Genomic DNA, 144179 nt, shown 5'->3' with positions numbered 1-144179 from the left:
ATAATAATTTAATTAAATCTTACAAGTCTTTTTAAAATACCTTCTATGTGATAATAGATCAAAAATATAAACAAGAGACTTCATTCTGCTCAAGGAGATTATGTCCAATGTAAAAGACTGATTTTAAATACTGATAAGCATAGGGAACATACTCTAATAAGGAGCATAGGCTCTGAAGCCTAATTGAAATCCCTACTTCATCATTTGCCAGCTCTGTGACCTTAGAAATACTCCTTAACCTTTCTCTGCCTCTATTTTCTCATCTGTGAAATGGGTATATTAAAAATATATGAATAGATGTGTTACACGGTTTATTTAAGTTATTAACTTATTTAGTTGATACTTTCAAAGGTCTTAGAAGAATGGGTGCAGATAATACATATCATAAAATTAAACAAATTATAAAATGAATACACGTCAGCATTTGAGAAGTATTGTAGCAAAAGTAATAGAGAAGGGTAACAGAAACAGAAGATGGAACTATACGTATTCTGGAAGAAAACACATGATATAAAGATAGATCATTTGAGTCCCCAGAATTTAACAAATTTTTACTATCAAGTATATTATTAATATTTTAATAGTATAAAGGGACATATAATTAAGAAGGTATCAGAACACTGTATTTTATTTAGCATGAGTTCTAAAATGCAGTAACATGAGTTTGGAGATAAACCACTTGCCATTTTCTACTTTGTGACCTTGACCAAGATACTAAAACTCTGTTTTTCTGTTTCCTTGGTTGCAAAAATGGAATAATGATACCCGTCTAAAAGGAATGTTGAGAGGATTAGGTACATTAATTCGTGCAAAGTGCTTAGAAGAAGACCTGGTGTATGGTAAATATTCAGTAAATGTTATTAAAGGGTATATTTTCATGCACCATTACAGAATTGTATACAAATCACTGCAACCACAGCTTTCAGTTCAATTAATTAGCATCTGTCAACCCATAATATGATCTAATTAGTATAAACTCACTATCTTGCCATTATCTACGCTCTTCCCAATAAAAACCTCAGTGATCCCAAAAGGTAAGCTACAATTTACAAGGTGAGGAAATCTGGAAAAGTTTTATTGTAAAAACTAAAATGCATACTGTAAAAAAAGAAAAAAAAATATTAGAACTTTCTTGACCTGCCCTTCAGCAAGACAGAGAGTAAGAGAGGCATCTATATTTTCTCACTAAATTAGCTGTAGTTGGAATTGAAGAAATTGTGTCACCATTTTAAAATACTGAGGAAATAATAAGGTACAGTGTGCTTTCTGACAGAATTTTGATGTGTCCTTATTCCACAAATATTTTTCAGCATAGGAAGGGTTTCAAGAGTCCTTAACATACCCTTCTACGTTATATATCTTCCCAACTTACAAAGAAGAAAAGCATCAGTATAATAACCATCCTAAAATTTCATTTCTCATTTTTTCTTCTCACACTTTTCCCACTTAGTATTTCAGCACTTTAAAAGAACTGTAAGTGTAGTTTTTTTTTTTTTAGGAAGATTCCATTATCCTATTTAATAGTTCTATTAATTTTAATTTAAACTTACTGATACCCTACTTATGTCAGACACTAACTAAATGGTCATTGAGTATGGGAGGTGTGTAGCTTGGCATAAACTTCTCAGTGGAGATAATATCTGAGTCTTAAATAATGGGACGAATTTTGAGACAATGTGTAAGGCAATGAACTGGCATGTTAATAAAGAGCAAATAGTTCAATATGACCAAACTGCAAGGAAAAGAAGAGTAGTTGAGATAATTTAAGTGATTAACATGATCCAGGTCACATGTGCCCTATATGTCTGCTAAAGAACTTACTCTTTACTCAGTAAGAGACAGGGAGTCATGGTAACAATGAAATTGAACTGGAGTAAGAGTGAAGGTCAGATATATATGTTAGAGAGAGATCACTTTGTTACAAGAGTGGAGGATAGATAGGGGATGGGGGAAAACCATAAGAGCAGATAATACTTCCTAGTAGCAATAGATCGTGTAAAAGATGAGCATCTTAACTGATGACGTGGCACTAAGGATGGAAAGAAGGGGACTGTTGGGGAGAATGTTTGTAGAGGCAAGACTTGATGCACTGTTGGTGGGAATGCAAATTGGTGCAGCCACTGTGGAAAACAGGTTCCTCAAAAAGCTAAAAATAGAACTACCATAGGACCCAGCAGTTCCACTCCTGGGTATAGATCCAAAAAAAAAACAACAACAACACTAATTCAAAAAGATACATGCACCCCAATGGTCATAGCAGCATTATTTACAATTGCCAAGATATGGAAGCAATCTAAGTGTCCATCAGCAGAAAAATGGATAAAGAAGATGTGAGATACACACACACATATATACATACTACATACAATGGAATACTACTCAGTCATAAAAAAGAACAAAATTTTACCATTTGCAGCAACATGGGTGGACTTGGAGGACATTACGCTAAGGGAAATAAATCAGATGGAGAAAAGACAAATTCTGTATAATATCACTTATACGTGGAATCTAAAAACTACAACAAACTTGTGAATATAACAAAAAAGAAGCAGACACAGATCTAGAGAGCAAACTAGTGGTTACCCGCGGGGAGAGGGAATAGGGGAGGGGCAATGTAGAGGTAGGGAAAAAGCAATACAAACTATTAGGTATAAAATGAGCTACAATTACATATTGTATAACAGGAGGAATATAGCCAATATTGTATAATAGCTATAAGTGGAGTATAACCTTTAAAAATTGTGAACCACTATACTGTACATCTGTAACTTATATAATATTGTACAGTAACTCTACTTTAATTTAAATAAATAAAGTTTTTAAAGACTAAAAAAAAAAGACAAAGGACAAGGGGGTGTGGAGAAGATTCACAGAATCTGGACTTGGGAGGGTGACATGAATCTTTGTACCAGCTTCAGAGATAGGATACAAAGCGAGAAAAGCACCTCTGGAGGGAAAGTGAGTTCAGATGATGGACATGGGATGTCTAAGGAGTCTGTTTAAAAATCCAGTGGAGACGTCCACTCAGTGGTTAGATATCTGAATCTGGAAGTCAGAACGGGTGCTTGTGCTATCAGCATTACTGGGTATAGATAAGCTCTAAGAGTGTGACTAGAATATGAGAAGAAGAAAATGATTAAAAATGTTAAAGTGATGGCCAGAAAAATAAAATCCAACAAAGGAGGTCAGGAAGCAATGGGTAAGGAGGAAGGGGTAGAGCCAGGTGAATAACCATGTTGTCAGAGAAGCCAGGAGAAGGAAAGATGTCAAGAAGAAGGGAAAAATCCACAATGACAACACAGCAAAGCATCTGAGCAAGAAATAAGTGTTTATCAGATTGAACAGTTTGTAGTTTATGGGTGATAACAGCAAGAAAAGCTAAAGTGGAATGATGATGGTAATTAGAAGAGTAAATGGCAGGTGAGAAAATCACATGGAACAAGAGAGTGGCCACTAATCACTGAAAAGATATGGAAGGTAGAGAAAAAAAAAGTTGGTAACTAGAGGACTAGAGGATTGTTTAGGGAGTATGGGATAGCTAAGCATTATTATAGCTGATACGGTGACCCAATAGGCAAAAAAAGAGTTTTAAAAGGTTAGAAAAAGTTGAGATAACTTGTCACACTAAAAATCATGCTGGACAAAGTTAAACAGGCAGGAAAGACTCTCTTCAAGGCTGTTACAATAGGGGAAAGACCAGAACTCACTCTGAGCTCAACTCCACTGAAACAAAGGACTGGAAAACTTTGAAGATCTGGGGAAAGGGGATCATAGGCCATTTGATCATGGGATTTACTCCAAAGAAAAGTAAACTTTCTCATATTTCATCACAGGAGGTAGGTGTACAACTTGGAGCAAGTCTCCTACCCTCCCACAGAAACTGGGAGATGGGCCAGTTTTCCGTGACAACCACCTTTCAAAGGGATGGCTCTCAAATCCTTGAGAAAGATATTCCCAGGTTGTAAAACTAGCAAGATGCTTTAAAAGGATTTCCATCGTGGAGGGGCAAAGTGTTTACAATGATGAGTTTCATAAAGTAGATCCTCTAAGAAAATGGAGGTCAGTGGCCTAAAGTCAGGAAGGAGCCTTTCTAGAGGTTCATCATGGGGAGGGGAACATTAGGGCCATCTTGGTCAATCTAAAGACAGAGTCCTTGTAGAAGATGGAAAAGAATGAGATCAAGGGTGTTGATGGAGCAGCTGAAACTAAAACCAGAGAGCATCCCCCATCAGGTGAACCTGTAGTATTGGAAGTAAGGCTGGGGTGGATAAAAGTAAGTGGATGGATAGTGTGGGGTGGATAGTGGCGGGGCAGGCAGTTGAGAGCATTCAAGCCTGGGACTCTCAATTTTCTCAACAAGGTAGGTCAGAGAAATAAAATGACTTTGGAAAGCATGGGACTGGGCAAGTCGATGCAGCTAATGTTTGGGAAATGGGGGAAGCGAACGTCAAGAAAGCCTACTGAAGGCGTGGAGGAGGGAGCTGATCAAACCTTGTCCCCTTGAAATATAAAAAAAATTTATAGAAAGAGAAAGACAATGTTCTCCCCACAAAGGCATTGTCCATGCCCCCAGCAGCATTTACAAAGGGCCCACTGAGTTTCCCAACTGTCATTTTTTTTTTGTCTCCCACTTAAAAGGGTGAGTCTGCCACACAATTATATTTTTTCCTTTTTTTTTTTTTTGCTAATGATGTTTTCCAGTTCATCAGATTTTTTTAAGTCTTCTGTGTCAAAGCTACTATAAAGATTTCTCTCGACTGTTTCCTCTGAGTATAGAGTATGAAAAAGAGGCATTAAATTTTCTTACCAACTTTTTGAAATTTCTAAACTTTGGTTATTACAGCGATGCTGGGTCTGTGCATTTCCCTGCTCCTTTTCACAGTACATTAACTTTAAAATAACATCTAAGTCCCTATCTAGCTGTTTTCACATTTTATTTTCTTCTATTGCCAGCCAATGAATTGTTCAACTTCCCAGTCTCTCTCTTGGGATTCTACTTTCATTGAAAATAAGAGTTATTAAGATCTGTGTAGTTGATTTTTATCCTCATTTAGATCTGTTTCTATCTCTAGGGTAACTTTTTCTGTGCACAACTCCAGTTACTTTATTTCTGTACTGTCCTTACGTTGTACCAGAATTTGATTTTGTTCATTCTTATTCTCATATAATGGATGCTTGGACTCCTTTTTATTCTCTTGTCATGGTTACTCACTGATGTTTTTTAAGGTTTTTATGGCCTGAGATTAAAATCTATTTGAAAGTTTTAAATACATATTCCATTTCTGGAGAAATTTGGGGTGCTTTGTTTTGTTTTGTTTTTCCACCTTGGAAATGTCCATCACAGCTATTCTTTGGATAATGCTTTTACTCACATATAAAACTGTACTCCATAAACATATTTAGAATTTTATAGCCTTCTTTATATAAATATTTCAATGATAATGTTTTAATCTTTCTTCTTTCAATTACTTTTTTTTTTAACATGAGGAAGAGATTGGATTAGGTAATTCACAAGGCCCTTCAGGTCTTAAAAAGTTCTGTTATAAAAATGTTTCTCAACTTTATCTTGATATTTAGATTTAGCCTCTTTTTCTGAGTTAGGCCTCAGGAAAGTAATCAGTGTCCAATCGGCTATGATTTGAAGGCTTCCCTGCACTGACCTGCCTTGATGCCCCCTCTCCCTAAAATTGGCATGAAATTCTAATTATGACTGTGATTCCTTGGATGTAAAATGTAACTTCATATCTCTGAAACTCCTGGAGCTATAAAAGGCAAGTTCCTAGGCCAGGAGTGAAAGGTCAGATAGTCATGTCTTCCAGTAGCAATCAAAGCCTATGGGTGGCAGGGGTGTGGATAGGAAGATACTGAAGGAAAAGAGGTTTTTTTTTTAAAAGGGACCAATTGGGGCAAGTGTTAAGGTCAGTCTAGAGTTAGTCCCACTCCTATGTTACGGATATGAATATTTATTATAATGTTAAATTCAATATTCTTTTGGTTGTTAACTTATCAGCCTAATACCATGACATGTGAAAACAGATTGTCTTTTTCGGGAAGTTAAATCATTTTCCACTGAGAACAAAAGACAAGTATATTTAGCTCTTCTTTTTAAATAGCACTTGAACAGACTAGTGAAAGGTGTTCTTAAATGTGCTAAGTTTTTATAAGAACATTTGCCCTCACTTTAATAACAGGGCTACTACCTCAATGTAAAAAGAAATAAGGGCATTGCATTTCCCTTAGCAAATCAATGAGCATATTAAAAAAAAAAAAAAAGACAGCCACTTTCATGTTCAACAGCAGTGAAATTTGTACACCCTCCCAAAAAACTTCTGAATATTGAAAGCCACTAATTATCGCACTGCAAAAGATAAACATTTCTACCTAAACACATGTAGAAGATTCCAGACAATAAGACAGTCCTAAAAGGAGGAAATAAATAGCAATTGAACTATAGAAAGGAAGGTAGGTTATCACAGTAGTTAAATAATTTTTTTGTCCTGCAAGTGCTAATTAATCAGATATTTAGATCATTAAAATCAATATTTAGTTGTTAAAACACCAGCCATGAAATATCTGTTGTCCAGATCTGATCCTTAAACAATGGAAAACATTTATTGTACCTCAGGCTTAAGATTTATAATTTAAAATAAATAATAATAATATCAAGTATTTGTGTATTTTGATTCCTATGGAATTCCCAATATTCCCCAGTGCATTCATGTGTTGTACACAAGACACTTTTGTTTGACATAAAAACTGACTGAGGGCATAACTGTCCACATATGTTTAAAGTAAATCAAGATCAATTTCTTCTTTTTTTATATTAAAAAAATACACATTCTAATGTTTTCTTTCCCTACTCCAATGGGCCATCTAGCACTCACCCAGAGGTCCAGCTACATTCTGAGTATGTGAGATAATAAAAGTCTTATTTTGACATCTATTATTGTGTGAAGGAATAGTCTTTGGTGGCAATTTTACCACATATGCAATAGTAATGTAAAGGTGTGTAAGCATTTCACACGATACTATCAAAATGCACAAACTTATGTGCACAATGCTCTTCTTATGAAGGGTGGCACTGTTTGCTTGAGTGTCACTCACAAATGGTGGCATGTTTTAAAAGTCCTCTTTCCCTTGTCCAGTGAAATATGTAGGCTTACCAAATGGCGCTCACGTTATCTAAAGGTGATATTCTAAAGTCAGTGCATAAGATGAAAATTATATCTGGACAAAATGTCCCTTAAAAATAGCTTATAAAGTGGTTAAATTAGAGAATGGTATACCTTGTTAGTCACAATAAGGTGAAATGATTTACAGTAGTTGGCCTGTTTTTAGGAAAGTTGCTGTAAGAGTGTACAGTAAGTCCCCTACATAAGAACAAGTTCCGTTCTGAGAGCGCGTTCGTAAGTCCAATTTGTTGGTAAGTCCAACAAAGTTAGCCTAGGTACCCAACTAACACAATCAGCTATATAGTACTGTACTGTAATAGGTTTATAACACTTTTCACACAAATAATACATAAAAAACAAACAAAAAATAAAATATGTTTAATATTATACTACAGTACCTTGAAAAGTACAGTAGTACAGTACAACAGCTGGCATACAGGGGCTGGCATCGAGTGAACAGGCAAGAAATAAAGGTACTGTACTACTGTACTCTATATAGTACTGTAAAGTACACAAAAGCACAACCACTTGTAGAGGATGCACAGACGTGACAATGTACGCCAGACACGTGAACTAACTTACGTGATTGGACGTGTGAACGCCCATTTGCATCTTTGAAAGTTCGCAACTTGAAGGTTCATATGTAGGGGACTTACTGTGTTTCTTTGCATTTTGAGATCATAGTGGCTGCCTGAAGATGGTGATGAACTCCCCACGAGAGGCCTAGGATCGCAGCAGCATACACCATTCCCACATCACGTTCACTCCAGGGTATATACTCATCAGATCACCCATACTTCAGAAAGGCATGTTTCCCATGCTCACTCTTTCCTTCTCCCCACCTCCAAATTTGAACTCCTGTATTTCTGTCATTTTTTTACATGATACTGACTGTACTAGACCTCAGAGTGCCCTTAGAGCTCTGAGTTCTAAGATAAGCCATTTCAAAATTTAGCTTTAGTTGTGAAGCCTCTTCCTCTGACAAATGGTACACTATCTTGGCTCAGAAGAGTTGCCTGCAACGTCTACCTGCAGTCTGGAAAAAAAAAAAAAAAAAAAGAAAGAAAGAAAAATCTAGCTGCAGGCTCGGCTGCCATGGTGTCCTGCATCCCGGGACCGTACTGAACCTTTGGAGGCTATGCTCCAGGGTGATTTCATTCCATCTTCTTGCACCTCACTGCCACGATCTTGTCAAGCAGCAGCCACTGACAAATCCTACTGTCACACTAGAGAATTCATTGTTGGCAGGAACCAAACAGTCTGCCAACGGTGGGCCAAACACACTCTTTAGACTGCATATCTAGGCACTCACAGGGAGGACTGATCTGCTTTGTCTCTCGGTTCCTTTTCAAAAGGGTTTTGTCTTAAGCCTCTGCAGGTCACCGCAATAGACACTTAAAATAATGCATCGCCACCCATCACCCCCACCCTGAAGACACCGAGGAAGAATGAATTTAAGTGGTATTGTGCCAGAAAAGATCAAAATGTGAGGGTTTTAAATTGCCAGTGTGAATAAAGTAGAGAGCGAACACAAAGTCATTTTATACTTCAATTTTGCTTTTCCATTTCTCTCAATGGCACTATTCCCTAGATATCCCAGTATTAGGACAGGTATTGTTACAGTCAGCAGCAACTGGACTTGACCCATTTAGATTGCCACTTCCAGACAAGTTAATATCATTTGTAACCTGGACGCCAAACAATTGGTGATTCCAGAGAATAGAATTTTCTATGGCATGAGGGCTGCCAGATATTGCTCTTCGTGAGATTCTAGGCTGGCATCTGTTCCCCTAACTCATAAAGATTCTCATGGATGCTCTTCCTCCCTCTAGGCAGGAAAAGATATCTCACAACACTTTTGCTTAAAGAAAATGTCTGATGATGGGGATTACATTCAAAATGCAATCTAAAATTGTGATAACTAAAAGGAGATGTAAAAGTTATTCATCTATGTCTCTGGTTACTCCCAACTTTCTCAACTCTAAAATAATATTGATCTTAAGAAGAAAATATTTTGTAGAGAATAACCTGACATATCACTAAATACTTTGAGGTTTTTTCTAAAACTAAAAGATCAGAAGGTTAGAGCCTTGAGGTTAGAAGAAGTACATACACAGTAACTTTTTGTTTTTATTTAATGTCATGTTTGAAATCTACTCTTATATAGGTTAATCTCCTCTATTCTCACAAAATAAACTCTGTTTTTTTTTTATTAAATTCTGCCTTGTGTAAATTGAAATTTCGTGTTATGTTATACGATAGTCTATGCCATATGATTCAGCATATAGGTACGATATAGGGAAATATGTATGGACAAATTTAATAGAGTAATTGGAGAATTTTAATAAGGTACCTAATACAAAAACTCCATAATGTTAGAACACCACTAGACATGCCTTTGCATAAATTTTGCTCTTCAAAAGGAGGGTATTATAAAAGCAACAGGTCTTATGAGGCTATTTTTGTTGCAAAAAAAAAAAAAGAAAAGAAAAAGAAAGAAATGACTAGTTAAGATAGTGGTGTTGGTAACAAGCATAACCATAGGGCAGTAAGTGACCCCCCCCCCTGAAATTGCAAAGCCAGCAGTCCTAAAAAAGCCATTCTTAAGAAGACAGGAGTGGGAGGGGGAATGTGGATTGAGGGGTGCTGCGATAGTCTTAGCAAAGAAGAAAAGTGTGGATATCATTCTCATTTTATACCATTAAGTTGATTAAACTGCATTCTGATTGTTTCCTTTCTTTCCCACTAAAAGTAACTTTCTCCTCTTAGCTCCTGTTCCTGAGCAACTTCAACTTATGCAAGAAGCATCATACATCTGTTAGGCTCAGCTAGCTCCCATAAACTAGCAGTTGTAGCTCCTAAAACTGTCAAATTCCTACATGTTTTTCATCATCCTCCTAGCGGAGAAAATGTGATTACTCTACCTCATAAGGTTAATTAGGTCATTGGTTTACTGTACAACCTACATGTTAGTTGTTCTTGGAACAAGTGACCCTTGTTAGTCTAATTAGCTGCGGCCATGGAATTCATGGAACATTCACCAAGACAGAGCATATTCTGGGCCATGAAACACACCTCAGCAAATTTAATAGAACAGAAATCATACAATGTCTGCTTTCAAGCCACGATGGAATTAAACTAGAAATCAATAATAGAAATATCTGAAAAATCTCCAACTATTTGGATTTTAAACAACATATTTCTAAAGAACACATAAGTCAAAGAAGAAATTTCAAGAGAAATTTTAAAATATTTTGAACTAAATGAAAAGGAAAACACAACTTATTAAAATTTGTGGGCAGAGGGAAATTTATAGCATTGAATGCATATATTAGAAAAGAAAAAAGATTAAAATCAATAGTCAAAGCTTGCACTTTAGGAAACAAGAAAAAGAAGAGCATATTAAATACAAAGTGAAAAGAAGAAAAAATAATAAGAATTGGAACAGAAACATATGAAATTGAACACAGAAAATCAATGAAACCAAAAGCCATTTTTTTTTAAGATCAATAAAATTAATAAGCCTGTAGCCAGGGAAACTAAAGAAAAAAAAGAGGACAGAAATTACCGAAATAAATAAATAAAGTACAGAAATAAAAGAGGGTATATCACTACACATCCCAAGGACATTAAAAGGATAATAAGGGAATCCTATGAACAACTCTATGCCCACAATAGATAACCTGCATGAAATGGACCAGCTCCTTGAAAAATACAATCTGCCAAAACTCACACAACAAGAGACAATATGAATAGGTCTATATCTGTTAAAGAAATTGAGGGCTTCCCTGGTGGCGCAGTGGTTGAGAATCTGCCTGCCAATGCAGGGGACACGGGTTCGAGCCCTGGTCTGGGAAGATCCCACATGCCGCGGAGCGACTAGGCCCGTGAGCCACAACTACTGAGCCTGCGCGTCTGGAGCCTGTGCTCCGCAACAAGAGAGGCCGCGATAGTGAGAGGCCCACGCACTGCGATGAAGAGTGGTCCCCACTTGCCACAACTAGAGAAAGCCCTCGCACAGAAACGAAGACCCAACACAGCCATAAATAAATAAATAAATAAATAAATAAATAAATAAATAAAAAGAATGGCCTGTCTAAACAGGCTGTATACATCCTTTAAAAAAAAAAAAAAAAGAAATTGAATCAACAATTACCATCCTTCCAAAACAGAAAGCCTCAGGTCCAGATGTATTTGCTGGTGAATTCCCCAAAACCTTTAAGGAAGAAATTATGCCAATTTTCCACAACTTCTTTCAGAGGATAGAAGCACAGGGAATATCCCCTAACTCATTCTATCAGGTTAGCATTACTCTAATACCAAAACCAAAGGCATTGTAAGAAAAGAAAACTACAGATCAATATCTCTTATGAACACAGATGCAAAAATCTTCAACAAAATATTAGCAAATTAAGTCCCAACAATGTACAGAAAGAATTATACATCACAACAAAGTGGGTTTTATCCCAGGTAAACAAGGCTGGTTCAACATTTGAAAATTAATTAATGTAATCCATCATATCCATAAGCTGAAGAAAAATTACATGATTGTATCAATAGAGGAGAAAAAGCATTTGACAAAATCTAACACCCATTCATGATAAAAATTTTCAATAAACTAAGAATAGAGGGGAACTTCCTCAACTTCATAAAAAACACCAACAAAAATCCTATAGCTTACATCATACTAAATGGTGAGAAGCATGACACTTTACCACTAAGATTAAGAACAATAGAGGATTTCCCCTCTCACCAGTGCTTTCAACATCACACTGGAAGTCTTAGCAAATGCAATAAGAAAGAAAGTAAAGATATACAGATTGTCAAGAAAGACATAAAACTATCTTTGTTTGCAGATAAATGATTGCCTATGTAGAAAATCTGAAAAAAAAAGTCAACAAAAAAATTCCTAGAACTAAGAAGCAATTACAGCAAAGTTGGAGGATAGAAGGTTAATATACTCAGTTGCTTTCCCACATACCAGCAATGAACAAGTGGAATTTGAAATTAAGAACACAAAACAATTATACTAGCATTCAAAAAATGAAATACTTAGTTATAAATCTAACAAGATATGTACAAGATCTATATGCAGAAAATTATAAAACTTGAATGAAAGATATAAAAGAACTAAGTCAAGAGATATCCAATGTTCATGGATAGGAAGACTCAATATTGTCAAACTGTCAGGTTCTTCCTAACTTTATTTATAAACTTGATGCAATCCCAAACAAAATCCCAGTAAGATATTTTGTGGATATTAACAAACTGATTCTAAAGTTTATATGGAGAAGCAAAAGACCCAGAATAGCCAACACAGTGTTGAAGAAGAACAAAGTTGGAGGACTGACATAATGCAACTTCAAGACTTACTATAAAGCTACTGTAATCAAGACAGTGTGTTATTGGTGAAAGCACAGACAAAAAGATCAATGAAACAGAACAGAGAGTCCAGAGACAGACCCTCCTAAATATATAGTCAACGGACTTTTGACAAAGAAGCAAAAGCAATATAATGGAGAAAAGATAGTCTTTTCTATGGTGCTTGAACAACTGAGAAACCAAATGCAAAAAAAAAAAAAAAAAGAATCTGAACATTGTCCTTACAACCTTTAGAAAAATTAACTCAAAACGGATCACAGACCTAAATACAAAATGTGAAACTATATATCTCCTAGAAGATAATATAGGAGAAAACCCAGATGACCTGAGGTATGACAGTATCTTTTTAGATACAATGCCAGGGGCACTATCCATGAAAAAAATAATAAGCTGGACTTCATTAAAATTAAAGGCTTCTGATTTGTGAAAGATACTGTAAAGGGAATGAAAAGACTAGCCACAGACTGGGAGAAAATATTTTCAAAGGACATATCTGATAAAGGATTATCATCTAAATATACAAAGAACACTTAAAACTGAACAATAAGAAAACAAACAACTCAATTAAAAAATGGGCCAAAGACCTAAACAGACACTTCACCAAAGAAGGTATACAGATGGCAAGTAAGCATATAAAAAGATGGTCCACATCATATGTCATCAGGAAATGCCAATAAAAACGAGATACCACTATATACAGATTAGAATGGCTAAAATCCAGAACAGTGACAAAACCAAAACATTGAATAGAATGTGGAGTAGCAGGAACTCTCAATTATTGCCAGAGGGAATACAAAGTTACAGCAACTTTGCAAGACACTTTCAAAACAAAACATACTCTTACCATATGATCCAGTAATTGTGCTCCTTGGTATTTATCGAAAAGAGATGAAAATTATGTCCACAAAAAATTGTGTGTGTGGCTGTTTACAATAGCTTTACTCATAATTGGCAAAACCTGGAAGCAACCACTATGTACTTCAGTAGGTAACAGATAAATAAACTGTGGTACATCAAGACAATAGAATATTATTCAGCTCTAAATAGAAATAAGCTATTAAGCCATGAAAAGATACAGAGGAACCCTAAATCATATTACTAAAAAAACAAAGCCAATCTGAAAAAGATACATAATGTATAATACCAACTATATGACATTCTGGAAAAAAGCAAAATTATTGAGATAGTAAAATGATTAGTGACTGCCAGGGCTCGAGAGGGAGGGTATATGAATAGGTGGAACACTGAGAATCCTTAGGGCAGTGAAACTACAATGCATGATAGTATTAATGGTGGATATATGACATCATTCATTCGTCCAAATCCATAGAAGGTACACCAGCAATAGTGAACCTTAACATATACTGTGAGCTTTGGATGATAATGATGTGTCAATGCAGGTTCATCAACTGCAACAAATGTACCATCTGGTGAGGGATGTTGATAACGGGGGAGGCTGTGCATGAGTGGGGGGCACAGAGAATATGGAAAATCCCTGCGTCTTCTGCTTATTTTGCCCTGAACCAAAAACTGCTACAAAAAACAGTCTATTTAAAAAAAAAAAAAAAAGGAAAGATGAATAAAAGAAACCAGCAATAAACAAATGTACCCCTAAAAATGAAAGAAAGAAAAACAACAGGTCACCAAGCTACAAAAGATGCCCTTGTTGATAGAAACTAAAAAGATCTGCCTCAGTTTACTCAAGCTGCCATAACAAAAATACCATCGACTGGGAAGCATCAACAACAGAAATTTATTTTCTCACAGTGCTGGAGCTTGGAAAGTACAAGACCAAGGTTCCAGCGGGCCTCATTTTCTGGTGAGCGCTCTCTTACTCGCTTACAGACGGCTGCATTTTGGGTGCGTGTGTGTGTGAGAGAGAGAGACAGAGAGGGGTCTGGTATTTCTTCCTCTTTTATAAGGACACCACTTCTGTGAAATCAGGGCTCCACATTCATGATCTCATTTAATCTCATTTATCCTTAATCATCTTCTTAAAATTCCTCTCTCTAATGCAGTCACCTGGGGGGTTAGGGCTGGACACAGTTCAGTCCATTGCAGGGCCCACTGTACAGAGATGATACAATTAACTGCTGGGAGCCTGAAGTTAATGGGAATCTTCATCTCAGAGAAGATGATTGACAGCTAGGGAAATAATATTCAGCAATTTTAGCAATCTAAACTTAATCCCTTAAAGTGATGATGTTATTAAAAACAAAAATGCAATTATTTACAAAATATTGATGCTAACATAACTAGTGAATAGATTTCAGAAGATACATAAGGTAATTCTTTTCAGTATCAACAGTACCAACAGGCAAAAATGGGGCCATAGCTGCCTGCACAGTAGCCAAATGCACCATGAGCCGTTTTATCATTTATTTATATTCTTTTACCCCACATGTTTTTTCCTCTCATCAACCGAGATTATAAAAATGATGAAGTGTATAAAAAAAAGACTAATTTGAAGTTTCAGCTTTTTAGGCCAATTTATAATAACTGGAAAACAATACTGGACAAAATAAAGGGATATATTTGGCTTTTTATGAGTTTTCAAATACCCAGTTAATTCATTACTTTCTTCACACTGAAACAAAAGATTGCATGTCAAAAGATAAAAGGAAATATGGAAAATCAAATACCTGTAACATCTGAGTAGTAAAACGTCAGATACAAGTTTAGTGAAAAGGGTCAGATGGCAGCTTATTTAATGAACATTTTTCCAAAGAGGAACCGTCTCAATCAACAATGAAAAATAAAGCTAAATACTTTTATTTATAATTTATTTTAATGATTGTTTCCCTACATCAGAGACCTTTGATTCAGACAAGGAAACAAGATCGTTACAGTGAAAATTAAATTTGAGAGATGAAGACAAGTTTGGGTTGTTTAAACTAGTAGTTCATTTTGAACGTGAAATCTACAGCATCAGTGGTGAAATAAGTAATATTATCAGGCCTCTTCCTTCACGGAAAAAGACTTTCCTGGTCATTTCCCTAAGATTGCTGATCAGAGACCCTTAAATCAGCCATGTAAAGACACAAACAACTTGAACTCTAAGAAACAGATAATACTTAGCCTCTGAACTTCTAAAGAACCCTTAAAATGTTACTAGTCCCATAAGTAGCCCCCCTTGGCACCTGGGGACTTAAATACTCTCTCTGTCACTCTCTATTAGTGAGGGCATTTCAGTTTGTAAGGCAGGAGCTGTACTGTTTTGCAACTTAACGGTCTACAGAGCTGAAACTCCCAAAGACTTGCCAGAGGAACTGAAGACATAAATGATAATCTTTTATTTAAAGCAAGTACAAAAATGAAAGACAAAAACTTTAAGTATTTTATTTGTAACAAACACATTCTGTATACAGTTGTATTAGTCAGTGCTTGTAAAAGACTCTAAAGAATCCAACACTTTCGTTTTAGAAAAAGAAAAAAAAACCTTATTGCTAGGGGAGAAATATTTCTTTCCTCTGTTACTTTTGAAAAAAATGCTCTACTTCACATATACATCATTTTCTTACAATCATGACATGCATATTCTTCTTAGATAATATATGGGAGATACAGTTGAGTGAGAACAAAGTGTCCATTTATGTTTTGAAAATGATTGATGAAAATAACTCAAAAAAAAAATGGGTAACATGTTTCTGCTTCTCATGTTTTCATATTCCTGAATTGAAGGATTTAGTATGTGAAAATTTATCATTTGAACACATTGCTCTTCTACTTAAGTGTAATTTTCTCTTCCACAGGGCTAATGGGAATTAGTAGACCAACTGCTGGGATAAACTGGCTCAAGGCAGCCAGAAAAATCTTCTAAATTGGAGAGGCAGTGTGGAATTTGCTGATGCAGCCATAATTAAAGCAAGATCAGAATAAGGTATATTATAACAACGTGCACCAGAACAGATACTGCATCTCTTTACAGAAAAGGGAGGTTGTGCATTCCCTTCGTTTATTACTCAAAACCATAGTTTGCATTTTCAGAAATTTCCCGTGAGGGAATCTCTACCGCTGTCAAGATATTTAACCTGTGCATTCATATTCTCAATCATCAATGAGGCACCTTTGACAGACAGTTAACCATCACTATGTATGTGCAAAAATGCCTTCCCCTTTTTAATGTAAATGATGTGCAACTTTATATGTTTATTTTTTAAGTTATTTAACTATGATATTATAATAATTCATTCTGAGAGAATAAGTATACAAACGGACAGACAATATAGGGCAATGGAACTCTGATCCAAAACTTCTGCAGCCCCCAGTCCAAAAAGCCAAAGCACAAGGTCTACAGCAGTTGGGTCACAATGGTCAGGGCTTGGTCAATGGCTGCCAGCTTCCTTCATTTTTGCCTCTGCTTCTGTCTCTGGACCAACCACAGGAAGCCAAATAGGCCCCCCAAATCAATCACATAAGAGGCCCCCCTTCCAGTTAGCCTGCCTCCAGCTTTCCCTTGCCAACAACCTCCAATAAGAGCCCACTTGAAGCCTTACTTTTTATGTTCTGCAAAGCTTTCCCACTGCAATGCGTGTCTTTGAGTCACTGCCAAATGCTAGTGATGATGGCTGACGCTGAGTAAACAGCCTCCCTTTGTTCTCATTTTAGCAGTCTTTATTTCTACAACACCATAAAGTGTCACTGGCCAAGAAACATTATTTATGCTACAAAATATCTAAGACATTTGTATCCTTTGAAATGCTATTTTAAAGGGGTGAAAAGGCAAGATTTTAAGGACTCGGATTTTAAAGACCTTACCTAGATATATACTACACCTTCCTTTCAAGAAGTCAACCTGTATTTGCTACCAATTAATTGTCAGGCATTGAGGTGTATATTGGATAGTCCAACAAACATAAATAAATTGGTCCCTCTTCTGGAGATTAGTTGTGAGTGGAGAAATAAATAAGTGACCAAATAATCTACTACAGTCTTATATTTACACATGTACCATACGTTAATAAGAAAATGTAAGGGAGAAACCTGACCCTCTACCTCGAAGGGAATGCATGGGTTGGGAATCATTAAGCTATAGAATAATCATTTGAGGTATGATCAGCATAGTTTGGAAATGTACATAAAACATCAACTATTAAGAAGTTATTAAGAGACTCCCTTTTTGTAATGAAGATGTTTTTATTTTTAGGAATCTCTATTATTCAGAGTTCTCCAGACAAACAGGACCAATAGGATGTGTGTGTGTTTGTATGTGTGGAGAGAGACAGAGAGAGATTTATTTTAAGGGATTGGCTCATGCAGTAATGGAGGCTGACAAGTCCCCAGACCTGCAGTCAGCAAGCTGAAGACCCACGAGAGAGCTGCTGGTGTAATTCCAGTGTGAGGGCAAGTAAACTTAGACCCAGGAAGAGCTGATGTTTCAGTTCAAGTCCAAAGGCAGGAAGAAAGATCAGTGTTCCAACTCAAAGGCTGCCATATTGAAAGAATTCCTTCTTACTCAGGGGTGGGTCAGTATTTTGATATACTCAGACCACCAATGACTAGACGAGGCCCACGCACATTAGGAAGGCCAATCTGCTTTACTCAGTCCATGGATCCAAATGTTAAACTCATCCAAAATCACCCTCTCAGAAATACCTAGAATAATGTTTGACCACATGTGTGGGCATCCCATGGCCCACTCAGGTTGACACAAAATAACAATCAGCAGTCTACCCCTTGTCAACTTGGCACCCATGTGCATCTTTTCAAACTATACTTAATCTCCAAATGAAGACAACCACAAATCATAGTTCCACTTTACATGACACAACTCCCCTACATACAAAAACATACTAGCCCTTTCTCTAGAAGGGGAGGTAAATTCTTTCAGTAATATTTACTATTCTCCTTGATATTCTGTTAACTTAAATACTATGATGTAAAGTTAACGGTACTTAAATACTACAACATAAAATCAATAATCTTATGTTACATGAACAGAGAATAAAAGAGAGAAGAAAACAAAGATATTTGTGTTTGTATATACATTTTCTTACATGTAATATATAATATATATTACACATAATATATACACACAAACATATTCGTAACAAAATAAGGAGGAAATACTCGTGACAATTCCAGTCCTCGTTTCTGGAACTGCTCACATGATCATAACTGGTATTTATAGCTATGTTTTGCTGCTCCCCAATCTGTAACCCTTTTGCCTTCAGTCAGCACTCAGCTGGTTATGGTCCTTTACCTGGTGGGGTGAAACAAATTTTCATCCTGAAGGGTCTGCCTGTATTGGGTTGCTGTACTTTTTCACTGACCTTAATCACAGGGCATGGTAATACTAAGAGATGCCATAATAGATCTCCTGTATTCCAGACACACTCTTCCTCACGTCCATTGAGGAACAGCAGTCCCGTTTTCCCGTGGTAGTCAGGACCAGTCACCTCAGGCAGCACAGTAACTCCCTTCTTTGCCTGTTGATTCAGGGGCAAGAAGAGTCCAAAGTGGCCTGGTAACTGTCACAACTTCAAGTTCAATGGAATTCTTGTTGTGTCTCATGGTGAAAGCATTCCTCCCTCGGGAACTAAGACTTCTAGGCAGGCAGAGCATACAGGCGTAAGAACAGAAGCAAAACTTGTGCTAGTGCGTCCCTAGGTTTAATACAAACCTAGAGTGATGGTGCCACTCCCACTTCCACCCCTTGACTCCTGGACCTGTGAATCCCGGCTATGGGAGAAACAGCACCATATACTGGACACTAATTCAGAGCATCTACATCCTTAGGGAAACCTTTCCCTAGCCATGAAAGGTATTGCTCTCTAGGTGGTGCTACAACTGATTCTTCAAAAGCCTATTCCCCCATTCTATCTATTAAGCCAGCTGCTTCAGGATACAGTAAGTCCCCTACATACAAACAAGTTCTGTTCCGAGAGCATGTTCATAAGTCCAATTTGTTCGTTAAGTCCAACAAAGCTAGCGTAGGTACCCAACTAACACAATTGGCCAGATTGTACTGTACTATAATAGGTTTATGATATTTTTCACACAAATAATACATAAAAAAAACACAAAAAATAAAGAAAACATTTTTAATCTTACAGTACAGTACCTTGAGAAGTACAGTAGTATAGTACAACAGCTGGTGCTTCTTAGCAGTATCAGCTACATCACCGCTGCTTTTACGCTTGCCTCCGGACATCCTGGGCTTGATGTCTGTAAAGATGCTGGACTACTGTACTCTATACAGTACTGTACAGTAAAGTACACAAAAGCACAACCACTTGTAGAGGATGCACGCACATGACAATGTATGCCAGACACATGAACTAACTTACATGACTGGACATGTGAACACACGTTCACATCTTTGAAAGTTTGCAACTTGAAGGTTCGTTATGTAGGGGCCTTACTATAGTGGAGAACGTGATAAGACCAGTGAATCCCATAAGCATGGGCCCATTGCCACCCTTCTTTTGTTATGAAGTGAGTTCTTTGATCAGAGGTAACGCTCCGTGGAATACCATGACAGAAGATAAGACATTCTGTAAGTCCACAGATGTAGTTTGGACAGAAGTATTGCATGCAGGGAAGACAAATCCAGATCCACTGCCCATTTCAGTAAGAACAAAATGCCGCTCTTCCGTAATGAAAGTAGATCAGACCAGGCTGACCTCCTCTGGGGATGGCTCAGTGTCAGTCTCATTTGCTGGTAGACTGGGCACTCAGCAGTGGCCATAGCCAAGTTGGCCTTGGTGAGTAAGTGTCCATGTTGCTGAGCCCAGGCATGACTCCCACCCCTGCCATCATGGCCACTTGTCCATGGGCCCATTGGAAGATCACAGGGATAGCTGGGAAAAGAGGCTGACTGGTGTCCACAGAAAGGGTCATCCTACCACTTGATTATTAAAATCCTCCTCTGCTGAGGTTACCCTTTAATGAGCAATCACATACAGTTAAGTCCCCTACATACAAACCTTTAAGTTGCAAACTTTCAAAGATACGAACATGGATCTGGTTCCAGCAAGGAACCAGAACCTGTGCCATCAACGTCAGGCGTGAGTGAAATTGCAGCTTGCATTCCGTCTCCTGTTGCTGACGATCCTTCAGCTCTACCATCTCCCACCTCCTCTCCCTCCTCCAGCCAGTAACTCTTCTTGCCTGTTCCCTCGATGCCAGCCCCTGTATGCCAGCTGTTGTACTGTACTACTGTACTTTTCAAGGTACTGTACTGTAAGATTAAATATGTTTTATTTTTTGTGTTTGTTTTTTATGTATTATTTGTGCAAAAAGTATTATAAACTTATTACAGTACAGGACTATATAGCCGATTGTGTTAGTTGGGGACCTAGGCTAACCTTGTTGGGCTTATGAACAAATTGGACTTACTAACCCACTCTCGGAACAGAACTCATTTGTATGTAGGGGACTTAATGTATCTTCATATTTTTTTGCCCATTAAGAGAAGTCTATCCATAGACTTCCTCCCCAGATTTCCTTGTCAACAATTTCCCAATCACGTTCTTTCCAAATCCCTAACCATCCAGCCAAACCATTGGCCATAAATGGGTATGAATCATACATCTGGCCACTTATCCTGCCCAGCAAAGTGAGCGACCAGGTGCACTGCTCAAAGCTCTGCCCACTGGGAGGACTTCCCTTCACCACTGTCCTTTAGGGATGTCGCAGAGCGATGCTGGCTGCTGCAGCTGTCTACCTTCAGGTGGTGCTGACAAATCATGCAGAACCCTCTGTAAACCAGGCTCCAGTCTCCTCGTCCTCTGCCAGCTGATGGCAGGGAACTCCCCATGAAGCCATAGGTGCAGGTTGGGAAAGAGAAGGCAGTATAAAAGAAGTGGTGTCCATGGGCATTTAGACCACTTCATATAACGTACCTGTACCTTCAGGGCCTGCTTGGGAACAACTGTGTACATCCCACTTCCATCTGATGATGAAGTGCTGCTATGCATGCCCAACACTATAGCTTGGTGCATTACATGACACCCCGCTCATGTTGGGCAGCTGCTCAGCTCACATGGTAACTTCGTGGCCCAAGGTAAAGAATTTAGTCATTACTAAGGCCCAGTCACAGGCCAGGAGCTGTTTCTTAAAAGCAGAGTCATTGCCCACAGAGGACAGTAGGGTTTTGCTCCAAAATCTTAAGGGCCTGCATTATGATTCATTTATAGAGGCCCACCAAGGCTCCAAACAGCATCCCTAGCTGCCACTGACACTCCAAGCACCATTGGATCTTCCGGATCATAAGGCCTAAACTGCAAAGCAGCTTGCATGGCAACCTGGACCCAATACAGAGCCTTCTCTTGTGCTGGGCCTCACTCAAAACTAGCAGCTTTTCGGGTTACTCAGTAAATGGGTCAGAGTAATACATCTAAATGAGGAATATATTGCCTCCAGAATACAAAGAGGGCCACTAAGCATTGTGCCTTTTCCAACCAAAAAGGGCCACATGCAACTATTTATCCTTCGTCTTTGAAGGGCTATGTAAACATGCCCCACACCCCTGGACCCCTAGAAAGGCAGAAGACCCCTGAGCATTTTTTGTCAGTTTTATTATCATCCTCCTACATGCAAATGTCTTACTAATAAGTCTAGAGTACTTGTTACTTCCTGCTTACTAAGTTCAATAAGCATAAAGTTAAAAAAAAAAAAAAAAAGGTGTGGGGTGGAATTCCCCAGCAGTCCAGTGGTTAGAACTCTGTGCTTCCACTTCAGAGGGCATGGGTTCGATCCCTGGTCAGGGAACTAAGATCCCACAAGCCGCTTAGCGTGGCCAAAAAAAAAAAAAAAAATAGCATAAAGTCATCAGTGTAATAATGGACCAGTGTAATATCTTATGGAGGGGAAAGGCAAGCAAGATCCCCGTGAACTAAATTACGACATAGGGCTGGAGAGCTGATACACTCCTGAGGTGGGACAATGTAGGTATTTTTCTGACCTTGCCAGCTGAAAGTAACCAGGTTCCGGTGTCTTTATTAACAGGGATAAGAGGAAAAAAAGCATTTGCCAGATCCACAGCTCCATACCAGGCACAGGGGATGTCTTAATTTGCCCAAACAATGAAACCACATCTGGCACAGCACCTGCAATTGAATTTACAGCCTAGTTAAGCCTACAATTATCCACCGTCATTCTCCAGCATGCATCCGTCTTTGGCACAGGCCAAACAGGTGAGTTGAATGGGGATAAATTAGACGACGCACCCCTGCATCTTTCAAATCCCTAATGGTGGCACTAATCTCTGCAATCCCTCCAGGAAGCCAGTATGGCTTCTGTTTAGTATTTTCTGAGGCAGAGGCAGTTGTGGTGGCTTCCACCTGGCTTTTCCCACCACAATGGCCCTCGCTCCACTGGTCAGAATCCCCAGTGTGGGGATTCTGCCAGCTGCTAAGGATGTCTGCCCCGACTGGGCACTCCAGAACTGAGGAAATGGTTACAGACCGGGTTCAGGGACATACTGGGCCAACACTGAGAGGGACCTGATCTAAAACTCCATTGCTCAGCTGACCTCCATAAGCCCCTACTCTGGCTGGAGGGCCACAGTGATATTTTGGATCTCTGGAATAAGTGTCCAATATTCCCCCAAAGGCCCAATTATTTCCTTTTTCCCAATGTACCCTGGTTAAAAGCCATGGATCCCTTTGGGGAAAGCTGAGAGAAAGATTAACAGTATACATTTTTGGCAACGTACAGGGGTCCTTCTTTAAGGGGACCCCACCTCCCCATCATTCAAGGGATGCAGAGTCTGTAAACTGGCTCAAGTCTGAGACTGACTGAGAGGCCATGACTCTCTGTTTTTATGACTTACGTTAGACTTTTGTTCACTTGGCCTAAAATATGTCTGGTCCTACAGATTAAGTGAGAATGGAATAGGCTTCCTAGCTATTTCACTTCTAGGAGCACCATGATGAACTAGCCAAGGCCATGGTCTGCATGAGTCAGGCTACTCTGACTGCTGCTTTGATTCTGCTGTCCATGACCGTAGCCACACCCACCTTGCCTGCCACCAACTGGCCCCTGCTACCCAGGATCCAATTAATCCAGTGGCATTTAGGTTTCCCAATTCAATGACCGCGGTTCCCACTGTGAGGTTTGGCTGCAGAGAAGAACAATCATGGAGCTCTTCAAAGATGCTGGGGCTTCCGTCACAAATTGATTCCTCACAGTCATGGTGAAAGCTATGCCTTCTGGATGCTCTCTGTGTGGGTAAGTCTTAAATGACAAATACACTCTAACATTCCAGTCTCCCTAAGTCTTTGAATCCCTCCTCTCCACTAAACCAAGGTAGGGCAGGCACTTTCACCTTGTTCACTGTGGACCACCTTCTGATCCCTGCTTTAGTCAGTCAACCAACCAAACTGTCATAGCCCTAGGTAACTCTCTGAGCTGACCCGCTAAACACAGAATCCTTGCTCAGTGAGCCCTCAGTGAATCAGTAAATTCAACCTGACCCAACTTTACGTTCCTTCCACCATTATCCAACACTTTTGATATCTACCCTCTCACAGGTTCCCTAGACTTCCATCTGTATAAATTAGAAGACTCAAGTAGTTCTTTTGGAATGTAGCGCATCTCCTATGGGTCACACTCTATCCCTCACCTGTACAGACCTGCTAGGACTTGAGTCTAGTTACAGGTACAGAAGCAAAGATGGGTGATGGGTGTGGGTGCTGAGGAGAATCAGTATTATCTTGCATGGCAACTGCCTCAGGAGAGACCAATACTGTTTCCTCAGGCAATGCAGGGTTTATACCTTCAGATCGGGGTAGAGAGATCACTTCCACTGGGAACAGAGAGGACTCTTCCATTGGAAAGAAGATTCATCAGAATTTAGGGGCTTAATGTCCCCAGTTTCATCAGAGTCTTCCTACATGTGCCCATTCAGGACCCCATCCTGCCCCAATTAATGCCCTCACTTAGCAATAGATACCCTGTGAGGCTGGAGTTCAAATTGCATTTAGCCACTGAAAGGATGAGATTTTTTTGTTTGATTTTTTTAGCAATCTCAGCCTTAAGACTACAAGAGATAAGGGTCTCCTTTAGGGCACACACAAAAGCTTTAGGTCATTTATGCAGTGCTTGAAATGGGAATTCAAATCCCTGAGCTCATCCTTTTCTTTCCCAACTTTTCCAGCCACATTAGGAGAAACCAGCCAGTCTTGTTATATTTGTTTGTCTGAGAAAAATGTTCAAAAGTGTCATGTACACAGACATCCAGATTCTTGCTTCTTCTAAGGGGTCAATAAGGAAAATCCTATGGAGATATTTTGCATATCTCTATGGCCAAATCATGCCATGGATTATCAGTGCTCGCTTTACTGCTGGAAATAGAGTCATTAGCATCTTTACATCTAACCATATAAAGAGTCAACTCCAGAGACACCAGAACCAATTCATAAAATTCATCTTAAAATTCTGATCCTCTAAAACCAGTCTCAGTACCAAAATATATCTTGGATTCTCCAGACAGAGAGATAGAGAGACAGGGGGACCAAGGGGAGCCAATGGATAGTTCCAGTCAAAGTCTGAAGGCCTGAGAACCAAGAAAGCTTATGGTATAGTTCCATTCCAAAGGCTGGTAGGATCAGTATCCAGAAAGAGTCAAAGTTTCACTTTGGCAGTATATCCAAAGGCAGTATAAAAACCTCTGTCACAAGTCGAAGGCAGTTAGGCAGGAGGAACTTCCTCTTAGTCAGGTTGGGGGGAGGTCAGCCTTTTGATCTATTCATGGCTTCAACTGATTGTCAAGGCTCACCCATATTAGGGAGAGCAATCTGCTTTACTCAGTCTATTGACTTAAATGTTAAATTCACAAACACTCTCATAGAAACATCCAGAATAATGGTTGACCAAATATCTGGATACCCTGTATCCCAGTCAAGTTGACACACAAAATTAACCATCAGAGTTATTCCAAGAAGAATATTCCAAAGAATGGTGGATGCAGTGTTTTACCATAAATAAAGTAAGAAAAAATTGGATGAGAACCCTTTAAAAATTGGTGAGATTTGTATGTTGTATGCCTACAACAGTGTTAATGAATTCTAATGAGTTACTATACCACTATATCATTATTGAAGAAGTCTTGGTGAAAAACACATTTTATGAGGGGAAAAACTGTATACTTTTCTAAATATAAATAGAATTCATGGTATTCATAAAAAAGCTAAATAATTTTCCATGTGGAGATAAAATTTCCTATAACATATTCAGCCAAATGGTTCCACAAGATGTTTAAAGGTGCTACTGGAAGGTGGCTTAATAAAATCCTGGGTTAAATACAGCAAAAAAAAACAAGAGAGAAAGACAAAAAAAGCTCTCTTTAAGCAAGACTCTAAAAGCCTTTAGTATCTGCATTAGATACTTGTGAATCTTCAAGAGGGAGATATAATAAGTATCTTTTTCCAACTGTATTGGATCACAATAGTCTTTTAGTCCTGGAGCATTTTGCAGATTAGTGTCCTGTGAAACACACTTTGGAAAATGCTCCTCGAGTATTTTAAGTTTGAAACATTTCTAATGTTCTTTTCAATTTAAAGGAGTAAAAATATCTCTATATTATGAAACTGTTATAATAACATCTTATGTAAGTACAGCACTAATTAGTTTCAAAGTGCTCTCACCACAATTACAGCATTGTAGCTTTATAAGATTTTTGTAAGGCAGATACAATGATCCTCATCACAGGATCAAGAATTTAGGACACAGATAATTTAAGAGACTTGCTAAGGTCACATAACTAGTTAGTAATAGAACTTGGGTTAGAAGTTTTTTTTTTTTAAGATACCCAAGCAAAACTCTTTCCCCTTAATTACAATGTCTTGACAGCATTTATTCATTAATGTCTATTCATACATTACTTGCATATAATCATTGAGTTCATTCATACATGAACTCGATTAGTCACTTATGAAGTCTAGACAGGAAAATGACTTTTAGCCTTCTAAGACTGGGTTTCAATACTAGTTCTATACACAGACTGTGTGACTCTGGTCAGATTTCTCGAGCACTTTGAGCCTCAGTTTCCTTAGTAAATGGGGATTAGAAACAATTCCACAATTCCTTTTCTAAAACCCTATGGCCAGATGTATTTCTCAATTTAAGCCATATTATACTGGGGTAATTCACTCTATATTCCATGTATTATATAACAACTACAGTGGTACCCATAAAAAAAGACAATTTTTTTTTCAGCTAAACATATAAATATTCACACTGAGTGGGTTTGGTTAAAGACTAATATTAACCTCAGATCAATTCAGCTCAGAATTTTAACACCAAATATATTTTGACATAAAATGAATGAAAACAGCTTTCGGTTATCAGAAGTTGTATTAGTCAGTTTAGACTGCTGTAAAAGAGTACCATAGATTAACTGGTTTATAAGCAACAGAAATTTATTTCTCACACATCTGGAGTCTGTATGTCCAAGATCAGTGTGCCAATGTGTTAGGGCTATGGCAAGAGTCTGCTACTGGGTTACAGATAGCTGACCTCTCTTTGTATCTTCACATGACAGAACAGAGAGAGGAAGCAAGCTCTCTCTGAGTCTTACAAGGGCACTAATCCCATTCATGAAGACTCCACCCTCATGACCTTATCTAATCCTAGTCATCCCTCAAAGGTCCCACTTCCTAACACCATCACACTGCGAGGGTAGCATTTCAACATATGAATTTTAAAAAGACACATTCAGTCCTTAACAAAGGTTCTTGGCTATCAGAACTACGATAACAGATATGAATACCTATCTCAGGACTGTTGCAAAAATACAAAGAGATACACATGTTAGAGCACACAGAACAATGCCTGGAACACAGTAAAAGCACAGCACAATGCCAGCTATTGATATTATTATTATGATTATTAAGCAACATTGCATTCTTCACATTCTTCACAATTATGTTTATTAAAAACTTCAGAAAAGGCCAGAAGTGGCCGGAAAGACCACTGGGTCAATTGCGCGAGGTCTGAACGGTGACTGGAAGGTGCCTCAGCACTCAAGCAGGGAGCCATTATAGAGGTAGCATGCACCCTGAGCATCAAGAGTGGCACCACCAAGCTTTTTCCCTGGGAAATACACCCACGAACAGGTTGCCATAGCTATGAACTGTGTCTGTGAATATCTGTGCTTTATCTCAATTTAGTTTGTGCATCCAGGAGTAAGATGTGTCCTCAAGCTTAGGGAGAGCACCAGAATCACAACTAATTGCTGAACAATCATTGACAGGAAGACACTGGAATTCACCAAAAAAGATACCCCACATCCAAAGACAAAAGAGAAGCCACAATGGAATGGTAGTAGGGACGCAATCACAAAAAAATCAAATCCCATAACTACTGGGTAGGTGACTCACTAACTAGAGAACAATTATACCACAGAAGTCCACCCACTGGAGTGAAGGTTCTGAGCCCCATGTCAAGCTTCCCAACCTGGGGAGGAGGAATTCCCAGAGAATCAGACTTCGAAGGCTAGCAGGATTTGATTGCAGGACTTCGACAGGACTGAGGGAAACAGAGACTCCACTCTTGGAGGGCACACACAAAGTAATGTGCACATCAGGACCCAGGGGGAAGGAGCAGTGAACCCACAGGAGACTGAACCACACCTACCTGCTAGTGTTGGAGGCTCTCCTGCAGAGGCAGGTGGTGGCTGTGGCTAACTGTGGGGACAAGGACAGTGGCAGCAGAAGTTCTGGGAAGTACTCCTTGGCATGAGCCCTCCCAGAGTCCACCATTAGCCCCACCAAGGAGCGTGTACCCTCCACTGCTGGGTTGCCTCAGGCCAAACAACCAACAGGAAGGGAAATCAGGCCCACCCATCAGCAGACAAGCAGATTAAAGTATTACTGAGCTCTGCCCACCAGAGCAACACCCAACTCTACCGACCACCAGTCCCTCCCATCAGGAAGCTTGCACAAGCCTCTTACATAGCCTCATCCACCACAGGGCAGATAGCAGAGGCAAGAAGAACTACAGTCCTGCAGCCTTTGGAACAAAAACCACATTCACAGAAAGACAGACAAAATGAAAAAGGAAGAGGATTATGTCCCAGATGAAGGAACAAGATAAAAAACAACTAAATGAAGTGGAGATAGGCAACCTTCCAGAAAAAGAAATCAGAATAATGATAGTGAAGATGATCCAGGACCTTGGGAAAAAATTGAGGCAAAGATCGAGAAGATGCAAGAAATGATTAACAAAGACCTAGAAGAATTAAGGAACAAACACCTAGAAGAATTAAAGAACAAACAAACAGAGATGAACAGTACAATAACTGAAATGAAAAATACACTAGAAGGAATCCATAGCAGAGTAACTGAGGCAGAAGAACAGAAAAGTGACCTGGAAGACAGAATGGTGGAATTCACTACTGCAGAACAGAATAAAGAAAAAAGAATGAAAAGAACTGAAGACAGCCTAAGAGACCTCTGGGACAACATTAAACGCACCAACGTTCACATTATAGGGGTCTCAGAAGGAGAAGAGAGAGAGAAAGGACCCGAGAAAATATTTGAAGAGATTACAGTCGAAAACTTCCCTAACATGGGAAAGGAAATAGCCACCCAAGTCCAGGAAGTGCAGGGAGTCCCAGGCAGGATAAACCCAAAGAGAAACATGCTGAGACACACAGTAATCAAACTGACAAAAATTATAGACAAAGAAAAATTATTAAAAGCAACAAGGGAAAAACAAAAAATAACATAAAAGGAAACTCCCGTAAGGTTAACAGCTGATTTCTCAGCAGAAACTCTGCAAGCCAGAAGGGAGTGGCACAGTATACTTAAAGTGATGAAAGGGAAGAAACTACAACCAAGATTACTCTACCCAGCAAGGATCTCATTCAGATTCGATGGAGAAATCAAAAGCTTTACAGACAAGCAAAAGCTAAGAGAATTCAGCACCACCAAACCAGCTCTACAACAAATGCTAAAGGAACTTCTCTAAGTGGGAAACACAAGAGAAGAAAAGGACCTACAAAAACAAATGCAAAACAATTAAGAAAATAGTAATAGGAACATACATATCGATAACTACCTTAAATGTGAATGGATTAAATGCTCCAACCAAAAGACACAGGCTCGCGGAATGGATGCAAAAACAAGACCCATATATATGCTGTCTACAAGAGACCTACTTCAGACCTAGGGACACATACAGACTGGAAGTGAGGGGATGGAAAACGTATTCCATGCAAATGGAAATCAAAAGAAAGCTGGAGTAGCAACACTCATATCAGATAAAATAGACTTTAAGATAGAGAATGTTACAACAGACAAGGAAGGACATTACATAATGATCAAGGGATCAATCCAGGAAGAAGATATAACAATTATAAATATATATGCACCCAACATAGGAGCACCTCAATACATAAGGCAAATGCTAACAGCCATAAAAGAGGAAATCGACAGTAACACAATAATAGTGGGGGACTTTAACACTCCACTTACACCAATGGATAGATCATGCAGACAGGAAATTAATAAGGAAACACAGACTTGAATGACACATTAGACGAGGTAGACTTAATTGATATTTACAGGACATTCCACCCAAAAGCTGCAGAATAAACTTTCTTCTCAAGTGCAAACGAAAAATTCTCCAGGATAGATCACACCTTGGTTCACAAATCGAGCCTCGGAAAATTTAAGAAAACTGAAATCATATCAAGCATATATTCTGACCACAATGCTATGAGATTAGAAATCAATTACAGGAGAAAAAATGTAAAAAACACAAACACATGGAGGCTAAACAATATGCTACTACATAACCAAGAGATCACTGAAGAAATCAAAGAAGAAATCAAAAAATACCTAGAAACAAATGAGAATGAAAACACGACAACCCAAACATACTGGATGCAGCAAAAAGCAGTTCTAAGAGGGATGTTTATAGCAATACAAGCCTACCTCAAGAAACAAGAAAAATCCCAAATAAACAATCTAACCTTATACCTAAAGGAACTAGAGAAAGAAGAAGAAAAAAAAATCTAAAGTTAGTAGAAGGAAAGAAATCATAAAGATCAGAGCAGAAATAAATGAAATAGAAACGAAGGAAACAATAGCAAAGATCAATGAAACTAAAAGCTGGTTCTTTGAGAAGATAAACAAAATTGATAAAACTTTAGCCAGACTCATCAAGAAAAATAGGGAGAGGACTCAAATCAATAAAATTAGAAATGAAAAAGGAGAAGTGACAAATGATACTGCAGATATACAAAGGATCATAAGAGACTACTACAAGCAACTCTATGCCAATAAAATGGACAACCTGGAAGAAATGGACAAACTCTTAGAAAGGTATAACCTTCCAAGACTGAACCAGGAAGAAACAGAAAATATGAACAGGCCAATCCCAAGTAATGAAATTGAAACTGTGATTAAAAATCTTCCAACAAACAAAAGTCCAGGACCAGATGGCTTCACAGGTGAATTCTATCAAACATTTAGAGAAGAGCTAACACCCATCCTTCTCAAAATCTTCCAAAACATTGCAGAGGAAGAAACACTCCCAAACTCATTCTACGAGGCCACCATCACCCTGATACCAAAACCAAAGATGTCACAAAAAAAGAAAACTACAGGCCAATATCACTGATGAACATAGATGCAAAAATCCTCAACAAAATACTAGCAAAGAGAATCCAACAACACATTAAAAGGATCATACACCATGATCAAGAGGGATTTATCCCAGGGATGCCAGGATTCTTCAATATATGCAAATCAATCAATGTGATTACCATATTAACAAATTGAAGAATAAAAACCATATGATCATCTCAATAGATGTAGAAAATTCTTTGGACAAAATTCAACACCCATTTATGATAAAATCTCTCCAGAAAGTGGGCATACAGGGAACCTACTTCAACATAATAAAGGCCATATATGACAAACCCACAGCAAAAATCATTCTCAATGGTGAAAACCTGAAAGCATTTCCTCTAAGATCAGAAACAAGACAAGGATGTCCACTCTTGCCATTATTATTCTATATAGTTTTGGAAGTCCTGGCCATGGCAAACAGAGAAGAAAAAGAAATAGAAGGAATACAAATTGGAAAAGAAGAAGTAAAACTGTCACTATTTGCAGATGACATACTATACATAGAAAACCCTAAAGATGCCACCAGAAAACCACTAGAGCTAATCAATGAATGTGGTAAAGTTGCAGGATACAAAATTAATGCACAGAAATCTCTTGCATTCCTATACACTAACAACGAAAGACCAGAAAGAGAAATTAAGGAAACAAGCCCATTCACCATTGCAACAAAAAGAATAAAATACCTAGGAATAAACCTACCTAAGGAGATAAAAGTCCTGTACTCAGAAAAGTATAAGACACTGATGAAAAAAATCAAAGATGACACAAACAGATGGATATACCATGTTCCTGGATTGGAAGAATCAACAGTGTGAAAATGACTATACTACCTAAAGGAATCTACAGATTCAATACAATCCCTATCAAATTACCAATGGCATTTTTTACAGAACTACAATAAAAAAAATCTTAAAATGTGTATGGAGACACAAAAGACCCCGAATAGCCAAAGAAATCTTGAGGGAAAAAAACAGATCTGGAGGAATCAGACTCCCTGACTTCAGACTATGCTACAAAGCTACAGTAATCAAGACAATATGGTACTGGCATAAAAACAGAAATATAGATCAATGGAATGGGACAGAAAGCCCAGAGATAAACCCATGCACCAATGGTCAACTAACCTATGACAAAGGAGGCAAGTATATAAAATGGAGAAAAGACAGTCTCTTCAATAAGTGGTGCTGGGAAAACTGGACAGCTACATGTAAAAGAATGAAATTAGAACACTCCCTAACACCATACACAAAAATAAACTCAAAATGGATTAAAGACCTAAATGTAAGACTGGACACTATAAAACTCTTAGAGGAAAATATAGGAAGAACAAACACTCTTTGACATAAATCATAGCAAGACCTTTTTTGACCCACCTTCTAGAGTAATGGAAATAAAAACAAAAATAAACAAATGGCACCTAATGAAACTTAAAAGTGTTTGCACAGCAAAGGAAACCATAAACAAGACAAAAGTCCAACCCTCAGAATGGGAGAAAATATTTTCAAACGAATCAGACAAAGGAATAATCTCCCAAATATATAAACAGCTTATGCAGCTCAATATTAAAAAAACAAACAACCCAATCCAAAAATGGGCAGAAGACCTAAATAGACACTTCTCCAAAGAAGACATACAGATGGCCAAGAGGCACACGAAAAGCTGCTCCACATCACTAATTATTAGAGAAATGCAAATCAAAACTACAATGAGGTATCACCTCACACCAGTTAGAATGGGCGTCATCAGAAAATCTACAAACAACAAATGCTGGAGAGGGTGTGGAGAAGAGGGAACCCTCTTGCACTGTTGGTGGGAATGTAAATTGATACAGCCACTATGGAGAACAGTATGGAGGTTCCTTAAAAAACTAAAACTAGAATTACCATATGACCCAGCAATCCCACTACTGGTCATATAACCAGAGAAAACCGTAATTCAAAATACACATGCACCCCAGTGTTCATTGCAGCACTATTTACAAGAGCCAGGTCATGGAAGCCACTTAAATGCCCATCAACAGACTAATGGATAAAGAAGATGTGGTACATATATACAATGGAATATTACTCAGCCATAAAACGGAACAAAACTGGGTCATCTGTAGAGATGTGGAAGAACCTAGAGACTGTCAAACAGAGTGAAGTCAGAAAGAGAAAAACAAATATCATATATTAACGCATATATGTGGAATCTAGAAAAATGGTACAGATGAACCGGTTTGCAAGGCAGAAATAGAGACACAGATGTAGAGAACAAACATATGGACACCAAGGGGGGAAAGCAGTGGGGGGATGAATTGGGAGACTGGGATTGACATATATCCACTAATATGTATAAAATATATAATAAGAAACTGCTGTATAAAAAATAAAATAAAATTCAAAAAAATACTGCATGCATCCAACATTTCTCCATCATAAAATTTAGGAATGAGCAAAAGATACATAACATTATATTTTGTGAACTAGTCTGGAACTTCCATATACCTTTTGGGGTAATGAACCTAGTATTAATGTACAAGAAAAGGTAAGTAGAAAGCATAATGAACACAAGCCTCAAGAGAATGACAACCTTCAAGATGATGACAAAATACTGACTTAACCTCAAAAGAAACTCATATATTTTAACCTTTCCTCATCATAGGCAATTAGAAAACACTCTTATTCATCTGTGCACCCTAGTGCAATGTCTGACATAGAGAAGAACCAGATACCTATTTATTGCATAAACAGATTGATGAGGAATGAACCCCTACTATCAGTGCAAAGCTAATAGGTACCCCTATTTACAGATAATAGTCCTTACTGGTCTTGTAGAATTGAGTCCCAGAATCATACAGCCCTCTTAGGGCATCATAATGCAAATATACTCCTGAAGTATGTGAGCTTTTTGCCTTTATTACTGAACTGTTCACTCCCAGATAAAGCCCTGGAAATCATGAAATAGGAAGTGTAATTTACTGTCTCTACATGTCAGCTAATCCAGATGATAAGGAGTCTATGCTTCAACCAGGTATAAATGTGGCTTGACACATGAGGATTAGGGAAAAACAGTAACTTGAGAATATGTTTAAGGAGATATAATTTCAAAATATTCATTAAAATAAAACCATATTTATTTCTTAAGAATCAACGTTTTTGCCAGTAAGGACCTACTTTATAGCACAGGGAACTATACTATTTTGTAATAACATATAAGGGAAAAGAATCTGGAAAAGGTTATATATATAACTGAATCACTGTGCTCTACACCTGAAACTAATACAACATTGTAAATCAACTACACTTCAATAAAAAATAAATAAAATAAAAATTAGGAGATATACTGAAAAAAAAGAACATTTTAATTGCCAAAAGCAGAGAAAACACATAAGAAATGATGATCACCCATATTAATGGAAATATATTGCTATGTATCAATATATATATATATACACATATATATATGCATGTGTGAAGAGTGAGTGGGTATGAAAATCATACACAAAGTTGGTTTGAAAATAGTTTTTTCTCTGAAGTTGGTAAGTATTCACCCTATATTATTTACACTATTCATGTTTTTCTCATTAAATGTTTTCTTAATGATTTGAACTAATTCTCAGTACATAAAGAAGAGTAACTTTTGTTACATTTCTTTGCAGTTTGCTTTCTGTTTGTTCACTACTTTTTCATTTGGGGTGGATTTTTATGATGCAAGAATGCTTTTTCCTTCTTAGGTAATCAAATGCATGTGCTTATGCTTTCACTAAATCTTCCACTGCTTTTAAACTTAGAAAATTCTTCTCAAACACAGATTTAATAAATATTTCTCTCTTCATGTCTTGAGTTTCATCAAGAAGTGTACACAATGTGTCACATTCACAATTATATCCTGAATCTTCAATCCTAGTCTCATCTATTTGTCTTTCAGGAAGTCTCACCTCGTCCAGAGGTTCTCCTTTCCCAGACATTGCCAAGAACCCCAGGACATACACAGGACTGTACTGTGGGTTTTAGTTAGGCTCACATTCCTTGCTTATACCTGGTGGGAAAACAGAGAGAGTGGTCTCACACCTCATGAGACCCTGTGCATCTGTAGTCTCTCTTTTCAGTGGTGTCTGCTACTCTATCCTAGGAAGCTCTAAGATCCCTGGGTCACCGTCTCTACCAAAAACATTTGATGGTTCTACCCAGAGTTTCAGAGGACTGTTCTCACTACAGAGCACTAGGAGTTTCTACTAATCACATATTTGGCCAGACCAAAGCACTAAATCCCCAAAGCACTGGGGGGTGTGGCATGAGGCAGGAGTTATCGAAGAGCAATGATCTAAACCTCCATGACCTGACACTCATCCCACTTTACCTGCCAGACTCTTCCTTCACCCGGGCTATTTTCTCTTAACCGGTCTATCGCTTCTCCCCACACTCTGGTTTTCCCTTTGGTCCTGTAGCTTTTAATACCTGTCTGGGCATACTAAATATAAATGGGAAAACAGAGCTCAAATTCTTTCTAGTTGGTGTCTTGGGGCCCACGCAAGTTGAGAAATGTAGCCATATCCAATATCATAAAGTTTATGAAAAAGTTACTGTTTATTCAGATGTACTAGGTTCAGAGTATAGGGTACATCTGAAGATGGGGGCGGGGGGCACGGGCCTGGCATAAAGAATGTATCCCTAACTTCATTAGCAGGGTAGGTATATCCGCTTATTCCAGACATGTTGTTACATATAGATTTTAGTTGGTTGGTTGAGTGCAAAGAAGAAAATTTGTTGCGTGTACTATGTTACTGAAACCTAGTTAGCAGGGAGGAGCCCCTGGTTTGGAAAACATTTGGTTGCATTAAAGTTAAAGGCCACATCCCAGGAGATACGGAGAAACCATGCCTGAAGCTCCACATGTCATTCTGTATACGTTGCATCTTCCAGAACTAGACCAGGTGAAGGTCTCCATCCTTACCACTCAAACTGCCATCATTTTAACAGCTTAAGGCAGGTATGTTTTCAGTTGTGCTCAAGACACTGTGTTCCTGACTTCTCTGGTAATATATTAAGTCTTTTTTTTTTTTTTTTAATAAATTTATTTATTTATTTATTTATTTATTTATTTTTGGCTGTGTTGGGTCTTCGTTTCTGTGCGAGGGCTTTCTCCAGTTGCGGCGAGCGGGGGCCACTCTTCATCGCGGTGCGCGGGCCTCTCACTATCGCGGCCTCTCTTGTTGCGGAGCACAGGCTCCAGACGCGCAGGCTCAGTAGTTGTGGCTCACGGGCCCAGCCGCTCCGCGGCATGTGGGATCTTCCCAGACCAGGGCTCGAACCCGTGTGCCCTGCATTGGCAGGCGGATCCTCAACCACTGCACCACCAGGGAAGCCCCCTATATTAAGTCTTAAACTTCACATCTGAGCTCATCAGAAAGTCTAATTTTAACAGTCAGAAGATCTCACCCACATTCCTCTTTCCCCAACCAATTAATTTGGACCATACCGCTTTACAAATCATAATATCCAAGCTTTCACAGCCAGGCCCTGCCCTAATAGGAAGGATCTGGTTTCTAATAGCAGAATGATGGGGATTTCTCTTGCAGTATGACTTGCCTGTCACAGGGTCCTTCCAAGTGGTTTATGTCTCCTATATACACTTAGCTTAAGCAAAAGCAATGATGCTGTAATATGGATATAAACGCTATCCACTGGTGGACACCTGGCTCAAGCTGGGTTATTCACAGCACCCTGCTGCCCTCCTAGCAAGTATGGGTGGTTCAGCCATGAGCATGAGACCCAAGCAGACTCAGAGCACCCTCCCTGAATTTCTGTGTCTGAAGACAGAGTGAGAGAAATTTGTGTGAGCTTCTTACCAGTGATTAAAGATATTACGAGGACAGCAACTGCAGCATCTGTATTCCATGTACCCAAGAGAAGCAGAGGAAGGAGAGAAGAGGAAAGTTAATACACAATCTTATGAAGAACAAGAAACTCAGAGGATTAATGTTTTGTTTTGTTGTTTTTTTGAGTCAGAAGCTCCAAATGGTTTGGAGTCCTCATGCCACCCTTTCCACTATGGACAACTGTTTGGATTCTGTGACCCAACAAACGGTCAAAATGTCCTTCCAACACACTAATTTTGCTTTTGGTTTTAATGTCTATGGCATTTACAAATAAAAGAGTGAGTCTTGTCTAACAGAGAAGATCAAGGGCTAAGTATATAAAGCTATTTGATTAGGACTATTTATACAATGAAAAATTAAAAATGAAACATTCAGCAGTGAAAGCATAGTTAAGTAGGTCATGACTGAACTGCACTGCAGCCTTAAAACTATGTTTTCAAAGATTGTTAAATAGCCATTGTCTACGTGAGGAACTACTAAGTGAAAAAGCAGATGCAAACCTGTTTAATCAATAGTAATCACATTTATTTGTAAATACACAGATGAATATTTAGAAGGAAAATTATGCACATGTCAAGAACAGTTGCCTGTGGATGGTGGGAACAAAGGTAATCTGTTCACACTCTTTTGTATTTACTAAATAAGCATATATTTTTAAAATATAGAGAAATTTTAAAATATGATATCCAAATTATATTCATTCATATGTAATATAAGATAATCTTCAGTTCAGTTCCTAAGCAAATTATCAGACATTTTAAGCTAATAGTCAAATTACTGAAGTGTTTATTTTATAGAGAAAAAGCCAGAAAATGAATGCGAGAGGGAGAGTTATTATTCTAAGTATCTTTATTCTCTGTGCACATTTACACAAACACACCACAGAGTGGTCTCTCCCAATACATTAGATCCTTAAGTGACTTGTTCTTTAAACAAATATTAAGAAATGATGATAATGTCTTGAATTGTATTGTTTTTCTTTAATTGAAAAAGAAAGCCCACAATGGATAACTCTTATGCTGGAAAGGTATGTGATTCGAATTATATGTATAAGCTCTGTGTAATGAATTGAACTGGTTTTCCTAAAGACTGACTTTTTTTTTTATACAAGCTAATGTTATCATAACATCACAATGAAGATCCCACATGCCTCAATGAAGATCCCGCGTGCTGCAACTAAGACCTGACGCAGCCAAAAATAAATTAAATATATAAATAAATAATAAATAAATCTTTTTAAAAACTACCTAAAAAAATAGTAAAAAAACAAAAGTACAGTGGATCCTTGAACAACACGGGTTTGAACTGCACAGGTCCACTTATATGTGGATTTTTTTCCACTAAATACAGTACTACAGTAATAAATGTATCTGACTCCAAAACTTCTCTTAAACTTAAAATAATTTAATTTCAGCTTATAAAACTTCAAGAGACATGAAGCCAAATGATTCCTCTGAATATCACTGAATGAGAAATTGTATCATTTGGCTCTTGACATTTTTAAACTACAGACAGACCTTGGAGATATTGTGGGTTGGCTTACAGACCACTGAAATAAAGTGAGTATCACAATAAAGTAAATAACATGAATTTTTTGGTTGCCCAGTGCATATAAATGTTATATTTACACTATGCTGTAGTTTATTAATTGTGCAATGGCATTATGTCTAAAAAAAGCCAATGTAAATACCTTAATTAAAAAATATATCATTGCGAAAAAATGTCAACCACCTGAACCTTCATCGAGTCATAATCTTTTTGCTGGTGGAGAGTCTTGTCTTGATGTTGATGCTGCTGATTGATCAGAGTGGTGGCTGCAGAAGGCTGGGGTGGCTGTGACCATTTCTTAAAGTAAGACCACAATGAAGTCTGTCACATCCATTGACTGACTGCCTTTCATGAACGATTTCTCTGTAGCATGCCATGCTGTTTGACAGTATTTTACCCACGGTAGAACTTCTTTCAAAATTGGAGTCAGTCCTCTCAAACCCTGCTGCTATTTTATGAAATAAGTTTATGTCATGTTCTAAACCCTGTGTTTTCATTTTAATAATCTTCAGTGTCTACACCAGGAGTAGATTCCATCTCAAGAAACCACTTTCTTTCCTCATCCATAAGAAGCAACTCCTCAGCTGTTAAGGTTTTATCACGAGATTGCAGCAATTCAGTCACATCTTCAGGCTCCACTTCTAATTCTAGTTCTCTTGCTATTTCCACCACATCTGCAGTTCCTTCCTCGCCTGAACTCCTGAACCCATCAAAGTCATCCATGAGGGTTGGAATCAACTTCTTCCAAACTGAGTTAATGATATTTTGACCTCTTCCCATGAATCACAAATGTTCTTAATGGCAGCTAGAAAACCTTCCTCTGCAGAGGGTTTTCAATTTACTTTGCCCAGATTAAACAGAGGAATCACTATCTCTGGAAGCCGTAGCCTTACGGTATGTATTTCTTAAATAATAAGGCTTGAGAATTAAAATGACTCCTTGACCTACGGGCTGCAGATTGGACGTTGTGTTAGTAGGCATGAAAACAAGCATGAATCTTGTTCATTGTGTGGCCAGGTACATTGTCGATTAGCAGTAGTATTTTGAAAGGAATCTTTTCTGAGCAGTAGCTTTTAACAGCGTGCTTAAAATACTCAGTAAACCGTGTTGTTAACAGATGTGCTATTACCCAGGCTTTGTTGTTCCTTGATGGAGCTAAGGCAGAGTAGATTTAGCATAATTCTTAAGAACATTATGATTTTCAGAATGGTAAATGAGCACTGGCTTCAACTTCAAGTCACCAGTTGCATTAGCCCCTAATAAAAGAGTCAGCCTGTCCTTTGAAGCTTTCAAGCCAGGCACTGACTTCTCTTTAGTTTATGGAAGTCCTAGATGACATCTTCTTCCAATATAAGGCTGTTTCGTGTACACTGAAAATGTGTTGTTTAGTGTAGCCACCTTCATGAACGACCTGAGCTAGATCTTCTCGACAACTTGCTGTAGCTTCTCCAACAGCACTTGCTGCTTCCCCTTGCACTTTGATGTTATGGAGACGGCTTCTTTCCTTAAACCTCATGAACCAACCTCTGCTGGCTTCAAACTTTTCCTCTGCCGCTTCCTCATCTCTCTAAGCCTTCAGAGAATTGAAGAGAGTTAGAGCCTTCCTCTGGATTAGGCTTTGTCTTAAGGGAATGTTGTGGCTGGTTTCATCTTCTTTCAGACAGATAAAACTTTTCTCCCTATCAGCAGTGAGGCTGTTTTGCTTTCTTATCATTTGAGTGTTCACTGGAGTAGCACTTTTAATTTCCTTCAAGAACTGTTCCTTTGCATTAATAACATGGGTAACTGTTTGCACAAGAGGCCTAGCTTCTGGCCTATTTCGGTTTTCGACATACCTTCCTCACCAAGCTTAATCATTTCTAGCTTTTTAAAGTGAGAGACGTAAGACTCTTCCTTTAACCTGAACACTTAGAGGACATTGTAGGGTTATTAATTGGCCTAATTTTGTATCTCAGGGAATAGGGAGGCCCAAGGAGAGGGAGAGAGATGGGGGGAATGGCCAGTCAGTGGAGCAGTCAGAACACACACAACATTTATCAATTAAGTTCGCAGACTTGTGTGGACACAGTTCGTGGCGTCCCAAAACGATTACAACAGTAATATCAAAGATCACTGATCACAGATCACCAAAACAAATATTATAATAATGAAAAAGCTTAAAATATTGCAAGAATTGCTATACGTGACTCAGAGATACAAATTGAGCAAATGCTGTTGGGAAAATGGCGCTAATAGACTTGATGGCTGCAGGGTGACCACAAACCTTCAATCTTTAAAAAAAAAAGAAAAATGCAATCTGCGAAGCACAATAAAGCAAAGTGTAATAAAAAGGTTATGCCTGTATCTCCAAAATGTTCCTAACTATATGATATATCAAAAACCCATGTCTCTTTCTTTTTTCTAAGAATGCAGAATATTTAATAATGTTGATCAGATTTAGAGGAGTAATTTATTTTTGAAAAACATTCTAAATCTTTTCAACAATTGACTGTTTCTTCCCTTTTCACATATCAATATTTACCCTTGACTGTCCATAATCTATGTTCATCGCCTTGAAAATTCCTTTACCTTTACTTCCTTTACTATCTATTCCACTTCATTAAATCTTTCGTCTTATCCTCAAACTGTTTCCTAATTCACTTTTCTACTTTTTCCTAATTTTCCTAATTTTCCTAATTCACTTTTCTAATTTTTAGCAGCAGTGCAAAAACTCACTAAGTTATTTTGTGCCCGTTGCTTTACTCTGTATTACTTTTCCTCTCAAACATCAGACTGTAACTATAGCCTCTTATTACTTCTGAAGTTACTGCCATTTTCCTAAAATTAAGATCAAATAAGGCCAAGCATCCTCATAGGTCCTTCTCATCTCCAAATTTAATTCAACAAATATTTTTTAGTGCTTGTGAATAAACCAGAAATTGTCAAAGATGCAATAACCCACAGATACAATCAATTCCTTCAAGGAGCATACAATTTTCTTGCATGTAGGTGTGGGATTTTCTCCTTTCAGTGCCTCCACATCACTAAACATTCTGATGTGCTTTCCTTATTAATCTGATTTGTTCCATGAACCTCTTCATTTCAAGTCCACACTTATCCTTAAAGAGTACATTTCATTTGATTCCAATCTTATGATCTTGCCTCAGTCTAACCTATCCAGTTCTAATTTCATACAAATGACCAATTAAATCATTTTGATAGAAATGCCTAGTAGTGGATCGACTTTAAAAGGAATAAGAAGAAAGAAAAAGAAAGAAAGCAAAACAGAAAAAAAGCTTCTTGAAGATTTGCCATTTGCAACAATATGGATGGACCTGGAGGGTATCGTGCTTAGTGAAGTAAGTCAGATAAAGACAAATACTGTATGTTATCACTTATATGTGGAATCTAAAAAAATAGAACAAATGAATGTAACAAAATGGAAACAAATTCACAAATATAGAGAACAAACTAGTGGTAACCATGGGGAGAGGAATGGGGGAGGGGCAAGATAGAGGTAGGGACTAAAAGGTACAAACTACTTATTTATAAAATAAAATACAAAGATATGTTGTATAGCACAGGGAAAATAGCCAATATTTATAATAACTTTAAATGGTATAAAGTCTATAAAAACATTGAATCACTATGTTTTTGTAAATCAATAATAGTTTAATTTTTTTTTAAAAAGCTGCTTAAAACCCATGAGTTGCTATATGTACAAAAAGTAACTCTTTATTTGGGGCATGTGAGTCTATTGTAAGCTTTTCATATATGCAAGCCTTACACTTGCCCCTCTGCTCTGTCTTATTCACAATCCCTCCCAGAACAAAAAGGTAAACTTTCCAAACCTAGCCAATGACCACTTCATAGGCAAATTTTAAGGTTTTCTTGAAATTCTCTATCTCTGAAAAGTAAACCAACAGCTCTTCAAAATTATTTTTTAATTTATAGTTCATGTATAATTTTGTATGAAAAACAATGTCATATTATAAAAACACACTTCAGACGTATCAACAATTTTTTTCACTCCTTTTTGGTCTTTTCCTTCTTTTTAATATACTAACTCATGTAACAAATATTTATTAAGAGATTTTTATCCATGGGTCACTATGCTATACCTCTGGGATGCCAACATTCTGCCCACGTGAAGTTCACAGGCATAGATGTAATAGAAAATTTTAGAACATTATGATGTGCTCCATCCTGGTCATAGCACATATGATGATACATGCTAAGTACATGACCTTTTTATCCCCTAGATCAACACAATCAATTTCCAAGTGGTCTCTCTCCTCACTACAAAAAAGCCAGAGTAAAGTTTTCAAAATTATTAATCAGATTATTTCACCCTGTTCTTCCCCTTTCTTCACCAACCCCTCTTGCAATTTCATGCCTTCAAAGGGCCTTCATTACTCTTAAGTAAAGCCCACTTCGACCAGCAAGGCCCCACCGAATATTGCTCTGCTTATCAGTTTGGAGTTATCTCAACCCACTCTCTTTCTTGCTCACCCAGGAAGCCATACAGTCTCCATCTTGTTCCTTGAACACAACAAGGCCTTTCATGCCTTATAACCTTTGGCTGTGTTAATTTTTATGAAGCTGGTTCACTCTGTTATGGGCAGTTCAACTATTGTCTGCTCAGAGAAGCTGCTTCTTGATCACTAAGTACTCCCAAATACCACCAGATACTCTTTATCATGTAACTCTTTCTTAAAATTTGTACCCTGGCATGTAATCATGTTTTCTCTTTAACTATTTTTTGAGTATTCTCTTACCTACCCCTAAGTCATTCTGCCTATTTTTCTATGAGGAAAAAGGACCATTTCTATGGTAGGTATTCAATAAACATCTGTGATTAACAAATGACTATCTAAGTGTGTAAAGTTAGAGAAAGGAGGTGAGTTGAGCATGCAGAGGCAGCACTAGATTGGAAGGGAGATCTGAGGTCAGAGAAGGTTTACCATAGAAAATAACATGTACTGAGCCTGGAAAGGCCAGCGGGAATTAGTCAGTTCAAGACAGTTGTGCGACAGATCTTCTAGACCTTCACGCCAAAGGCAAAAACATAACACGACAAATTTTCAGGAACAAGAGAGAATCCATAGCTCAATTTGGTAAGAGCATAAATTGCAAATTGTATAGTGGTAGGTCTTAAGTTTTCTAAGGTAATCCAAGCAAAGGTAATGCAAGCCCTTGTTTGCTATGGTAATGACTTAAATTGTATTTTGTTTATAAAGTGTGTCAAAGTAAAGGACTTTGTGTGGGGAAATTAATTTTAGATAGGTCACTCTGACGGCAATGTCTAGGATGGTTTCCTAGGTTTCCAGCTTAAGCAACCAGAGAGGTAATCAATGCCATTCACTGAGACAGGAAATAAAAAGAGGATGTTCTAATGTGAGTGAAGAAATAAGAGTTCTATTTTAGACACGTGTTTCAAATTCATAAAGGAGTATATATATATATATATATATATATAGGTTTCCAAAAGACAGAGAAATACACAAGTCTAAAGATCGGTACTGGAGATTGAGGTTGGAGGCCATGATACTATTAGAACTATTCACAGATATTCCAGCTCTTTTCACGTAGCATTACACATCCCTGTCCCATTGTTGGAAAGCAAGGCCATGTCAATAAAATGTGATAAGCATTGATGTATGTCACATCTGCAAAGATATTTTAAGAGAATGTATAATTTACCATTTCCTTTGAGTGGCCATAAAGAGTGCTGACTTCCAGCCGATAAGTTTATTTAAACTTTATTGAGTTACCACACTGAGATACTGGGCCCTAGCTTATTACTATAGAAAAGGCTAGTCTCTCCTTATTAATAAAGAACTTTTCTATTATCCTCTTAGGTGTGGGAATTAAAGTCATGAAAGCAGATGAGATTTCTTAGGAGTGTCTAAGAAGTAAAGTATTCTAAGAACAGAGCCTATGGATGGAACACCATCACTTGAAGGACCGATCAATAAATGTCTTCAAATAAATAGGAGCAGTTGAAAGAAAACTTACTTTTAAGTAAAAGAGACAAGTGCCATACAAGCAAAACAAGGGAGACCTTCAAGGGAGAAATAGAAAATAGAATTAAACACAAACTATTCAAATGAATTAAGAACTGAAAAGCAACCCCTGAGTTTAGAAACTTCAATCAGTGATGACTTCAGTGAGAGAAGTTTTATTGGGATCGCCTGAAGGTACAAGGCAGTAGGTTCAGGATTAACCAGGAGGTAACAACTACCTTTAAGAAGCTTTGGTGTAAAAGGTAAGATTGTTTTCCATACAACGAAGAATAACTAAATAATGAAAACAGTCTGAATTGATCATCAGAATTTCTTCCATTTCACCCTTTCATTGCATCAATAGACATAAATGTATGCAACAAGATCACACATTCAGTGCCTTAAACGTTGGGAGAAAAATGTATACAATTAAAATGAAGATCAGTGTAACTGACTTTAGTGGAATTTTTACATGAATATTCCACTAAAACTTTATATAGATTCCATCAGAAGTACAGCAAATATATGAGGTTAAAAGACTTGTTCATTTAGTATGATGAAATTGCCTATATACACGCATATAGGCATATACATATACATACATACATATTATAACTATATTGGTACTGAGGAGAATGACAACAATTTAGTGAAATATATTCCATCCCAGAATCAAATTTCTCTACAGTTTCGGAATGCATTAATATCTTAATTTATGATGACGAAAATGTGTGCTCAAGGTTATTCAGTATTTCTCTTAAAGGTGGTTTGTCCTACAACTTAAACTTGCCCAAAGGTAGCTCCATGTGCATATTTTTCATAAATAGTGAATTATCATTTAGTTAACTACAATATTAGTTTCCTTTAGACAAAATTTTAAAATATTGAATATTTTGAACATATATATATATATGAATTAGTTATCCCAAATCTATTATTTTTTAAGAGGACAGACCCTTAATAACTTTTATCTAGTGCAGGAGTGAAGAAGTTCAAGGAAAGAAAAGCAAAGATTAAATAACTCTGACTCAATAATTGTTTGAGATGATAAATTTATAGAAAGAAATGGATGGATAATTTTCTGAGCCTCAAAAAATATTTTGTTGTCTTATGCACTAGATACCATCCTGAATATCAATGGTGTTTCAAAGCTGTTTAAGTTGATGTTAAGCTTAAAATGTAAATTTATGCAGCAATTAGAGAATTACTTGGGTAGAAATGCAGCAAATTTGAGATAATATAAAACCACAACAAGCTTTTAGCCAGGGTGAGAACCTTACAGAGTCATTATAAGCTGTCGGATGAAGTGCTGTGTGGTTATGGACAATGTCTATTAATGCTGATGGGATGAAAAACTTATTATCCTACTAACAAGGATTTGGATAACAAGATCATCCTTTCTTAATCAGATGTTTTTCCTTCTGGTTATAATTAAAATTTGGTCTTTCCAAACTGTAAGCCACAATGTACTAGCATACAAATCAGTTTATAAAATTAAGCTATAAAAGAGGGTATTTGTTTTTTGTCACATAACACCATTATCTAAATAGCATTCCACTCCTAAAAATGTCAGATCCATACTCTTTGGATATGCCAAAAAAGTGATTGAAAATTCATTCTTTAATATAAAATCTGAATAATTATGTGCTATAAGATGTGAGACCTTTTTTTCTCTAGCATTGACTCCGTAATTATGCAAGTACTCCACACAGGAGATCTTAGCAAAAAAAAAAAAAAATCATCTAAAGCAATGCTTCTTAAAGTCTGGTCTGCAGGCCAGTGGAAGTCTGAAAAGTAATACAGTTCATGACAAGATCAATATGTTATTTGAGACTAAGTGCATAGGAACTTTTATTACAATATGGTACTTCCAAGATGTCCAAGAATGTCATTCCTATTTTCTGTGTATTCATTTTTATTTAATTATTTTTAAAGACTTGTTCTCTTGGGGGAAAAAAAAAACACAGATAATTTGAGAAGTGCAGGGGTGCTGCTTACCTTTGTGTGTTTGTTAGGCAAATGATTTAATGGCAAAAAAAAGTATTTAAGATATTCAGGGCATTATGTGGTAATGAATACCAGATAATTTTCCAGTAATGGAAAAACCTAGGTGAATACACATTAAGTTTTAAATGACCTTGAAGACATTTATCACATAACTTCATTAATCCAATTCTAGGTTAGTAGACTCATATCAGTGGGTCCAATCTCTTTCTCTTTTCTTTTCCCTCTTCATCTTCCTTTTTATTTATTTATTTATTTATTTTGGGGGAACATCCTAAAAGTAACTGACAGCCTCTGACCATTTGGCTTCCGTGGATATCTACAGTTCACATTTATTAGTAATTTTATGTAACACTGAAATAAGCTCTTTTTATGTAATGTGTCTAATTAAAATGCCTGAGTATATTTCAGTGGTGAGTCCACATTGATTAGTACCCTGACTGGATCATGTTCATAGTTCTAGGGCCATTCCTTTAAGAAGTTGGTGGTCCCTAGAATTGCTTCACATAAAACAGTTTAACTGATATCTGTGGATGACCTTATCAAAGCTCAAGTAAGAAGAAACAATTCTTCATGTATATAGATACTCCACTTCCTACATAGCCCAGAGAATCATAAAGCTATTGGTTTGCTCAGAAAATGTCCATATGAGCACAACAAAATCTACTAAGATACTCAGATGGACCCCTTATCATCATTCAGAAATGCAGCCTCTTACCAAAGCTTTGGTAGTACTGAATGGGACCGTTCATTTTCACTTTAGGCAAATTTACTTTATCAGTAATTAGTTTTTCCTTTGTTCCAAAAAAAAAAAAAAAATGATCATTGGCTGTCATCAAAAATGTATCTTGAGGAATTTGTTAATCCCCAAATTTATGAGGACCACTAAAACACACATTTTTCTCACACAGATGTAGAAAAATCTATCGTATGCATAATCTTAACCTGAAGGTTTTATGAAGCGTGATACTTTTTCTCCTTCCAGCACAAAAATGTTACGGAACAAGGAAGAAAGAGTGGCGCCAAAATAAGATGCATTCTCGCTAGACTGTGAAAGAGGGTTTGTCTTCTTTTTTAATATAATGGGCATGGAAGCGCCAAAAGGAAACAAAATGCCGGCTGTATTTTCACAAAGACAAAGTTTGGCTGTTTTCAATGGTCTCCTGCTCCTCCTTGAATACACATCTTCTCCAAGGCATTTTCTTCTAGCCCAGGGCAGTTTCCTCTGTGTTGACCACTTGCTCTGACCTATAATATTTCACCACTATGAGTTTTGCTTCACATTCTCAAGAGAAACTGCTTCTGCAATAGCACGGTTATCAGATGCAGACTCTTCTAAGTTCACATAATACAAGAAAAAAAAAAAACCCATTACTTTAAAAAATTCTCGACCCTAGCATTCTGACGGTAAGGGTCAGTTGTGTCGGCATAATGGAGGCTTCACTGCTGACTACTTCACAGAAATATTTCTACAGGCTTCTTTCCCTCAAAATCACATTTCCTTAATGACTGGGAGTTTGGGTTTAGCAGATGCAAACTAGTGTACACAGAATGGATAAACAACAAGGCCCTACTGTATAGCATAGGGAACTATATTCTATATCCTGTGATAAACCATAATGGAAAAGAATATATATATGTATAACTGAATCATTTACTGTACAGCAGAAATTAGCACATTGTAAATCAACTATACTTTGATAAAATATTTTCAAAAATCACATTTCCTTACAGTGTGACATATGTCTTATACATACCTTCACACCACGTTAACCAGCTTTCAACTTTTCCTAAAGTTGTATCTCTCATAGGCAAGCAATTTCTTTCACTGGCTGGAGGACCTACTGCAACGGTTTCATTAATTGCTTTTTCTTTTTTCTGCTTAAAGTGGAAAAAGAATTTGTTCTCATAATATATTTTAGCCTAGGTAGTTTGACATCCCCCTATTTATTTTCTACAATCCTATTGGGTCATAGCTAGCTTTACTTTAGTCTCTGATGAAATCATCCAGGCACCCACGGTCCATAATTGGAAGATTTGAGTCTACCTTAAATTACCCCCAGATTCTTACCAGACACAAATGAAGTGTGTTTGTTTCTAAATGCCAATTAGATTAAAAATTCAAGTTTGATTAGTCCTCTACTTCCACTGCTTCTTCTTGAAACTGAAGCTTGATCTTGAAGTCCATCTGTCTGAGATGACTCTTACTGTTTCAAGTCCCTACACAGGGTGCAGAGAAGCCCAATCACTGGGTCTCAAGGTCATAACACTACTGCTCAGGTGTCTTTCCCAAAGCGCAGCACTGACACTGGTTCCCTCTTTCCTAAAGGTGGGTTTCTCTCTCTCTCCCTCTCCCCCCACCCCCATTTCTCTCCTTTCAGCTTTAGCCGTTCTCTCTCCCGGAAAAAGCCCTACTTCTGTGAACTCTTACACCCATGTTCTGAGCTCTGGTTTCCAGCCAAGACAGCCCCTTTCCTAGGTAAGAGATAATTTACTATTTCGGTGAATTCAATCCTTGACTCTGCTAAGGACCCTCAGTGTGCCCATCCCACTCTGACAGCTCTATATAACTTCAACTCTCAGGAGGCAGGGCTTAGGGCAAGATTGTTACTTCTAAGATTTTACTGATATCCTCTTCAGGGACCAGCTTTGCAAAGAAGAGCGCTCAGAAATGTGGGGAAGCAAAAGTAACACTCAGAGATGGTCTGGGGGAGTGGAAGGGGAACTCAGGTTAAGAAAGGCCAAGTAATATATTTGGAAGATAATGATAACCTAAGTTGGCCTGGAACATTTGTTTAGGTATATGTTTAGAGAGAATGTCAAAGAGCAACATAGACAACAGAATGTGATGACTAAAATACAATGGAACAAACTGAATTTCTGGCTATCATAGCCCATGTCTCTAACCTTAGGGGTTAGAGACAGCTGACTGGTCCATTGCTTCAACCACTGTGTTTCCATGTGAGGGGGCCCTGATGAGAACACAGGGAGATGAATGTGCCCCTCATGGAAAACGTTTACAGAGTTATTATTTCGCAGGATGTGGGGTCCAAACAATGTGTGTGCGTGTATACATACATACATAATTTGATAAAGGAGGCACCAAAAAAATATCATTCTTATGCAGTTATTTTTTAAATCTTTAAACAAATCTATGAAAACACAAAAACACCTGTAGTCACTGGCCAAACCCTCCATTCTTACCAACACCCATTCCGCTCACACCCTCCCCCCACCTCCACGTCAGCAGAGCCAGCAGAAGCTGGAATCAGACACACTTCCTCCACTTTATGGCGTCCCCATAACCTAAGCCGCGAGGAGATCAATGACATTCAAAGGGAGCTTCAGTTTTTAGCATTTGTAAGAGCCAAGAATTAATTGGAAGAGAAGGAAGAATGAGGCTGGGTGGTGGTGATGGTTTAGCAAATGATTTTCATCCCCTTACCCGCCCAATGAATGTACAGCTTTGGGACAATTACACATTTCAACACAGTGTTGAATAACATTTCATCAGGGTCCAGAGAGGGTTAGGAACTGAGACATATATACATATGTCTATTCTTAAAACAATCACTGGAAAGGGAAGTGAGATTACAATTAGACATATATTTGAGGGTCAGCTTTACTCGAGATAAGAGACTACATAAATGAAGGATAAATATCCGAATAATGTCAAGAGTTTTTTTAGAAAGAAGGAGTTGGGGAGGGATAGTAAGCAAGAAGCATCGGGGTCTGTTACTGGGTCAATATGCTTATTCCTATTTTATAAATGAGAAAACTAGGGTTGGATGGGTTTATTAAGTTGGCATAAGTCTGACAGGATCCTACATGAAGAGTCAGAATTGAAACTAGGTTTGTCAGACTGAAGATCCTCAACTAGTTTCATTGCCTCTGAAAAGGATGCTTTTAAAGAGAACAATAGAGTATCTGAATAAAAAGATCATTTTCCAATTCTGCATGCTGCCTATGAAGCACAGAACTTTGTACTTGAAATTTGGAAGAAGATAAAGGAAACGCAGTTAACGTTTATTTTTTTTCACTGAAGATAAATAGTAATAAAACTGATGGAATAAGAGTCTGAGAAACTGTAAGTGATTTAAATACAACTAGAGATGTGTTAGATAAAATTATAGGACTCAGATTCAGGGCAGTAAGAGAAAATCTCTGGAAAATGGTTTGGAATTACTCAATACTTGTCTGGTATAGACCATCCATCCTGATCTTTCCCTAGTAAGGTGCCTTTTATATAAAAATGTTTAAATGGCCCTAGTTCTTGGCCTAGAGAAACATAGGGGCTTATATGGAAAAAAAGTGTTTTTTTTTAAAAACTTTTTTTTTTCATCGGATGATTATTTATTCTCAAAACCTGAGCTATGTGGCTTTTCCCAGAGTACACAAGCTGAGACCATCTCTTTATTCATATGTAGGGCCTTTATCTCAGCATTTGTTTTTGTTAAAAAGAATGCTGTCTTAGTCTGTTCAAGTTGCTATAACAAAATATCATAGATTGGATAGCTTATAAACAACAAAAATGTGTTTCTCACAGTTCTGAAGGTTGAGAAGTCCAAGATTAAGGCACCAGCAGCTCTGGTGTGTGGTGAGAGCCCGCGTCCTCATAGATGGCCGTATTCTCACTGTAACATCACATGGCTGAAGGTGCAAGGGAGCCTTCTTGTGCCTCTTTTTTAAGGGCACTAGTCCCACTAACGAGAGCTCCAGCCTCATGACCTAATCATCTCCCAAAGGCCTCACCTCCTGATATCATCACCTTGAGGGTCAGGATGTCAACAATATATCAACTTTGCGGGGACACAAACATTCAGACCACAGCAAATGCCTTCTCTCATTAAAGGAACAGGTGGTTGGGATTGCAGTTTGATTTCCAGCATCCCCATGAAGAGGATCATAAATCTACGTGACCTGGGGGGGTGCTAAGTAACTTCAACATCAGCGTCCTTGTGGTGTTGCAAGTGGTGGGGAAGAGGCCTAAACAAACAGCCCCCCAGGAGCCATAAATGGAAATTGCAATGGACTGTACAAGTTTATAGGAATATAGAAACGAATAGAGTGGACCTATCCATCTCTATAGTCCTATAGAGAGCTTGCATGGTGAAACAAATGAATAATTATAATGTGGTATGATACGAATGCTATAAGAGAATCTAGGAGGAAGACATAACTCAAGATAAAGAAAGAGATCTACGTGAAATATCTCTGTGAAGAAATATTTGGATAGAGTTTTAAAGAAATCAGGCCAATAAGAAGGGGATGAGTATCCCAGCCAGTGTTAGAGCATGGACATGAGTGACTGAGAAGGCATAGCAGATAGTCTGGCGTTTTGACTTTTATTTCTGGAACAGAGATTGAGTTTGGAGGATCTGAATTTGGAGAGATTGTCTGGGTCCAAATCCCAAGGAATCTTCAGTGCCAAGTTAAAGAATTTGATATTTTCTTTTTATAACTGGGAGACATGATCCTTTTTGCATTCTTGAAGACAATTTTAGTAACACTGTTGAGAATGATTTGTAGGGGGATTATGATGGAAGGCAGGGAATTGGGTATGAATTTATGCAGCCTGTTAAGAGAGAGATGATGATGGTCTAAATGAAATCATCAAAGAGGTGAAATAAAAAGGTGACTTAGTGATTGATTGGATATTGGATGTAAAGAAAAAGAGATACATTCAGTTTCCTGCTTTGGGAACTTGAAGAGACAGTAATTCCAGTTATCAATAATGAAAATATAAAAGGAAGATCAGGATGAAGTGGGGAGGGGGAAATGATAAGCTTGGTTTGGTATATGTTCAATTTAAAGAACAGATTCATGTTTACCTAGAAATATTCAGTAGGTAGTTGGAAGCATATAAATGGAATTTCAAAGAGAGATACATGGTGGAAGTTAAGAATTTGGAAAGGATTTGATTACTCAGGTAATGCTGTAATTTAAAAAGAGGAGCCAGACAGAGTAACACTTAAGAGTCCATCAGATGGAGAGTATGGAGAGTGCAAAATCAGATTGATCGCACAAAGTAGGAAATGAATTGGAAGAGAGTATTCTGAGACACTGTCAAAAACAGAAAACAGGTAAGGGAACTGATTTTATTTTTTATTGGAGTATAGTTGTTTTACAATGCTGTGTTAGTTTTTGCTGTACAGCAAAGCGAATCAGCTACATGTATACATATATCCCCTCTTTTTTTGGACTTCTTTCCCATTTAGGTCACCACAGAGCACTAAGTAGAGCTCCCCGTGCCATACAGTCAGTTCTCATTACTTGTCTATGTTATGCATAGTATCAATAGTGTATATATGTCAATCCCAATCTCCCAATTCATCCCAACCCTCCCCACTTGGTATCCATACATTTGTTCTCCACATCTGTGTCTCTATTTCTGTTTTGCAAATAATTTTTTGCAATAGGGAGAGAACTCCAGATCTGAAGATTGGTGCTTTTTGCCTAAGATTTTTATAGGGAAGAGGTAGAGTGCTTTACAGTTTGAAGATTTATGTGTGGTCTTAAAGGAGATTAGGGAACGGTATAATTATAATCAAAAAGTGCAATGTCACTGAGATCAAGGAAGAAAGAAGTTTTAAGAATGAGTTGGTGCTTATTAGCAATTTAAATGAAGACAGATAAATCCTTTCTCCAACTAGAGAATCAATAGTGAGGCTGGAAAGAGTAGTTTGAGAAGAATGGTGAGTACACAGGTCAGATTACATGTGATATGTAATATCAGTGATACTGAGAAGCTACATGTCAATATCTATTTGCTTGTTTTCTTATAAATGTGTACTACAAATTGTTGGAATAGGATAGAGAGTTAGTAAATTTACCAGAATCAAGGGAAGATGTTGCCATGTTTTGTAGGCAGAAGGGAAGTAGCGGGTGGAAAAGAAGAGATTAAAAATACTATTGTTGCAAAATTTAAAATTTTCAATTATGTGGATTGAAAAAAACTTTGATATGGATTAAAAGTATATATATGAAATTCTCTATAAGCATGTCAAGATGTCAAAGGTATGATTATGACAATGGAAAGATTTGGGGAAACAATACACAGATTTATGGAATACACATCTGAAATGATAATAACCTCTTTTGAGGAGATTAATTGATGCATTTTCCTTATGGATCACAAGCTAGGTTAGGATTTTGGTAAATGGAACTGATGTGGGATGGGAATTTGTGTGATAGAGCATGAAAATGCTGAACTCCATAAGTTAGGGAGGACATTTAATCACTTAGAGAAAGAGTTACAGTGTACATGTTTTTGCCTCAATCTCAAAATCTCAAACATCATCCTCCCAACTAAAGCAGTAATATTCAATACATCCCACAGTCACAGCATGCAGAACACAAAATATTCAGAATAGAAAAGGCTTCAGGTAATAGGGCTGTATAAATGTGCAATGAAACATCCCCAGCATTATAAATGATTAGTGGCAAACCTTTGCCAACCATATTGAAATTGAAAATGTCCACGGGAAGATTCAGTTCTCAAAGTGAACTTTAAAAATTGCACATCTAGGGAGGGACAGACTCTTTATAAGTAAAAAGAGTTCTGACAGTACAGAGTGCTATCTCAGCCAAACTATGGATAGTTCCTTTAACACCATACAATTTGAGCAGAAATATAAATATAGAACCCAGATATTATATAGGAAAGTTCTCATTAATTTTCCAAATTTTCTACTCCCTTCACACTTCAGGATTGCAAAGTTCTTAGCCAAAAATGCTCAAGAATATAATCCCAGGCCTGATACCCTCTGAAGTTCTCTTACTTTTATACTGTCCAAATTCTATTTTCCATCCTGCCCTGTGTGTCCTCCTTCGTTTTTTTTTGCTTGTTTGCTTTGTTTTGATTGGCCACAGCTTGCCTGGGTCAGGTTGTCCCATGATTATATCAGGACTAATTAATATTGATAGAAAAATCAAACAATTTTGAAGAGAAAATGTTAGGCAAATGATTTTTTTCATCTTTGATTAAGAACATGCCCATGTCCACTTCTTCATTCCTGTTAGGACTATACATTATTTTAAAGCTCTCAGAAAGGAATTTGGTGATAAAATCATAAAACCTTGAAGAAAATTATCCGCTTTAACAATGGATTTTGAGAGTTCATATATTTATCCTAAAGAAATGACCTGAAATTATGTAAGGAAAAAAAAAAGGTTCCTGTTCAAGATCTTTACTAAAGGATATAAATTAAAAATAACACCAATCTGTACCTATAGGGAAATGAAATCTATATATTTGATTGAGTAACATAAAGATATTTAAATAAGGTGTAACGAGTTTCATAGCAAGATAAACTGTTGGTGTTAGGTTAAAAGAGGAGGAAACACTATTATATAAATATTAATCACAATTATATAAAAACAAAATGACATGAAAGATATGAAGAAAATGTAAACTATAGATGCCTTCTCTGTAAAATGAATATTCTGATATTTCTTCGACATTTCTATAGTTTCCACATTTTCTGAAATATACCTGTTTTATTATATAAACATAAAGCTAGGAACCAAGCAATGATGAAAAACACAATAAATGAAATTAAAAATACTCTAGATGGGATCAATAGCAGAATAACTGAGGCAGAAGAAAGGATAAGTGCCCTGGAAGATAAAATGGTGGAAATAACTACTGCAGAGCAGGATAAAGAAAAAAGAATGAAAAGAACTGAGGACAGTCTCAGAGACCTCTGGGACAACATTAAACGCACCAACATTCGAATTATAGGGGTCCCAGAAGAAGAAGAGAAAAAGAAAGGGACTGAAAAATATTTGAAGAGATTATAGTTGAAAACTTCCCTAATATGGGAAAGGAAAGAGTTAATCAAGTCCTGGAAGCACAGAGAGTCCCATACAGGATAAACCCAAGGAGAAACACGCCAAGACACATATTAATCAAACTGTCAAAAATTAAATATAAGGAAAACATATTAAAGGCAGCAAGGGAAAAACAACAAATAACACACAAGGGAATCCCCATCAGGTTAACATCTGATCTTTCAGCAGAAACTCTGCAAGCCAGAAGGGAGTGGCAGGATATACTTAAAGTGATGAAGGAGAAAAACCTACAACCAAAATTACTTTACCCAGCAAGGATCTCATTCAGATGTGATGGAGAAATTAAAACCTTTACAGACAAGCAAAAGCTGAGAGAGTTCAGCACCACCAAACCAGCTTTACAACAAATGCTAAAGGAACTTCTCTAGGCAAGAAACACAAGAGAAGGAAATCACCTACAATAACAAACCCAAAACATTTAAGAAAATGGGAATAGGAACATACATATCGATAATTACCTTGAATGTAAATGGACTAAATGCTCCCACCAAAAGACACAGGCTGGCTGAATGGATACAAAAACAAGACCCATATATATGCTGTCTACAAGAGACCCACTTCAGACCTAGAGACACATACAGACTGAAAGTGAGGGGATGGAAAAAGATATTCCATGCAAATGGAAATCAAAAGAAAGCTGGAGTAGCAATTCTCATATCAGACAAAATAGACTTTAAAATAAAGACTATTACAAGAGACAAAGAAGGACACTATATAATGATCAAGGGATCGATCCAAGAGGAAGGTATAACAATTGTAAATATTTATGCACCCAACATAGGAGCACCTCAATACATAAGGCAAATACTAACAGCCATAAAAGGGGAAATCAACAGCAACACAATCATAGTAGGGGACTTTAACACCCCACTTTCACCAATGGACAGATCATCCAAAATGAAAATAAATAAGGAAACACAAGCTTTAAATGATACATTAAACAAGATGGACTTAATTGATATTTATAGGACATTCCACCCAAAAACAACAGAATACACATTTTTCTCAAGTGCTCATGGAACATTCTCCAGGATAGATCATATCTTGGGTCACAAATCAAGCCTTGGTAAATTTAAGAAAATTGAAATCGTATCAAGTATCTTTTCCGACCACTACGCTATGAGACTAGATATCAATTACAGGAAAAGATCTGTAAAAAATACAAACACATGGAGGCTACACAATACACTACTTAATAACGAAGTGATCACCGAAGAAATCAAAGGGGAAATCAAAAAATACCTAGAAACAAATGACAATGGAGATATGACGACCCAAAACCTATGGGACGCAGCAAAAGCAGTGCTAAGAGGGAAGTTTATAGCAATACAAGCCTACCTCAAGAAACAGGAAACATCTCGAATAAACAACCTAACCTTGCACCTAAAGCAATTAGAGAAAGAAGAACAAAAAAACCCCAAAGCCAGCAGAAGGAAAGAAATTATAAAGATCAGGTCAGAAATAAATGAAAAAGAAATGAAGGAAACAATAGCAAAAATCAATGAAACTAAAAGCTGGTTCTTTGAGAAGATAAACAAAATTGATAAACCATTAGCCAGACTCAGCAAGAGAAAAAGGGAGAAGACTCAAATCAATAGAATTAGAAATGAAAAAGGAGAAGTAACCACTGACACTGCAGAAATACAAAAGATCATGAGAGATTACTACAAGCAACTATATGCCAATAAAATGGACAACCTGGAAGAAATGGACAGATTCTTAGAAATGCACAAACTGCCGAGACTGAACCAGGAAGAAATAGAAAATATGAACAGACCAATCACAAGCACTGAAATTGAAACTGTGATTAAAAACCTTCCAACAAACAAAAGCCCAGGACCAGATGGCTTCAGAGGTGAATTCTATCAAACATTTAGAGAAGAGCTAACACCTATCCTTCTCAAACTCTTCCAAAATATTGCAGAGGGAGGAACACTCCCAAACTCATTCTACGAGGCCACCATCACCCTGATACCAAAACCAGACAAAGATGTCACAAAGAAAGAAAACTACAAGCCAATATCACTGATGAATATAGATGTGAAAATCCTCAACAAAAGACTAGCAAACAGAATCCAACAGCACATTAAAAGGATCATACACCATGATCAAGTGGGGTTTATCCCAGGAATGCAAGGATTCTTCAATATACGCAAATCAATCAATGTGATACACCATATTAACAAATTGAAGGAGAAAAACCATATGATCATCTCAATAGATGCAGAGAAAGCTTTCGACAAAATTCAACACCCATTTATGATAAAAGTCCTGCAGAAATTAGGCACAGAGGGAACTTTCCTCAACATAATAAAGGCCATATATGACAAACCCACAGCCAACATTGTCCTCAATGGTGAAAAACTGAAACCATTTCCACTAAGATCAGAACAAGACAAGGTTGCCCACTCTCACCACTATTATTCAACATAGTTCTGGAAGTCCTAGCCACAGCAATCAGAGAAGACAAAGAAATAAAAGGAATCCAAATCGGAAAAGAAGAAGTAAAGCTGTCACTATTTGCAGATGACATGATACTATACATAGAGAATCCTAAAGATGCTACCAGAAAACTCCTAGAGCTAATCAATGAATTTGGTAAAGTAGCAGGATACAAAATTAATGCACAGAAATCTCTTGCATTTCTATACACTAATGACGAAAAATCTGAAAGTGAAATTAAGAAAACACTCCCGTTTACCATTGCAACAAAAAGAATAAAATATCTAGGAATAAACCTACCTAAGGAGACAAAAGACCTGTATGCAGAAAATTATAAGACACTGATGAAAGAAATTAAAGATGATACAAATAGATGGAGAGATATACCATGTTCCTGGATTGTAAGAATCAACATTGTGAAAATGACTCTACTACCCAAAGCAATCTACAGATTCAATGCAATCCCTATCAAACTACCACTGACATTTTTCACAGAACTAGAACAAAAAATGTCACAATTTGTATGGAAACACAAAAGACCCCGAATAGCCAAAGCAATCTTGAGAACGAAAAATGGAGCTGGGGGAATCAGGCTCCCTGACTTTAGACTATATTACAAAGCTTCAGTAATCAAGACAATTTGGTACTGGCACAAAAACAGAAACATAGATCAATGGAACAGGATAGAAAGCCCAGAGATAAACCCACACACATATGGTCACCTTATCTTTGATAAAGGAGGCAAGAATATACAGTGGAGAAAAGACAGCCTCTTCAATAAGTGGTGCTGGGAAAATTGGACAGATACATGTAAAGGTATGAAATTAGAACACTCCCTGACACCATGCACAAAAATAAACTCAAAATGGATTAAAGACCTAAGTGTAAGGCCAGACACTATCAAACTCTTAGAGGAAAACATAGGCAGAACACTCTATGACATACATCACAGCAAGATTCTTTTTGACCCAGCTCCCAGAGAAATGGAAATAAGAACACAAATAAACATATGGGACCTAATGAAACTTAAAAGCTTCTGCACAGCAAAGGAAACCATAAACAAGACCAAAAGACAACCCTCAGAATGGGAGAAAATATTTGCAAATGAAGCAACTGACAAAGGATTAATCTCCAAGATTTACAAGCAGCTCATGCAGCTCAATAACAATAAAACGAGCAACCCAATCCAAAAATGAGCAGAAGACCTAAATAGACATTTCTCCAAAGAAAATATACAGATTGCCAACAGACACATGAAAGAATGCTCAACATCATTAATCATTAGAGAAATGCAAATCAAAACTATAATGAGATATCATCTCACACCGATCAGAATGGCCATCATCAAAAAATCTAGAAACAATGCTGGAGAGGGTGTGGAGGAAAGGGAACCCTCTTGCACTGTTGGTGGGAATGTAAATTGATACAGCCACTATGGAGAACAGTATGGAGGTTCCTTAAAAAACTACAAATAGAACTACCATACGACCCAGCAATCCCACTACTGGGCATATACCCTGAGAAAACCATAGTTCAAAAAGAGTCATGTACCAAAATGTTCATTGCAGCTCTATTTACAATAGCCAGGACATGGAAGCAACCTAAATGTCCATCGACAGATGAATGGATGAAGAAGATGTGGCACATATATACAATGGAATATTACTCAGCCATAAAAAGAAATGAAATGGAGGTATTTGTAATGAGGTGGATGGAGTTAGAGTCTGTCATACAGAGTGAAGTAAGTCAGAAAGAGAAAAACAAATACAGTATGCTAACACATATATACGGAATCTAAGGGAAAAAAAAAAAAGCCATGAAGAACCTAGTGGCAAGACGGGAATAAAGACACAGACCTACTAGAGAATGGACTTGAGGATATGGGGAGGGGGTGGGGTGAGATGTGACAGGGTAAGAGAGTGTCATGGACATATATACACTACCAAATGTAAAATAGATAACTAGTGGGAAGCAGCCGCATAGCACAGGGAGATCAGCTCGGTGCTTTGTGACCACCTAGAGGGGTGGGATGGGCAGTGTGGGAGGGAGGGAGATGCAAGAGGGAAGAGATATGAGAACATATTGTATGTGTATAACTGATTCACTTTGTTATAAAGCAGAAGCTAACACACCATTGTAAGGCAATTATACTGCAATAAAGATGTTTAAAAAAAAAAAACATAAAGCTACATTTTAATTTTCAAATAATAATAAAAAGATCATCCCTCATTGATCCCAGATGAGGGCACATGGGAAGACCCTGAGAACTGCTGTTATTGACAAGCAATTGTTGGTGTAAACATGAGCTAAACATGGTACCTGAGATACCTATCATGAGAGTCATTCTCTTGGGCTTTTGGGCTCCAAAAATCATTGATAAAATGCAAATAGATTATATTGGTCCATTAGCACATGACTATTACTCCTATGAAGCTCTAAGGCTGCTATTGATATCTAATTTGCCTAATCTACATAGAGGAAGGCCCAGGAAAAACAGAGCCTAGGAAAAACTGTGTTCTTTAATGGATGGAGTAGAAAAGAAACTTCTGAAGCACGAGACCTGGTTTAGTAAACCCATTTAAGACACCTATGTATCACATAAAGCCCTAGCAATTATCAGCTGTTAGATGCACCATTACTTTGGTTACCACTACAAAATTTTAAATGCTGCCAATTAAACTACAACACAATGCTACCTATAACTTGAAATCTGTATTTTTTTTCCTCATTGTAAAAGCTATAGTGGACGTTTTTACATATATTAGATAGCACTCTTGTGCATATATAAACAGGAAAACAGGAGCAAAATGAACTGGTTAGAATGTTTCCAACATTACTTTCCAAGTCCAACTCTTTTGAATAACTTTGCAACTCGGAGCCATTTATGTCTGTGTTTTTCACACAATATCGTTAAATAAGTAGGCGATGGAACTGTCTTCCAAGCTTTCCAGGTTTTGATGCTGTCACATTCTTACTCATCCCAGAAGGTGTCAATGTGAGACACAATCTTTCCTCGAGGGGTTCTAAAATGGTCTGCGGACTGAAACGCTGTGGGCGTGTCACTGTCTAATCAGGAAAAACAAGTTCACACATATGGGGAGAGCTAACCCATGACTGCTGGCCAGCCAGCAGTGAGTATGAGCTCCCACACGTGATAAAACACATCCCAATTTCAAAGAAACTAAATTGTTTTAAAAACTGCATCTCAGAACCTATGAAATAAGGTAACAAGATATAGGATCATAAGCTAGTAAAGAATATGAACATTCTCCCTTATGCTTTGTGGGAGGTGAGAATATGAGTAGAGGGCAGTTTTGTGAAGGAAGACTCAGATGGCCACTAACAGAATTACACACTTATTAACTCTCCCATGTAGGTGTAGCTGGTATTATGATTTCCATTTTATAACAGAGAAAGATACCCAGCGTTTCATACATAGTAAATAATGGGCAGGACTAGAATCTAAGTCTCCTGATTTCTGGAACAATCTGTGTTGCTTTATCACCATATTCTTAACCACTAAAAGGCATACAAAATTAATTAACATCTGCATATATGTTAATTGGATATACATACTCAATAAAAGGGATATCTTATTAGGGACACACATACAGTACAATTAAAGGGATAATACATAATAATATCTAACACAAGGGGTGTGCAATTAATTAAAGTTGATATTAATGTTTAATTACATATTTTTAAAAAAAACATAAAACAGATGTAACCATATCTCTTTTGGTTACCCTAAAGAGACAGTGGTTCAAAATGCAAAGCCAATACATATATTTTACATTATTAATACCTGAAAATGCATGCATTTTATCAGGTCACTGTATAAGTTCTCTCTACTCCTCCCCTTTCGTCCGTCCTCCCTTAATACTCGTTTTAATTTGACTCCTCTAAGTGTGTACCTTTTCTGCTGTTCTTACTTCTTGCTCTCCTGTGTTTCTGGCTTGGTGGAGGGCTCTTTATTCATTACGCCATTCTACTAATTAAGTTCAAGGCTGAAAACGTTGCTGACTCTTAAATTCGATGCCAATTTAGCTTTTGAGTGCTCTCTAGGTATTGTGTCTTACATGATTCTGATATAATAACTTCCTATCTGCACTTTAAGCATTTGCTTGCATTTGGATTTTAACACATACACTTTGACTTCTGTCTACAGAATCATTCCTTTGTTGTCGCTATCATTTATTAGGCTCTGAAATTTCTCTTGAAATATAATAAAGTTAATGAAAACACTGTACAGATATATTTAAATATAAAATCGTTTGTCCTACAGGTGTACGTCTTTTAGTATTCACCTTTTAATCTCAAGAAAGGCAACAGCATAAGAAGGCAGAAAGAGTATTAAGTTGCTTTGAAGCTAAGAAGATTAAAATAAGAAGAATGGCCTGTAACTTTAAAAATCAAAGGATGGCGTCCTTTTCTTTGTTGTTAACTCCGTTGATCTACCCATTATGCTGTTCTTCCAAGAAGTTAGGGAAAAAAGAACACTTGTGTAGCTATTTGGAAGAGTAATAAAACATGGCTTGTTATTTGTAATCAGGGTTTTTGCTGGCTCCCAGATTCATTTCAATAGCTTGTACAATTCAGCAACCATGAGTGTTGCTAGCAGAATATTTAATAAAGAAGGTCACATTCAGAAGGCACTATATTTTCCTTCTTCCTGACAACATAAATCGGATTATCCTGAGCAATTAAATATTTGCACAAAAGGAAGACAAGAATTCCTTGACAAGAAAGTTAAAGATTATGATAGTTAAAAATCTGCAATGGTGACATGTGTTTTCTCTTGGCTGTAATTTGTTCAGGTGCTTTCATCAGGCAAGGGCATCTAAAATACACTGTAAACTGAAGGATTAGCAAAATGCACAAACAATGGGATTGTGAAACTCCATGAAGATGAGAACTAAAAATGTATATCACTAGCATATAGTAAAAAATATAATAAAGAGACAAAATGTATTTTTATTTCTTGCTATTCAGAGTGTATGATTTTAACATTTTTTTCCTAATAAAACTTGAAGTAAATGTAATGCTAAATAAAAGATGAGTTAAGAATCTGGTTTTGGAGACAGATATACTCATGAAAAATTACTACTCTGCATCAGCTTTTCTGAAAATTTTCTTTTTTATTCTCAAGAATAAGCAAAATCCATAGATTTTAATGAAAAAAGAACTCCATTAAACCGTACTAGACCCTGCCTTCATAGCACAGATACAAAAGTAAAATTTGGTTTGCTAAGAAATGCAGTAGTCAGGGTAATTAGATTTTTTTTTTTAACTCCAGGCTACATTTCATCTTGAAATCTTCTCTCTGAATTAGTATTTGAGCTTCTGCTGAATATAAATTTCCTGCTACTCCTTTTTACCATGTATCAATTTATTTTCATCACAGCTGACTCTATCTGAACCCAAACCTGCAAGGATTGGTGATGATTTCAAAGATGTTTTTCAGAAAAGCTTTGTTAAAAACTGGCATGTCCTCTTTCAAACACTTCCACTTTTTCCTAAAGATGAAAAATAACAATACAAAAGAACAATTTGTTTCCTGGGTTTACGTATCTAATCAGTTAAAAATATAAATACTGTTTGTGAACACAGCCTATGCATTCTTTTTTGTAAGCATCTTAATTTCATCATCTAATCAATATTGTTTAGCTTCTTTTACCCCACTTAGAATAACTTGTTTCATCAAAAAAGGCAAGCATAAAGAACTCATCATTAGGAGCTTCCCTGGTGGCGAAGTGGCTGGGAGTCTGCCTGCCAATGCAGGGGACACGGGTTCGAGCCCTGGTCCAGGAAGATCCCACATGCAGCGGAGCTACTAAGCCTGTGTGCCACAACTACTGAGCCTGTGCTCTAGAGCCCACGAGTCACAACAACTGAAGCCTGCGTGCCTAGAGCCCGTGCTCCACAATAAGAGAAGCCACTGCAATGAGAAGCCCACGCACCGCAACGAAGAGTAGCCCCTGCTCGCCACAACTAGAGAAAATCCGTGCACAGCGACAAAGACCCAACACAGCGAAAAATAAAATAAATAAATACATTTAAAAAAAAAAAAAGAATTCATCATTAAATACTAATAAAATGAAAAAGCACAGCTCAATGTAAGCACCGATTATTGACCTAGATTTTCTATTAGGTACAGCTAAATATCCGTCATCCTGATAATTATTATTTAATATAATTAAAATTTGATTAAAGAATGTAGATTATGTTACTATAAGGCAAGAAATTTGGTTATTTGGAGTGGTACATTAATTTATTAAGTCATTTCTAATCAATTCAAGTTTTCTTCCACCTAGCCCCTTAGGACCATTCTAACTCCTTTCAGAGTTCCACACCAGTGACAAGGCTGGTGATACTGGCCTGCTAAGCCACACACTAAATTGACTAGAGTCTCCCATATAATGCACCTTTGGCACCCTCGCTCATGGAAAAGGAGTATTTTCCTGGTCATCCATAATACTATTCTATAGCTGCTCACCCATGTCCTGCCCAGTCCCAGCAGAAACACTGAAAAAATTAGAAAGTTAGAGACACATCCAGTCCTAAAAAGTAAATTAGGGATGGATTGCAAGAAGTTGGATAGCCAAGCCCAACAAACTGGTACAATTTTGACTTCACTATTAACAAGCTGTGTGACCTTAAGCAACTTATATATCCTCGTCAAGCTTTAGTTTCCTCCCTGCCAAACAGAGGCAATACTAATAGCCACCTCATATGTCATTGTTCTGAGGATCAAATGAGATAATGCATCTTACACAGAGGAATGCTCAGTAAGTCAGTGCTTGGTGATGATGTTACTTCCCCCTAAACATCTTAGAGTGTTGAAATAATATTTTCACTTTACTACATATCCCTTATATACATGTTGCATTTATTGCAATATACTCTGATGTGGTTAGCTTTTTGAGTCAACAGGATAAGTAACATTTCTTTGTTGCTCATAAAGGAAGTATGTTCTTGCATCAATAATAAGAAAATAGGGATTTTAGAGAGGAATGTGGAACTGTCAATGTTACTTTTCCTTAAGTGGGAAAGGAAATCTCTATCTCCTTTCGAGTCTCTCCCCTTTGGATCTGGTCTTTGGAGCCTCCTTAGTACGCTTCTGAGGGACAATGGCTAAAGACATCCTCTGCCACATGCAGGAAATCAGAGAACCAGGGAGGGAACAGAAAGTGGATCAACTAATTATTTTAATTATAAACCAGATTATTTACCTCTCTATTCCTCTCCGTGCTATTTTTTTCATTATTCCCTAGCCTTAGTAAAACAGTAGGTAGATATTCTAGAACAGGGATTGACTACGCCATGGGTAACTAAGTAAACTGGTGAGAGATCTCTTTCTCTGAAAGAGAAACATAGAGGTTAAGAGTTAAGCATAATCCAGCCACCCTCTTGAATGAAGACCCTCTGTCCATCACCAAATTTAAGAGTTTGGGATTAGATTTTATAAACTTTTGCAATACACTTGGAGAAATCTATGCCAAGCCCAAGTGACATCCACAAGCAGTACTGTGATCAAACTGGTTTCAGAAGGAAACCTAAGCATTAGGCTCTAAGGAACTCCTGGTGCCTGGAAAGACACTAGTTCATCAACTCTAAGAAGGCTCTGAGGAACCAGTGGCTTTTAACTTCCTGATAATGGAGTTTTCTTTTCAGAAGCACTAGGGACACAAACAATACCTGACAGGCAGAAGAAGCCAAAGCTGCAGTAAAAACGTTGCAAAGCATTTTTGAGCATTTTATCATATCTATTCCATGTATTAGAAAATTTTTTACTAACATACTGAATGGAAATTTGTATAAAGCAAACATGAAAATATAGAGTCTAAGACTTTGATTCCATGTTATATTTTAATGATCTCAGCTTTAGCAAATGAACTGTGGCTTTTTTAACTTGTAAAACAATGCACCTCTTACCTATTTATCAGAAGAGGTTATGATAAAAGAATTGAGAACATATTTTTTAAACACTTGAATCAGGGCTCTCAGTTAAAAATGTCATGTAAGATATTTTTACTTTGCCCTCTTTTCTTGAAACGCACTTAAACGGATATAAAAGTTGAAAAACAGAAAATATTTAATCTTCAATGAAGCAAAAGAAGCAGAACCTCAAACAGCAACTCCAATAAATTCTTGGAAATCTGGGTTCTAAGAGCTGATTATACATTCTAAGTGCCAAAACATGGGGGAAAAAAAGGTGCCTAAAAGCATTATATTTTTAAAAGTCCTATCCATTTTGATTAAAGAAAAAAAAACTAAAAACAGGAAGGTGGTCAATGAGAGAAAGAAAATGTCCTTGAAAAAAAACTAAATTCAATACAATAGAATGATACAGAAAGAAAAGCTGAAGGAAAAAACTTACTGACAGGAAATTTCTGGGAGAAGCAGACCATCAAGGATGAAGGTTGAAGAACTGAAGACAACTGTGAGTTTACAAAACAGAGTTTTCAAGCCCTGTTATTAGCCATGGAGACCCCATGAACACCAAAGCCAAGATAAGACTTACCCCAAGGAAAAAAAAAATGTATATAAAAGATCTTCTGACCCCACTAAGATTTGTTGCCACAGACAACCTTTGAAATGAACTGTTAGCATTATATCTTCCTTCCCTAATACACACACACATTATTCTTGAGCAAACAGCCAACCTTACTCAAATATAAGAAATAATAAGGAAAAAAAAAAGAGCATGAGAAATTTTTGAAATTAAAGAAATAAGCTTAAGCAAAATAACTTGAACAACAAATATTACAACAGAAAACAGAACTTGCTCAAGAATACTACAAAAAATGTTTAAGCTTAGTCATAAAAGATAAAGACAGCATTTCTATGAAGTGAGAAGGAGCTCAAAATAGAGATACAATAGCTCTAAAACAAAAAGAGAAAATTAAAAATGAGCAGCCAGAGCTCAGCATGAAGTTGAAGATAAAACACTGCAATAAAAAATAGTATAGCAATAAAAGTCATAATTAGAGTAATGTGTATAAAATAAACATTATAAAAAGACAGAAAATAGCTAGATTTGAGAATCCACACAAAATGAAATGTAAAAGGGCAAAGATATAAAAATGATTATAGAGAAGATCCTAGTAAGTTAGAAAATAAAGAGCAAACATCAGTAAAATAAAGATCCAGAGAAGAAAAACAGAACACAAATGAAATTCGAAAATAAATGTTCAAAGACAAAACAGACTCTGTGTCTTATAGCTTCTAACTATCATGTGAATGTGTGTTCCAAAGGCTTTTTAATAATGACATATCTTTATGATCATGTAGTCAAAGAGTACAAGATACTTAGGGGATCAAGATAAGACTAAGCAAATATTGAAAGCCCCTGTACTAAATCATAAGCTTTATACAAGTGTATTTGAAAAGTGCAATAAAGACACATCCCAATGACTCACACACACACAAAAAGAAATAAATATGCTAATTCCAAGTATGGTCCAAGTTATGACCAGAAATTACTAGGCAAGCTAAAAGCAAGAAGAACACACAAAGCTTGAGCAATAACTAGAGTTTGCTGCCATGAAATTGGGACTAAAGCCACCAGTGTGAAGTTAGAGATACTGCCTCCACAGCAAAGTCATAAGGTAAAAGTTAAGACATTCCCAGGTAAACAAAGGCTAAAGGGATTTATTACCACTAGACATCCCTACAAAAAAATGATAAAGGAATATTTCAAGTTGAAACAAAGAGACACTACATTAACTCAAAACCACGTGAAAATATCAAGTTCTCTATTTAAGATAAACACAAAGACAAGTAGAAAGACCAGTATTATCATAATTTTGGTTAATAACTCCACTCAATTATTTTACAGGATTTCAAAGAACAAAGCAGAAAAAGTAATTATAAATCTATGCTAATGGATACACAATATATAAAGATGTCATTTGTAACACAAATAACATAAACTGTGGAGGGAGGCTAAAAAGGAGTAGTTTTTGTATGTGATTCCAGTTGAGCTGTTCCCAGTTTAAAACAGATTGTTATTAATTTAGGGTGTTGTATATAATCTCTATGATAACCAGAAAGAAAATATCTATAGAATATACACAAAAGTAAATGAAATCAACATGTTTTACTACAAAAATCAAATAGACACAAAGGAAGGCAGTAAAAGGAAATAAGGGATTAAAAAAAAGATATAAAACATACAGAAAACAAATACTAAAATGGCAACAGTAGATTCTTCCCAAATAGTAATTACCTTAAATGTAAATGGATTAAACTCCCCAGGATCTAATTATATACTGTCTATAAGAGACTCATTTTAGATCTAAGGACACACATAAATTGCAAGAGAAAGTATGGGGAAAAGTAAGTTATTCCATTCAATAGTGACCAAAATAGAACAGAAGTGGCTATTCTAACATCAGACAAAGGAGTCTTTAAGTCAAAAGTGTTACAAGGGACAAAGAAGGACAGTATATAATGATAAAAGGATCAACTCACCAAGAAGACAAAACAATTTTTTAAAATATTTATTATTTATTTGGCTGCAGCATGCAGGAATTTTAGTTGGGGCATGCGGAATCTTGTTCTCTGACCAGGGATCAAACCCAGGCCCCCTGCACTGGGAGCACAGAGTCTTAACCAGTGGACCACCAGGGAAGTCCCAAGACATAACAATTTTAGACATATAGGTGCCAAGCATCAGAACCCCTAAATATATGAAGCAAACATTGACAGAACAAGAGGGAAAAATAGATGGCTCTACAGTTGAAGTAGTAGACTTCAATAGCCCACTTTTAATAGTGGATAGAACAACCAGAGAGAAGATTAATAAGGAAAGAGAAGATTATAGACCAATTAGACCTAACAAGTATATACAGAACACTCCACCCAACAGAAGCAAAACACGTTTTTCTCAAGTGCACTTAGGACATTCTCTAGGATATGTAGAACATTCTCTAGGATATGTTATATGTTATGTCATCAAAAAAACCTTATTAATTTGAAATAATACAATTTTTTCTGATCACAATGAAATGAAACTAGAAATCAATAGCAGAAGAAAAACTGGAAAATCCACAAATATGTGGAACTTAACACACTCTTGAGAAACCAGTGGGTCAAAGTTAAATCACATGGGAAATTAGAAAATATTTTGAGACAAAGGAAAATAAAATACAGAATACCAAGGCTTATGGAATACAACAAAAGCAGTTATAAGAGGGAAATTTGTAGTTATAAATGCTTACATTATAAAAAAAAATCTAAAATTAACAACCTAAATTTGCACCTTAAGTATTAGATAAAGAACACACTAAATCCAAAGCTAATAGAAGGAAGGAAAAAAATAAACATTTGGACAAAGATAATTAAAATAGAGACTAGAAAAACAAAAGAGAAAATTAATGAAGATAAGAGTTTGTTCTTTAAAAACATCCACAAATTAATAAACATTTACACCTTGATTAGCTAAAGAGAGAAAGAGAAAAGACCAAAATAATTAAAATTAGAAATGAAAGCAGGGCCATAACTACTGATTATAAAGAAATAAAAAGGATTATAATAGAGTACTAAGAGCAATTGTACACACAAATAGGATAACCTAGATGAAAATTTCAGGACAAATTCCTAGAAACATGCAACATACCAAGATTAAATCATAAAGAAATAGGAAATCTGAACAGACCTATAAATAGAAGAAAGCATAAAAAATCTTCATGACACTGGGTTTGACAATGCTTTCTTGGATATAACACCAAAAGTACAGATAACAAAAGAAAAATAGGTAAATTGGACTACATCAAAATTAACTTTCTGTGTGTCAAATGACACAGTTAATAAAAAGATAACCCATGGAATTTTAAAAAATTGCAAATCATATATCTGATTAGAGGTTACTACCCAGAATATACTAAAAACCCCTACAAGTCAACAACAACAATAAAAATCATATATCTGATAAGAGGTTTCTATCCAGAATATATAAAGAATTACTACAACTCAAAATGACAATAAAAAAATGGATGAATCTTAAATGCATATTACATTTAAAATAAAAACAATTTTTAAATGGGCAAAGGACTTGAATAGTTATTTCTCTAAAGAAGATATACAAATGTCCAAAAGCAGATGAAAAGATTACCAGTATCACTAACCGTTAGAGAAATGCAAATGAAAACCACAATATCACCTTATACCCATTAGAAGGGCTGTTATTAACAAAAACATAACAACAACAACAAAACCAGAAAATAAGTTTTAGCAAGGATATGGAGAAACTGGAATCCTGTGCATTACTGGTAGAAAACAGTGCAGCTTCTAGGAAAACAGTACTGTATTGTGGTTCCTCTAAAAGAAATAAAACTAGAATTACCATATGATCCAGACATTTCTATTCTGGAGCATATACCCAAAAGAATCTAAAGCAGGAACTCGAACAGATATTTATACACCCATGTTCTAATAGCATTACTGTTGATAGCCAAAAGGTGGAAGCAACCAAAGTGTCCACTGACGGTTGGATAAATAAAACATGGTATATACATGCAATGGACTATTGTTCAGCCTTAAAAAGGAAATTGTGACATATGCTACAACAGGGACAAACTTTAAGGACATTATGCTAAGTGAATTAAGCCAGTCAGAAAAGTATAAATACAGTATAATACTACAAGATTCCACATACTTGAGGTATGAGTAACCAAATTCACAGTGACAGAGAGTAGAAGGCAGGGGCTGGGAGAAGAGGATAGTGGGGAACTTTCATTTAATAGATGCAGAGTTTCAGTTTTCCAAGATGAAAAGAGTTCTGGAGATGGATTATGGTGATGGTTGCACAACAGTACAAATGCCCTTAAGGCCACCAAACTGTATACTTAAAAGTGGTCAAAGTGGTAAATTTTGTGTTATGTATATTTTACAATTTTTTTAAAAGCAAAATGAGTTATTAAGTCATGAAAAAGGCCGGGTAAATCTTAAATACATATTGCTATGTGAAAGAAGCCAGCTATATACACTGTGATTCCAATGATATTTGACATTTTGGAAAAATAAAATCTATAGAGATGATTAAAAAATAATCTGTTTCCAGGAGATTGGGTGGAGAGAAAGATGGCTGAATAGGTGAAGAATAGTAGGTATTTTAGGACAAGAAAACTATTCTGTATGATACTGGGTAAACGACAGGAAGTTCCACCCACGGGGAGGATTCCCTGCACCACTGCTTTCCAGGGCTTCTCCTGAGCGGGGTTTTATGCAGTGGCCATCCACTCTTTGTTCGTGCCAGTGTATCATGCAGGTACATCCATAAATCAGGCCTGAGTTTTTTCTTCTTCTGTTACTTAGTCATGGGGAACTCTTCATATGGTCAAGCCTATCAGTTAAGGAAGGGTCCAGAACACAGAGCAGGTATGATGGAAGTCTAAGCTACCGACCAGTGCTGTTTACTCATTCCTTCTGACCCTGCTTAGTCCCAGTCTTCACAGGCCATTTCCATTTTCAGGCGAATGCTGCTGTGCACATCCAGTTTTAGGTTGGGTAGACGAGGTAATACTCAGTTCATAGTGGGCAACTGGGGGTGCATAGTCACTTTGTTACAGGAGCAAAACAAGCTGATTTTCCATGAACAAAATTTGTCACCAGAAGAGGAGACAGATGCCCTTTCTGAAAACCCCAAGGAGTCTGGCTCTTAAGCTAGTATTGAAATTGCTGTACAGCATCTACCACAGACACTTGGGACTTCTGACTCATACGCCCAAGTGTCAGAGGAGCTTGAATTGCAGCCTCTGTTTCATGCAGACCCATTATCTTGCTCTAAGACATAAGAACTAGCAGTCTTTGGGATGTCCAGAAAGTAGGCTAGAGTCAAATGACAAATGAGATGTGAGGGGAGGGATGGAGTGGGAGGTTGGGGGTAGAAGATATAAGTTGTTACATAGAAGATGGATAAACACCAAGGTCCTACTGTACAGCACAGGCAACTATATTCAATATCCTGTGATAAACCATAATGGAAAAGACTATAAAAAAGAATGTAAATATATGTATAACTGAATCACTTTGCTGTACAGCAGAAATTAACACATTGTAAATCAACTATACTTCAATTTGAAATTAAAAAATTAAAAATTAAAAAAACTAAAAAAAAAAAAAAATCCAAAGAAGCCCAGCAAGTATTATACCTCTTTTTCCTGCAGTTGGTGATTCCAAGCACATCAAATTCTCTCTCATTTTTTTTTTTTTTTTAAGTTTTTTTTTTTTTTTTTTTTTTTTAAGAAATTCACGTTCTTTTATTTATTTATTTATGACTGTGTTGAGTCTTCGTTTCTGTGCGAGGGCTTTCTCTAGTTGCGGCAAGTGGGGACCACTCTTCATCGCGGTGCGCGGGCCTCTCTTGCTGCGGAGCACAGGCTCCAGACGCGCAGGCTCAGTAATTGTGGCTCACGGGCCCAGTTGCTCCGTGGCATGTGGGATCTTCCCAGACCAGGGCTCGAACCCGTGTTCCCTGCATTGGCAGGCAGATTCTCAACCACTGCGCCACCAGGGAAGCCCTCTCTCTCATTTTTGAAGGGCATCTCAAATTGCCATAGACCACTGGCCCTTCAGAAACGTCACAACTGTGGCATGGCCCTCAATTTTCACTGAGGTTATATCTCAACCTCTCGCACACATATCTTACCAAAGCTTCTAGGAGGTTTGCTCTCTCCTCCTCATCAGTTCCCTTTGGCATAATATCATAAATGTAATGAACCAGTGTGACGTTCTGTTGAATATCAAGATGATCAAGATAGCACTCAACTATATTAAGAAAGAAAGCCAGCGAACTGACATAGTCTTGAGGCAACACAATAAAGGAAGACTTGTCTCTGCCATATAAAGGCAAAAGGCTTCTGCTTTTCTTTCACAGTAGGTACGAGGTAAGGTCAAAACATTTGGGGATTCATACACCAGCTGTCAGGACAGATGCTGATCAGCGCCAGTAAAGATATCACATCTAGAGCCACAAATACTGGCATTACCACCTGATTAAGTCATCTTAAGATACAATCACTCTCCATGACTCATGGTTTATGCTCAGGGCAAAAAGGCAAAATTAACGGATGTGTGATTGGAAACACCAGTCCTGCATAATCTCGTCAATTCCCCTCTGAGTTGTGATATTTCTTTTGGCAGGAGCAGAGACAGTTCCAGGAACATCCACTTAGCAATTCATGTTATAATAGTTCCTCACTCTATGGATAAGGGAAACAACGTGAATATTTTGCTAGAGAGTGAGTAAATCTTTTCCCACTAAACATTCTGGACCTGGAGAAAAAGTCAGATACTGGGACAACAGTCCCACTGGAAGCACAGTCAGGATAAACCAGAAACTAAGAAAAAAGAGGTGGGGGTGGGACTTCCCTGGTGGCGCAGTGGTTAAGAATCCGCCTGCCAATGCAGGGGACACGGGTTCGAGCCCTGGTCGGGGAAGATCCCACATGCCGCAGAGCAACTAAGCCCCTGTGCCACAACTACTGAAGCCCACGCGCCTAAGAGCCCGTACTCTGCAACAAGAGAAGCCACCGCAATGAGAAGCCCGTGCAGCCCCCCACTTGCCACAACTAGAGAAAGTCCGCGCACAGCAATGAAGACCCAACGCAGCCAAAAATAAATTAAATAAATAAATAAATTTATTAAAAAAAAAAAAGATGTGGGGTCGACAAGGAATACGGTGGATGCCACAGATGAAAGTGAAACTTCTCTGAGCATGTTTTTATAGCTTTTAAAATTTATGAACCATGTATATGTTTTACATTTTTTAAAATTAAACAGAAAAGGAAGAAAAAATTATAAAACTTATGACAGAGAGAAAGAAATAAAACCAACTGCACACCAAAATAAGACTATAAGAACAGAAAGAAATAGTTTAAATCAAGCACCTTATGAACAAATACTCTGCAACATACTAAGGACAAACAGAATTGCAAAAAAGAAAATGTCTTGAACTTAGTAGTTTTGGTAGTGGTGGTGTTTGTGTAATAATCTGAAATTATTGTATGAGCATACTAGGATAAAGCAAATCAATATATATACACACACATATATGTATGTATGTATGTGTGTGTGTGTGTTTTCAAGCAGCTTTCTCCTGTAAAATAAGACAGACACAAATATGGAATGGGATAGGTGAGGAAGAAACCTGTACTGTTGAATTTGAATTGGAAATATCAGCGTAGGATCATGATCAATAATAATAATGATGACAAAAATAATAATAATCTCCAAGATCTGTTTCCTACAAGCAATGTCACGTAACAGCAATGAGCATATGTAGGTCTCAGAACTTGATTTCTAAATACCATTCCACTCTAAAAAAAAAAAAAAAAGTCTCCTTGGAAAACTAACTGGGCCAAGAAAATTATCCTAAGGGTCCACAAATAAACCTGACAGTACTATACATTTTAGCATTAAGATTGGATGATAATATTAAATTCTTTGGAATAATTAGATGCAGATTTAAATAGCATGTTGGTGATTGTCTAGTGGTGAGCAGAATTCATTTCTCTCTTACGTCTATTCTCTCTTTGTATTACCAGGACAGGAAACTTGGGAAATGCACTTCCAAATACCCTTGGTGCCAGAACTCTGAAGATAACGATGGTGTTTCCGAGGAAATGGACTGGACTGAGTTTGGGGCCCTTCTTTCTCTTGCAGCAGTTGAAGCATAGGCTTTAGCAGCCTGTGCTTCAAACTTTTCAGCAGTCTGGTGACCTCTGCATTCCACAACACTCCACTGGATTCGGGACTACAGGGTAGCTATGATGTTGGTACCACCAACAAACCCCTCAGTTCTGATTGTAGCTTCCATCTGACCTGAAAACCTACTTGTGCCCACCTACTTCCCGCCGACTTCTTTATCTTCAAACCTTCCAATAAATGTCCATAAGTACCACTTCCCTTTGTTAAATTCCCTTCTGCTTGAAAAATCTAGAGTGGTTTATGTCTTCTTACAATGACAGCTAATTGATATAAAGAATTTTTATACTATTTTTATTATTCTTTGGAGAATACATTAAAACATTTAGAACCTATTAATAAATTAGGACTTCTGAAAATTTTTCTCTGACCTGATCTTGCAAGTCTACAATAATAAGTTTATTTCCTCTGAAGAAAGGATCATAGTTTATTCTCGTAGAAACATCAGTTATCATAATAAAAAGTATCCACTAAAATCTTCCAAAGATCACACTCATATTGGAAGGTAGATTTGAAAATATTTCATGGTGTGGGAACACTACATTCTAGATAATTCCTCTTGTGGACACCACCACTGTCATCACATGTCTCACTCTCCCCCAGCTGCTGCTGCTACAGAACCACTGTCTGGCTGGGCCATGACTACAACTGCCACCACTGCCACCACCTCCATATACCTTACTCTCCAATATTTCTGAATGCACGCAGTATCCTGATGGACCATCTTTTCAATCCAGATTCACACGTGCCTTACACACATTCACTCTACTGATCCCTGAGGGATTTGGGCCTCCCTGCCTTTTTAAGCCAGTACATAAGACACTGCAGAAAACAAAACTTCTGTAAATGCGCTCAACTCATTAAGTAGATAATTATTTAATGTTTCCTCTATCTGGAATTCCCTTTCTTCCCTTCTTCTGTTGACTGACACCTATGTGCCAGCCGTGATTCAGTCTCGATGTCACGTTCTTAGGATTTTTTCCTCCGTCTCATGCCCGCCATGGCATCGTCCAATCCTGTAGTTCCCTGTCCTTACCTCTGTGAATCCATTTAACGTACTTTGTTTTCCCGTGTAACTCCCGATGTCCTTAAGGTATAAATATGGTCATGATAGCAGTCAAAGAATATTATTTATCTGTGCCGATTCACTGTAGAGAAAAACATGCTTCCTTGAAACGTTCTAAAATTTACTTAGAACAAACCAGAAGGTGGAAAAGAGTAGATGAAGGAAAAGGGAAAACAGATTTGGCCATGAATTAGTAATTGCTGAAAGTGGGTGATGGGTACCGTGGGTTCATCATAATTTTCTCTGTTGCCATTTGTTTGAAATTTTCCATGATAAAGATTTCAGAATCCACCACAAATGACTCCAGGAGTTCTCAGGGAGTATACAGTAATCAAACCCCCTTAGCTACTGCTAAGTGTCTGCTCTCTGTTCTCTGAATTGCCATGAGGCTGCCTTCTAGTCCGGCTCAGGCTGTCAGTGGCAAGGGGCTGCTGACGCCTGCCTAGGACATGAACACTGATGGCACGTGCAGACGTGTGTGCTAAGGCTGCTGATTCCTGCTGCCCTGGGATCCAGGTGCTGGAAGTGATAATGACTGGACCGAGGACAAAGGGTACCGTCTCTATAGATCCTTGTACAACCTCTTGCTTAACTGATGTTAGCACGAGTGAATGACCCGGTGCCACACATATCCAATCAGCATTTTAGCCAAATAGCTTTCTTTTGACTTTCACTTACTCTCCTCCTGTAACCACCTCCTAAAAGTCATCTGTGTCTCCCGTAGGACACGAGATGATGGTAACTGGCTTATGGGCTTATCTGAAGGAGAGGTGCCCAAACATGTTCAGAATAATGTTGCCATTTCCTCTCCGACATATACCCACTTTCTTTGAACCCAACTTGTGCTCATCTGACTTGCCCTCCTCCTGTAAGTCTATCCTATTATTGAAAAATACACTTTTTAAAATTGCCGTTACTTCATCCACCAAAAATTATGCATAACGCTCTCCTAACACACTACATGTGTTATTTTAAAACTCTATTATATAATAGTTAAAGGAAAGTAACATGTTTATTTTTCAGTGTATTATACTATAAAAGACTTATTCCAGATAGTATGTGTTTAAACAGTATTTAGTTGGACTTTATTACAAATCATCTGGAAAGACCTATAGGGAAGAACTGGGATAATTACTATAAATTACATCTGGTGAGCTAGGGTCTTGCTAGGCTTAAACTAATCACTCATTGAGACTTTGTACCTTTGGAAGGATCACTAACTTATTCAGGCCACCAAGGTACTATTTACTGTTTTTATTACTCCTGAGTCCCTGAAGCTAAACAGGTAATAAAAAAATCAACAAACAAAGGCTTTCTTTCCCACTCATCTGCTATAAATGATTTTACCTTTTATTTCTTGCCATTTCCTCAGGCAAATACAGAATCCAAATGTGATTAATACACAGATTTTTTTATGAAACTAATTTTAATTTTGATTAGCTCAAAACTGTCCTGTGTTATTCAACATTTGTAGCTGAGCTTAGAGACCTTTGGAAAGGGATTTTTTTTAATGAAAGAAAATAACACAAAGGCAGAAAAATAGATTTGCTTTCTCCTTTGTGGCTTCCTACATCTGAGATTTCAATCCCCCAAAGAATCACTTCAGTATAACTCAAACTTTTATTCAGGCAATGTTATTTTTATCTACTTTTTCCAACCATTTTTTTTAGTGTTTATTTTTCTTATTTTTTACTACATTTCCATGGACCTTTAGCAGAGAGGCTTTGTGTAATACTGAAACTTCACTTTCATAGGCTACCGTAAATAAGACTACTGCATTAATCTGAAATGTGTACATCATTTTAGCATTTAGAGCAGCACTGCCCAAGAGAAGTTTCTAAGATGATAGAAATGGTCTGTATCTGTGATATGGTAGTCATCAATCATACATGGCTATTTAGTTCCTGAAATGTAACTAATGCAACTGAGGAACTAAACTTTTCATTTTATTTTAATTAATTTAAATTGAAATAAACACGTGTGACTAGTGGCTACCATATTGGATAGCACAAGCATAGAACATAAAGAACCAAACTTCAAATGGCAATAATAACACTCCTAAAAGCCCAGCTCTGCCATCAACTTGCTGTGGGGTCCTACGATAAAGATTTCGTGACCCAAGGAAGAACAGGGCTTCCTAAGAAACATTATGCTCTCAATCTCATGGCAACAGGGGCAGCCCACACCTTTCACTGCTTCTTATTCTCTTTATTGGCTTTGGGGTCTCCGCAGAAAATGTGTATGGTTTATGAAGACACAGCATACACTGAATGACATACCACAAAAACAAAACCCGTATATATGCTGTCTACTAGAGACCCACTTCAGACCTAGGGACACATACAGACTGAAAGTGAGGGGATGGAAAAAGGAATTCCATGCAAATGGAAATCAAAAGAAAGCTGGGGTAGCAATACTCGTATTAGACAAACTAGACTTTAAAATACTATTACAAGAGACAAGGAAGGACTCTACATAATGATCAAAGGGTCAATCCAAGAAGAAGATATAACAATTATAAATATATATGCACCCAACATAGGAGCACCTCAATATATATGGCAAATGCTAACAGCCATAAAAGGGGAAATCAACAGTAACACGATAATAATGGGGGACTTTAACACCCCACTTACACCAATGGACAGATCATCCAAACAGAAAATTAATAAGGAAACACAGGCCTTAAATGACACACTAGACCAGATGGCCTTAATTGATATTTATAGAGCATTCCATCTGAAAGCAGCAGACTACACTTTCCTCTCAAGTGCACATGGAACATTCTCCAGGATTTGACCACATGCTGGGCCACAAAGCGAGCCTCGGTAAATTTAAGAAAACTGAAATCATATCAAGCATCTTCTCCAACCACAACACTATGAGATTAGAAATCAATTATAGGAAAAAAAACCTGTAAAAAACACAAACACATGGAAGCTAAACAATATGTTACTAAACAACCAATAGATCACTGAAAAAATCAAAGAGGAAATCAAAAAATGTCTAGAGACAAATGACAATGAAAACACCATGATCCAAAACCTATGGGATGACATGTCATCCACAGTTGCTTTCACACTTGTTTATATCCCTATGGGTAGGGCAACTAAATGGTACTTGGTACCATGACGTACCCGACAAAAAATAATGGAAAGCTGATGCATAAAATTCAGACCATTTTAAAAAAAATAACTTCTGTTTTGGTTTTTTTTTTTAATCAAGAAGAGAAAATCATTGTCTTCATAATTGGCTTGACATAATTATGTAGACTTGTCCTCTGAATACTCAGCAAAGCAGATTTTTTCTTGTTGCTTTTTGGGGTTGTTTCCTTTTGTCTTTTTTTTTTTTTTTTGCTTTTTGCTTTAATAATACTATAGTTAAAAATTCTGACTGTTAACAAGTCTTTGGAGAGGGTTTACTAACTTCAGGAAACAACCTTTCATTAAAACTATCCTCACCATAATTGTCATAAAATGCTACTATTATCACCCCATGTCCAAGCCAGCTGTTGTTAAGACAATACTGAGTTTTCAAGTACATCAAATACTACATACAACACAACTGAGATCCAAGGGCAAATGATATTAGAAAGGCAAATGTGCTATACAAATTGTAATGCTGTATCAAGGGTATATATTTATTTTATAGCTGTTGGCATGTTTTTTAGACCTTTTAAATTTGATAACTACTTACACACTGGGACAGTTTAGTGACATTAAGTATTTTTATATTTAAAAGTCCCCAAATGTTTACACCACAAACATTGTGCAATACTATGGTTATAACCGTAAAATTAATTTGGTAATTAAACAGTCAAGTTTAGCATAGTAATGTCAAGCACAAATTATAAATGTTCTCGTTAGCCTTCTAAACTGGTACTTTATTAAACAGCATGGAAAACCTGGGCAAACTAACATTGCAATGAAAAAATCAAGACATTCCTGATCTTTCTCCCCTACCAGTCCTGACATGACCAGTTATACCAACATGGACTTTTTAAACACACCAGTGTTTAAAGGAAAAGGATGTAAAGAAAACTTGAGAGAAATAATTAGAGAACCGCTGAAGTGGAACAATTAGGTTTGCAGCTGCTGAGCATTTACAACCAAATTTTATTTTATTTTTCTCAGTAATTGTGTTTCTCTTTTTTTTAATTTCTTTGTCAGAAGTACACATTGAATTTATAAAGCCGATGTTCGGCACCTGATTTTTTTTTAAGTGTGAGTTTATCTTCTCTTCCATAGTTAAACATCTTGTATGTGCCAGGCATGCCTACCTTCTCTTTCCCCTACTACCTGACCCCCAACTACAGCCTTTGTTCTCATCACCTGGCAATGAACTTCTTCTTCAAGGTCACCTCTTACCACATAGAAGGGAGTTATATTGATCCACTTTCTCCCTAACCTCTAAAACTTAATCACTCTCTCCATCTCAAATGACTTTTTATGGTGCTTATGATGCTACGTCACTCAGGGTCATTTTCTAATCACTCTAATATAACAAGAAAAATGATTTGCAAATATGTAACTACTGTACTTTTTTTTAAGTCCTCCTTTCCCAAGGTTTTCTCGAAAAGAGGATGAGGGCAAATCTTGCCCCCAAAACAACTCTTTGGTCAGCTTGGGGTTCACTTTAGGGTAGCAAGAAAGCTTTCTGGACTTCCTTAGCAAGATGGCAGTCATGAGAACCTGGCTTTGACAAGAGAGAAAAACGGATTTCTTAGTGCATTATTTCCTGTTTAAGATAACATGTACTCAGCCTGATGACTAGATCATTGATATAAGGTAGGTAGATGGGCCTCAGCAAAAAGAGGAAGGGGGGCATTGTGAAAGGAATGAAGACAAAGGGGAGATAAACCTGGAGAGCAGTGCATAGCGGTTTAAATGAGGAGCTAATCCTACCCAATAGTTATTAGGCCCATGACCTTAGGCAAATTATTCTGAGATTCAGTTTCCTCATTATCAGCCCTATTATTATCTAATGATAATGGCTACCTTTTAAAGTCATTTTCTCATAAGATGGTTGTCAAGATTAAATGCTAAAGCAATTAAAAATAACAGACTTCAACTCTGCCTGATACACAGGAAATGCTCTGTAGTTTTGGTCAAATACATTTATGTCTACATCTCTCCATTTTCTGGGCCTGATTCCTGGAGAAGGGAGGTGTGTTAAGGGAGATGCCTCCCACTTAAGGCCCTGGGGACTTGCCTCAGAGGTGGCTCCTACACCCGTCAGAGTCTGCAGGATGCTACTTGAGAGTGATCTTGGCAGGACAGCGTGGCTATCTCAGGGAGGAACTGGGTTAGCTTGCTCCCGGGGGGCGCTCTTGGGGCCAGACATGGACAGCACCTGGAGGGCCACAGACACTGAAAGGAGGAGGCCTGGAAATGAGCCAAGGTACTGGCTGGGCCACTGGCTCCAGGAGGGTCACTATCACAAGGGTAAAGCAGTTCCCACCCAAGATCCCAATCCAACCTCACAGGGTCCAGAGAACCAGCAAGAGCCAAGGATGGGCGGGGGGTGCGGGGAGAAAGATGATTAGCTGGGTCTTGACCCTTCTAAGAGAAAGAAAAATAGGTCACAAGTTACATTAGCCCCAAACGCACACAGAGGGTAAAGTAGAGTGCTTAGAACTAGGGACTGTGAGGCATGCACGGGCCATCGGGACTGAAGGAGGAACAAAGGAATTAAGCGATCATGTACATACCGAATACTGAATGAACGCCAGCCCTTTTCCCCTGTTATGTTGTCAGAATCCCGGATGCAGAAGCATCCCGGCAGAAATTGAAAAACACTTTCTTGGAGACTATAACCAGACCAAGATTAGAGACCTAAATATACTGACCAGCCAATAAATATACTGAGCAACACATACACTGAACATCCAATGGGTTGTTACCACATACACAAAACAAGCCTATTCAGAATACTCTATAAGATCATATTGAAAACACTCCCCCACCACACACACACATATTCGTGACTTCCAGTCAGCTTTTCCACACTCTTAAATATGAGAAGACAAAAAGTATGATCAAACATCTTAAGAAAGCTTGTAACATGTAAACTATAGACAATTCCAAACAAGTAAAAAAAAAAACATAATCCATCTTAGAGGAAAAAGGAATTATCTTCAAAAGTAAGAACATTATTATTAACACTATCAGTGAGAGGAAAGATGATCATTTATCCCTGGTGCAGGATTGGTACAGGAATAAAGAACAAAACATTCAGAGAAAAAGAAAAAGCTTTTGCAATTTAAAAACATCACAGTAGAGTTTAAAATTCTAACAGGAGATTAGGAAGATAAAATTGAGGAAATCTCCCAGAAAGAAAAGCAAACCATCAAAGAGGTAGAAGAAAAAGAACAATAGAAAAGTACAAGGAGTTCTAGAAAAACAGAGAAAATCAAGGGGAGGAATTTATCAGAGAAATAATTTGGGAAATTTCTGCAGAAGTGACAAACATTAGTTGCCAGACTGAATGACTAGCACAATGGATGGAAACAGACCTATATGTTGTGAGTTTTGTAAATGCTGAGGGTAAAAAAGATTTTATAAGTTATGGAGAGAGAGGGAAAAAAAACACTCAGATCATACATAAAGTATCAAGAATCAGAATGACTCTAACTGTAGCATGAGAATCGAGAAGATAATGGAGCTTCAAGTTATAAAGAAAATTCTAAACCCAACAAATAGTTAATAGTCAAAAAATGCATTCAAACATGCAAAGTCTTGAAAAATTTATCTCCCATGTACCTTTTCTTAAAATGCCACTGAGGATGTATTCCACTGGGACTACTGGGTGGGCCAATAGTTTCATTCAGTTTTTTCCATAAGATGGCTCTAGTAGCACTTAGTTGTCTTTAACTTCATTCAAAACAATTTTGTTAGATTGTGACATCTGTCATATCAGCATGCATTTAAAAAAAGATATCTAAATTGGTGAATTTTTGTGTAGCCATTTTAATTTTGAAGATGGAAGAAAAAAAGCAACGTTTTTGGTAAATTATGCTTTATTATTTCAAGAAAGGTAAAAACACAATTGAAACGCACAAAAGGATTTGTGCAGTATATGGAGAAGGTGCTGTGACTGATCGAACGTGACTAAAGTGGTTTTCAAAGTTTCGGGCTGGGTATTTCTCGCTGGACATTGCTGGGTAGACCAGTTGAAGCTGATAGCGATCAAATCGAGACATTGAGAACAATCAATGTTATACCACACTACAGATAGCCGACATACTCAAAATATCCAAAGTATTGAAAATCATTTGCACCAGCTTAGTTATGTGAATCACTTTGATGTTTGGGGTCCACGTAAGTTAAGCGAGAAAAACCTTCTTGACCATGTTTCCACATGCGATTCTCTACTGAAACATAATGAAAACGTTCCGTTTTTAAAACAAATTGTGACAGGCAATGAAAAGTGGATACTATACAACAATGTGGAACAGAAGAGATCAAGGGGCAAGCGAAATGAACCACCATTAACCACACCAAAGGCTAGTCTTCATCCAAAGAAGGTGATGTTGTGTACATGGTGGGATTGGAAGGGAGTCCTCTATTATGAGCTCCTTCCGGAAAACCAAACGATTAATTCCAACAAGTACTGCTCCCAATTAGAATGACTGAGGGACTTCCCTGGAGGCACAGTGGTTAAGAATCCGCCTGCCAATGCAGGGGACACGGGTTTGAGCCCTGGTCCGGGAAGATCCCACATCGCGGAGCAACTAAGCCCACAAGCCAAAACTACTGAAGCCCACACACCTAGAGCCCGTGCTCCACAACAAGAGAAGCCACTGCAATTAGAAGCCCGCACACCACAACGAAGAGTAGCCCCCGCTCGCCACAACTAGAGAAAGCCCACGTGCAGCAACGTCTTAGACCCAATGCAGTGATAAATTATTAATAAATCACAGTACTATAAATGATCAAAATGATAATCCTGAGTAGTATTTTTTAAAGTAAACTACTTTAAAAAAAACAACTGAGAGTGGCACTCAATGAAAATCGTCCAGAATTAGTCAACAGAAAGCACATAATCTTCTATCAGGATAATGCAAAACAGTGTGTTTCTTTGATGACCAGGCAAAAACTGTTACAGCCTGGTTGGGAAGTTCTGATTCATCTGCTTTATTCATCAGACATTGCCCCTTTGGATTTCCATTTATTTCGGTCTTTACAAAATTCTCTTAATGGAAAAAATTTCAATTCCCTGGAAGACTGTAAAAGACACCTGGAACAATTCTTTGCTCAAAAAGATAAAAAGTTTTGGGAAGATGGAATTATGAGATTGCCTGAAAAATGGCAGAAGGCAGCGGAACAAAAAGGTGAATACATTGTTCAATAAAGTTCTTGGTGAAAATGAAAAATGTGTCTTTTATTTTTACTTAAAACCGAAGGCACTTTTTGGCCAACTCAATAGAACACAAACCAAGACAAAGGAAGACATGGGCTACAGAAAGAGGAGAGAGGCCGTAAAAAGGATACATCAATGGAATTCCCGGGAAAATGGAGAAGGGAGAGCCCAAAACTGACAGATGCACATCAATGATATATAGGGTGATGGGTCCAGATTAGAACACTGTGACTCAAGAAACAGATGGGATGAGGGTTATCACCAAGATCCCCATTGCCATTGTATGTACCATCTTTATAACCTCAAAACAAAATGCCTCGATGAATTTCACTCAGATGCATATCTGCACTTAACTTGACCTAGTGTTGAAGTTCCTCCTCTCTTTTTTATGTCCTGCGGCCTGGATCTGTTGATAATGCTCATTTCTCTCTCTCTCAAAGCAAGTAGTCATCATTGAACTGTATGTAAGAACAAAAGGTAGACCATGGGAACGTAGAAGCAGGAGACTCCGTATCACTTCTGGACTTCAGTACCTGGCCTGTATTCTAGACCTGTCAGATGACCCAGTTTTACTAAGACTTATGTTTCTTAGGACCATTTCAGGTCTCCATCCACTGACTTCCCCATTGACTGAGAGTTAAGAGTTTTATTAAACTCTCAAAGAAGCTGAAGTCAGCCTATGATGCAGAAGCTCCATTCAGCTTCTCTTCTTCTGGACCCTTCTTCTAACAGTGGTGCTGTTGTTATTCCCTTTTGCAACTAGGTTTGTCTTTGCCACATATTTTTCAAAATTAAATATTATATTATACTATTTAAGTTTATGTACATGGGCAGAAACACAACCAAGGAAATAATAAAAAAGATGGGAAAATTTTGGACAAGGGCACATGGACACTCCTGAGATACTGCAATGATCAATTTCTTATCTAAAGTAGGAAAGATGTTGAGTGTATTACCACTTTACTACTATTAATTTGCAAACTACATGTATACAGTATGATACATATCAAAAACAAATAACAACAACAAAGAAGAAATAAAGAAAAAAAGGAAGGAAAGAAGGAAGGAAGGAAAAAGAAGAATAATGGCAATGTGAATATTATCATTCATTCCTTCCTGTTTAGTAATATATATCCATTCACTATGTATTATTTACAAATAGATTCTTGATCACCCTCTGTAGTTTCCCTTCTATATATATCCCAGTTTACCATTGACCCAACATCCTTCCAGCCTCTTAGAAATGCTACCCTGTTATATTTTAGTTCTGCTACAGAAATTTATATCAACCTGACTGAGTGCAGCATAAAGGCATCTTTTAACATTTTTGTGGAGAGCATATTACATAATTTTGCCTTACAGGTTTATGTTTTCAAGGATGTGAATATATGAAGAGGGTTTATTAACTAGAGTTTCCATACACATGAATTTAGTGTATCTACACATTTAATTTTAAAATATTTTTCAACAGAGTCTTTTCCACTTATTTCTGAGAGAGGAAAAGAAGAACTCTAATCAGAGCCAAATTTACCACTATATATACAGAGGATGCCTATAATTTATCTGTATTAAAAGTAGTCAAAACCTACACAGACTTACATGAGTTTTGTCCAGAACATTACAACACTTCTCCTAAATGTTCTGAAAATTATTTGATATATCAGTGAATTCAATGGATTAAACATTTTTATCTTTTTAAGCACAAATACCCATGGAAATGAAACATTAACAGTTCAGTTAACATAAGAGCAGCAAAATTGTAGGCAAATTTTATTATTATCATTGTCTAATATTAACTGATACCCTGATATGTTCCATATATTGTGCTAAGCTTTTGATTTATGTCTAATCAATTCTCAAAGCAAACTTCAAAGGTAGGAATGATTACTTTCTCTCTCAGAGAAAAAAATTGTAGACCAGAGCGTTTATGTTACCTGCTCAAACCATAAGGATAAGTCAGTAGCATAACATGGGTGTCTAATCAGATCTGGTTGATTTCGAAGCATAAGTCTTTCTATAGGAGAAGTGGAGGAAGCAGGAAGCAATAGTTTTCAGCATAATATGGGCCAGAAGCCATAATGATGAGCTCAGAGAGAATCAGAGTCCTGTGCTTGGAAAACCTAGCGGAAAAAAGCCTTGCGAAGTAGGGAAGGTAGAAAGTCAGTTTTAAAAGGCACATATCTTTGTCTACAGCCATCCCTAGCTATGAAAACTGCAAGGTGTTTTAACGGTAGTTTTCTAAATCCTAATCAATTCTGGACTATTATGCTTTTTAACCCAGAGCCTCCCTGGCACAGCTCTGTTTTGATCATGTAGATTCACAAACTTCTCTTATTTTATACCCACAGATAGGCTTTCAACAGTTCCACCCACCTATCCTCATCAAAGCTCCAATAAAATGGAAAATAATCATTTAAATAAAGTAAACGTGTTACGAAAAACCTACAGTCTCACCTGGTTGCACCACTTATATCTATTCAGTGATGTGTGTCCTATTATATGCCCTATTAGATCAAACTTCAGACACTATTTTTCCTTTCACTGGCAACTGGATGATACAGTTTTGATTTCAAATTTGACTCTGTTTGCTTTATGGTACCATTTGCTTTTCATCTGTGCTGTTTTCCACTGGTTCTACTTTGTATTTCTAACTGCAGTTGGTTCAAATCTCTACCGGGATTTCAGTGGAGTCATTTAGCGCTTACACCTGTACACCTTCCTCGGTGAGTTCAGTGCTGCTAGATCTCCTGAAAGCCTTTCTAAGCCTTGTTTTAAGTTCACTAACATTTCTGCCAATTGACCAGTCCCTGTGTCAGTGACAGATGTGTGGGGGACATTAGCTCCAGGCCTAGCTCTGCATGATAAAGTACCTCTTTCTGGGGACACTGTGATACAATGTCTAAAAAAAGTCTGGTAACAAAAGTCAATATGTGCTTTCATGTTGAACTATCCTTAGATTCCCCAAAACAGTTTCCTATAATATCACAAAATTCCCTCTGTCCAGGGTGAAACAGACTACAGAGGGGGTCATGCAGTCACTTTCTACAAAAGGCTTTGTTTTTGACAAAGTGATATTTTTTTCAGATTAATCTCTTCTTGTAGATACCCAGGAAGTTTGAGTCATAGTAGCACATATCACAGATGAATGCATGTGAGCCCACAATAATTACTTGCAAAATATAGCATCCTCTGAGAGAAATTACTGAAACAAGTTATTTAACCACTCTTTGAGATTCATTATTAATAAAATGGTGATGGTAACAGACCTAAATTCAGACTGCTGTTGTGCAATTGAGAAAATGTATGTAAAATAGTTACCAGACTGTCTGGATTTTTATTTTTGGTTGTTTATTTTCTACAAATTCAGCAATGACTTAATTTCTACCATTAGATTCACATATACAAATACTTATTTGTATTCGTTAAAATTACAAAATATTGTGCATTTTTATGTTTTCAAAGGGTAATGGCAATAGGGACTAACCTAGGAAAATATCTGTAAGTGGTAGGTTTTGATCACACTGCAAAGACCCGAAAGATTTAGCATAACAATGACATGATTCTGTTGAAGGCTTCAGAAAAAATGATTTTTTGAAAGTAAGTGCACATTACTTCTGACATTCCACCCACTTTGTACAACGTGCTCATCTTCTATAGCATTGTGATTAAGGACTGCAATACACAGAGCCCAAATGCCTAGGTTCAAATCCTGGTTTTGTCCTACACTGGCTGGAGCTCTAGACAAGTTTCTTAGTCTTTGCCTGAGGTATGCTCATTGCTACTAGGGTGGGGAGAGCTAAAAATATATATGTATTTATACACACATGTATCTGTATTTATTTCTATACCTATCTCTCCATATTGACAACATGAGTTTACAGCCATGCCATGAATTCCACTCCAACACTGTAGGATTCATCCTAGTTTCAACCCTTTCATATTTGTACCCCGCCCTCTTCTCCAATGGTGAGAAGCCTGCCTCCCAGCATCTACAGGAATTTACTTATTTGTTCAATGTCCCTCTATGTAGACAGTCTCCAGACTCTACCAGGTAGCCATGTCACACAGAATCTTCCCTCTGTGGCCTGCACCCCTGCCAGACTATCATGCCTTTCTGCACCACTGCCCTCCTTTTTTTTTTCTTTTTTTTTTTTTTGGCCATGCTGCTCAGCTTGTGGGATCTTAGTTCCCCGACCAGGGATCGAACCCAAGGCCCCTGCAACGGAAGGGCAGGGTCCTAACCACTGGACCGCCAGGGAATTCCCAACAATGCCCTCCTTGAACCGACAGAGTGGTTCTTACTTCTTTTTTTTAATTAGGGATACAGAAATTTCTTTTCTGTTTTCTTAACTTCTTTTTACATCATGAACTCCTTTGAAAAGTTGATGCCAGCTACCTAACCTTTCCCCACAAAGTGCATGTAAACAAATCTGCACAAAAATTGTATACAATTTCAAGAGGTTTGTGCTAGCCGCTTTATGACATTGACCAATTTATTTAATTTCTCTGAGACTCAGTCTTTTCTGTTTAACATGTACATCAGTAGTGATAATAGCTCCCTCAAAGGAACTGGTTTAAATAAGAAATTGTATCTCCGAAGCTTAGAGTACTATGAGCAAAGTATAAAGGGAGGTTATTAGAATGATCTTCCCTAGTCAGTTCTCAATTCACATTATCTCCAATCTGTTATCTCAAATCACATTATCACATTATCTCAAATCTCAAAACGGATCTCAAATCCATTGCTATGTACTTCCGTGTTCTAGTAATTCATTACTTCTTTCCTGGATTCATTCACTACTTTTCCTGAGTCTCAGTTCCCTCTTCTCTACAGTGGTGATAATCATACCTATCATTCAGGGAAGTTGAAAAAATTAGAGATCATATATGATAAGTAACTGAAATATAAAGTATGTTTGAAAGCGGTAATAGTCATTGACGTTTCTGTACTGTATTGGCACATCTTAGCCCTGGAGATTTGTTTATTCCTTTTCTTATGCTTTGAATGCTTTTCTCTAGTTACCTGGTAATTTTGTCTCACCCATCCTTGACCAGCCAGACCAACTGTACCTTATCATCAATGTTTCTTTGGTCATCCCATATGAACTGTATTCTTTATGGTTCCCTCATGCTTGTTTCTTCTACACTCAACCCTCCGACAGACGTATCTTGACTTAATAATTTAATGTAACTGCATTTATAGGGGTTAGATATAAGAATCATCTATTTCAACTGCCACATAATAGGTTTTACAACAGATCAGCCAAAGGCATTGTCCACTTTTATATCCATCACAACTTACATAAGGATTCATGGGACAAATCTCATGGTAAATTTCGTTTTCGAAAAGTTTATGTTTAGTAATGAAGTTACACGCACGTTGTCTTTACACTGGAGGTGCCGTAGGACGGAACAATTGTGGGCTTTGTCAAGCAGATTCAAATCCTGGCTTTGTCACTTCGTAGCCCTGTGAATTTGGATGATACACTTAATCTCCCTGAGGCTTATCTTGCTATTTTGTAAACCGGGGATGATATCCTTTCCTGAAAGGATTTTATTGAAAATTTAATCAGAAGGTACACTCAAAGAACTTGACAAATACAAGATAACAAGGAATGCTACAGAATTCCCTGGTGGTCCAGGGGTTGGGACTCTGTGCTCTCACTGCCAAGGGCCTGGGTTTGATACCTGGTCGGGGAACTGGGATCCCGGAAGCTGCAAGGCACGGCCAAATATATTAATTAATCAAAAAAAAAAAAGATGTGCTAGGTCCCCACCTTTGCCCTTAATTCTTCTGACTAAATCATTTCTTTCTTCTCCTTAACTATTTTAATACTTAGAGCTAAACCAGATGTCTCTTTTCAGATAACTTATCTCATCTACGTGGTTTTATTCATTTTTTATCCAAAATGACATTTTGGGGGATCTAACTTTTAGAAGTAGATGTAGAATAATTTCTAAGTAGGTAAAACTAAAATATTCATGTTTGTTCAAATGGATTACTTTTAAGAAAGGTAATAGTCAAATAATACATTTTATGTAACTCTTTTCTACCCATATACATGAATCTAAGAACAAATTGAGAGCATTTTTGGAAAGATAACAGTGGGCTTCATTAGATTCTTTTACTATTATTTTTACTACTATTACTATTATTATTATTACTGTAAGACGACTTGAGATCTACCCTCTTAACAAATTTTTAAGTTCAAAATACAGTGCTGTCGACAATCGGCGCACTGCTGTACAGCAGACCTCTAGAACTTATTCACCTTGTATAACTGAAACTTCATACCCTTTGAAAAGCAACTCCCCATTTCCTCCTCCGCCCCTGGTAACCAGTGTTCTGCTCTGTTTCTATGGGTTGACTATTTAGATACTTTATATAAATGCAGTCATGCAGTATTTGTCCTTTTGTGACTGGCTAATCTCACTTAGCATAATGGAAGGCATGTTTGTTTATTAAAGCTTCATTATCAAAACCATCCTTAGGAAACCTGGAGTCAAACTGTCTAGGTTAGAATCATGGTTTTAGCAGTTAACAGAGGTGTAAATTTGGGGCAAATTACTTAGCCACTCTGTGCCTCAGTTTCCTCATCTGTAAAATGGAAAATAATAGCATCTATCTACTTTGTTATTTGCCAGAATTAAAGTTAATTTTTGCAAAGTGTTTCACAAATAGCACATGGTACAGACTTAAATAAACACTATATAAAATTGGCAACATTTTAAAAAAGAAAACGAAAAGCAAGTCTTCCTCACTATTAATCTATTGAAATGATCTGCTACAATAGTCTAAAATCATTTAAATATCAAAATCATGTCTATACAAACAACAGTAGAAACATTCTAAGGATATTCTGATCCTGTATTAAGCCAAATTACCAATCTTGTACTGATAATGGCAGACTGACCAGAATGACCAGTTTGCCCTAACTCTATGTAGGTCTTTATTATATAGTTATTGGTATTTAGAGACGTCAGCACAGTTCTCAGAACCACATTATTACATGTATATGGTCACAGATTAAAACCTGAACCTCAAATCTAAAATCAGTTACGTCAAATCTATGAAACCAGATTAAGGAAGTAAAATCATCTAAATTTGCTGTGAGGCCAATGGGTAACCATTTTGACCAAATCCTCTTATCTTTCCACTGGTTGTCTTGGCATTTTGTAGTTGCTTTAGTATAAACACTTAAGAAGTGAATATCATACTCATCTACCTCACCATTCAGACTGACAATTGCAGTTTGACAATCTAAGATAAAAGATCTATTCCGAGCACTGACAGTTATTACTACAGGATATGAGCATTTTCAAAGATGAACACAATGTACAATTTTAGGGCCATAAACTAGTTTCTATTACTACTATTCTTCTGTGTTTATGTTTCAAAAGTATTTATCAAAAAATATAATTTTTTAAAATATCAAGGCCATTTATGTTCCTTTGGATTACTTCCGAAGCTTCAGATGCAGTGTTTATCAAAATTGTTTGCCTTGGAGAGGGGAGAATGACATTTTGAGACTACTAGCTACTTATTTAGGAATGGTCTGTCAGATAATCAAGCCTGTAAATAAGACCCAGAAGCAGCTGGAACAGAATTGAATTCCTCTGGATAAGTGACATATATGTCACCCAGGGAGAAGCAAATACTCTGTCTAAAATAATGCTGACTGATTGACATGTATACACTGATGTGTATAAAACTGATGCCTAATAAGAACCTGCAGTATAAAAAAACAAACAAAACAACTAATACTAAACTTTCATTGGGTTATTTGTAGGGAAATATGTTAATATAAATGTTTCAGACATTACATGAAATTTCTAAAAATCTTATATTTGTATTTGTATGGAAATATGTATGGAAATATGTTAATATAAATGTTTCAGACATTACATGAAATTTCTAAAAATCTTGTATTTGTATGGAAATATGTATGAAAATATGTTAATATAAATGTTTCAGACATTACATGAAATTTCTAAAAATCTTATATTTGTATTTGTATGGAAATATGTATGGAAATATGTTAATATAAATGTTTCAGACATTACATGAAATTTCTAAAAATCTTATATTTGTATTTGTATGGAAATATGTATGGAAATATGTTAATATAAATGTTTCAGACATTACATGAAATTTCTAAAAATCTTATATTTGTATTTATATGGAAATATGTATGGAAATATGTTAATATAAATGTTTCAGACATTACAGGAAACTTCTAAAAATCTTATATGTTCTGGTATAATGTTATAAGTAATAATCCTAGTTATTACTTTAAAATGTATATCTCAGAAATAACTAATTTTCTTGTCAACTGCATTATTATGAACTTTCATCAAATCTTTAACCATGGTCATTTTTAAGTCTTTTGTCATTTACAGACAGTTCTGGGTGTACTCTGATGATTTTGCAAATATGTTCCTATAAAAGAGTTTCATCTTCAAGAAATTCATGGAAAAGACTCTGACAAGTACAGGTTTCTGGTAACTGACTGTACTGCTGAACTGAATGAATAAGCATTTTCAGAACTCTAATGAAAAACTGATGAACTCATAAAACTGCTAACAAAAGATCAAGATGAAAAAAAAGAAATTAATTACATGGGACTGAGTGAACTGATGAGGATGAGTATAATTTTTGTGACTTTCTGTCTGAATTAAAAAAAAAAAATCCCACAAGGACTCAGAGGAAAAGAATATACAAATCAATTTTCACTGCAAAGTAAAGGAGCTGTTACAGTGGAGGATTACTGGACTGAATGTCAATATTATGACATAGTATAAGTGTGTTTCATGTTTGGTAATTGCAATCATTGTTGCTTTTGTTGTGGTCATCCATGTACAATGCTTGGTGTCAGTCTATCTATCTCTTGTAAAAATAAAATACAGTGTGTGTGTGTAAAATAATGCTGACTGATGAGACAGTGCATGTCTTCTCATGCAAACTACACATTTTCACAGAAAAAAAAAAATCCAGTGTCCAGAGATATTTTAAATTTCATGACTATGTACTTTAAAATCAAATGGATCAGTTTCTTGAAATTTTAGCAAAAGGAGGCAAGATGTCCAACTTTTTCATAATCAATCCCAGGTTTGTGTTTTGGAAACTGCTCATTCCAGCAAGTGCAACAGCATATAAAAGAAACAGTTCAAGTAGAAAGGGCTCAATTAAGCATATTTATAAAATGTCTGCCTTTGAGCTAATTACATAGCACTCTGCAGGTTTAGCAGTGGGAAAACATCCCACTGGTTTCCATGGGATGTCTCTTCACTTAAAGGAAAATAATGAGTATATTAAGAAAGTACTTTGGAAAGCGGTAACGAATACATCAGTTAATCAAAATTATCTATTAAAGTGGCCTGATTTGACATTCATCTTTATAAAATCAACCATAAAATTAAATATCATCATGACATCAATCTTTGGTACTGGTATATTGGTGAAAAGACTCAATCACTCTCTCATACATACAGAAAAACAAAATGTTACATCAGAAAATAATACATAGTTGAGGGAACTTATCCCATTTGGGGAAATCTGTTGCTGTTCTTAAAAAGTGTTTCTCAGAAAAACAAAAAAAAGAATGAAATAATGCCATTTGCAGCAATATGGATGGACCTAGAGATTATCATACTAAATGAAGTGGTCAGAAAGAGAAAGAAATACCACATGTTATCACTTATATGTGGAATCTAAAATACAACACAAATGAACTTATCTACAAAACAGAAACAGACTCACAGACAGAGAAAACAGCCTTTCATTGCCAAGGGGGAGGGGTGGGGGATGGGGAAGGGATGGAGTGGGAGTTTGGGATTAGCAGATGCAAACTATTATATACAGAATGGATAAACAACAAGGTCCTACTGTATAGTGCAAGGAACTCTATTCAATATCCTGTGATAAACCATAATGGAAAAGAATATGAAAGAGAAGTTATATGTATGTATACCTGAATCACTTTGCTGTACAGCAGAAATTAACACATTGTAAATCAACAATACTTCAGTAAAATAAATCTTTTAATTTAATTTTTAATTTTTAAATTTCTCTTTATCTTTGGAATTATAAATAAATAACTAAATTCAGTATAAACTTCTATTAACCTGAGATGCTAATTCATAAGACACATAGATCCTGAGATCTAAAAGAGGAAGCAGAATAGTTAGAGCTGCAACATGGAGCTAAGACAAAAAAATACTAAAAACAGAAATGTGTGGACATAAGTCAAAAATTATGATTTATGACCAAGAAATTCTGCTTTTAGCAATTTCTTTTGCCAGTTCTGAAGACATGGAATATGGAGCATAACATGTAGTTTGAACACCAATCATTCATTTATTCAGCAAATAATTATTGAGTACCTAAACTATTCACTGTCATTAATTTCTACCCAGTAAGCAATAAGCTATGTGTACAAATAAGAAAATAGAGCAGCTCATGTGGGCCAAGCATTATAACAGTCACTGTATGTTATCTCCAATCATTGAAAAATGCTGCCAGGTAAGGGTTAGGACTTAACTTTCTATGTGAGAAAACTGAGGGTCGCAAAGGCTCCCTCACTTGTTCAACACCTGGAATTCAAATCAAGATCCGTGTTGTTGCTAAGCTCTTTCAAGAACAACATGGCAAATAGCTATGCCTCAAGGGGAAATATCTACTTAAATTAAGGTTAACAAACCTGCTTTAAGAATTGAGAGTTAGGAGAAATCATTCCTGTATTTATATATCCCTCTCCTCTGTTTTAATAATCTTTTGAAAATAGAGCAGTTCAGGATAGATCACTGAACATAGGCCAAGATTTAACAACTAGCAACTGGTTCAATGGGCCATTTTTAAAAAATTAACCATACAAATTAAACCAACTTATCTTAGAATTCTTATGAGTTTAGAGAACTAGCTATAAGACTTGTAGTTGCATTTTTACATAAACTATTGTCACTTTGGAAATATGGTCCTTACAAATTCAGAATTTAAAACTGACTCATTTGTCTCCTTAGGTAGGTTTATTCCTAGGTATTTTATTCTTTTTGTTGCAATGGTAAATGGAATTGTTTCCTTAATTTCTCTTTCTGATCTTTCATTGTTAGTGTATAGGAATGCAAGAGGTTTCTGTGCATTAATTTTGTATCCTGAAACTTTACCAAATTCATCGATTAGCTCTAGTAGTTTTATGGTGACATCTTTAGGATTTTCTATGTATAGTATCATGTCATCTGCAAACAGTGACAGTTTTACTTCTTCTTTTCTCATTTATATTCCTTTAATTTATTTTTCTTCTCTGATTGCTGTGGCTAGGACTTCCAAAACTATGTTGAATAAAGTGGCGAGAGTGGACATCCTTGTTTTGTTCCTGATCTTAAAGGAAATGCTTTCAGTTTTTCACCATTGAGAATGATGTTTATTATGGGTATGTCACATGTGGCCTTTATTATGTTGAGGTAGGTTCTCTCTAGGCCCTCTTTCCGTAGAGTTTTTTTTACCATAAATGGGTGTTGAATTTTGTCAAAAGCTTTTTCTGCATCTATTGAGATCATCATATAGTTTTTATTCTTTAATTTGTTAATATGGTGTATCACATTGATTGATTTGTGTATACTGAAGAATCCTTGCATACCTGGGATAAATCCCACTTGATCATGGTGTATGATCCTTTTAATGTGTTGTTGGATTCTCTTTGCTAGCATTTTGTTGAGGATTTTTATGTCTATGTTCATCAGTGATGTTGGTCTGTAATTTTCTTTTTTTGTGATATCTTTGTCTGGTGTTGGTACCAGGGTGATGGTGGCCTCGTAGAATGAGTTTGGGAGTGTTTCTCCCTCTGCTATATTTTGGAAGAGTTTGAGAAGGATAGGTGTTAGCTCTTCTCTAAATGTTTGATAAAATTCGCCTGTGAAGGCATCTGGTCCTGGACTTTTATTTGTTGGAAGATTTTTAATTGCATTTTCGATTCTATTACTTGTGATTGGTCTATTTATATTTTCTATTTCTTCCTGGTTCAGTCTTGGAATGTTGTACTTTTCCAAGAATCTGTCCATTTCTTCATGCTTGTCCATTTTATTGGCATATAGTTGCTTATAGTAGTCTCTTATGATCCTTTGTATCTATCTCTGCAGTGTCAGTTGTAATTTCTCCTTTTTCATTTCTAATTTTATTGATTTGAATCCTCTCCCTTTTTCTCATGATGAGTCTGGCTGAAGTTTTATCAATTTTGTTTATCTTCTCAAAGAACCAGCTTTTAGTTTCATTGATTTTTGCTATTGTTTTCTTCATTTCTATTTCATTTATTTCTGCTCTGGTTTTTATGATATCAAAAAAACAAACAACCCAATCAAAAAATGGGTGTAAGACCTAAATAGACATTTCTCCAAAGAAGATATACAGATGGCCAAGAGGCACACGAGAAGATGTTCAACATCACTAATTACTAGAGAAACACAGATCAGAACTACAATGAGATATCATCTCACACCGGTCAGAATGGCCATCATCAAAAATCTACAAATAATAAATGCTGGAGAGGGTGTGGAGAAAAGGGAACCCTCTTGCACTGTTGGTGGGAATGTGAGTTGATACAACCACTATGGAGAACAGTATGGAGGTTCCTTAAAAAACTAAAAATAGAACTACCATATGACCCAGCAATCCCACTACTGGGCAAATACCCTGAGAAAACCGTAATTCAAAAAGACACATGGGGCTTCCCTGGTGGCGCAGTGGTTGAGAATCTGCCTGCCAATGCAGGTGACACGGGTTCAAGCCCTGGTCTGGGAGGATCCCACATGCTGCGGAGCAACTAGGCCCGTGAGCCACAACTACTGAGCCTGCGCGTCTGGAGCTTGTGCTCCGCAATGAGAGAGGCCGCGACAGTGAGAGACCTGCGCACCGCGATGAAGAGTGGCCCCCGCTCGCTGCAACTAGAGAAAGACCTCGCACAGAAACAAAGACCCAACACAGTCAAAAATAAATAAATAAATAAATAAAAAATAAAAAATAAAAAAAAGACACATGTACCCCAATGTTCACTGCAGCACTATTTACAATAGCCAGGACATGGAAACAACCTAAATGTCCAGCAGTAGATGAATGGATAAAGAAGATGTAATACATATATACAAGGGAATTTTACTCAGCCATAAAAAGGAATGAAATTGGGTCATTTGCAGAGACATGGATGGACCTAGCGTCTGTCCTACAGAGTCAAGTAAGTCAGAAAGAGAAGAACAAATATATTAACGTGTACATGTGCAATCTAGAAAAATAGTACAGATGAACCTATTTGCAGGGCCGGAATAGAGACGCAGACGTAGGGAACGGACATGTGGACACGGTGGGGGGATGAAGTGGGAGATTGGGATTGATGCATGTGCACTGCCTTGTGTAAAACAGATAGCTAGTGGAAACCTGCCGTATAGAGCAGGGAGCTCAGCTCAGTGCTCTGTGGTGACCTAGATGGATGGGATGGGATGGGATGGGATGGGATGGGATGGGATGGGATGGGATGGGATGGGATGGGATGGGATGGGATGCGGGGGTGGGAGGGAGGTCCAAGAGGGAAGGGATATACGTATGCATATAGGTGATTCACTTCATTGTACAGCAGAAACTAACACAACATTGTAAAGCAACTATACCCCAATTTTAAAAAATAAAATAAAATAAAACTAACTCGTTAGCTAAGGTTGATAGGCTCTATATGCACTTGTCAATAAAGATTCTGGTTTATGAAAGTTAGAATTACTGTCTGAGGGAGCAGTTGCAGTCGGCACCGTGCAAGTAAACCCTCCGTCTCAAGCGTCAGAGGACAAGAGTTCATGCCAGTTACAGTCACTGGAAAGTAAGAGAAATCTCAGAAAAGAGAAGGCAAGAGGCGGAGTCCAAAATTCTGGGACTAAAACTTGCCAAAATATTTGGCTGACCATGCAACTTATGCATGTTCTAAATTCAAAGCAGCCAGTTAAGGATAACAGACCTGAACTTGTATTCTGAGCTGCCACCCAAGAAACTGAGTTTGCAGTTTAATCCAACTACATTAACTGCTCACTAAAACAAAAATCAACAGGATTCTGGGCCTCTACAACATCACAGTAACCATGCTCATGATATAATCCAGGAAAATGTTACTTATTCTCCAAAGAAAACACAATAAATGGAGCCCAACACTAAGGTGATCCAGATGTTAGAATTAGCAGACAAGAATTTAAAGCAGCTTTTTACTACTAAACTCAGTGATATAAATAAAGTTATGGTCCTAATGAATAAAGGGATGGGAAATCTCAGCAGAGAAGTAGAAAATATAAAAAGGAACCAGATGGAAATTCCAGAACTGAAAATTGCAATCTCTGAGATAAAAACTTCACTGGAGTGTTTAACATCAGAAAGAAGATGAAAGGGGAAATAATCCATAAATTTCAAAATATATAAATAGATACAGACTAGTATAGATATTGTATATTTTTTTAAATCAATACATGCAGTATAAAAATTTCACTAGCCTTGGATCTTATCTGAGAAAATTATATTAGGTTGATAAGTCTCTCCCGTAAGATGATCCCTGTTGTTATATGTTAGGCCAAAGGGTGTAAAACTGTGTTAAACAAACAACAAATTTATTCTTCTTCTATACTGTGGTAAGGGTGCTTAGTTCCATATGCTGATATTTTAAACTTAGCATCTATCAAGTGTATTCCAAAACATATCTTTACCTCCAAACTAGATAATGATAGTGATGTTAAATGTTATTTTGGTGGGTTATTGTAGCCTAAGTGACTCAGTTTATGTTTCTCATCAAATTCCACAAAGACTTATTTATGTAGCAAAAATGACAACTTTTTCCATTTTTAATGAAAAATATACTCGACTCAGGAAAGTGGTTACTTTTCCTTTGCTGTTTTGTTTCCTAGTGTGAAGCTACCTGAAGAAAATAAATAAAAATCAGAAGCTTTATGAGCATTAGAATCAGAGAAAAAGTGTGGTCCGAAGCGAGATTTTCATGAAGCAAACACAGTCTAATAAATTTCCTTTCTTCAAAAGAGTATAACAATATAACTTCTTGGGATAAAATAGTCACTTACTGTCCTTTGCTTCTTTAGCATGATAATCTTCCCGATTTATTTAATATTTTCATTGGGCTAGTGACCTAAAAATTATCTGAAGCCTTCCTTATTTCTTTGAACTGTCAAGAAATCTGCACACGGGAGTTTGAAAGATTATAAAACTGAATACAAAAGTACTAGGATCGGGCTTCCCTGGTGGCGCAGTGGTTGAGAATCTGCCTGCCAATGCAGGGAACACAGGTTCGAGCCCTGGTCTGGGAAGATCCCACATGCCGCGGAGCAACTAGGCCTGTGAGCCACAACTACTGAGCCTGTGCGTCTGGAGCCTATGCTCCGCAACGGGAGAGGCCGCGATAGTGAGAGGCCCGCGCACCGCGATGAGGAGTGGCCCCCCGCTCGCCGCAACTGGAGAAAGCCCTCGCACAGAAACGAAGACCAACACAGCCAAAAATAAATAAATAAAGTAGGTGACTTTAAAAGATATATATATACCATTAAAAAAAAAAAAAAAAGTACTAGGATCCATAGCCTAAAATCAGCACTTACTCCCCCCGTCATAGAGCATGGGATTGCTAATGGGGAAGTTCCTACTCCCCAACCCCTACTCCTCTGGATTCATCCATGTTCAGTGATTTCTGATTTCCAAACTGCACTTGATTTCAAAAAATATATATATATATTTTTTTTTTTCAAGCCTTCCTCAATATAAAAGGCCTAGGTTAATTTTATGGCAGTGTGACTCCTTGTAGCATGTATGTGTGTACATTTCCAACTGAGGTGTTTTCCCCTTATTTCACCTTTCTCTGAATCACATTCTAATTAAAGAGAAAAAGAACACTGGATCCTATTATCCTTCTAATGTTCAACCTGATGGTCACATTAAAGACCCAGGCATATAATGACTACTCCTCAAGTCCTCTGGATTTAAAAATACCTTCATTTCTAAAGCTTTAACAGAACATCTTCTTGAGATTAGAACCAAGAAAGCAGCAAAAACCTAAAAGCACTTCTATCTTGTTTACTTTGGGTAGAGCTTTGTTCTGCATGACAGGCAAATTATCTACTTCCCTTTATTTTTGACCAAATGAAAACAAAGAATAGACGTTACTCGTTTGAGCAACAGTAATTTTATATCACATTTTAACTCTCAGTAACCCTAATGAATTCTTATTATTGAACTGATAGATGATCAAATTTTGAGTCAGAGAAGCAGTTCAAAACTAGTTCTACTTTCAATTGCTGCCCTAAATCTCCATTATGATAATTTAGACATTTTTTCTCCTCCTCCTAGGAAGAAATGAGTTTTTTTGGACAAAAAAAATAATAGCACATTTTATCCTAATAAAAGTTTGCATTTTGGAGGCATGGGTACAATAATGATGGGGACTAAATTAATTATGCACTACCCATGCAGCATTTCTTCTATATTCTCCTAATGCAATAAACCGAGCATTCACAAAGGCTAGATTTCTCATGGTGCTGACAAAGTGAGCCTGAGCCGTAGAAACTAGAAAAGCTCTAGCAGCAGTGGTGCTTTATACACCGTGAGTACTTTAAGACTAAAAATGTAGTTTTATCTCAGTGTGAGGCCAGTCCTATTCAAGGGAAGCTTCAAGAATTCTGTAATTGAAAGTTGCCCAATTGTGCATGGACTAACCTAAATTTCAAGTAGTACAATTCATCTTAGTCAGTATTTCACTTAAATAACAAAGTTTCAGTAAAGCAGCAAGTGCCTTGCCTTTATGTATTATCAACGTTGATGCCCTGAATGTGTTTCTGCTTTTGCAAATGATGGTACATGTAAATAGCATTCTGGCCGATTCTGATTACAAAATCAGACAGGCAGAAAAATTCATTTATGGTTTAAAAGAACAACAAATGTTACAATCCTCGATCTTCAGCAAAACAATAATCATTTTACCTACAGCTAACTTATCCACAGTTGTGGCATACATTTTTTGCAAGTTAATTTCTTTATGCTTCTTTTGATTGATTTTTTTTTTTTTTAACCAGAGCAATGTTTTTCCAGCTATCTTCATTTATGTTCTATTTTCTGACTATTGAGATCTTGTCTGTCAAAGTAATTATACTGGAATAGCAAGTTAACTTAAAAAATGAGAAATACAACTTCCATAATTGCATATGCTATATGAATGATATGAAAACCACCAGCCGTGATCCATGAATGTGTGTATTACAAAAATTTCTTTTGACTTTTGACAGATATCCTAGAGGAAAACAAATAATAAAATAGGGTCTGCTTCATTGTTTCTCACAGTGGGATTCAGCTTTGCATCTACTTCTCTTTGATCTGCTTGACAAAACATAAATCTGGACTCTAGACTCATTTAGAGACAACTTGCAAAGAAGAGGTTAATAAATGTTTGTATTCATGGTATCAGTTAATGTCTCTCCTTCAATTATTTGAGATTATCCTGAAGCTATGATTTGTCTGACAAATTTATATTTATTATATATGCATGTCTGGATTTTGCAATTTCAGGTCCTTTTTGAGTCCACTGGCTTAGGTCAACTCAAACATACAGACTACTGCCCAACATTGCCACATGCATGTTTTTGAGCAAAAATTCCTTATTAGCTATTCAAATGTAGTACGCAGCCTAGAATCTTGGCGTGATTCTCCTCCTGCCCATCTGTCATCATTATTTTGGCCATTTGCATTGTGATATGCCAAGATGAACTAGAAACGGAAGACAACAAAGGTCTGAACAAGGGATCTAGCCTTCAGGACATACAACCAAACTTACTTTTCCCCATAAAATGTTTCTTAAAAATCGCAAGTCATTGAGAACTGTTACTTAGTTTTCTTTTTTCTTTTTTAAGTATTTTCCTAATGGTTGTCTTCCAAAAGTAAAAATTGTAAGCAATAAAAATTTGCTTGGATTTTTCACTTTGGCGAGGTTCATATCACATAACCAGCTTTACAACTTCTGTTTTCAAGTCCTAGATTGTAGTACACAAGAATTTTTTTTTATTATCTGTTATTCATTAGAAATTGTGACCAGGGACAGCTAAGGACAATATCTAGGGATAGCCAGTTTAATAGGAGAATGAGTAGAGTCTGAAAGAACTATGTTAGCACAGGGAGTTCACATATAGAAGGTGAAAGGTCATATGAAGGTGAAAAGGTGGTGGAGAAAGTCAAGAAACTAAAATCCAAGGATGGAACCAGATTAGGGACCAAAAAGTGAATTCAGGGCCTCATTTCAGAGCTGGGGGATAACAAGCTTAGAGTAACCTAGACGAATTTTTACAAAATATATTCCCATTTTGGTACCTTAAATGCACAATGTTAAATAATCTGACATTAGCACTCCCAGGTAGGTAGATATCAATTGAATATGTCCAAACCTTATAAAATTCCAGAAACAATGCTGCTTCCGACACTGATGATAACACTGACTTAATAACTGAATAATCTGGGGAAAAATTCTCCTTTCAGCATTTGTCCCATTAGCTTGATGCAATCTACAGAATAAACTAAGTGTTGAGTACCCAGAGTAGAAAGATGAAACATCCACTAGTTTTTCCCAGTTTTAGTACCGTTAAGGCCAATTCATATAGCATTAAACTGTGGGAGAGGGGGTGGAAACAAATTAACAAGGATTCAGGAGGCAACATGTTTTACCTTCATGAGTCAAAAATGATCATTCCACAAAGAAAAATTATGTCCTTGTTAAAATTCTCCATCATGTCCCATCCTTAAATATGTGCTGCAACACTCAATTTTCCCCCTTCGATTTACACAAAACTTTATCAGGATTGGTTATTCTCAGTAAGAAAGATAAACTGGAGACAGAAATAAAGACTTTTTCTCTACTGACCTCTTACCCTCAAATTTAATGACAGACTCTAATGTCTTCTGTATACTGTGCTAAAGCATTTGTTATGGACTGAAAGTGTCCTCCCAAAATTGATATGTTGAAACCCTAATCCCCAACGTGATGATATGAGGAGGTGAGGCCTTTGGGAGGTGATTAGGTCATGAGGGTGGAGCCCTCATGTATGAATTAGTGCTGAAACCAAGCAGGACCTGTGGGGCTCCTGGGCACAAAAGCCTTTCCGTGTCCCCCATTTTGTGTTTGCAGGAAATAGGCTTCATTCAGCCTCCAAGACCTTCCCAGAGTTCCAAAGGGCAGGTTCAAACAGTTGCTAATCAGGGAAGGGAGGGGAGGCGGAGACAAGGGAGGAACAGTCAAGAAACAATAGTACAGCCCTGGGGCAGGGTCCTGGTTCCCCCTTGAGGAATATACATAACAATATCTTTGAGCTGTTTTGCAGATACTGAAACCCCCACCAAGTGGGAGAAGTTAACTGTATGCTGCCCACAAGCACGGAGACCCCAGACAATTTGGAACCAGAAGGCTGATGATCCTGACCGCCACTTACCTCACCACCAACCCATCAGAAGAATGTCCACCAGCTGATCATGCCCTCCTCTTTGAACTACTACTGTAGAACTCACTACTCCCTCCAGGTCGGGACAAACAGTTTTGAGGGCATTAGCCCGCGGTGGCCCCCTCTGCCTGGCAAAACAATAAAGCTATTCTTTTCTACTTCACCCAAAACTCTGTCTCCTGAGATTCAATTTTGTACCAGGGTACAGAGGCTGAATTTCAGATACAGTGCCTTTATAGAAAAGGCCCCCAAGAGTTCCCTTGTTCCTTTCACCATGTGAAGTTGCTATCTGAAAATTGCGTCTATGAACAAGGAAGCGGGTTGTCACCAGACACCAAATCTACTGGCATCCTTATCTTGGACTTTCCAGCCTCCAAAACTGTGAGAAATAAATTTCTGTTGTTTATAAGTCACTCAGTCTATGGCATTCTGTTACAGAAGCCTGAACAGGCTAAGGCAATAGATGATTTCAATATGGGTTCCCAAAGGGTCTGTGGATAGGGCTGAATCTCAATGTGTTTTGTTTCTGTTGTATTTTTATGTATTTTATCCTATATATTTAAAAACACTATTCTGAGGAGTCCATATAGCCTTTATCAGACTGCCAAAAAGACCTAAGACACATAAAAGGTTACGAAGACATGTTCTAGAGGCTAGAGAGAACACAGATTCTATTGGTGAATGCCAGAACCTTGGCATTTAAGGTGCCTACTTGATGCTAAAACAAGAAGGCATACCAAGTCAAATAAGCAGTGAAGTAGCAACTGATTGTATTTTTCAGTCTGTTGTGTTGGCATCAACAGATACGTATCATTAATGATACGTATACAGACAGAGTACCTTCTTTATCGATCTGGGGCCCATAACTGAATTCAGTTTGTGACACACTGAAAACAAAGCAAACCAACAAACAAGCAAATAAAGTGCCATCTAGTTCCAGGGTCACAATTGGACATCATAAATAATCTCACTGAGTATCTGAACTGTCTGCTGAAAAGACCCTAAAACAGATTAACTGATAATTTTCAGATACTGGTAGCAGTCAAACATGTTAAGTACGTAAAATTAATTATGTATATATACACAAGTTACAAGAAAGTTTCCTTGCATAAGTCTGTGTTATGTGAATGGGGTTCACAATTCTGTGCCCTGTGTTTCACAGTTAATGGGTCTTTCATCTTTTATTTTATCGCTACTTAAAATTCCAACCTAAGAAATATTAGGCCACTATTTTAAGCAAGACAGAATCTATGGTTTGGTTTCTCTCAGGCCACAATACACACTTTCACACCTTTAAAAATGCATCATTCTACTTCATCTTCTGAAGAATGGGGATTTATGTTTATCTTCCATTACAGGCAATGACTTCCATTTACAAGAAATCTAATGGAGATTCTTTCTCATGTTTTAGAACAGAAAAGATTCAGCCTTATTGCATAAGTTTTGAAGCCCTAGAAAGCTTCACCAAGGTCAACAATCTAACATAAAAGCGATCTGTCTGGTCGTTTAAGAGTTAAAACAAATCTAAATAAGTTGCACTACCATCATCGGGGTGAACTATTTCTATTACAGAAAGTTCTATAGTGCATTAGTCAGGTAATTATCTTTCTGATGGTTAGTACCTCTTCAGTGAGCCATTTGTCATGGCATTTATCCAATGTGTTACTTCATGTGGATAATTATGAGGGCAAAATAAAACTACACATCTAAACTCCCCTTAGAGGTAATTATGCTGTCAAATTTACAGGTAATAAGAAAATTTTCTAAGCTTTGAATACATTCTAACATGGACTGTAGAGGGATTATTTGGTTTTGGCTTTTTTGGTGTTTTTTTTTGGCTAACTTTCTCCACATTATTTTTACAAGTGAAGTTTCTCAACAAATCACAAAGACAATCCTGAGGATATGTTTGGAAACATAAAATAAAAAAGCCAGTGTGAAATGATTGATTGCTGAACCTGGAAAAATAAAATATTCTGTCAGCTGGGCTTACTTGAAAGAAATATATGTCTAATATTACAGGGTACCACATACAACTGAAGTTAGTAGTAAGCAAAGTTTCCTATTATGTGAAGTGAGAAACCTGTGAAAATTTGCGGGTTTTTCCAGAAATTAACCTCAAAGCATATAATTACTTTTATAAGTTCTTGGAGTCCATACTGATGCGACCTCCCCCCACCCCCTGCCTTCCACCTCAAGAATTTGGAAATAAGGAAAATTCCCATTGATCACTCAACATTACAGTACGGAACCAGAAGATAACGAGCCCGGTCATGAGAAATCACTGTCGTGGGGCACGGCTGTACTTAGGGTTCCCATGACTAGGACACTGTCCATTTTTTCCAGTTGCCCAACCCAAGGACCTTGCAGTCATCACTTCCCCTCTCTTTTATTTTTATTTTCCCTCCAATCTCTCAACAAATCATGACAGCCCTACAGTCGAAATCTGTCACCACCTCTACTGCCTCCATTCTTTCCCAAGGAATGGATTTCTCTCGCTGAGATCCTGGCAACAGCCTCTCCACTGGTCTTCCTGACGCTGCCCTAGTGTCTCTTCAGTCCGTTGCCAACACAGCAACCACGGGGATACTGCTACAATGTGTATTAGATCAAGTGGCCCTCTTCCTGAGCCCCCTCCAGTCTCCCACGTCACGCAGAGGAGATGTTGATGTCCTCAGGATGACCTAAATGACCCAGTGGGATCTCGCGCCCTCCACACCCTGCTTACGCCCCGTTACCAACTCCCTTCTGCTACTTCTGCTACTCACCCTCTTGCTCAGTCTGCTCTGGCCACACTGACCCTCTTGCTATTCGTGGAACTCAGAAGGCCAGGTCCTGCCTCAGAAACAGAGCCCTTGCCGTTCCCCTTTGCCTGGAGCACTTTACATCAATTAGATTCTTGCCATGCTCCCTCACTTTCTTCAGATCTTGATTCAAATGCCCTCTTCTTAGGATGGGCTTCCCTAATAACCCTATTTTAAATATCACTAACACACCCTTGACCTCTTCTCCCCACCACCCATTCATCTTCTTGCTTTATTCGTCTCCATAGCTCTTACCATCTACCCGACTATATATTTTATGTATTTCATCATTATCTGTTTCTCCATGTTAGAAAGATCCTTCAGAATAGATAAGTTTGTCTATGTTGTTCACTGTGGTATATATACCTATATATATATACACCAAGGCAGTGCCTTGCACAAGGTGGAAACTCTAGAATTATTTACTGAATGAATAAATAAAGGAATGAGCGGGTCATAGGAGGAAGATTTATAAAGGAACAGATATGCAAATCTCCTACAGTTATACAATGCAGTTTCCAGACCAAGACAAGCCCAAATTTAATAAATTCACAAATATTAAGAGAGAATGTATCAGAAAGAAAGGGTATAGGGAGCAACAACATGAAGGCATGAAGAATCATTGACACAGGATTTATCAGTGTTCTCTGCCTTCTGAGAGAAGCCTTTGCAAAGGATGCCCAGCCCCCCAGGAGATGTGGTGAGCAAGCTAGGTCAGGCTATCTTAGCTTAATGTCACTGACATTAAATTCTTCTACTGACCCTTGTCAGCTCCCACTTTTACCAGCCAACCCTTGACCCCCGAGACATCTGCTCACATGGTAAAAATGATCACATGGAGTGGGGCTTATAATTCAGATTTGACTTCCTATGTAATACATACAGTGAGAGAATGAACTTATCATGTGGAATCTGAGGAACTGGATTTGCAAGATTAATAAACCTAATTATTTTATTTATTCTTTCATTCAATACACATCCTGATGTTGGGTGGCTAACCATCCCAGTTTGCTCAGAACTGCGGCGGGCTCTTAATATGTGGGACCTTCTGTGTTAAAATTTTAAAAGTCCTGGCAGACCAGGACAAGTTGGTCACCCCAGTTACTACATGTCAGACATTGTGATAAATGCTAGGAATAAAAAAGTAGGTACTACAGAGCCCCTTCTTTGGATATCCGAGAAACCTCTTCATTGGCAAATGCAGATTTCCCAATAGGGAATTGATTTTTATTTCTTTGTCTCCAGCATATCAGTTAAGTTCAACAAATGCTTAACTACAGTGTCTATGTAAGCATTTTGGAACTAGCTTAAAAAGGGAAAAAAAAGATTAGAGTCTAATTAGCGAAACAGCACATTAAAAGATATGGTAAATTTAATTTGGTGTTTGAGGACTTACTGAGCATATATTATTTGTCAGACATGATTTTGGATGCTAGTAACACATATAATATATTTTAAAGTTATGGGCAGAACTTAACAGTCTCTAAATGGCTCCCTAGCTCCAGTTTAAATTCTGCCTGGGTCTTTTTCCAGGACATCTGCCCATCAGAACAGGGAAAAAAATAATTTTCCCATTGAATATGTAACTCTTACCCTTCATGCTTTTTGGGAGCTGGATGAGACCAGCCATTTTCTGTTTTTCCTAGTATCCAACCAAAGGGTCTAATTTCTCTCACTTCAGATGCAATCACAGACCTCTAATTGACTGCATCCATTTGTTTCAGACAGAAAGAGAGTTATTTTTGTTATAAGCATTAAAGAGTTAAATCACCTCCAGAGAGAGAATTTTGCACTATGGAAACCAATTGCCCACTGCAGTCCCAGCCAAGCATCAGAAACTCTGGTTCTCCGCCTGTGCGTAGCTTTCTTTAGTCTCTGCTTCAGGTGATTTAAGCAGCTCTATTACTACCATGGGTTCTGACTGGCCTTTGATGAAAATCATCTCTCTTCAGCAGCATTAGTTTCCCATTATCTTTTGATAAGGCATGAGCGCTGAGCTCTAAACAAAAAAGAAAGACAATCACATGGCTTTATTGATTCCAGCACTTAAAGACTTGAAAACACCTTCCTCTGCAACAAACCCACAAGAGCAGACTTCAGGTAGGAACTGCAGCTTTTCTTTAGATCTAGAGCAAAAGATGCTTATGCAGACTTCTGTTTGAAATTCTTCATCCCACACATCATTAGCCATGACCTGGTGGTAACAGCCTTCAAAGCTAATACAGTCATAGTTGGACCACAATCATTACCTCAAGTTTTCCTTCATTTGTTTCTTCAAGTACCATGTTCCCAGTTGTGACCATCAATGTACCTCAAGCCTCCTGGGAGAAGGTTTCAGTCAGCAAATTTGGGGGCTTTTCACCATGGTAATGCTGGTGTGTCACCAGCTCAATTGGAATTTCCAGTTGAAAATGGAGCAGGGAAATAGCAAGATAGAAAGCACTTTGAGAAGGAGGAAGGCATTTAAATAACGTTTATGCTCAAATGAGCCCCTCAAACAAACAAAACTATCCAGAGTGGAATGTTCACTGTGGCTCTACTGATGAGAGATTTAAAGCAGATGTCTCCTTCTGGAGCTCCCAGAGTTCTTCAAGTTCAACATAGCAAAAATGGAACTCACTGTGACCATCCTTCAGTCATCCGTTCCTTTTCCCACATTTCCACTTCATTCTAATTACTGGAGCTTTATTCTAATACAGGACCTGGGAGTTATTACCAATTCTTCTGTCTTCCTCACCATCTCCACATAATGACTCATCAGTGAGCTTAGCCAGCCAGCCCGCAAAGACTTAATTTAAATTTACTTTCATTTCACTTTATCTGTTAAACAAGCAGTAAAAAGTGCAAAGGTGATACACAAGTAAACTTGGACCCAAGTAACTGGACTTGACTGCCCAATAGCCTCCTTAATTCCTCCCAGAGATGTACCAGAAGAGTGATGGTCAATGCTAGTCACGTGGAATAAAAAAATCTACCAAATTAGAGAAGCCCAGATTCTGGGGTTGTGGGTATTCTGTAGTCTTTGGCTACCGGAGGGGTCGTGACAGCACTCAAGAATTCCCCGTATTACCATACAAATAACTGTGCCCTTCATCCCAGGCATGTACATACTTCTGTGATATTTTTCCTACTGAATCACCAGGTCTATTGAGGTTTTAGCTCCACAGAGTGGTCCATGACCCATTCCCCACATCAATGCTAGTGACTCTACCTTTTACAGAGCCGTGACATTGTTGACACAACGTCACAGCTCATATCCATGTCCACTGCCACTGCTTCAGTTCAGGTTCTAATCACCCCTTATGCTTCAGCCCCATCCCACTGTAACCTGTCATCTGCACTGAAGCCTGTTTTCTTTCAAAAGTGCAAACACATTCATGACACTTGCAGGCTAAAAACACTTCATGACTCCTTGCCAAATGAAGTCCAAACTCCTTACTGTGGTACAAAAGGCCTTTTATGCCTTGGCTCCTGATTTTTCTTCTCTGATATTATTTCCCATATTATTTGTCCTACCTGTAATCTCCTTTCCAGTGAACGCCCACCCTGCAGCTCTGTCATTGTGGTGGGCTGGTTCTCTCCATTCCTGCCTTCACACACGTGTTATCCTCACTACATGCCTTAGTTATTCAAGATCATGTAGCCCAATGGAATATTACTCAGCCATAAAAAAAGAATGAAATAATGCCATTTGCAGCGACATGGATGGACCTAGAGATTGTCATACTGAGTGAAGTCAGACACAGAAAGACAAATATATGATATCACTTATATGTGGAATCTAAAAAAAAGGTACAAATGAACTTATTTACAAAACAGAAATACAGTCACAGATGTAGAAAACAAATGTATGGTTACCAAGGTGGAAAGGTGGGGAGGGATAAATTAGGAGATTGGGATTGACATATACACACTACTTTATATAAAACAGATAACTAATAAGGACCTACTGTATAGCACAGGGAACTCTCCTCAGTACTCTGTAATGGCCTATATGGGAAAAGAATCTAAAAAAGAGTGGATATATGTATAACTGATTCACGTTTCTGTACAGCAGAAACTAACACAACATTGTAAATTAACTATACTCCAGTGAAGATTAATTAAAAAAATAAAATCACGTATTTCAAGCCTACTTTATGCCCTGTACTGTGCTAGGTGCTGAGGATCCAAAGTCCGATAAGATGTGAGTTTCTGCAAAGACTTTGTAATTTGTGAAAATTCAAGCACATAAATCAACAGGTATCATGCAAAGTGATACATTTTTAATAAGGGCATTTAAAAATTATTATGTGAGCCCAGAGGAGCATCCACTAAAGGAGATGATGGGAGGCACTGAAAACCTGCTGATATTTTTGTTAAATTTTAAGGAATAACTAGAAGCTATTGATTAAATGGAGTTTTGATTGCTGTGCTCCCAGCTGAGGAGACATCTTGAGTTGGTTCAAATACAGATGCTGGGTGCTTTCCTATTTAGACTGCCATCCTCACTTCTAGGTAGATGGAAGTACCATTTTCTAGTTTAGTGGGATTAGTGAATAGTCTGTACCTATTAAAAGAGGGTTTCTCAGTTGGGATTTGGCAAAGCCTCATTATACAATGGAAAAAAATTCTGAGAAATGATCCATGGGTGCATTCCTCACCTTTCATGAGGGTAAAATAAAGTCATCAAAGATTATCAGCTCTCATTACTGATTATCTGCAGGTACTAATTTGGCTGCTGGGTGGAGAAGGACAATGGTGTGCTGTCTTAGCCTGTGTGAGCTGCTATAACAAAACATCACAGATGGAAATGTGTTTCTCACAGTTCTGGTGGCTGGAAGCACAAGGTCAAGGTACCAGCCTGGTCAGATCTTGGTAAGAGCTTCTTCCAACTGCAGGTTGCCAACTCACTGTGCCCTCAGTGAGGAAAAGGATCCCTGTAGGGTCTCCTTTATAAAAGCTCTAATCCTACTCATGCGGGCTTCACCCTCACGACCCTAAAGACCCCACCTCCTAACACCATCATAATGGACATTAGGTTCCAACTTATGAATTTTTGGTGGGGGGAGTATACACAAACATTCAGGCCACAGCATGCGGGATAGGATGACAGCTGGCAGTTTCTTTGTATTGAGTACACGCCCCTCCACCTGTTACCTACAGATCTTGACCCATTGCCTTGGGCAGGTGCCAGGCTTCTCCAGCAATGTACCTTATCAGCTTTTTCTCCCAACCACCCACCTGAGCAACACAACACCAAATCTACCTGGGGGTGGTAATCTTTCTCTGAAAGTAAGCACATAATGATAAATGGATGGAGGGGTGGATGTTTGGATCGGTGGTCTGCATGCATGAACTACCATTTATGGGATAATATCTATTCCACTTCCTCCTGCTGTAATAGTCCTAATTATCCCTAGGGTAATGAATAATAGACTAAATGCAAAGAGGAAATTAATGGAAGAAATGTATGTATACTTTTATTAAAACCTCCATGTTTTATGTACCTTTCTTCCCTGGTGACTGTCTATTACTCCTTTAAGACCTAGTTTAATAATCTCTATAAAGACCTCCTGAATCCCAACTGATTTGATCCTTCCCTCCTCTATGATAAAACCATATTTGTATACAATTTTAGTTGCAGTTACCAGACTATTATTTTTCACAAGTCCCACTAGACTGCGGGCAGCTAAGGGCTGCAGCTTATTTAACTGTAGGTTTTCCCATGCCATAGTCCTACTAGCACAGGGCCATGGCACTGGTCTGGCTTTGCTGGGGGAGGCTTTGTTCCAGATGAGAATATATCCTTGATAACTGAAATAATTAGAAGCATGTTTTCATTTCCAAATTATGACCATCCTATCTTCTTAATCAGAGTATAGTGAAATTAATTTTACCTTTTTGACTCATGATCGTTATTTAGAACTGTTGCTACAGACATGTTTTTGAAGTCTATTGAAGTGTGGGATCGTGCTTTCTTGCATGTTTTATAATCATTTTTAGACTTATGTCTCTTATGCTTTGCCATGAGTTATATCTTTCTCTTCCTGTTGTTAGCATACCTGTTTTTAGGACATCGCTCATCCCCAAGTTTCTTCAAATGTGCTGCTTCTATTCTACCTCAGCTTACGAATCCAGAAAACTAAAGTCACTGGGGGTACACCTAAATAGACAGACTTTCGAGTGAGAGCTAAGGGGACTTTCTGACAAGTAAATGACATGACATTAAGACTTGCATTTTTGCTGTTCTAAAACTTCAAAAAAGAAAAAAATAATTATTCCTCAACCTCAAGTCTCCTCTGGATGAGTTAAGTGCTTCGGACAACTGAAGCCTGCAAATGGACATTGGGGACCTGAATGCTGTAGTAAACAAACAAAATAAAATTATAAATAATAAATAGACAAGTAAACACTAAAAACTAGCTCTCAAAATTCCCACTGATAAAACTGTTTAGAAAAAATGTTAATTCTTGGAAATTTTAGTAATAGATATAATTCTCTTAAAGAATTGCATCCTTTGACCCAAAATTTATTCAACTTGCACCTAAAATAGTAACCTTTCAGTGTTGTGTGTGTATGTGTGCACACACACATGCTCTCAAGTGGCAAGTACACATGTGTAATCAGGCAAACCTTCTGCTGCTTTACTGAGACGGCAATTAGTGGAAAAGAACAGATGTGGGAAATACCGAGGGCAAAGGGCAAGCATGTATGCCTAGAAATTCAGCAGCATCCTTGCTGGAGGAAACAGTATAATTTTTCTTCAATTCATTAAACATTATTGGAAATTATCTCTTTCCATCAGAGGAGACATTTGTTTCATGATCTGTTGAACAACTTCTATGAGGCATTTAAGCTTATTAAGTTTTCTTAATTCCTATGAAATTAATTCAACTTTCAAGCAGCAAAATGCTCAGATGTTTTTCCATAGATGTTTTCCAATACCAAACAAAATGCCACTTTATCATCTGGCAAACATTCTAATTGTCACCACTGCAGAGTACACATAAAAATCATTACACAGCATGATAAAAATTATTATTTGCAGAGTACTTTTAAAACATTCACTAAGAATTTTTTGTGCCTGATTTTGCATATATTGAATGTTTTAACAGGAACTAATCGATGTTGAGCTTTTCTCTAGAACTATAATTAAATCCTGTTTTGCCAACGACAGACACTGCTGTTTCTCATTAGTACAATTAAGAATAAATCTACTTGTGGTGGTTTAACTGTAAATGATTCATAATCTAAGCAAGTATCAGATTCTTCAGGACTTGCTGTTTCATCACTGTAATTTTATAATTGCCATTGGTAATAAAGTAGAATTTCTTTGAAAATCAAATATACATTTTGTCAACTATTATATTAGCAAAAAACTAGTTGTCTAAATTTTACTATAACAACTGAAGAAACTGGAAAACAATCGGCAGGCATTTCAACAATCACCAATAAATAAAGTTACCGTGCAGCTACCAGTTATTAAGAGAGAGAAGTATTGCTTATGTTGTGACTATTATTTGCATATAATTTCACTAAATGTTATTGAACACTTTATGATGTTATTTATTTGCCGTTATGGGTTTTCTTCTTTATGCTTTGATGGCATACTGACATCATATAATAGAATTTGCAATCCATTTACCTTGTTTCTGTATTCCATAAAGCTTTTTTTTTTTTAAATCCAGAGCCTTGCTCTTCAAAGTATAATCTATCAACTAGAAGGATTAGCATAACCTGAACCCTTCTTGGGGACACAAAACCTCAGGCCCACTGGATCAGAATCTGTTCTTTAACAAGATCCCCTGGTGACTTGAAAGCAGACTAAAGAACCACTACCCTAGAGCAGTAACTGCGTGAGCATATTATTGGAATTTGTAATGTGAACCTGGGAACTGCTGCAACTGAATTTTTAAATTGAAAGAAAAGAACTATCGAAATTATTGTGTTAACTTAAAAAGTTATGTGATGTTGGCAAACTTACATCCCTTAAGTGTTTTCTGCAATAAATAATACATAAGTGAACAAAACAATGTTAAGGCTAGTGGGACATCAAAATTCAGGGCCTGTGACTGTGATAAAGGACCAGGACAGCAAAAATGTCAAAGCTACAGTCACTGCCCTCAGGAAGATTATGTTCTGATGGGAGATACGGACCAATAAGCAATGTTATAATTTTAAAATTATCATCATAACCAGTTGGAGTGTATATAGTGAGATACATTATTCTGAAATAGTAACCATTTCTCCAACATTTCCATCCACCTCTTGTCAGGGTATACTTAGACTCTTATATCAAGATGGCAAAGAAACAGTAGAAAAAAAAAAAGATCGTTGTTATTGGCACTGTTTGATCTTCCAACTAGACTGCAGAGGAGGGAAAATGAAAGGTGGGGAGGGGAGCAGATCACAGCAGTGACCTCAACAGACCAAATGGAGAAGAGACAGGGTAAGAGTACCTCTAAGAGTCCTTCCCCCTCCAGGTGGGAAGGAGTAAGGAGGTGGGTGTGTAATCTCAGGGAGACAGAGCTAAGAGGTCTGGACAGGGGGACGGCAAGGAAAGGAGGAGGGCCCGCATAAGAATCTCAGAACACCACTCGCATCCAACTCCTGGCAGCTGAATGGAAGCCAAAACCTGCAGAACAGCTGAGGTGCTGGTCCTCCAGTGGCTGTTGGCTGAGAACACCTCCATCAATAGCTACCTTTAAATGACCCTAAGTTTGGCTGAGCAATATGCTGACATTTTCCTTTTTAACGGCTCAACATCACTACACCACCACCAAAACAAACAAATGAATTTTTTCAAAAAAAAAAAAAAAAAGAGGATGGATCACTTTAACACCCAGGGCAGTGGACCATCAAAGTGGGCATGAAGGGACTTCCCTGGTGGTCCAGTGGTAAAGAATCTGTCTTACAACGCAGGGGACGCGGGTTCCATCCCTGGTTAGGAAACTAAGATCCCACATGCCATGTGGCAACTAAGCCCGCGCGCCACAACTCCTGAGCTCATGCCTCAACTAGAGAGCCTGTGTGCCACAAACTACAGAGCCCATGAGCTCTGGAGCACGCACGCACAACTAGAGAGAAGCCTACGCGCCGCAAGGAAAGATCCCTCATGCCTCAACGAAGATCCCGCATGCCCCAACTAAGACCCAATGCAGCCAAAAATAAATATAATTTTTTTTTTAAAGTGGGCATGGAAAAGCCCCATAACTCGCTTCCTAGGGGTACTGAACAATGTGCTTACCATGTACCAGGCAGTGGGTACATACTGCATTTCATATTCACTACAACACTATAATGTAGGCATTAGTAATAATTGCCTCATTTAGAAAGAACGATGCTCACAAAAATGACATCACTTGCTTGCTCAAGAATACACAGAATTCAAATATAGTTAAATGGCAGGCCCAAGATCTGTCTGATTCCACAAACGTGCTTTCTACCTCTACGGTATAGGTCAGTCATAAGAGAGGCATACATGTTTATTGGGAAGTTATTATGCAGAAGTTTTACCTTATTCCGACCTGGGAAGAGGGTAGAAACATGCCGGAAAAGGTGAAATCTGTGCCCAGTCTCCAAGATGAGGAGGGGGCTACTAAGGCAGGGATGGGGCATTCCAACAAATGGGACAGCGTGAAGGCAAACTCCACGGTAGGACAGAGCCTGGCACGTGGGCCTGGGGAGGGGAGGAGCCCAGCATTCAGCACTAATGGAGCTGAGAACCACAGTTCCGGGCAGGGGCCAGGATGGTTAGAATGATGAGGCTGGGGACATGGCGGTGGGGGTCTATTCACAGCATATTAAATAATGTAAACTTTAAACATTTCAAAATAGATATGAACTGAAGGCTTTTGCTCTGGAAAACAGATAAAATACTGTTCCAAATAAAGTATATAACTTAGGAGCCATCAAAATTAGAAAATACTATCAGAGATGAAAACGCTAAATATGGTTCCATACAGCACATCGTGTATAGACATCATGTCATTTATCACCGAGCGGTTTCATTATTCGCCGCTCTCATCTCACCCCTGCCTATAAAGTTAATGTTTTCCATGACTAGCTTAATACTTGGTATATTATAGGATATGTTGGTTGGACATTTAGCAAAAATACTAAATGTTCAACATATTTGAACAGATTTTTTTTTCAGAAAAGGAAACATAAATGACCATAAATATATGAAAATATGCTTAACTTCATTCATATTAAGAGAAATAGGAACACACTAAAAGTGAAGTGGAGTACCTTTTTGCCCTGTCAGATGGTGTAAGTCAGAAAGACATGACCTTACTGGTGGCCAATATTTAAAATTCATATATCCTTTGACCCAGTAATTCTACTTCTAAGAAAATTATTCTGCAGCTATACTCAAATATGTGTTCAAGAATCGTCATTGCATCATTGAATGATGACTTTGTTTGCCATATGTTCAGTTCCTTGCTTTCTGGATCCTTCTGTTTCTTCTTTTTTAAATTCTCTCCCCTAGTTGTGGCAAAACCTCCAGTATACCCTTAGGATAGTCAGAATAATTGTTTTGATTCCTTACATGTTTCAAATGTCTTTATTTTACTTTCACAAATATATTAATTTAGCTGGGTATAGAATTCTAGGCCGGGAATAATTTTCCCATGTTCCAGCAGCCAGGATTAAAACTGAGAAGTCTAAAGCCTTGTAGATCTGTTTTTCTCTTCTAAAAAGCTTTACAATCTCTTCTTTTTTTCCCTTACATTCTGGAGGAATTTCACAATGATGCGCTCTATTGCTTTTGTTTTATTTTTGTTTCATATGTCAGTATTCAGTGAGCCCTTTCAATCTGAAAAGTTTAATTCTGGAGAATGCGTTCATGTTATTTCCTTAATAGTTTTGGCTCCTCTGTGATCTCTGTTCTTACTCTCTGGAAGTCCTTTCAGTTGCATATTAGACAACCAGGAATAATCTCATGTTCTTATACTTTCTCTCCTCTTATTCTTATTACTAATAATAGTACAGGGTTCTAAGTTACATTTATTAGCTCCTTTAATTCTCACAATACTATATAAAGAATATTTACTATTACCTCATTGTACAGATAAGGAAACTGAGGAGAGATGACAGATAATTAGCCTAAAGTCACTCAGCTAGTAAGTAGCAAGCTAGCCTCTTAATCATTTTTCCTCTTTGGGGAGAAATTGCTTCAACTGGCTTTACAAATCTTCAGTTGATTTTTTACTGCTATAAAGTTGTACTAATTTCAAAGGGTTCTCTCTGGTTCTTTCATTTTGTCTTCTGTGTAGTGACTTGTTCTTTTTTCATATGTGCAATATATTTATTTTTAAACTTACAGATTTTGGAGTGTCTGCCTCCTTTGTACATTGTTTCTCTGAATCTCATATTCTAACTTTTTTCTTTTTGTTTTTGTCTCTTTCACATTAAAGGTTTCTTCAAATGCTTAGTGATAATAAGGGAAACGCTAACGGCAAAGTGGCAGCTCTAGGGATAAGGACACGATTGTTGACTGATGGGCCTCCCTCCAGGGTGTACTTCCCAAACTTGGCTGCTGGCTGCTTTAAGTACTGGTATTTGAGATGAGACACAGGCATCGGAATATTTAAAATCTCCCCCAGAAGATCCTAACATGTAAGTTTGAAAATAACTGATCTTGGAGGGACTCTTGGTATTATCTTGGGCTAGTTATTTTATTCAGGGGAGGAATTTTTTCTGTCCCCTTGGATTGGGGAATCAGGTGAGGCAGAGGATGAGGATATCAAGAAGATAAACTGTCCACATCCAAGCAACGAAGAGGGGAAAGCAGTGAGATAGGGTCTTATCATTATGTGAGTAAACTTATTAAATCTCTACTTTTAATAGCAAGTCCCACCTCCACCTTAGAGTGTGTTTAGTGCCCCAAGTGCACTTCTAATTTCACATCTCTAGAAAGTAAAATTCCATGCCATATGATCCAGCAGTCCCACTCCTGGGCATATATCCAGACAAAATGATAATTCAAAAAGATAATGTACCCATGTTCATAGCAGTACTATTCACAATAGCCAAGACATGGAAACAACCTAACTGTCCATCGACAGATGAATAGATAAATGTGGTATATTTATACAATGGAATACTTCTCAGCCATAAAAAAGAATGAAATAATGCCATTTGCAGCAACACGGATGGACCTAGAAATTATCAAACTAAGTGAAGAAAGTCAGAAAGACAATTACCATATGATCTCACTTATATTCAGAATCTAAAATATGACACAAATGAACTTCTCTACAAAACGGACTCACGGACATAGAGAACAGACTTGTGGTTGCCAAGGGGGAGGTGAGGGTGGGGGAGGGATGGATTGGGAGTTTGGGGATTAGTAGATGCAAACTATTATATATAGGATGGATAGACAACAAGGTCCTACTGTATAGTACAAGGAACTGTAATCAATATCCTGTGATAAACCATAATGGAAAAGAATATTAAAAAAGAATGTATATATATGCATAACTGAATCACTTTGCCGTACAGCAGAAATTAACACAACATTGTAAACCAACTACACTTCAATAAATTTTTTTAAAAAAGTAAAACTCCAGTCTTCTGCCCATGGGAAAGATGGAATCAGCTGACTGTGGGAAGTTGGGGAGGGGAGCTGGAAAGTTTAAAAACATTCCATGAGTCCCAGTTCCAGCCCCAAGTTGTACTCTTGTTTCCGATCATTCAAGTTTCAGAGTCTCCCTGGAATTTTGTACTTCAGCAGAGGAAACTTGCTTGTTTCTTGGGTCACCCCACCCCTCTACAACACAGAGTAGATTTCTCTTGTGTGTTGACTGAGTCATCATGTATCACCTGCTTTCCAGTTTCTAGAAGGTTGACTCCTTTCATCACCTGATATCTTTGCCACTCTGTTCTCCTGTGTAGTCGTGTCCTTTTGTCCTCTAATTTTTGAAAGGGTTTACACGAAATCTAAATGCTTAATCATAAATCTCCCACTTATTGATTCTAAATTCGACTAGGGATGATTGATAAAGAACGTCAACCTAGAGGCCACAAGATAACATCAAAACACAGAAGAAGACAGCAAGTTGTCTTGAGAAACCCTGTTGATATTTCACCTGCATTTAAGCCACAGGAAAATATTTTAAGGAGCTGTAGTTCCAATAATATCAGCACATGTGTTTACTATGCCCTTGGCTGGTCATTCTTCAGTTTGAAAATGACAATATGATTTCATGAATCATTGACTGAAGATATTCCTTTAGACGTTTGCCCCAACCTCTTACTAGAATGTGGAGTCCTCAGTTTTGTTTGGAGTGCCTAGTATAGAATATGATACCTAGTGGAAGGCCAGTTAAATTTTGGCAGAGAAAAGGAGGAGGTAGGAGAGGAAAGAGGAAAGAGCAAAGAGCGAGGAGGGAGAGGGGATACTTGTTCTCAGTAACTTATTTAAGATCTAGAGACATGTGAACAACAAGACTGCAGGTTTGATTTAACCTACAGTTACTGGAGTTTTGATGTGTGCCAATCACTATGCCATGCACTTTACATATATCCTCTTGTAAATCGCTTGATAATCCTAATAGGTAGGAGATAGCATCTCCAAGTTCAAGTTGAGAAAACCAAGCTTCTGGAAGGATAAGTAAGTTTCCCGAGCTCACAAAGTTAAACTGGTTTTGGAATATACTGGTTTTTCTGATCTCCAAGCTTATGCCTGTAACACAATGCCACCTCAACTCACGAGTCAGAAACGAAACTCAATGTACTATACTTGTCTTTCCTTCACACACACACGGTCACCCAGCACATGAAGAATGTCCTGACAGCACGGCAATCAGCTTGGGGAAAGGAGGATTAGCATCATGTGCAGGTCCATTTTTCATCAGTTTATTTTTAATGACCTTCACATACTGATCAGATCTACTTAAATAGAATAGCCCTGTAGAAACAAACTGTGTCTAACCCAAATTCCTTCTACTACAATTTAAGCCCGTGTATTCTCTCTTTATCCTCGGGAGAAAGGGAACATTCCTGATAATCTTACTCCTTTTAATAAGACTGCCACACTTTTGAAAACTTGTAATTTATAGTGTCTCTTACACAGTAGCAAAAAAAAAAAAAAAAAACTCTCACTGTATTCAGCACTGGCCAGCCTCTTACTATTTATGTATTCATTTTTTTATTGGTTTTATACAGTTATCTTTCCCCTGAAGAGCTCCAGGTTCTACAGGAGAACTTTTAAGCAGCAACCATTAATTCAACATAATGAGCCTGACTCTGTCTCCTACAGAAAGAAAGCAGAATATCATAAACTTAGCCAGAAAAGGATCACTGATCTGAAACTAGCCAAGCCCAATTTATGAAGGCAAAATGCCCAAAGAGAGGCACAGCCAGTGAGAACAAGAGCAGGACTAGGAGCAGAGCCAGAGGGGAGAGTTTTCACTGAAGGGCATCCACGTAAAAGAGAAGCATCGGCTTTCCTTTCCCAGGAAGCTCGTGTGCTGCAGTGAAGGCAGGAAAGAGTGTGGATGCGGAGGTCTGTGGTGGGAAGAAACAGGAATGGATGGGAGAGTGAAGACCGCAGAAGCAAGGATGCAGGAAGGGTGTGTCCTTCAGTAAATACAGCAAACAGAGAAGAGGTAAGAGTGGAAACTGAATGACATCATACCTTCCATGGGGAACCGGGGAGCAGGGGACTAAAGGAAGTCCTGACTTGGACGTTAATCTTGGCATTATCTGTGATTTAAATGCAATCATCAATGGCCAAGAAGATAAACTACCTTACAGTACTCTATTCCTTCATGCAAGCTTTGTTCAAATACAGGTATTAGAGAGAAATTAACTAGATCACATGATTAAGACTACAGTCTCCTAACTTAAAATTCCCACTTGTGAAGAATTTCATTATTAGTGTATGTGTGTGGTCTAGCTAGGAGTCTGGACAACCCAGACTCAAATTCTCCAGAGAAATGGAGTCTGTTCCATGGGATTCATATGCCCCAAGTAGACAGAAGAGCTTAACCACACTCAAGATCTTAAGTCTTATGTTACTGATCCTGTTGCCCCTGTAGCAGCCAGTTTAAGGGGCAGAACATCCAATGAAGTTGCCCATATCAACTGCTACTATGAAAGAAAAAAAAAAATTGCATGGATTGAACTGATTTAACTCCCTAAGAAGAAAATCTTCTTTAATCATCTCAGGGAGAATAGTGTCAGAGTTAGAAGGAATATTTTATAAAGCTACTTGGAGTAGGGTGATGGTGCGAGACTGCCCCCCCACCCTCCGCCGCAAGGGAATACTTGAGAATAAAAGATAGTCATGAAATAGCCTTCTGGGAAGAGTGGGTCTTGTCTTAGGAGGACAAAGCTACAGACAAAGCAGAGAATTTCCTTTCCCACCCTTATCTCCACAGCACCATATGAGGGTTAAAAGATTAAGCTCTAGACTCATAAAGACCTGACTTTGTTTCCAGGCCTTGCTACTTAGTGGTTGCATAACTTCAGAAAGTTACTCAGACCCAGTTTTTATCATTAGGAAATGGGGCTAGTAATAGTATCTGCTTTGTAAACTTTTTGTGATGATGTAATAGGGAAGAAACTTTTGTGTTCTATTACAAGTTAATCACTAAAGGGATGTTGCCTATAAGCTTAAATTATACCTAACGACCCACTCTGGGAACCCTTCCTCCCAGGTAATGAGCATTAAGCTAAGATACCTTTGCTTGGCTCACAGAAAACATCCTGATCAGGCCCACCTGTGAATGGCTGCAGGGAGTTAGAAACTAATACATCTCCTCTGGAGGCTGACCAGAACTAGGAAGTGTTTGACTTTACTCCCTCCCCTTTTAGTATAAAAGAAGCCTGAATTCTAACCCAGGCAAGACGGTTCTTTGGGACAGTAGTCCACCTTCTTCTTGGTCTGCTGGCTTTCCAAATAAAGTCTCCATTTCCTGCCCCAACAACTCACCTCTCAACTTACTGTCCTGTCGTGCAGTGAGCAGTACAAGCTTGGACTCGGTAATGATGAGTTAGTGAAATAATTCATAGACACCGGTCAATATAATGCATGATTACCTATCAGCACTCAATGAACGTTAGCTTCTATCAGCATCATTATTATTATATTATTAGAGATTCAAACTTTTATCTCTCAGGCAATAAAGTGAAGAAATAACCATACTTCTTGCTTTTTGTGCCCTGTGCCTCATCATCCTTCTATTGTATAAGTGCCTTATTTTCCTCTCAGCACTAATACTTTATTTTTTCGTAGTAACTACAGTTTATTTCAGTGATTAGTTGACTCCCCCACGAGAATATGAACACCAGGTGGACAAGCCTGTATTGCTCACCCTGTATCACCAGCACAGCCAGGGACCCTGCAGATACCAGAACAAGTCTGCTGATTGAGAGAAACAGGCCTGGCACCCAGTGCATACTACATAAATCTGTAATTTGATAGATAGGAGTATAAACAAATGCATCGGTCCAAAGAGTAGTTGGAAACAACTCCATTTTATGTGTCAGTGGCTGTTCTTCTGTACGGGCCATTTCTTATCCAGCGGGGGACATGGTGAGTGGCAGCTGCTTTATTACTGATTGAGACCTGGTTAATGAATTATGACGGCTTAGCATAACGAAGAGGTGAGTAAATTTGAAGAGGGCCAGGTTGATCAGCAGAGTGATTTAAACGTTAGAAAATAGGATTTAGGATGAGAGGCTAAGGGAATTGGGGTTACGTAGCCTGGAGAAGAGTATGGGAGGAGGTTACACAGCACGTGAAGGCCAGCTGTTCTCCATCTTTAGAGACTAATCCATGTAATGAAATGCAGGAGGTGATGTGTTAAATTCACCAAGGGACTGAGGATTTCTTAAACATACATTTACGTTATGGCTTTGGGCAACTCACAAATTTAAATTACACTAGCGAATTATAGTGGGAAAAAATCACAATAAAAATAGCTGTAATGAGGTATTTGGGAATACATGTGTGGGTTTAAATTAAGTCAAGTATTAGTCAAAACACAAAATATACAAACAAACCTGAATACCTTAATTGTATATATAGCCCTCACTTAAGTTTGTGGTACGTTCATTATTTCCAAGATAATTATTTAAATTCAGTAAAATTTTGATTCAGTTACGATTCATCACAGGGTTTTTCCCCAGGAAATAAACTAATCTAGAACTTTATGGGTGAAAGAAATAGGCAAAATAACATTTTACATAATCTTGATTCAGTAATGAAAGTACTAGAATTTGATGATTTAGAATAATCATTTTAACTTTCATCGCACTTTACAAAACACGACAATTTTATCACATTATTTATGCATTAAAACAAACTACAACTTCAGAATGTATCATTTTATGAATCTCTTAGTAAAGGATTATGTTGCAACTTAAAAAATAATCCCCACATGGATAATTCTGAAGCTACATACTTAACAAATGTTTTAGAGTTGAACAGACCTATGCTAGAAATATATGTTCTAATTTTACTCAACGGATAGAATGTATGCCTTGGTCATTTTCTTCATAAGAATTTCTTTTCTTGCTGATGATTTAGAGTTTGCATGTAGAATGAAATCACATTTTGTTAGATATTTTTTTAAAAGAATTGCTCTCATAAACTGAGTGTATACTGAATGTAAGCACTAAATGTGAATTACTTCTATTTCTTACAACAGTCCTTAAAATAAGCACTACTGCAGTTACTTTCCAGATAGAGAAACTTGTCTTAGATGACAGCACTCGTGGCTGGCATCAGTGGCATTCTGTCCAAAGATGTAGGACTCTAGAAGATATGCCAACTACTTTCAAACGTTTATGAAAAATAATTGACTACACACAAGAGTAACAGTAAACTGGGAAAGTTTAAATAATATATTCTATTAACCTGGGATTCAAATTTTAAGTAAAATCTTTACAGAGCTGTTAGAGCCTAGTGGTTAAGACAATGAGCTTTGGGGCTTCCCTGGTGGCGCAGTGGTTGAGAATCTGCCTGCCAATGCAGGGGACACGGGTTCGAGCCCTGGTCTGGGAGGATCCTACATGCCACGGAGCAGCTGGGCCTGTGAGCCACAATTACTGAGCTTGCGCGTCTGGAGCCTGTGCTCCGCAACAAGAGAGACCGCGACAGTGAGAGGCCCGCGCACCACGATGAAGAGTGGCCCCCGTTTGCCGCAACTAGAGGAAGCCCTCGCACAGAGACGAAGACCCAACACAGTCATAAATAAATAAATAAATAAAAATTAAAAAAAAAAAAAGACAATGAGCTTTGAAATTAGCTGGCATGGGTTCAAATATTGGCTCCAAATGTTTGCTGTCTCTTAACTAGTTCCACTTCCCCCTCGGTAAGATAGGTTTGATGAGAGTAATACCTACTTCTTAAAGCTGTTTTGAGAATGAAGTGAAATCCTGACTGCATGCCAGGTGGACAGAAGATGCACAATGATTGTATTGGAGACGCTAAATTACACATTTAATGCAAGACACAGAAAACCCAGTCTTCATCTTTACATAGCAAAACAATGAAATTCTGGGTTTCAAACAAGCATGTATGCCTTTGATATACTATTTTACTATCTCCTTTTTTTTTTTTTTTTTTTTTGACATTCTTGCACTTTCATTCCAGCTTTGTTCTTGGAAAGGAAGACAGTAAAATGACTGCAAACTCCTGCATCTTTGATAAATGCTTTAATTTGGTATGTTAACTGTCTTGTGGGAGGCTACTATTTAATAGTACATTTTCAGGAAAGCCTCTCTCTTAAATTAAGTTGTTTATATTTCAAATGCAACATGGCAAAATTCAAGTATATTGTCATTATTCCACAGCCTTAGGAATCATGCCTTCAGATTCTTTGAAAGGATGTTGTTTTTCCTCTTCCTTGCTGCCTAAATGGTCTTAACAGATACAAGAGCACCATCTTTTGGCAAACATGAATCATGAACTTAATTTTTTTTCCTAATGGCTTTCTTTCAACTCCTATCCTGTAGGTGGTCATACTAAAATTGACTCAAATGCAGATGACATTGAAACAGGTACATCTTTAATTTTTTTTCCAAGTGACTTTAGCTTTGAAGGAATGAACCAAGCAACTTCTTTCATTCCTCCCACAATAACTTGAACAATAAATAGCAAGGATATAGTTTGATAATATATTTTGTGGATCCAGAACCCTTGTACCTTTCTGCTCACAATATATATCCATCCAAAAGTGCCAGGTTCACATAAGAGCATTAACTCCCTGATTGCTCCGTCATGCGTGCCCAGATCTTATTGCAGAATTACCCTATATCCTGCCGGTGTCCCCAGAGGATGATCCACTAACCACTGATGCTACTTGGCCCAGAATAACTCCGTTCTAAGGCTACGTGGATTCCAGCCCTCTACCTTTCTCCACAGTACTTGCCACTGCCAACTGCTTCAATGCCACTGCTACTACTGTGACACTTCTACTGTGACACTATGAAAGTCTTTGCTCTTACTATACCCCCAACTATTTAATATTTTAAAAATCAATACAGAAAGCAAAAACACCTAAATTTATATTTATTCAAGTTCTAAGAGGACTCTGAGTTGCACAAATGTAGTAAGATCATCGTGTTTCATGTCTGGAGAGACAGTAAAATGAGGGAAAAAAACCTCTATTTATGTTATACTCTTATTTATGCCTGTGTTTGCATGTAATGAAATATACTGAAGATTATTTGTTCACTGGAAACAAGAACTTTACATTTATTATTTTTAATGTTAAAATATTATAGTACTAAATGCGTGGACCATAATTTCCAGTGATACAAAATTTTTCCAAATCTTGGAATGTGTTGATGTTTAATGGAAAGGGAAGCATGTGAGACACTAAACCTCTCTCTCTCTCTCTCTTTCATTAAATGAAGAAAAAAATTGAAAATTTATTGGGGAAATAACACATAGCTCAATCTATTATTCCTAAGAGTCTGCATGTAATATAGGACGATGATATTAATAGAACAGTACAAATTCAAAGAAGAAAGAAATTCATACTACTTCCAAAGGGTACATTCACAAGTAAAAATAATATTTTGATTCAAAGACATTTTATGTGATCATCTTAACAACGTGTCTTAGGTCACGGTCTCCGGCTCCACCCTAACATGGAGATTTATGCGCAGCAAGTTCACTGAGGAACACATCTGGTACCAAAACCTCTAGCGGATGGAGGAAGGAGGATTAGGCAGAGGGAGACACTGAACCGTGTTGCAGTCAACAGAGGTCCAAGCCAATCCCTTGGGGAGCTTAGGAGCAGCGATGGCCCCTCAGAGTTGTCCCAAACTTAGCCAAGGGACCGAGGTCCTTGTCTGGCTACGCCGAGTAGTTACTGGATGTGGGCTACCCCCAGGGAGAGGACATAACCTTGTGCAAGGCAGCTCACTCAGACCAAGTGCAAGTCCCAGGGTCTATCAGCAGTCAGTACTCCCAGCAGCTGGCGAATGAACGCTTCTCACCTGGGGGGCGATCTGGGGATGCCCTCCAACATCCACTGCATCTCAATGCGAAGATAAGGAAGAGTTTCCTGTTGTTTATATTCTCGGCCTTAATTTTAGCCTTCCTCACTAATTTGATATACCTTTAAACTCAAATACCACTTTTTATAGAAATTCTTAGACTTACAGTGAATTCTAAGATTAGTACGTTAGACTGACAGACTCTTAGCTCAGAGTGACTTACCAATTACCACGTCTTGAACAGAACAATCGTTACATTTTTTAATCAAAGAATAAATTATTGTGGCACTGTATCCAATGCCAGTCTCTTAGTATCACGGTTTCCGAACTATGTGCCACGGCACTCCAGGCACTGCGGCAAACTCACTGGAGAATCATGAGATACTTTTAAAATTCCAAGGAATCAGGCTTCCCTGGTGGCGCAGTGGTTAAGAATCCACCTGCCAATGGAGGGGACACGGGTTCGATCCCTGGTCCGGGAAGATCCCACATGCCACGGAGCAACTAAGCCCGTGCGCCACAACTACTAAGCCTGCGCTCTAGAACCTGTGAGCCACAACTACTGAGCCCATGCTTCACAACTACTGAAGCCTGCGTGCCTAGAGCCCGTGCTCTGCAACAAGAGAATCCACCGCAATGAAACGCCTGTACACCGCAACGAAGAGTAGCCCCCGCTCGCTGCAACTAGAGAAAAGCCCACGCACAGCAACAAAGACCCAACACAGCAAAAGATAAATAAAAAGAGTGTTTATAAAAAAAAAAAAATTCCAAGGAATCACAGCAATGTCAGAACGTGAAATACTGCCTCAATGTCGTTCAGTTTTAACATTAGGTTTAAGAAAGGTATCCTCCTCTTGATAATTTATCTTTGTAGAGCTGTGATTTCTGGGGTTAAAAAGCTACTAACCTACAAAAATAAGTGTGGAATGAGAAAGGACGGTGGCCAGATCTAATCTAATCATAAGGTTTCAGAAGGTATATACCCAACAGATGCACACATCCCATTAATAAGTAATCGTGGTGAACAAAGAAATGGAAAATATTTTTCTTTCAGTGTAAGCATATTACTTTTTTAAATGGCTTCTGAGTTGTCAGGACATAAATATGTATTAACACCTGTGGGCACTGTAAAAAAATTACTGAGTCACTAAAGGCGTCATGAACCAGGAAACTTTGGGAACCTTTGATTAACATTCAATCACAGTTGGGAGAAGGATGTTACAGTTGAAGAAGCTACATGTGCAACAGCTCTGCTGTGAGGGATTATCTCATTGATATTTAGATCAACGTGTCTGTTCAGTGCAAGAAGCCACTACTCTCCATGTGGAATGGCACAAGATGATGTGGCAGAGACAGACTGGGCCAGCTCTGAAAGACACTATAGACCTATTAACTTGATATTATTCCTTGAAGGCAATAGTAAGGACTTTAATACAGAGGAGGGTCATGGTCAGAGATGCATTCTAAAAAGATAATTCTGGCATCACTGTTAATAACAGTTTAGTACTTTATAAATATTAGAGATGACTTAATGACCCAGGAGAGACATAACAAAGAGCTAGACCAACACACATTTAGGTAGAGTAAGAAGGTCAGACTTTAGATATATAATGAAGAAAGACCAGCCATCAACTGGATATGAGTTATAAAGAAGAGAGAAATTCAAGAATGACTACCAGACTTTTGTCTTGTATACTTCAAAGATCAGTCTATGCAACAAGAAAAGGAATGCAGTAGAGGAACATACTTTCACACAAAGACACTGAACTTTGCTTTGGCACATGGAGTATTTAAGCAGAGCTATCTAATAGAGCTATACACAGATCTGGAGCTCCACGTAAGACCAAACAAGTGATATTGTACATCATTCGAGTGGAAGATGTTACCCTTTCACTTTGGAAGTGGGAAGGGCAAGCGCAGAGGCAAAGGCAAAGCAAGGCAAGGGAGCCATAATCCCTGGGATTAGGTTCAGCTACAAAAAGCAAAAAGAAAATTCCAGAAGAATGCCAATAGTGTAATACTGGGATGACTCCACACCATCATCAGGGACTCAAGCACCTAGTTTTTTGCTCTGTTTCCTCAAGGTCAACTCAAGTTCCAAGATGGCTGTTGGAACTCCAATAATCTCTCATTGGGCACAAAGAGAGCATGCCCATAATGTTTTAAAGAAAAAGCTACATCCCACGTGACATTTCCTTCACTTACCACTGGCTGGAAGTAAGTCAGATGTAAGGTTACCAATTCATCCAGGTTTGCCTGGGATTTTCTCAGGCTTATTACTAGAAGTCTCACAACCCAGAAACCCCTCAGTCTCCGGGAAGTCAGGATGGTTGGTCACCTTAATCACATGATCATATCCTATGGCAAGGGAGGCTAAAACAAGTAGTTTTTAATCTACTGAACAACAAACTCAGTTAAAAACAGGTTTTGTTGCTAAGGAGAAAAGGAAAAATGGAAATGCAACCAGCACACAGGAAATGCAATAGATCTGGGTAAGCAACCAGCAATGTCTTCTATAATGGTGATCAGTGATCAAGACTTGGGGCTCATCAGTACTTAAGAGGAATGGAGAAAGAGAAGATCATTAAGGGGACTGAAAAAGTACCATATGAAATGCAGAGCAACAGCAAGTGAAACAAATTAAAATTCCAAAATATACAAACAGCTCATGCAGGTCTATGTCAAAAAAACCAAAACAACCCAATCAAAAAATGGGCAGAGTAATATTCCATTGTATATATGTGCCACATCTTCTCTATCCATTCATCTGTTGATGGACACTTTGGTTGCTTCCATGTCCTGGCTATTGTAAATAGAGTGGCAATGAACATTGTCATACATGACTCTTTTTGAATTATGGTTTTCTCAGGGTATATGCCCAGTAGTGGGATTGCTGGGTCATATGGTAGTTTTATTTTTAGTTTTTTAAGGAACCTCCATACTGTTCTCAGGGTAAGCTGAGACAAAGCGAGAGTGGCATGGACATACATACACTACCAAACGTAAAATAGATAGCTAGTGGGAAGCAGCCGCATAGCACAGGGAGATCAGCTCAGTGCTTTATGACCACCTAGAGGGGTGGGACAGGGAGGGTGGGAGGGAGGGAGGGAGACACAAGAGGGAAGAGATATGGGGATATATGTATATGTATAACTGATTCACTTTGTTATAAAGCAGAAACTAACACACCATTGTAAAGCAATTATACTCCAATAAAGATCTTTAAAAAAAAAGGGCAGATCTAAATAGACATTTCTTCAAAGAAATGGCCATACAGATGGCCAAAAAGCACATGAAAATATGCTCAACATCTCTAATTATCAGAGAAAGGCAAATCAAAACTACGATGAGCTATCATCTCACACCAGTCAGAATGGCCAGCATCAAAAAGTCGACAAACAATAAATGCTGGAGAGGGTGTGGAGAAAAGGGAACCGTCCTACACTGTTGGTGGGAATGTAAATTGGTACCGCCACTATGGAGAACAGTATGGAGGTTTCTTAAAGACCTAAAAATAGAACTACCATATGATCCTGCAATCCCACTCCTGGGCATATATCTGGAGAAAACCATAATCCAAAAAGATACATACACCCTTATGTTCATAGCAACACTATTTACAACAGCCAAGACATGGAAGCAACCTAAATGTCCATCGACAGAGGAATGGATAAAGAGGATGTGGTACATATATACAATGGAATATTACTCAGCCATAAAAAAGAATGAAACAGTGCCATTTGCAGCAAAATGGATGGACCTAGAGATTATTATACTAAGTGAAGTCAAACAGAGAAAGACAAATATCATATGATATCACCCATATGTACAAATGAACTTTTTTACAAAACAGAAACAGACTTACACATATCAAAAACAAACTTATGGTTACCAAAGGAGAAAAGTGGAGGGAGGGATAAATCAGGAGCTTGGGATTAACATACACACACTAATATATATAAGATAGATAACCAACAAGGACCTACTGTATAGCACAGGGAACTCTACTCAATATTCTGTGATGACCTATATGAGAAAAGAAGCTGAAGAATGGATATATGTGTAACTGAATCACTTGGCTGTATACCTGAAACTAACATGACATTGTAAATCAACTATACTCCAATAAAAGTAAGTTTTTAAAGTAATTTTACCATCATCTTTATCACTGAAGAGCGTACTAAGGCAACAACAACAACAAAAAAAGAATTTACAAGAAAAGAGCAAATTTCAAGAGGAAGTTTTCACCATATAAGCATATGCTACAGATAAAGCCTGAAAAGTATCCCTGAGTTGAGTTATAGCTAAAAAGCAAGATAGCCCTGAGGTTGGGGTGAGGGTGCTCTGGGTATCTAATCAAGAGAAAGGTTACCAAAAACTGGAAAGAAGCACAGAAGAGGAGGTTAAGGGGCAAATGAAAACAAACCCCACTGACATCAAAACTTTACCCACGTCAATGATTGTATCTAATGCCGATCCTGAGAACAGGCAGGCTTCACTTTTTTCCCAGCTTCATTGAGGTATAATTGACATATAACAGTGTATAAGTTTAAGGAGGTCGAGACGTAATGATTTGATGTATATATTGCAAACTAATTACCACAGTGAGGTTAGTTAACCCAACCACTACCTCACATAGTCACAATGTGTATGTGTCGTGTGTGTGTGTATGTGGTGAGAACTTTTAAGATCTACTCTCTTAGCTACTTTCCAATATCCAGAACAGTATGGTCAACTATAGTCACCATGCTGTACATTACATCCTCAGGACTCATTCATCTTGTAAGTGGAAGATTGTACCCTTTGACCACATTCACCCAATGAGTTACTGCCCCACAGCCGTCAGGATGGCTATTATCCAAAAAGCAAGAGACGACAAGGACTGGCAAGGATGTGGAGAAAAAGCAACCCTCGTGCACTACTGAAGGGGATGTAAATTGGTGCAGCCACTGTGGAGAACAGGATGGAGGTTTACATTTCTCAAAAGATTAAAAACAGAACTACCATATGACCCAGCAACTTCACTCTGAGCATAGATTTGAAGGAAATGAAATCAGATCCTGAAGAGATCTCTGCACCCCCAGGCTCACTGGAGCTGTATTTGTGACAGCCAAGCCATGGAAAGAGCCCCGGGGTGCTGCACAGCTACCCAACACTAGTATTTTAGTACTCTCTGAGAACGTACATTTTCTTTGCCTTGGAAACCTCATTTCCTCTAACAGAGAGCTTCCTATAATTTAGGTGCTCCATCCTGGCTGCATTTTTCTTCCTGGCAACCTCACAAAGTACTTTATCCATGCCTGCAGTAGGCACTGCCCACTGTCAACATCTGTTCAGTGAAAAAGAAAGATTCAGGGGCTTCGTTCCCAAGCTCTCCCGAGTATGATCGTAAGATTCTTGACATGATGTAAAGAGGCAGAGGATATGGTTTTGATGGCAAATGAGACGTAACTTCACTGTAAAAAAAACGGGAGCCCCACCTCCTATTTATTCCAGCTTGCTCGCTCAATTACTTCACCACACGGAGTTTACCTTATCAGGATTTGAAGTCCATCGGCCACCCCATGCTTTCTCCTTATGTACCAGCGTCCCACTGCCTTCACTTCTTTTCCTGTCCAGCTTAGAGGTCAAGGCCCATGACATCAACCACACTTTTTTTCAATACCCTTGTTTCCCCTATTCTCCTCCTGGCAAATCTCAACCTTGATAAACCCAGTGGCCCAGCGTGTCCATTTCAGCAGTGGAACTCACATTAAACTCTTTGTGGACTCTCTCACCAGTCCTTCACAGAAAGCTACTCAGATCTCAAAAACCAGGCCACTTTCTTCAGTCGCCTGCATTTTTAACTCAGCAGACCATCTCCCCTTCTCACCTCACAGATCAGAGAGACGCCATCAGCTAGGAAATGCTTCAACCCCAGCACAGCGACAAAACCCTCCTGCCGTAATGGAGGAGGTGGCTCTCCTATCTCCCCAGGAATGCACTGAACTCTTTCCCTGGCCTTCCTTCTTTATTGACAACTGCCTGCTCCTGTACTCCATCTTTTCCCCTTGTTCACTGGCACCTTCTCACACACAAGCAGGCAAAAATCTCTCCCAATTAAAAAAAAGCAAAAATCCTTTCTTGATTGCTTTGTTCCTACCCTCTCTTTACAGTCAAATATCTGAAATAAATTGTTTGTGCTCACTTCTGCAATCTGGATTCTGCTCCACTGAAAAGACTCTCAGCGAAGTCACCAGTGACTGTCATGTTACTGCTGCCAATGAACATGTTTTAGACCCTTTTTGATTAAACTGTGAATCAGCACACCGTAGGGCTGAAAAGTCAAGTCTGAGTTCAAATCACGGCTTTACCATTTCCTAGCTGTGAGACTCTGGGCAAGTCTGTTACTATCGACTTTTATCTGTAAAATGGAGATAACAATAAGGGAAGTTACCTAACAGAGTAGTTTTGACTAGTAAACGAGAGAAATAATACTCAGTACAGTGGACAGCACAAAATATGTTAAATAAATATTAGTTTGGGTTTGTAATTCTTTTTCTCTCTCCGCTTGATGGGTGACAATTCTCCAGGGATTTCTCACATTTTCACACATCTTGAGAGCAAAGGCACTGAGAGCCTTCCATTCTGGAATCCCTTTTCAAAGATTTTTGTACATGCTATCTTCTTGGAAGATAAAGACTTTGTCCAGGCAGAGGGCAGATTATTCACTGCCCAGTATAACGAAGATAAGTCTCTCAGGCAAAATTGGGCAATTCCACTTATGGTCCGCATTAAAAGACTGGGGTTTCCTAAGCTCAGAGATCCGCAGCTGTGAAACAAACTCACTGTGTGTGTAGCATCCGCCTAGACCCACTCTCCACTGCACCCCGTGGAGCTCGCAGGGGGTGGGGGGCAGGAGAACAGATGCAAACATGCACCTCAAGTGGCCTGCTCAGCCACAGTTAAGTCCTTTGGCTCTGACCCAAGAATCTCATGTTGTTATAGATGGCCAACAGGCACGTGAAAAGGTGCTCAAAGTGGCTAATTATCAGAGAAATGCAAATCAAAACTACAACGAGGGATCACCTCACACCAGTCAGAATGGCCATCATTAAAAAGTCAACAAATAATAGATGCTGGAGAAGGTGTGGAGAAAAAGGGAATCCTCCTACACCGTTGGTGGGAATGTAAATTGGTGCAGCCACTATGAAGAACAGTATGGAGGTTCCTTAAAAAACTGAAAATGGAGTTACCATATGATCCTGCAATCCTACTCCTAGGCGTATATCCAAAGAAAACTCTAATTCAAAAAGTTACATGCACCCCAATGTTCATAGCGGCACTACTTACAATAGCCAAGACATGGAAGCAACCTAAATAATACCCATCGATAGATGAGTGGATAAAAAAGATGTGATATATATATATATATATATATATATACATACATACATACATATACATACATATACACACACACACACACACACACACAAAATGGAATATTACTCAGTCATAGTATGGAGGTTACTTAAAAAACTAAAAATAGAACTACCATATGACCCAGCAATCCTGCTGCTGTGCATATATCCTGAGAAAACCGTAATTTAAAAAGACACATGTACCCCCAATGTTCACTGCAGCACTATTTGCAATAGCCAGGTCATGGAAACAACCTAAATGTCCAAAGACAGATGAATGGATAAAGATGATGTGGTACATATATACAATGGAATATTACTCAGCCATAAAAAGGAATGAAATTGAGTTATTTGTAGTGAGGTGGATGGACCTAGAGTCTGTCATACAGAGTGAAGTAAGTCAGAAAAAGAAAAACAAATATCATATATTAATGCATATATGTGGAATCTAGAAAAATAGTTCAGGTGAACCTATTTCCAGGGCAGGAATAGAGACACAGATATAGAGAACGGATGTGTGGACACGGGGAAGGGAGGGGAGGGAAGAGAAGGGTGGGATAAATTGGGAAATTAAGTTTGACATAAATACACTACCATGTGTAAAATAGATAGCTAGAAGGAACCTGTGGTATAGCACAGGGAGCTCAGCTCAGTGCTCTGTGATGACCTAGATAGGAGGGATGGGGGTGGGATGGGAGTGAAGTCCAAGGGGCAGGGGATATATGTATACATATAGCTGATTCACTACCTTGTACAGCAGGAACTAACACAACATTGTAAAGTAATTATACTCCAATTAAAAAAAAACAAATAATGCCATTTTCAGCAACACAGATGGACCTAGAGATTATCATACTAAGTAAAGTAAGTCAGAAAGAGAAAGACAGGGGCTTCCCTAGTGGCGCAGTGGTTGAGAATCTGCCTGCCAATGCAGGGGACACGGGTTCGAGCCCTGGTCTGGGAAGATCCCACAGGCCACGGAGCAACTAGGCCCGTGAGCCACAACTACTGAGCCTGCGCGTCTGGAGCCTGTGCTCCGCAACAAGAGAGGCCGCGACAGTGAGAGGCCCACGCACGGCAATGAAGAGTGGCCCCCGCTCGCCGCAACTAGAGAAAGCCCTCGCACAGAAACGAAGACCTAACACAGCCAAAAATAAATAAATAAATTAATTTAAAAAAAAAAAAAAAGAAAGAGAAAGACAAATATCATATGGTATCACTTATGGTGATACCAAATATCAAATATCATATGGTATCACTTATCACTTGTCACTTAATCATTTTAAAAATGATACAAATGAACTTATTTACAAAACAGAAATATATATAGAAAACAAACTTATGGTTACCAAAGGAGATAGCAGGGCAGGGGTTGGGGGAGAGATAAATTAGGAATTTGGGATTAACATATACATACTACTATATATAAAATAGGTAAACAACAAGGACCTACTGTATAGCACAAGGAACTATACTCAGTAACCTGTAATAACCTATAATGGAAAAGAATCTGAAAAAGTATATACATACATATGTGTATGTATAACTGAATCACTCTGCTGTACACTTGAAACTAACACAACATTGTAAACTGTAAATAAACTATGTTTAAATTAAAAAAAAAAATCTCATGTCTTCTTCTCAGTGTCCTTGAAATTGTGGCAGACTTATTTGTTAGCTTGCAAATAGAGTAAAACCTCAGACCCTTCATGGTTCTTGACATTCTCTGACACATCCCGAGTTCGGAACTTGAAACCGTCTTCATCCTGAAACCCTCTGCCCTTGGCCTCCATTATGCTCACCTCCTGCACTCTCACGTCTTCTTACTCCTAAACTGATCATGCCTGCGCTGTTGGTGTTCTTCAGAGTCTGTCTCTCTTTCCTGTTCCACATTAATCCTTCCACACTTGCCTGAAATCTCCTCTCTCCCTCCATGGCTTCAGTTAACACCTCCACGCCAATGGCTTTAAACCTATATCCATAGTCCAGATCTTTCTCCCAACCACCAAAATATTTATCTGACTGGTTGCTAGCTACTCTCACTTGAATATCTCATTATGCGTAAAACCCAGCATAAGGAAAACTGAATTCACCATTGTCTCTTGAAAATTTGCTCCTGCTTTAGTTTCAGTAAGAGAGCTATCTCCCCTACTGTTTCCCAGGTTAGAAGATGGGTGCTATCCCTTTCACTCACCCCCACTGTCAATCACCAAGCCCCTTATGCTTCCCAAGTAGGTCTGAATATAATCATTTCCACTATCTACACTGACATCATCATAAACCAAACCACTGTTTGCGTCTCCTGAACTGTTTCCTCTTCTTTCCTCTTCCAACCCATTTATCACATAGAAATACAGTAATCTTAACCTTTAAACTTGTTTAAAATATTTCTAAATGGCTTCCCATTGACTTTATGTCTAAATCCAATCTCTTGGAATTGACTTCCAAAATCCAGAGCCCGGCTCATTGCTTCTACATTTTCTTCCAAGATTCTACTCCTCAGTCATACAGTACATCCCTGGGCTCCATAGATATGTAAAGCTCTCTCTCACCCCAGGCCACTGCCCATGTTGTTTCTTCCTGGGGTTGCCAGGTGTCCAGTATTTAACTGGACAATCTATTTCTACCTTGTCTTACCCAGAAAATCAAAATTAGATAATGGATGCATATGTTCATTCCTTATCATTAAACAATTTCTTTAATGTGCAACTATGTTTTGATAATGAACCTAAGTAGTTAGAGATACTTTATGATTATTATGTAAACAAAATATTACAATACTGCCCCAAATTAGTTTCCTATCAGTCTAAGGGGAAAAGTAGGGGCTGGTCTTTAGGGCAGGGCCACCTCCTATTCTGGAAGGGTTCAGGGTGATGAGCTCTCTTGGTCACACAGATATATGCCCTATACTCAAAGTACTTTAGGGGTTCAATGTCACATACATAAGAGTACTAAGTGGGCTTCCCTGGTTGTGCAGTGGTTGAGAATCTGCCTGCTAATGCAGGAAACACGGGTTCGAGCCCTGGTCTGGGAAGATCCCACATGCCGTGGAGCAACTAGGCCCGTGAGCCACAACTACTGAGCCTGCGCGTCTGGAGCCTGTGCTCCGCAACAAGAGAGGCCACAATAGTGAGAGGCCCGTGCACCGCGATGAAGAGTGGCCCCCACTTGCCACAACTGGAGAAAGCCCTAGCACAGAAACGAAGACCCAACATAGCAATCAATCAATCAATCAATCACTAAAAAGAAATCTTAAAAAAAAAAAAAAAAAAAAAAAAAAAGAGTACTAAGTAATATTATTTAAAGGATGATGGGGAGGGGGGTCTTCTGCTTCTAGGTATCATGGAGCAGCTGCTACCTGACTAATCTATCCACCAGAATGAAACAAAACAGAATGAACAAAAAAAACCAGCTACTAGAAGACATCAGAAAGTAGCAAAAGACAGCTTGAGTGACCAAAATTCCAGGGAAAAGGGAAATTCACAGAAATAAGTCATACATGTGCCAGGGCTTTTGTCCATAGAGGTATGTGTTCATTTGAAGTTTTGGTCATAGGGACATACCAGAAAGAAGTAGCCTACAGTTTGGAAGTATCTCACTAGACTGGAAGGGTGCGGGGGGAGAATGAATTAAGGACTATAAGGCAGACAGAATTTGAGAATTCAAGATGCTGGAGAAAAAGAGAACTACAAATATGTGAAACCAAAATCTAAATGAAATTGCTCCTAGAAGCACTGGTCAACTCCTAATTTCACATGTACAAGGACAGCTGTCAAAAGCCAACAGAAAGTAACTTTAAGAGGGCAAAGAGCCAAACGGAAATATTAGCAACTTCCCAGGATTGGACATGGAGTTCAAGATCACCTGATGGTGGTTGAGAATCTGCCTGCTAATGCAGGGGACACGGGGTTCGAGCCCTGGTCTGGGAAGATCCCACATGCTGTGGAGCAACTAGGCCCGTGAGCCACAACTACCAAGCCTGCACGTCTGGAGGCTGTGCTCCGCAACAAGAAAGGCCGCGATAGTGAGAGGCCCGCACACCACGATGAAGAGTGGCCCCCGCTTGCCACAACTAGAGAAAGCCCTTGCACAGAAACGAAGACCCAACACAGCCAAAAATTAATTAATTAATTAATTTTTTTTAAAAAGTAACAAATGTTCAAGTACAATTGGTGTCTAAAAAAAAAAGATCACCTGATGAAGAAGGGTTATGATAGACACTCCAGCCGTTCAGTAAAGACCCGTAAAGGGCTAAACCCTAAGAATAAGGCAGACTCAAAAAGGACTTGACTAAAGGTGATCAGACTGTCTTCTTTTTGCCCGAGAAAAAATTCAAATCCTCTCCAGAAGAAGGAAGTATTACCTGAAGATTTTAAAACTGTCAGCACACTACGTCCACCATTCGATCAAAACTTATCAAGCACACCTAGAAGTAGACTAAATGACCACAATTAGAAAAATAAACAGTAAATACACACAGACTCAGAGGGAGTAGATACTGAAGTTACGAGACATGGACTTTAACTATATAATGTGTTTAAGCAAATAGACTAAAATAACTATTTAATATGTGCCAGAAAAACTGATGAAAAAATTGGACCTGTGCACTAGAGAACCAGAATCTATAAGAAAAATCAAGTAGAAATCACAGAACTGAAAAAAATAAATTAAAAAACATAGCAGAAAGGATACAGGGTTAGTAAACTGGATGAAAAAATTGACAGAAATAGACCTAAGCTCAAAGAGATTAGAGGGTATAAAATACAGAAAAGAGTTTAAGAAACACATGAGTCAGGGTGAATAGGTATAACATACATGTAATGGGAGTTCCAGAAGGAGAGAAAAGGATTAGACAGAAGCAATATTAAGAGACTTTGCCTGAAAAATTTTTATAAAACTGATGAAAGACATCTAGTCTCAGATTTAAGAAGTTACATGAACCTCAATCAGGACAATAATATGAAAACCATACTTTTTTAAAAAAATGGGCAAAAAGATTGAAGAAACTCTTCCCAGAGTTGTACACCCAGTGGCCAATAGGCATTTTACCATGGCCAGCAAGGTTCCCATGGTTTGCCCAAGTCACCGTCTCATAGCTGATTTCCTACTATTCTCCATCCCAACCATGACCCTTCTTTCCATTCTTGCAACAAATCCAAACCCATTTCTGCCTTAAGCTCTGCCTAGAAGCTTCTCCCTTTGTTTGGAATCTGCTGCCCCACATCTTCATGGGACTGACTCCTCATGATTTAGAGGCAGCTCCGTATCAATTACCCACACTAACTCGATTCCTTCCCCAGTCTCTCTCTCTCTCTCTCTGTGTCACATCACACGATTTAATTTCTTCATAGTACTTCACCTGTTTAATATCAGCCTCTTTCTCTTTTTTTGGCTTTGGAATGTGAAAATTTTATTTAATTGAGGTATGACTGACATAACATTACATTAGTTTCAGGTGTACAACATACTGATTCGCTATATGTATATATTGGAAAATGATCACCATGATAAACCTAGTTAACATCCATCCTCATACAGTTACAAATTCTTTTCTTGTGATGAGAACTTTTAAGATCTGCTCTCTTAGCAACTTTCAAATATGCAATAAAGTATTAGTAACTATAGTCCCCATTATCAGCCCCTTTCCTTACTTGATTTTTCATTGAGTGGCTCTCCCCAAGCATCTAAACCCCATTTGTGCAAAGATTTTGTCTGTCTTGTTCACCACTGCATCTCAGAGCCTAAAAGAACACCTGACATGTGATACATGCTCAGTATTTGATGGTTAAATAAATGAACAAATGGATGGATATACACATCATACAAACCACTGATTTTGGGACTTCCCTGGCGGTCCAGTGGTTAAGACTTCACCTTTCAATGCAGGAGGTGCGGGTTCGATCCCTGGTCAGGGAGCTAAGATCCCACGTGCCTTGCGGCCAAAAAACCAAAACATAAAACAGAAACAATATTGTAACAAATTCAATACAAACTTTAAAAATGGTCCATATCATGGGGGCTTCCCTGGTAGCACAGTGGTTAAGAATCCGCCTGCCAATGCAGGGGACAAGGGTTCGAGCCCTGATCCGGTAAGATCCCACATGCCTCAGAGCAACTAAGTCCATGAGCCACAACTACTGAGCCTGAGCTCTGGAGCCCACGAGCCACAAATACTGAGCCCACGTGCCACAACTACTGAAGCCCGTGCATCTAGAGCCCGTGCTCCGCAACAAGAGAAGCCACTGCAATGAGAAGCCGGTGCACAGCAACAAAGAGTAGCCCCCGCTCGTCACAACTAGAGAAAGCCCAGGAGCAGCAACGAAGACCCAACGCAGCCAAAAATAAATTAATTAATTAATAAAAATGGTCCACATCAAAAAAAATCTTAAAAAAAAAAACACTGACTTTATGCGCCAAGACATGTAATTATTTTCACATATTGATCCTTAGAGAGATTTCCTTAGAATGTTCTCTTCCTCTCTTCTACTTATCCAGTCCCCTCAAGGCCCGACTGTCTTTTCGTACCTGCATAATGACGGTGACTAATTCCACCATCACTAATTTTTGTATCTTCTGACTTCAAACAGCCTGAGAGCTTTTCTGTACAGTGTAACATTTCACTGTATATTCTTCACTTACTCAAAATTAAAATTTCAATTACTTGCTTGCACAAGAGACTAAAAACTCCCTGAAAGCAGTCCTTTTCATATCTGCTACTGTAGATCACATTTTATCAAGCAATATTTATTGATTTATAGATTAGTGGATGAATTTAACATAGTATCAATAGATTAAAAGTGGAAACCTGACAATAACAATTTATAAATTAAGAAAAAAATGTGATAACTGAAGGGAGGGTGTAGCTCTCTAACCATTTGGGACAAATCACTGCAAAGCTTTGAATCTTTGTATCATCAAATGAGGTCATTTTTTCAATTCACTTTGGTTTTTCCCTCAATCTCTTCACTGAAAAAAAAAAATGGACTTGAGATGCTGATGATTGTTAGTGTCTGACTATCTTTGAATCACTCTGGTTTAGTCTTTCTCCAAAACTATGAATTGTTCTAAACTATAGAAGAAAGGTTGTGGTGCCTGGCATTCGCTCTTCCTCTTAACTTATCTGAAACCTACGAATTCTTTTAGACTTGCTCAAATTCTTACCCCCCTAAAGGCTTCCCTAGCTGATCTGGTCCAGACTGAGCTTCCCCTAACCGTTCTTATGTATCCCTCTTAGTCCCTGGCACGCTAATAAGTTTCTTTAAGTATGTATTGAACAGATTATTTTTTAATCACTAAGGCAATTTAGTATTTAAGGAGTAAGAAAATAATACACTCTGAATCTATTAGAAGACCAATATGTTTCAAATATTTAAAAGAGAGAAACACAGAATCCATAAATCACTAAGAAGTGCAAAGGGTGACAGATGCCTGACACTAAAACTGAAGCAAAATAAAAGGATGTGAGGTACAAAAGGAAGATCAGATGCACCATCACTTTAAAAAATGAGTAGGAAAAAAGACTATTTACTGTGATTTTTAAAAGGAAAAGTGGATCATCTGTCAAGAGCAAAGATGATTTAACTTGGCTGCAACAATATGTGAAGGATTAAGGACCAACGTAATGCTCCTCAGGTACAAAGGTGACAAGAGACACGGAATAAAAATAAATTGAGATGGGAAATACAAGAGAGTTCACAATACAGAGAGAAAGTAAATGAAAAGAAAAAAAAAACAGTAAAGGCGAAAATAAATCATGTATTGAAGGGTGACATAGACAATAAGGACAACTGTATAAAGAAGAAAAACATCCACATCTCTCACGAGTGTCAAAAAATAAAAGAAGACTTACCTGAAGAGAGACAAACACTAAGTGTCTTAAATCTGGTGAACTACCTGGGACAAAGGAACAGAATATTATTGACAGACAGGGTAGACACTGAGATCAAGTGAAGTAGCCAAGATACAGAGAGGAGATTAAAGATAACCTGGGGGTAAATTAAAAGACTTAAAAATAGATGAGACACAAAGGGAATCAGTTGTCTGCAGAGAAAAATACAGCACTTGTACCACGCAAAAGGAGAAAGGTTGGTTACTATGAAGCCCACATTTAAGACTATACAACGCATACGGAGTTAGAAGCGATCACAGGATGTGTAACATGGACAAGACAGGAAGCTGAGCCTGCATAAGAGGCGCTGAGAGGTAACAATGCACTGGACTCAAAGACAGTGAAGATGACACACACGGCATAGACACAGAAGAGGAAAGGGGGCCGAGGTAATAACTGAAACACAGAAAAGCAAAACACAATCTGAGATTGACAAGGAGCCAAAGGAACGTTTCAGGGTTAAAAGGGAAAAATGGAAGGGATGCAGTTGGTACAAAATGAATTTAAGAAAAATCGTCTTAGGACATTTTAGGGGGAAAAGGAAGAGCTTTAAGTTGAAATAACAAAGTCGCACCAAACGTGAAAGTCTTCATTAGATTACCATGGTAGAAAGTCAAGATGTCTTCAAATTTCAGACAGGGACAGTGAAGGGCCCTCTGTAATTTAAGGATGGGATGGCAAGGGTGGGGCAGGGGGACAGGAAAAAGAAGAATTCCCCTATTATACAAATGCCAAAGGCATAATGGGCCAACATCTTGGATAGGGAAAGATAAACCTGGCTAAGAATCAAATGAAGAAAGCTGCATTAAATTAAATAACCAAAGTAAATAAATAAAGGGGAAAAGGGGGTAAGACTATGTAAACCTGAAAAAGTATTTTGTACACATATTATACAAAATAAGCTTCAAGTCTGTGAAGCACAATAGATTACAGGGAAAAAAAACGCAGTTTGGACCATTTTGAAAAAAACAAAACACTCCATACCTCTCACTGTATACCCAATTCACTGTCAAATATGGTAGACATTTAAATATAAAAAAATAAAATGCAATTAATATAAAATATAGTGAACGTTTATCTGGTCTCAGGTACAGAACACTCTTCCTGAGCACATATGTCAAATCCATAAACTAACTAAAAAAGTGTTTGCATGTCAAGAATCATCATGAGGAAATATGAAAGGTAAGTTTATAGCAAACCAGGAAAACCATTTACAACCTATATGACAAAGAGTTACCAATTTTAATATAGAGGGATCTCTTTAAAATACATAAGAAAAAAAATACCCTAATCAAGGAGAACAAGCAATTCACAAAAGAAGGGAAGTAAATAACCTAGAACACTTTTTAAAAGTTTAATTTCATTGTTATTTCAGGAAATATAAAGTTATAAAATAATATGATAGCCTGTTATGTATACAATTTGGAAAACTAAAAAAAAAAAAAAAAAAAAAAATGAGGTAAAACTCTGTACTATTAAGATCTCATGTAAACAGGCATTTCCATATACCCGAGTCACATGTAAACTAAAGTAAGCTAACCGGAAGACAATTAGCAACACATATCATAGTCTAGCAATTCAATTCAAGACACTAATTTACCTAGAGTAAAAAAACAGGAATGTGAAATTAAAACATTTCTCCAGCAATGCTAACTACAAAATTCTAAGGAAAAATATTGGAAACTAATATTTAATCATCTAATTTGACCAAACAAATCACCCAATATAACACAGGATAAAATACTGTCCTAGCATATTGGCCTAATATGTTAAAAATGATGTAATGGAAAATATAATGGCATGTAATATAGTTCACAATATGCTACATGGATGAAAATTTAAATAGTGGTCATCCTGAGTACTCAGTTATAAGCAATTTTTATTTTTTTCTTATTTACATATTTTCTAAATATAATATTTAATCCAATAAATAAGCATAGTTTTAGTAATATGACAAACAATGTAAAAAGTTATGGTAGAAACAACATCATAGAAAAAAATGAGTTAGAAGACAGGATATATATTTATGAAGAAAAACAGACTACACACACACACACACACACACACACACACACACAAACACACCCTAGTTAACTCTGGGAAACTGTATTATATTCCAGGCTACTTCAATGGGTGAGTTTTCCAAATTGTTCACAAGAAATAGATATCACTTTTG

Source organism: Balaenoptera acutorostrata, chromosome 1 (assembly GCF_949987535.1).
Source record: "Balaenoptera acutorostrata chromosome 1, mBalAcu1.1, whole genome shotgun sequence".
NCBI lineage: Eukaryota > Metazoa > Chordata > Mammalia > Artiodactyla > Balaenopteridae > Balaenoptera > Balaenoptera acutorostrata.
This window is presented reverse-complemented; position numbering follows the sequence as displayed.